This window comes from Piliocolobus tephrosceles, chromosome 5 (assembly GCF_002776525.5).
Source record: "Piliocolobus tephrosceles isolate RC106 chromosome 5, ASM277652v3, whole genome shotgun sequence".
NCBI classification, from domain to species: Eukaryota; Metazoa; Chordata; class Mammalia; order Primates; family Cercopithecidae; genus Piliocolobus; species Piliocolobus tephrosceles.
In genome coordinates, this window is record NC_045438.1 from 121,106,523 (window position 1) to 121,234,668 (window position 128,146).

Below are 128,146 nucleotides of genomic sequence, written 5' to 3' on the forward strand. Positions count from 1 at the left end.
GGATGACCACACTGGAGACCAGTCAGTTTTCCTCTGACTCCTTCTGCATGCTAGCCTCTCTCCTGTCTCTGTCGATCTTAAGATTTGATCTCCCCATTTGAGCACCACAGTGGTTTCAAGCATCTCCCCTTTCCTTTCCCATCAAACTGTTCTCTAAAAAAATGGAATTGATAAATCTCGTTGACCTGGTACGATATTCATAATACACTTTGCGGAAAAGCACTAATTATCAAAGAGTTATGAAGCATTTTTAAGCGAGAAAAACTATAGAGAAAGATACCTAGAAATATATATGCCAAAGGGTTAAAATATATTTTTATTATGTATAGTGTTAGCATGGTTATGATGTATAATGATGTTAGGAGTAATTCTTTCTTTACTTTTTATTTGGAGAGTGAGGATACTTGGTAATAAAGGCACTTTTTAAATTGTTTAAAAATGGCATATTACTTTTGCAATATTGTCTTTATTTTTAATAAAAATTTGTTACAAATTATAACATTAGTGAAATTGCTACACCCATCCATTTATTCGTTCATATATTTATTTACCATAGATTATGTGCAGGCCCCTACTCAGTCTATAAATTACTTCCCTTGGAAGTTTGCCATTAATGAATGAGATGGCTTACAGAAGCTGAAATTGAAGGTTTTTCTGCGGAAGACCTATTCACAGCCCTGAAATCTCCCCACATAGGTAAGCAGCTCACATCTGTGCTCTAAGCATGTGCTAGCACTGCCTTGGATGTTTGTCAGCCAGAGGTCACAGCTTAAGGATTTTCTTCCTAGTAATTGTGTCTCTTCTTGCTCACAAAGTGTTCTATAAATTCAATATATTTAAGCCATGCTAGTCATAATTGTTCTTTTCTGTGTCAGCATCTACACATGCTTAACATGCAATAAGCCATAATGATACCAATACTGATATGTCATAGATCAATTTTGTATTCCAGTGAAACGATTTGGATTATTTTTGCATCTACTATATAAGGATATAGTGTTTTTCTTTTATACATGAAAAGAAAAACCTGAAAGCACCTTGGCATGCAAAATAGCAATCAAGAAATAAAATCAATAGTTTGGGGTCTCAAATATCCCAATCCAGGTCTCCAGAGGGGTAACCTTTACCTATTAGCTAGTGCTAATGAGATTCTTGCCTTCTCTACAGGGGAAATGTTCACAGCCACAAAGAAAACTAGTAATTAGCTGTCAAACAGAAATGCGCATACACTTTTCGGGCTTTTTCTGCCATGGTTCAATATGATATTAGAGAAGAAAATAAAAGAGTAGTATTTTTTTCAACATACTTAACTAAAAATATGGCAGAAAACATGGAAAAGAAGGATGGGAGAAAGGAAGGGAAGTAGGAAGGCAAGAATCTTTTTCTCTACAGAACCAAGCCAGCAAAAGAGCAATCAATTCAATTCAATATTTTCTAAGCCATGTAAAAAGCGGGCAGAGTTGTCTGTTGAGAATAACAACCGCCATGCCAATTTATTCCTAACCAGTTCAGCTTGAAACAAATTGACAAATCTAAGGTAATAGGAGAATTATGAGAAATAGACAGACCTGCTCTAATATTTTCTTAGATTGATAATATTTTAAGTGTCAACTGTCATGTAATGACTACCATTTTATCCAGCTTCTGAATAGTAAGTTTCAAATTAGTTTATGCCCACACTCTCTCCAACCCACTTTTCTAAAGCAAAAGGGATGAGGTGTAAATTTCATATAACAATTACTATTGTAATTTCCAGGCCTCAATATTTCTCCTTCTCATAACAAGAGGTGCTTCCTACTCTAGTACTAGACAAGGTTGCCCACCTCCTGGCATGGTGTCCATTCTTCTATTTATCTCCCAGGGGGCCTTGCCTACATCCAAAAGTCCTTCTTAGCAAAGCAATCAAGTAACCCAATCATCTGCTGATAATGAAAGGGGCCACCTGATCTAAACACTGGCCTAAGAACATGCGGGAAACCATAAACCCCAGAGATGAAACCAGAACCACAGAATTCCCCACCGCGTCACCAAGGAATACCAGACCTGCAAATCCTTCTCAATCTGGAAGCATCTTTGGACACTGCACTTATTGTAGACATTTTATCTCCTCCTCAGCCCTCAAGAATATAAAAAGAAACTTGGACAATAATGATAATAACTTTGAAAAAAAAGGGCTATAAATCCCTTAATTTACATCTCAAATTCAAATACTCCAGCTCCGAGCTCCTATATCCATACAGATCATGTTAGCTATGATTTATAATTATCAAGTTGCCCTTAGTAATAATAGTCAACATGAAACACATGCAGAATTTTCGGCAATAGGATCTGTTTATTCCTCATCAAAAGGAAATATACAGGTTTACAAAAAAAACTGTGAGGAACAAATTGGCTAAACACCTGGGCAGAGAAACTCAGATTGCTTCAGAAAAGATCAGAAATTGCAATTTTACAGATTCTCACTATTTTACTGCTGGGTGCATTCTTTATTTTATTCCTGACGTGAAATTCTGCTTCTGAGATGTTTTTTATATGCGTTAGTTGACAGATTGGGCCTAAAGCCAACAGGAGGAAAAAAATCCAATTAACTTCATTAATTACAGTGGTTTTCAGAATAAAGGCTCAGACAGAATAGCTTTAACTTGCTCTTAGTTCTCACAACTGCAAAGAAAAACAGAGAAATAAATTCCCTGAAAATGAATTAAGAATCATTGTTTATTTGCCTCATGAATCATGCATAGGCTATCCTCATAATTCCTTGTAAATGACCATTCAATTCCAAGTCCTATTTTCCAGACAAGCAATCTCAGAAATTTTTGTTTCTTAGTTGGTTTAGCCCCTTGTTAAAACTCACCGATTTAAGAACCTGCCAGGGGAAGTTTCTTTCCCTGGGCTTCTGGCTGGGTTTGCTCAGGTCTTGCAATCTCTTCCTATTGGTTCCTTCCAGAGCAATACTCTAGTTACTTTGTGCTTCAGCTGATTTTGAACATATAATGTTCACAGAATATAGTGAAAGGTATTCATTTTCTAGACTTCCCTGCTCTCTCCACCCCTTTGGCAAAAGGACCAATCGCATGTTTGGAAAAAGCAATCTCATCTTATTGAATTATGAGGAGAGATGCAATTTTTGGAAGCTTCACTTATCGGTGATTAAAAAACCAGCAGCAGCTATTTGGCCCTCATATTGATCAGAAACAAGAATAATGCTGTCTGCTGACTGTACTGTAAGACACCATATGCTTGATTTTTTTCTTTTCAGACTTAAAAGTCTCGAATTAATCATTAAATAATTTAGAATTAAATTCTAAAACCTTTATTATATATTTCTGGTGTTAGGCTATTTTTTAATCAAGACATACTATCTTTACTTACCTAATATGACTGCTTAAGAAATACAACTAAAATAGAAAAAGGAAAACTCACACAGAATTTTTTACACATAAAAGTTAACACTTATCCTAGCCTGGTTTACAGCCCTAAAGGTTTGTTAGGATTGAAAATGCGGTTTTTGTTCTTTAGTATTAAGCCAAAGCCACACGCTGTCATGTCTAGCAGTGAATGACACTGAACCTTTGTCACTGGCACCGTGCTTAGGGTTTCACATGCATTGTTTCATTTTAGCTTTACAACAATAATGCTGTGAAGAAAGTTACTGTTATTATTGCCAGTTTTTTAACTGACACCTAATAATTGTACATTTCGAGGGGCACTTAGTGATGTTTCAATACATGTAATGTAGAGTGATCAGATCAGGGAAATTAGCATATCCATCGTCTCAAACACCTATTATTTATTTGTGTTATAAATGTTTGCAGCCATAAAGAAAACTAGTGATCAGGTGAGGTTGAGTGTCAAACAGAAATGCATATACACTTTTATTAGATTTAGAGAGGTTAAGTTAGCTTGCACAAGGTCATGCTATTTAGCTTCTAGTGCTATTTCATTATATATTTGTTGACTATATCAATGAATAAGACTTTAACCAATACATAGCATTGCTTCAAATAATGTTTTTCATGGAGAAAAGAGGAGACATTATATGTATGTTAGAGAAAAAATGTAAAGGGCCAATAAACACAATCACTTTAGGAAAGTCTCCTAAAAGATAGGATTATTTCAGAACAGCCCTCACAAGAAACGTTCCTAGCTTTTCCAATATAATCTCAGTTTTAAATGTCCTATCCCACCAACAGTAGAATTGTGCTTTTCAGATCACATGATCCCACAGTTTTTTAAAGTCTCACTATAAGTCATACCTCAGCTCATCTGCCATTCATTCACTTACCCTCCAACTATAATAGAAATAAGATAATCTGCTTTCAAAAGCCTCAATCTGGAGAACAGATTTATGTTTCTTGAAAGTTATATGATTTCTTTTCCAAAAAAAAGATCAAAAATTATTGTTCTCCAAAAAAAGATGCTTAAAAGAGAAAAGTAAAAGATGCTTAAATAATCGGGGTAGCGAATGGAGTCAGGAGGAAATAGAGCAAAGAGCATTGCCTTCTTTGATTTGCATGTGGATTCTCTACTAATGTCTAGCCAGGCCTGTGTATGAATGTGTGCCTGCCAGAAAATTTTGTCTCTGACTGTGGATTTAGCAGACCCAAGTGCCAGGATTAATTATACTACTTACTAAGTAAATAATTTTACCCCAAGGTCGTTGACCTTTTCAACTCCAGAGAACTTTATTTCAACAATTCACTTCTATGGTCATACCCTAGTCTTATACATAACCTTGCACTGTTCCACCTATGAAACAATAAATTCTAATTATCACACCCACTGGCCACAATGTCCTATTCTTCCATGACACCCAAGTGCTCTCATGCCTGAATCTCTATTGTATCTTAATTGATCACCTTGTTTTATCTTCAATTTGCTTGCCCTCTTTATATATTAATATCTTAGAACCTCAAGGTCTATTGCATTTGTCACTCAACAAGCTTCACAAATTTCTGATATCCTTAATTTCTTGCTAGACCTGCCCTGCAAAACCCAGCTTGAGAATTGTATTGGTCTGTTCTCACATTGCTATAAAGAACTACCTGAGACTGGATAATTTATAAAGAAAAGAAGTTTAATTGACTCACAGTTCTGAAAGTTGTACAGGAAGCATGGCTAGAAAGGCCTCAGGAAATTTACACACATGGCAGAAGGGAAAGGGGAAGCAGGCATATCTTCATATGGCACAGCAGGAGAGAGAGAACAAAGCGGGAAATGCTACACACTTTTAAACAACCAGATCACTCACTGTCACGAGAACAGCAAGGGGGACGTCTGCCCCCCATGATTCAATCGCTTCCCACCAGGTCCCTCTGAAAACACTGGGGATTACAATTCAACATAAGATTTGGGTGGGGACACAAATCCAAGCCATATCAAGAATTCAGCCCTTCAACTTTCTCCTACAACATTTCAGAGTATACTCTATGGAGCAGAGTCTCTACAAAACAGGTTTCTGTCATAAATTTAGACAACAATACTCTCTGACTATCCCAACTTGTTTTTCTGAAATATCTAGTTCTGAAACCAGATCTGTGAGGTAGCTTTGATGTGGGAAGGGAAAAGAGAGTTTATAGACATTACCAATTGTCAATTCAAAATAATATGGCCCTTTCTCAACAAACCTTTTTGAGCCCTCAGCTTGAACTGGACATTATCTTAAGTGCTGGAAATTTTTGCTTTCATGGCACTTGCAATCTGTATGAAAAGAAAACTAATGGCCATAGAAAGTCAGGGTTACATCCAAGCAGGGGCCCAAGCACTGGGATTCTGAGAAGGGAGACTCTAACAGTTTGGAAGATATGGCATCTTCAATGCAATTTAGTGGTGTCCATGTGACTGAGAAGGTTATATTATCTACCTAAGAGAAACCAGTAGGCCGGGCATGGTGGCTTATGCCTGGAATCCCAACACTTTGGAAGGCCAAGACCAGTGGATGGCTTGAGCTCAGGAATTCAAGAACAGCCTGGGCAACATGGCAAAACCTCATCTCTACCAAATTTATATATATATATTAGCTTGGAGTGGTGGCACACACCTATAATCTTGGCTACTTGGGAGGCTGAGGTGGGAGGATTGCTTGAGCCTGGGAGGTCAAGTCTGCAGTGAGCCCTGTTCACCTGCCACTGTACTCAAGCCTGGGTGACAGAGCAAGATCCTGTCTCAAAAAAAAAAAGAAAAAGAAAAAGAAAAAATGGAAAGAAATCAGTGTATCCACTATGAGCCAGAAAATCTGCTGGGTGCTGAGGATACAACAGTAAAAAGACAAACATAAAATTCATTTAGCTACAATTAAGGAAAGTATGTACCAATAAGCCACTCACAGAAAATAAAACTGTCTCCAAATATAGTGGCAGCAAATCCCTATTTTAAAGATGGAAAATAGGCCAAGGCCCTCAGTTATCTCTTCTGCAAGGGGAAAGGATTTGTCATTCTCCTAATTTATTTTGCACATCAGCTTTCCTTGCAGAGACTGAGCTAGGTGCTCCATTTCCCATCCTTAGTAAAAGAGAAATACATCTCACCCAACTGTGCAAAACTGCCTGCACTGAGTCACACCAGCCCCAGACTCTAGTCCTGGGTGCTTACCCTGACTGTCCAAACACAGGGAATGAGGAAACCTCCTTGTTAAGGATCTAAGTATCTTTAGAAAGGCTTCAAAGCCAGTTATTGCTTCACTAAATTCAGCCTCCTCTCCTCCATTAGCCTCTCTCCCATGATGTTTTGTTCATCTACTTAGAAGTAATACTAATTGTTGTACCTTTTTTGCAACTACTTATCATATATGTTTAAATACCATGCAACACGTTAATGATTGTTGAGTCATGTTATTAAATTTATATCAAGTGAACCATTTATTAATGCATGCATTCATTCAACAAAATTTATTAAGCACTTCTCGTAGTCCTTTTCTGCTGCTATGACAGAATACTACAGACTGAGTGATTTTTGAACAGTAGAAGTGTATTTGGCTCACAGTTCTCAAATCGAGTAACTAGAAGGTCAAGGAGTCACATCTGGAAAGGGCCTTCTTGTTTTGTCATTACATGGCAGAAGGTATCACATAACAAGGAAGGGCAAGAGAGGGCAAGAGCGTGCAAGACAGAGAAAAAGAGATAATCGAACTTTCATGATAACTAATCCATTTCCACAATGATATTTCTCACAGCCTAATCAGCCCTTTAAGGCCCTACCTCTTAATACTGTCACAGTGGTAATTCTATTTCAACATGAGTCTGGAGTTCAACATTCAAACCATAATAGCACCTGCAGTGTACCTGGCACTCAGAGAATGAATAAATGGACAAATAAATATATAAAAAATAAAATGGTCATAGTATAATGGGGAAAAATAGAGTACAAGGAAGAGAACAGAAAATGCCAGGGGCTGGGCTGATGGTAGAGAGTCATTGTTTTATTAAAAGTGGCCAGGGAGGACTCACTATAAAAGTGATATTGGAGGCCGGGCGCGGTGGCTCAAGCCTGTAATCCCAGCACTTTGGGAGGCCGAGACGGGTGGATCACGAGGTCAGGAGATCGAGACCATCCTGGCTAACACGGTGAAACCCCGTCTCTACTAACAATACAAAAAACTAGCCGGGCGAGGTGGCGGGCGACTGTAGTCCCAGCTACTCAGGAGGCTGAGGCAGGAGAATGGCGGGAACCCGGGAGGCGGAGCTTGCAGTGAGCTGAGATCTGGCCACTGCACTCCAGCCTGGGCGACAGAGCAAGACTCCGTCTCAAAAAAAAAAAAAAAAAAGTGATATTGGAGCAGAATATGAGGAAAGTGAAAGGGCAAGCCTGAAAGATATTTGGGATATGAAACTTCCAGGCAGAGAAAGGAGCAAAAATAGTAAAAATTTCAAAATAGTAAAAATTTCAAAATAGTTAGCTACGATAAAACTTAAAGTTCACACTAATTTATGTATCAAATAATTCGTTATGGGGCAGTAAGGTTCAGAGTAATTCTTACCTAGAGCTTAAAATGATTTAGATAAGTTCAAGTTTGTGCCTAGCTAACACAGAGCAGTCCTTTGAAACTGTGGACTGAGGGAGTATAGATACAGGCTAACATCCCAGGGGTTAACAAAAAGCTAGATATATTATTCGTTCCAGCTCAAGTGACATGTCCAATATTTCAGTTTAGTTGATGCGCAGTATTTTTGCTTCCTGTATGGAAAGAAATTCATTGAAATGGATTTTTACAATGATCGTTCCCTTATCTAAAAGAAGGAGCAATTCTTTATCTTTTCTGATACTCACATTTATATGCGAAGGCCCGAGGAAGCAGCACTGACTTACAATTATCTGCCCAGGTGTCGCTGGTGGTAAATCAAAATAAAAGACAGCAAAGATTAAGAAAAAATGAATGGACAAAAAAGTCTTTCTTTATCAAATCGGGAACCCAAGGATTAAGAAAGATCTTATATCAAAAAGTTCTATTGAAAGATCAGACAAAAAGCACCATGACTAACGATCTGAAAAATTTAGAAGCACGAGGAAAAAGATAAAAGTAACTAATTCCTACTCTTTTTTTTTTTTTTTTTTTTTTTTTTCCATGAGGGAATGACACACTATCAAGTCTCACCGTACAGGACCTCAGCAATGTCAGCCTTCATCAAGACTTTGCCTACTGGTTACAATGCTAGCATGGAACTCTTCTCCCTTCCTTCATTCAACAAATATTTATTGAGTACCTTCTGAGTATGCTTCCAATACTGTGCTTGGCCGTGAGAAAGCGATTGTTGAGCAAAAGATATGGCCTACATCCTAATTAATTTTTCTGTCAGGCAGCTGCAAGTTTTACAAAGGAGAAGTTCAAGATTACATGGGAACAGAGAGAGGGGAACATATATCAGTGAATAAATGGAAAAAGAAAATGTAGTCCATATACACAAGGGAATACTCTTCAACCTTAAAAAAGAAGAAAATTCTGCCATTTGAGACAACATGGATAAACCTAGAGGACATTATATTAAGTGAAATAAGACAGACATAGAAAGAAAAATACAGAATGATCTCACTTATATGTGGAATGTAAAAAAGTTGATCTCATAGAAGTAGAGGGTAGAATGTTGGTTATCAGAGGTTAGGAGCAGGGGAGTTGGGGAGATGTTAGTCAAAAAATTTAAACTTTCAATTAGACAGGAGGAATAAGTTCAAGATATCTATTGAATATCTTGGCGACTATATTTAATAACAATGCTTTTTGTTCTTGAAAATTGCTAATGAATAGGTTTTAAGTGTTCTCACGACAAAAAAAAAAAAAAAAAAAAATATGAGAGTAGTACATATGTTGATTAGCTAGACTTAGCCAGTCCATAATGTGCACATATTTCAAAATGACATCATGTACACAATAAATACACAAAAGTTTTGTCAATTAAAAAACTTTCAATACATTTACTTTTAAGAAAAATAAAGAAAAAAGGAAAGAAACCTGGAAACATAAATCACAAAGAAATAAAGAGCAACAGAAATGTAATTATATAAGTAACTATTACTTAAATCTCCTAGAAGTGTAATTATTCAGGAAAAATAATAAAAATATAGCATGAGATTAATAGTGGGGGTGTGTGTGTGTGTATACGTTCACTAAAGTGAACATAAAGAACACAAAGGAGTGAAATGAGAAATGCAAGTATAATATTGTGAGGTTCTTATGCCGTATGTGTAGTGTCTATGTAGACTGTGATCACTTAAACACATATATATTAATCCCTAAAGCAACAACCAAATTAACAAAACAAAGAGTTGTAGCTAATAAGCCAACAAAGGAAATAAGATGACATCATAAAAGAAGAAATAAAGAACAAAGAATAAATGCTGTATCGGTCAGGGTTCTCCGGAGAACCTTGATATATGTACATAAATGATAGATATTATATATATATATATATATATATAATGTGTTATAGTGTGTGTGTGCTACTTACACAGTGAGCAAGAAAGAGAGACAGAGAGATCAGTTTATTACAAGGAAATGACTCATGCGTTTATGAAGACTGAGTAGCTCCAAAATCTCAGCAAGCTGGATGCCCAGAGAAGCCAATGGTTTAAATTCCAGGCCAAGAGCAAATCTAAAGGCAGGAGAAGACTGATGTCCAAGCTCAAAGACACTCAGACGGAGTCTTCCTCTACTCACGGGACGGCCTTTTTGTTCTATTCAGACTTTCACTTAATTGGATGGAATCCACTCCAATTAGGGAGAGCAATTTGCTTTACTCAGTCTACTGGTACAAATGTTAATTTCATCCAGAAACACCTTCACAGACCCAGAACAATGTTTGGCCAAATATCTGGATATACTATAGCCCAGTGAATTTGACACATAAAATTAACCGCAATGGATGGGATAAGTAGAAAACAAATAGCAAGATGAGATATTCAAATTTAACCATACAAATAATTACATTAAATGTAAATGGCCCAAACACCAAAACTAAAAGGCAGATATTGTGAGATTAGATTAAGAAACAAGAGCTAATTACATGCTGCCTACAAGAATTGCATTTTAAATATAAAGACATAAAAAGTATTAAAAATAAAGGCTAAAAAAAGAGATACATCATGCTAACACTGATCAAAAGAAAGCTAGAGTGACTATATTAAAATCAGAAAAAGTAGATTTCAGAGCAAAGAAATTTACAAGGGATAAGGAAGGTCATTCTGTAATAATAAAGGGATTGACTCATCAAAAAGACATAAATGCATAACATAATATAGAAAGAAAAAAGCTTACATATCAATGACCTAAGGTGCCATCTTAAGAAACTAGAATTTTTTTAAAGGCAAATATAAACAGAAGAAAAAAATGAAGCTAAAAATAAGAATCAATGAAATAGAAAACAGAAGAACAATAGAGAAAAATAAATGACACTGTTAATGGTCATTAAAATATTTCTTGAAAAAAAAAGTCTATGGAACCAGGAATTCAATGGAATTCTCCTCAGTAAATGATTGAGCCATGGGAATATGCCTGGGCCCCACTGAGGATTTTTTAATTCAAGTCGGGTTATGCATATTTAAAACACCTCTGCTAACTCTGATGAAAACCCATCCATAAGTAAGAACTATTGACTTATGTCAAATAAGACTATATTTGTCCTTGATTTATTTTCATATCAATGTGAAGATATAATGAGACAGAGTTCTAATAAAATCAATAATTCTTCAGAAATGGACATGTGTGAGGAGTGACAAAACATAAGAGTAGTGAGGAATCATTAGCACACACAACTCTTCCACATTACAACGTGCCCCCAACTACAATGTACGAGGCCATCCATGACAACCCAGCACGACAATCCAGTGTCTTTCTGGTAATTGCTACAAGCATGATGGAATATGAAACACAGCAAAACACGGTTAGTGATATGTTATAAAACATCAGAAAGAGTCTCTAGGTTTTTAAATAGTCAGAAGAGACAAGTTTCTCATCAAAAGAAACAAAGATTAGATAGCACCTCATGGAGAGATTTATCATTACTGCCTCAAGGAAATGTTTTTCACCCAATGACTAAGATGATAAATTTTAAAACAATGATGATGATGGTAAAATAACTCTTACTGTTTCTTAAGTGGCTACTATATGCCAAACCTATACTTATGTGTGTATAGACACATATATAAATATATATCTAATATAAATATAGATATAAATGTATATACATTTTATATATTATATAATATAAATTTAGATTACATATATAGAGAGAGACAGACAGAGAGGTGGAGGGAGACTGTATTTGCCTAATAGTGATGTTTACTTTGTAAGTATGAGTAAGGAAACAGCTTGGGTCTCAAAAGCTAAATTCACAAGGCTTTTTAATGCTAGATCAACATGCCAATCACAACCATATCTTACTTTTTTAAAAGTAATTATTTCTTGCTTAGACCCCATAAAACTCCATGAAATACCCTGGCTTATCAGTTGAAGACTTAATGGTGGGGAGAGGGTGGGCAGGAAGAAGGCTGTCCATGTGTTCCCGCCAACAATCCTAAATAAGAGCTTCTAAACCACTTGCAGAAGGGAAAATAAGTGTTTTTGACGTGTCATCCACCCACCTTCACTCTGCAAAGATTCCTGCCAGAATGAAGCAGTGAGGAAGACAGTGAATCAAAACTAGCTGATGTGCGATAGGCCCATTCCTGAGTTCTAGTGCAATTCCCTGGAAAATGTGTAAATGCTGAATGTGGTGATTAAATGACATACAAAGCAGTCAGTTAAAAAACTTGACAAAGAACTGTGTGGGTGTGTATTTTGAAGGACATTTCTAAAAGTTATTATCAAATTGGCTCTCTGAAGATTTACAGGGAGCAAAGTCAGAAATACTTCCCTTCACCAAAGAGTTGCAATCAGGGAGAAAGTGAGCAAGGTGAAGTAAATGATATTTTAAGACATGGTTATTTTAGTACCAACTGAAATTTCCATTCAGATATAATTTGTGAACGCCTCAGGTGACACTTCCATGCAATGAAATAATACTATAACGACACAATGACAGAATTTTCTAAATCTATCAACCCTTAAAACTTATTTAACAGTGAGCAGAATTTTCCCAGCCTCTCTCTTGCCAATTGAGGGCATAAATACGACAGTTAGTCAGCTAGTAGCTGTGGGCATCAGGAACTACTGCATAATGATGTCTGAGCAATATATTTCATTTAAAACTTTATATAAACTTTGTTACAAATTGTTGAATTCCATGCAGTTTATGCAAACAGTTCTTGTTTCTTTCTGTTTTCTAGTTACATTATTTATATTGACTGTAATAATGTACATTACAGAAAACTGAAAACAGGAATAATCAAGAAAGGTCTCTAAGCACACACATAGATACAAATATGTGTATCACTGAACCTGTTAGATCAGATCCATGCACCTATTTACTCTTACTTTAGACACAGTTCTAACAAGTTTAGGTTTCTGTCTCCCTGCATGAAGATTGTTGGAAAAAAGAGATTAAAAGTACAACCATTATGGAAGACAGTGTGGCAATTCCTCAAGGATCTAGAACCAGAAATACCATTTGACCCTGCAATCTCATTACTGGGTATATACCCAAAGGATTATAAATCATTCTACTATAAAGACACATGCACACATATGTGTATTTCGGCACTGTTCACAATAGCAAAGACTTGGAACCAACCGAAATGCCCATCAATGACAGATCGGATAAAGAAAATGTGGCACCAATACACCATGGAATACTATGCAGCCATAAAAAATGATGAGTTCATGTCCTTTTCAGGAACATGGATAAAGCTGGAAACCATCATTCTCAGCAACTAGCACAAGAATAGAAAACCAAACAATGTATTTTCTCACTCATAAGTGGGAGTTGAACAATGAGAACACATGGACACAGGGAGGGGAATATCACACACTGGGGCCTGTCAGGCAGTTGGGGGCTAGGGGAGGGATAGCGTTAGAAGAAATACCTAATGTAGATGACGAGTTGATGGATGCAGCAAACCACCATGGCACGTGTATACCTATGTAACAAACCTGTACGTTCTGCACATGTACCCCAGAACTTAAAGTATAATTAAAAAAAAAAAAAAAGTAGGTAGCACAATATTTGTGTTAAACAAATTTAAATTAAAATTAACATTGAAAAGAAAAAATAAAGAGAAACTGAGGCTTAGAGAGTTTAAGTAATTTACCCAGAGGAGAAAAGGGTATAAGTGGGACTGGAACCAATTATTTCAAACCTGGGTCAGTGACATTCTTTGGGGAAAAAGAAAAACAAAAAACTAGATCTTTGTCGTTGTTGCTGTTTTCAAAAAAAAAAAAAAAAAAAAAAAAAAAAAACAAAGGTAGCATAATATCCTCAAGGTTAACCATATTGTACCATTTGATAGGATTTTCTTCTTCTTTAAGGCTAAATAATATTCCATTTTATGTCTATACAACATTTCACTGATACATTCATCCTTCGATGGGCAATTAGGTTCTTTCCACCTCTTGGCTATTGTGAATAATGCTGTAATTAATAAATATCGTAATGCAAATATCTTTTTGAAATCCTGTTTTTAATTCTTTTGGAGAAATACCCAGAAGTGGAATTACTGGACCAAATGGCACTTACATACAAATACTGCATGATTCCACTTTTGTGATGTATCTAAAGTAGTCAAACTCAAAAGAATGAGAAAACAAAATAATGGTTGCCAGGGACTGAGGAAAGGAAGAAGTGGGGAGTTGCTGTACAATGGGTATAAACTTTTAGTCATGCAAGATGCGTAAGTTCTAGAGATCTGCTGTACCATTATGTGCATGTCGTTGGCAATACTGACTGTACACTTAAAAATTGGTTAATCCCATATTATGTGTTTTTTCTCACAATAATAATTTGTTTTGTACAGAAGTAAACTAGAGGTATCAAAGGCAGATGCAAGACCTGATTGCAACAGCCACTTTGGAAGACACTTTGCCAGTTTCTTACAAAACTAAATATACTTTTACCATACAATCCAGCCATTGTGCTCCTTGGTATTTGCCCAGATGAATTAAAAACATGCTCACACTAAAACCTGCACAGAAATGTTTATAGCAGTTTTATTCATCATCACCAAGACTTGAAAGCAAACAAGGTATCCCTTAGTAGGTGAATAAATAAATTGTTGTACATCCAGCCAATTGAGTATTATTTGGCATTGAAAAAAAGAGTTATTACGCCATGAAAAAATGTAGAGAAAACCAAATGCATATTGCTAAGTGTAAAAAGCCAATCTAAAAAGGCTGTTCATTATATATCATATTACATTATATTATATCATATTAGATTATGTATATTATATTATACATACTGTATAATGCCAACTAAATGACGCTCTGAAAAAGATAAAACCATGGAGACAGTAAAAATGTTAGTTATTGCTAGGGTTTAAGGGAGGGGAGAGACACACAGGAGGAGCACAGAGGATTTTTAGGATAGTGAAACTACTCTGTATGATACTATAATAGTAAATACATGTCATTCCACATTTACCAAAACTCATAGAATGTGCAATACCAAGAGTGAGCTATAAACTTTGGATGATTATAACGTGGCAATGTAGGTTCATCAATTATAAATGTACCACCCTGGTGTGGGATGTTGATAGTGGAGGAAGTTGTGCATATGAGAACTTTCTGTACTTTCCACTCAATTTTGCTGTCAATCTAAAACTACTCTAAAGAAATAAAATTTGGCCAGGCTTGATGGCTCATGACTGAAATCTCAGCACTTTGGGAGGCCAAGGTGGGCGGATCATGAGGTCAGGAGATCAAGACCATCCTGAGTCACATGGTGAAACCCCATCTCTACTAAAAATACAAAAAATTAGCCGGGTGTGGGTGGCATACACCTGTAGTCCCAGCTACTTGGGGAGGCTGAGGCAGGAGAATCGCTTGAACCCAGGAGGCAGAGGTTGCAGTGAGACGAGATTGCGCCACTGCACTCCAACCTGAGCAACAGAGTGAGACTCCATCTCAATAAAAAATAAATAAATACATAAAATAAAATTTATCAATCAAAATGTATTAAATAAAATGTATATAATTACTTATACAGTCTACTATATATAACAAAATAAATAATAATTTTTTTTTTTTTTTTGAGACGGCATCTCGCTCTGTCACCCAGGCTGGAGTGCAGTGGCCGGATCTCAGCTCACTGAAAGCTGCGCCTCCCGGGTTTACGCCATCCTCCTGCCTCAGCCTCTCGAGTAGCTGGGACTACAGGTGCCTGCCACCTCACCTGGCTAGTTTTTTGTACTTTTTAGTAGAGACGGGGTTTCACCGTGTTAGCCAGGATGGTCTCGATCTCCTGACCTCGTGATCTGCCCATCTCGGCCTCCCAAAGTGCTGGGATTACAGGCTTGAGCCACTGCACCCTGCCAAGAATTCTTAAAAATAAAAATTCAGAGAGACTTAGGGTCAAGATCAATAGCTCTGCATATTGAGATGGACCCTAGGTGAATCAATATATTACAGGACAATGCAATTATAATAACTGATAAATAATAATAATAAATAACAGTAATAAATAATAATAAATAACAGTCGCAGTTTTAACTAACCATTACACAAATATGTATTGAGCATTTTCCAGGTGACAAACACTGAGAAGAGAGAAGATGTGGCTTGTGGTGATGTCAGTCATATATAGGTGTTCACCTTTAGCAGCTGTATGGGCTTTTAGTCCAACAACAGCAGAAAAATTAATATGTACAGCACATTACACAATAAGGTTAGAAAATTCCAGTGAGTTCCATATGTATGATTCTTGGGAGCTCAACCTGAAACCGCCAAAGACTGCTTAAGGTGAGATGATTTCAAGTGTGAGAACTTAAAGGATAGCTAAGATCTAAATAGGAGTACACTGTAGTGATTATTAGTATAGCTCCTGGAATCTGATATCCTGGGTTCAAATCCCAGGTCCACTACTTGCTAGTTGAATGCCTTTAAGGAAGTTACTTAAGATTAAATGAGTTAATGTAGACCAAATGCTTAAAATCATGCATAGAAGAGTTGTCAAAATTTAAAAAGGAGGGTGATGACCGCGAATGAACCCAAAAGATATGTACAAAATGAACTATGTGATCCATGTCATCAGGCTATAGTAAACAAATCATTGTATATGTGCATCCACTCACACATGTCTGCATGCTAACAATAAATCTGATGTGTTGGAGAAACCTGACAAAACTAAATGGTTAAAAAGCAAATAGTGCAGAGACTATGTACTTATGACAAGTACATGGGTTCCAATACCAAGTCTTACTGAGTGAACTTAAGATGATACTGAAACTCTCTTTTCTCCATGAGCCAAATGGATAACAATATAATACCTGTGTTATGGGGTAGCTGTGAAGAATAAGTGACATTTGACCTGTAAAGCACAGTGCTTAACAAAATTATTACTAATTTTCTGGTTCACTAAAGGAAGATAATCTCTTTGATTGCAATGATTTTATTTAAAAAGTCCTTTGAAATATATTTATCTACGTCTTAATACAATTGTAAGACTCAGCTGGTTGTCCAACTAGAATATGCCTTTTGTCAGCGATAAGCTTTCTTTGTCTTTTCATACGAGGCTACTGATTTATTATCCTCTCTTTGTCCTCGAAAATCAGGTAAATGTCACCTATAGGTAGCATTCCATTCTTTCCATTCTACTCCAACAAACAGAATCATTAGTTTCTCACTCTTTCTGATCCTCATAATTCTTTAAACCAAGCTATTATAAAATATATGTCACTGTATCTTAGTTAATCCCTTATGCCCTCATTCAATTGCATACTTTTTAAATGGTGAGATGCTAATCTTTGTACATGTCACCCTTCACCTTTCCTTCTAATAGGCATTCTTTAAAAAGCACCTTGAGTAAAGAATAATCATAATTAAATTTTTCATACTATGCAACACACCAGAGTCTTTGTTTCCACTCAACTTAATTTCTGAGGCTTTATCATTGACATCTACATATCGTATGCAAATTAGAAATTCATGGCCATAATAAGAACTTTGAGGACCTGACTAGTTAGATTTCAATAAAAGTTTTACCTTAACTTCATTTATTTAATTCATTAATAAAAGTTTTAAATAAAAGTTTTACTCCAGCTGCGTTTTTCTGATTCATTAGATGTGAAAAATGGAAGGTAACATTTGTTATCCAGCAGCTTCTTTAATTTAATAATGCTTAGAACCCTGAGCCAGCTATTAGCATGATGTCATGGAGGAGGCATTCCTGGAAAGTAATATTACTCATCCTCATCACCAATGTACATTTAAAGGTCGAAATCTGAAGCTCATCATCTTATATGTGGGCAATTACCTTGGGAAGTATTGACTTTTCCCTCTTCCTTCTTCATTCTCAAACAATTGTTCTTTCCTAAGGTAACTTATCAAAGTTTAGCAGGACTCTTGCTTTTATTGTGGCACTATCTTTTACATTAAAAACCTAAGATTGCATTAGCTGTTTGATTACAGCTATCATTTCAATGAGAATCCATTTAATTAAGCACCTGGGTTCTTTTCATGTCAGATCTGCTTGTCTCTTACTGGTACATTTTATTCTTTCAAAACTAAACTATAAATAAATTTATTAAATGTGCTCTCTCTCTATATATATATATATATCCCTATTAAATTTCCTTTTAATCTATCATTCTAAACCATAAAGATCATTCTTCGTCTGTTTTGCAGACTCACTACGTGCCTATAAAGAGAGGGTAACCCATAAATTCAACAGGAGGTAAATGATTAAACTACGGTACATCAATATCATGGAATACTGGAGGCCATTAATTGATATTTATGAAAACTGTAAAATAGCATAGAGAAATGCTTATGATGTAATATGATGCATACAAATTAAATCTTTAAAGTTTTATAAATGCTTTCACACATAATGTGAATAAATATTTGTGGAAGAAAATACAGCAAAAGGTTGATTTCAGGTGGTCAAATTATAATTGCCTTTTTTTCTTTTCTTGTTCCCTTTTCCCAAAATGTTCTAGTCTTCTACATTGATTTTTAAATTTTAAGAGAAATTAAGAAAAAAATAGATGGAGATTTTAGATTATTATTCAGAGAAATAAGAAAAAGAGCAATTTTTCTAAAATTACTTGGCTAACTCCTCAGTTCCTGCTGCACTGCCGTGTTTCCAGCCTCATATGGAGAGTTTTTTTGCTATATATGGCCTCAAATTTGTTTTCCAGCTTCTAAGCTTTAGCACATGTACTTTAATCTGGACAAAAACATGTCTATGAATAGGAAACAATAAGATACCCAGTTCATTGACCCATAGGTTTTCCATACGAAGTGAGAATCATCTGGAATGTTTTTCTACCATTACTCTTGTTATAATCTTATATAACATTCAAGTTTCATTTAAGAACCACCTCCTCCATGAAATCCTTTCAGCCTCCCCAGCTGGAGGTGTTTTTCCCAGCCTTTGTAACTTTCCTCTGGATTATAGCCTGTGTTGCCTTACTTGTACATTTATCCCCTATGCTTACTCCTTCATCTCAACACACACACACACATGCACATGCACACTTACACATTTAATGCACTGAGTGTGGGCAAGTATTTTGCTCTGGGAGAAAAGCTACTAGAAGAGTTATTTAGCAGTGCAATTTCTTTGTTAATTTGTAAGATGATTCTAGTTTGTAGAGGGTTAATATGTTTATTTTGTATGGAAGAAAATAAGCTGAAGTTACCTGGAATAACATGAGTAACAACAAAAATAAAATTATTATTTTAGGCTACGCTGTTTGTCAGAAAAAAATGAAAAACCTAAGCTATAAACCAGGCAGTAGGGGACTTGAGCCATGTTTCTCCCCGACCCCACTACGAAGTACTCAGCTGTGAGTTTCATGAACACAGCCACCCTGACACGCCACTCCCACTTCACCAACCAATGCTGCTTTTTACCTCGGGTCCTTTCGTGTCTTTTTCCAGCGTCTGCATCCACACTCATCTGCTTCAATACTGTTGACCATTTACAACTCCTCTTCCTGCTCTCTTTCAGTCTGTGACATTGACGAGTGACACATTTGTTCCCCCATCCCCCCACCCCACGAGTCTCACTGTCTTTCACTCTCCATGCAACAAATGTTCCCTCAGGTGACGTAGCTCTTTCAGCTGGTTTGAGATCACTCGGGTCTAAGTAATTCTGGCCTCAAAGAGCAACCCTTCACTCTGAAGTTTCTCTCTCTTTCATTTCAGGACAGTTCCCAAGTCCTACAGAATCTGAGTCTGAAAATCTTCAAAGTGATATTTGCCAGTAGCCTTCCATGAACCCTAAGCCAATCTTCAAAAAGAAATATCCTTTGACTAATCCCCGTTCAAGAATGAGACCCTACTCTTCCAGGAGCACAATTCTTCCCTTGCCCTGTATGTATGGGGCCTTACTCTTTCGAATTTCCAAGAACTTGACCTTGAACCCAAGTCCCATTTCTGTATTTCCCCTTATCCCAAACTTTCTGGGGACCCCAAAGAAAAACAACATAACTGAGGTCCTGCTATGATGTTCTAGAGTTCCTGATGCAGCAATGTAAACTTAGCCTCTCAACTGTTCAAGGCTCTCTGTAATGCAGATATAAACTGGACTCCTAGAAGTTTGTGGCTATTGTGCATTGATGATTGTAGGAAATTGAAAAGGTAAATACTTGGAGTGGAAAAAAGCCCTAATATCTAGTGAGTTCCCTAACAGATGGGAATGAATTGTTTATTTATTATTGAAATTAGAGGTCCAATCACATTTTTAAAATCTTGCTGAAATGGCTGGGCACAGTGGCTTGCACCTGTAATCTCAGCTACTTGGGAGATTGAGGTGGGAGGATTGCTTCAGGCCAGAAGTTCAAGACTAGCCTGGGCAGCACAGTGAAACTCCCATCCCAGAATTTGCTGAAATGGTGACAATGGGTTCTAGGTACTCGGAGGTTATTTATACTATCATCTTTACTTTTACATATGTTCAAAAATTTCTAGAATAAAAAACGTTCAAGTGCAAATACAGATCTAAATTGTTTACCTACCTTAGTAAACTCCCTGTCTAAGAACCTATCATGAGGGAACAATATAAAATTGTATTAGTTCATTTTCAGGCGGCTGATAAAGACATACCCGAGACTGGGCAATTTACAAAAGAAAGAGGTTTTTGAAATCACAGTTCCATGTGGCTGGGGAGGCCTCACAATCATGGTGGAAGGTGAAAGGCATGTCTCACATGGCAGCAGACTAGAGAAGAGGGCTTGTTTAGGGAAATTCCCCTTTTTAAAACCATCAGATCACATGAGACTCATTCACTATCACAAGAATAGCACAGGAAAGACCTGCCCCCACGATTCAATTACTTCTGACTGTGTCCCTCCCATAACAGATGGGAATTCAGGATGAGATTTGGGTGGGGACACAGCCAAACCATATCAAAAATATACAAAATATTATGCTATGTATGTTCATCATAGCATTACTTTAAATCATAAAATGTTAGAAAGAAATCTAACTGGGTTCATGCATAGCATTAAAATATGTAGTAGAATAATATTTACTGACATAAGGAAAGGTTTGATTTTTTATTTTATTGCTAAATTTAAATGAATCAGATAATAAAAATTATATATAGGGTTTCACTTAGTGAAAAACAAACTATGTATACAATATATTATATTATATAATTCATGTAATATATTATAATGTATATTATTTATTATATTATATGTTTATATATAATACATAATTTTATGTAATTTATATAATGAATTTTAAATATATATATAGTTTTAGACAACAACATACATATTTAGTCAACCTCATATATATCCAGTTTTAGTCAGCTGGAAGTCAGAAATCAGGGTGCCACCATGGTCAGGTTCCATGAGGGCCCTCTTCCTGGCTGGCAGATGGCTGCCTTTTTACCATGTCCTAACATGTTGGGGAGACAGAGACAGCAAGTTCTCTGGTGTCTCTTCTTATAAGGGCACTAATCCCATCATGAAGGGCCCACCCTTCATAACCTAGTTACCTCCCAAAGGCTCATCTCTAAGTACATCACATTGTGGACTGGTGCTTCCACATATGAATTTTGCAGACACAAACATTCAGTCCATAGCATGTATCAATATTAAAATAATTATCTCTGGAAGATATATTCTTTTAATATTTCTGGGTCTTCTATGTTTAATACAACAAATATACATTTTTTTTATGTAATCAAGGGGAATAAATCCACAATAAATGCCCATTTCTATGGCTTGGAAAGGCTTCTGTTTCTGGTTATAATAAGAACCAGTTCTCCCACTGAGAATAACTTTAAAAGTTTGTAAGATACAGAAAAACAATTTAAATGAAGCTATCAAAATGGTACCAAGGCAGACAGGTTTGAGAGGCTAAGATCATGGAAAGAAAACTCAGAAGTGATTCTGACATTTTTCAATGCTTTCCCCTTCAACACATTTGCTAATTCATAAGTAACGTGGACAGAAATGCTAGAAGCTGAGCAAAAACTGGAGAGGTGGAGAAAATTTTCTGCAGTCTTTTCTGCAGAATTTTCTGCAGTCTTAGCAACTATAAAGACACACTTGGAGTTTAGGGCTGCCAACAAAGTTAGGACTTGAAAGTTCAAGATCTTGTCCAGAAAGGAAGTTTGGAAAAGTTAACTTGGTACCTAGGGTCAACAATAAGTACCTGCTAAGGGCTAAAAATCTAAGCAAGGCAATTAGAAATTTCACTGTGCTGAGCAGAGAAGACATAGAGTTAAATGTCTGCTTATTTGGAAGAATACTGATAAGGTACCTAAGAATTCTTGAAGAACTGCACCCTAGAAATTAAGGTGAAGTGGAACTAGATCAGGGCTTTAAACAGACAGAAGTCAAGCTTAGAAACCAATTAAGCCCTGGTTGAAGCAAGGTGATCTGCTGTTCTCTGGCAGAATAGAATCATGCAGAGCCTATACATTATTTCATATATGATGTCTGATAGTCAATCAAAACCTACCAGGCATATGTATCAAGAGAAAAGAACAAGATAAAGAACACTTGTTAAGAACAGACTCATAGGGATGCAGGTGTTGAAGTTAATAAACAGGGCATTTAAAATAAACTATGATTTACATGTTCAAAATTTTACAACAGGATAAAGAATTTCACCAACTAGAGTTAATAAGAAGAAGTATAAAATGGGAATGGGAACTCTAAAACTGAAAAATACAATAACTAAAAAAAAATGCAGTAAGTACATTAAATAGCAAATTAGACACAGTCGAAGAGAAAATTAGTGACCTATAATTTCAGTACATAAAATGTATCCAGTTCTAAGATTAACACACATATTTGTGGTCCCAGAAAAGGACAAGAGAGAAAACAGGCAAAAGCAATTTTTGAAGGGTTTCAAAAATAATGAAATACATCAAACCACAAACTCAAGACTAATTATGAACTCCAATAATACCAAAGAAATCAATTTCTAGGTATATCATAGGAAAACCAAAGACAAGGAGAAAATCTTTAAAGGAGACAGAGGGGGAAAAAAAAGACACCTTATTTTCAAAGCAGCAAGAAAGTGATAATGATACTTGCTATCTCAACAGAAACAATGAAAGTTAGAAAGTAAAGTTTTGTCTTCAAAGTGATGAAATAAAATACTTTCTAACCTAAAATTCTATTCAAAATAAAAATATACTTATAAATGAAAACAAAGGTTTTATAAAATAATAACAATAATAGTTTCTTGCCAGTAGAATTGCATAAATATAGATACTGAAAGGCATTCTTTAAGAAGGAATATAATTATACAGAAGGAATATAATTATACAGACATTGAACAGTAAAGAGCAATGGAAAAGGTAAATACGGGGTTAAAGCTAAATAAATTTTGTCTTATAAAACAATAATAAAAATGCCTAGTTGACTTTAAAATACATAGAGTGTCTCTATGTTGTCTCAGTTGCTGACACGCCATCCAGAGTGAGAAAGACCCAGAAACTTTGGGGCCATGTGAGCCACGGCCACAGCCTCATCAGCAAACACCAGAAGCACTTGGAAGGTAGTAGAATGCTGGTGGCATGCATCACCACAGGATCAACCTTGACAAATATCACTGGGGCTACTTTGGGAAAGTTAGTATGAGGATTACCACTTAGAGAGGAACCAGAGTTCCTGCTCAACTGCCAATCACGATGAATTGTGGACTTCGGTGAGTGAGCAGACACAGGTGAATGCTGCTAAAAACAAGACTGGGGCTCTCCTACCATTGATGCTGTATGATCAGACTACTACAAAGTTCTGGGAAAGGGAACGCTCCCAAAGCAGCCTGTCATTGTGAAGGCCAGAGTCTTCAGAAGAAGAGCTGAGGAGAGGATTAAAGTGTGTTGGAGTGGGCTGGTGGTGTGAAGCCACATGGAGGGAGGTTTGTTAAATGCTAACAACTGCTACAAAAAAAATAAAAATAACAAAACAAAAATATATAGAACATTAAGATATGACAAAAAGGGCAACCAACAAAAGATGAAAGGGAGGTGATGAAGTTAAAGCATCCCAAGGTACTAACATTGTTCAGGAAGTGGCAGAAATAGTGACTTATGGTGAACTATAATAAGTCAAGGATGGATATTTTAATTTCATGGTGAACTGTAATAAGTCAAAGATGAATATTTTAATCTCTAAGAAAATGATAAAAGAAGGTATATAACTAAGATCATTGAAGGGCTAAATGATATAATAAAATTAATTTTTTATTATAAAGTAGATGAGACAGATATAAAACAAATAGAAAAAGAAATGTGGCCGGGCGCGGTGGCTCAAGCCTATAATCCCAGCACTTTGGGAGGCCGAGACGGGCGGATCACGAGGTCAGGAGATCGAGACCATCCTGGCTAACACGGTGAAACCCCGTCTCTACTAAAAAATACAAAAAAACTAGCCGGGCGAGGTGGCGGGCGCCTGTAGTTCCAGCTACTCAGGAGGCTGAGGCAGGAGAATGCCTTGAACCCGGGAGGCGGAGCTTGCAGTGAGCTGAGATCTGGCCACTGCACTCCAGCCTGGGCGACAGAGCAAGACTCCGTCTCAAAAAAAAAAAGAAAGAAATGTAAACCCAAATATTTCAATGATGACACTAAATGTAAAAGGTATCATATCATAATTAAATGAGAAACACTGTAAGACTGGGGGAAAAAAATATGCTCCTTTCAAAAGCACCCCCCACCCCACACCTTAAATATAAGGACACATAGAGGTTGATGGAAAAAAGTATACAATCAGTGAGGTGTTGAAGCAGACTCACACTAGCTCATGAGCATCAGTGATCAAATTTTTGGAAATATTGTGAGCCAATTAATGTCATGCTAGAAGCTTGAAATCAGTGCTGGTAAGAGTAGCTACATCATGGAAGGTGACAATTGCCACAAATCAGTGCTTCCCAAGCTTGGAAAGCTAATTGTTAAAAATGTACAACATACTTTGTTATACAATGGAAACAAAACCAAAAGAAAACAGATATAGTTATTTTAATATGAGTCAAAGTAGACATAAGACTAGTACTAGATATTAAGAGGGACATTTTAGAATGCTAAGAAGGCAATACACTGGCCAGGCATGGTGGCTCATGCCTGTAATCCCAGCAGTTTAAGAGGCCAAGGTTGGGGGATCCCTTGAGGCCAAGGGTTCAAGACCAGTCTGGCCAACATGGCTAAACCCTGTCTCTACTAAAAATACAAAATTTAGCCGGGCAATCACTTGAACCTGGGAGGTGGAGGTTGCAGTGAGCCAAGATCGTGCCACTGAACTCCAGCTTGGGTGACAGAGCTAGAATTTGTCTCAAAAAACAAAACAAAACAAAAACAGGCAATACACCAGGAAGATATAACAATTCTCAAAATGTCCATGCCCACTAACATAGCTTCAAATATATAAAGTTGATAGGATTAAAGAGAGGAATCGTTTCCCAATCATAGTAGGAGATCTTAACACACCTTTCTATTTTTAATAAAACAAAGGGAAAAATTAATGAGGATATACAACTGTGCCATTCAATATGAAAGCCACTAGGTAAAGGGGACTATTAAGCACTTAAAATGTGGCTAATGCAAACCGAGAATGGAATTTTTTATTTTATATATAATTTTAATTAATTTAGTTTAAATTTTTAAAACTGAAGCACTGTAAATTTTTTTATTGTTAAGCACAATCTTATTTTTTTGGTAGGGCTTCATTTCACTTTCATTATTGAGGACTAAACTCTAATTTTTTTTTTTTTTTAATCTTGCCCAAATTCTTATCTAAGGAGTCTGGGGAGTCTCATGCCCTACAAACCATAAATTATCATCAGATGAGATTATTTAACCCTGTATATCATGACTCACTTTCTAATCTGACTCCAGCATAACAGGGAAGATGCAGAAATGAGTAGAGATACAAAAATTACAAAAATAACCAATACAATAACTTTTTTTTTTTTTTTTTTTTGATAGAGTCTCACTTCATCACGGAGGCTGGAGTGCAGTGGTACGATCTCAGCTCACTGCAACCTCTGCCTCCTGCTTTCAAGCAATTCTCTGCCTCAGCCTCCCGAGTAGCTGGGATTACAGGTGTCTGCCACCACACCCAGCTACTTTTTGTATTTTTAGGATAGACAGGGTTTCACCATCTTGGCCAGGCTGGACTTGAGGTCCTGACCTCATGATCTACCCACCTTAGACTACCAAAGCTGATACAATAACTTTTTAAGAAGACTGAACATAAGGATCCTGCAAATTCTACAATGAATGGCAATTTTACCTTTCTGTGACAAAACAAAGCAAAAAAAGCTATTTGTTGTATAAAAATATTTTTAAGGGTTAAAGTGAAGAATATTGTTACATTTTTATCATTATGTACGGAGTTTACTCTCAGTAGTCAAAGAAAAATTGGCAATACTGTCTGCCTGAAATCAGAATGTAATGTCCAATTTTAAAAAGTTAAACAATATATAACAAGATCCAGCCTTATAACTTTGTCCATCTATGAAACAGCTTGAATTTTGCAGAAAATAGAAAAACATTTTGAGAAAGTAAATTCTAATTTTAGAAATGGAAATTTTGTTAGAAAGTTCTGAGGAAAGTAAAACAAGAAGATATTTTACATTCAATAATCTTGTAAATATCTTTGGTTGAGCCACTAAACCATTGATCATAGATAACAAAACTTTTCTAAAAATATCAAAGATTAATTGACTGAAAATTTGAAAAATTGCAAGTGCTTTTCTTTAGCTTTACTTGAGTCATACAGGGTCAAACAGACCCTGCTGAATTAATATTCGGAGTATACAGTGTCTTGGATGTTCCACTTGCCAAAAAACAACAAAAAAAGGTGTACATTTGCAACCTAAAATTTTAATTTTTGGCATGGATATTCTTTAATCTTTTACATCTGTCAAAGAAGAATTTCCACTAGATACAAAAAAGAAGTTTCTATCACAACAGATGGTGCTTCAGTTATTTTAAATCAAAACTCTAGATTTACTAGAATTTTAAAGCACAGACTCAAGTTTTCCTCCTACTTCACTCCAACATGTGATACATATTGAAAATATTTGTGCTCATCTTTCTGAAACAGTCTCTATGAAGAGTGTCAAGCATACTGTAAAATTATTCAGTATGTAAACATAAATGTTATGAATCATCCATTTGTGGAACAATTAAAAGAAATAAAAGACAATGAAGGTAATTGTCTTATGTTCTTTGCCAATTGTTGTTGGTTGAGTTGTGGAAAAGTTTTACAAATATTTATTGCAATGTTAAGTCCAATTCTAGAAAAGTTTTTGAAACTAAAGGCATGTCTGTCAAATATTAAATAATCAAAGAAAAAAAAAAAAACAGTAGTTTGATTTGTGTTTCCTGACTGGCATCACACTGCACATGAAGGAGCTAAATTTTCAAGTTCCAAGGAAAGAAAAAGCTATTGTAACCTACCTAGACAAGTATGTGAATTTATATTAACAGGGGATATTTTATATTACAAACAATAATGATTTTTTTACATTTTCATAACAAGAATCAATATATAGAAGATTTTAGTTGTAATTGAAAATATGTAAATTGGTAACAAACACTATAGGAAATTTGAGTAAGGCTTTCTCGATACTGATAAATTTTAAATTGCTTTCAATTTTCATAATACCCCTTTGAAATTGATATTAATTTGTACATGGTAGTTTGTGTAGCTACTATTATGAGTTATTTTTGTACTTATCTTTTTTTAATTTTACGAATATCCTTTAGAACAAGAATATTCTGTCTTGTCCTTCAGTTTTGTTTTTAATTATTTAAAGCATAAGTTCTTTGACCAGGCTTTATTTCTACCTTGTGAAATGGTAACTCATATATTTTACAGGATTCTATTACAATAAATTCTATTTTATGATACAATGTAAAAAAATTTAGTAAATGTACTTAACTCGTATAGATGACTTTTTTTTTTTTTTTTTTTGAGACAGAGAGGAGGTGGAGGTTGCGGTGAGCTGAGATCTCGCCATTGCCCTCCAGCCTGGACAACAAGGGCAAAACTCCGTCTCTAAATAAATAAATAGATATTATGTGAAAGGACCTTAGGTTATTTTAGATATTATTATCAATAAAATGGTCTTTAAGACTATTTTTAAACATGCTTTTTATTAGTTTAGAAAAATGAGGTCTCACTCTAGTAGTATTTCTGAATAACAAAAAAATAGACACTGTAGCTTAATGAGTAACAATGTAATTTGAACTTTCCAATGAGACCTTTTTTAAGACTCAACTTAATTTTTTATTCACAATGGTGGGAATTCTGTGTCGTGGTATTTACCCACAAAACCCGGAACTTCCTACCACAGGAATATAATAATGGGATTTACTTTGTAAGAACACCATTATCAAATTAACAATTATGATTCATAAATATATAAAATATACTTTTTCTCAATTTCCAGGACAATTAGTGGATGGTCAAAAGGGATATCTTTCCTTTTCCTTTTTCTTTTTTTAAAATAAAATAAAATAGAAGCTACTTTCAGGAGAAAAAAAAATGAACCATTCAGGTTATTTGGGTTCAATACATGTAGAAACAAGATAGAAAACAAGCCATTATAGAAACTGGCACTCTGCTTTATATTTGCACGTTCAGTACTTGTTTCGCAAAGACTAAGAATGTGTGAATATTGTCCACCAGTTGGCTGATTTAGAAGAACTGTGCTCTAAAAGTCCCTAGTAGCCTAAACTTTTAATTGGACACTAAAAAAAAAATCACTTGCAGTAATCAGAAAGTTCAATATTAGAAGTAAAAAGGATAATAAGCAAGAAGACCTCAAAAAGCTATATTTATTTAAGGAGTAAAGACTAAATTGGCTTGCTAGGGAGGGTAAAGTGAATTACCTGTAAACTCTTCCACACAGCACTACACCCCCATTAAACATGTTGGAAGAGAGTCTTTGTAGGAAGAACCACAGAACACTTTTCTTCTCCCCAAAGTAGGTTTGCTCCCCAAAACTACAGGATGGTGAAGAACATGGATTCCTCAGTTTTCTAAATTTTTTACCAATATTTGTTCTAGTCTTAATTTTTTTTATTGTCTTCTTGCTTTAAGCAGTCTCAAATCCTTTGTGGAACAGCACAGCCATTCATGAAGAAAAACAATTTTAAAAAGGTTAAAAAATATTACATTTTCTACCTTCTTCATTGTCAAGATCCTATAATATCACCTGTTAGCTATGTTTCTCAATCGATCATTCTTAATTTCCTTTCTTCTTACCTAGGTTGCTGGGATGGCTTGTGTCATCATATGTAGTGACCAAAATGTCCTACAAGTTAATGAACATGGTTATCCTCAACCTAATGGCTGGTACCTCCTCTCAGATTCATTGATTTTTTTTTTTTTTAGTTCACGAAAGTAGGAGGCCTACTTAAAAGCTATGGAGAACATTGTCTAGCTACTGGCCTCCTGTACTGGCAGAGTATAAGCACAGTAGCCTGTGGGCCAGCATATCTGTTGCTTGCCACGGCCACTGAGATCTGGAGTTGGGGGCAGAGGTGAGCATTAGGCCAGAGCTCAATGAATAAGTGGTCATCACAGGTAGACTGATGGAACTGGGAATCATATACAGAAGAGTTAACAGAGCATGGAATAATGAGGCTAATATAAATAGTATGAATTAGTTTTAGAAAGAATTGCCCAATTCACAGATCTACAGAGTCAAATGTAAAACTTAATCATTTCACCTCGTTCAAAGCACTAGTGATCTTTATTCATGTATTTGCTCTGAAACATACTTACTTAAAGTCATGGCCAAGTATTAATTTTTGTCTTTGATGCTCTGAGGTGATAGGAGGAGGTGGATTATCTTACTAAAATCTCTGCAAGGTTTTCTAAAGGATGCTCCATAGAGTGCATACAGACGTGGACTCACACTTTCCCAGAGGTAGCTAATGGCATGAAAAGTACTTGCTGTTCCTAACACATCGAGTCCATTAAAATCTGATTTCAAAATCTAATACAGATTTCTTCTAGAAGTTTAAATGTAAACAAATCTTGAAAGTTATATGATTTATAAAGATAAACGTGCTGAAATATATATATTGAGTCTAGCAGCCACTTATGGTGTCACTGAAGCCTTGCAAGGAAGCAGCATGCCTGGACTCCCTCCCACAATGTTACTGACATGAATACAGGCTATTTCTATAACAATAATGACGTTATACAATTAGCAGCTGACTTTTTAAAGTCAGAGACTTGTTATACCTTATGGGTATTGATAGCATTAGTTTTTAAATAGAAGATAATTTAACCAAAAACAAATAAACAACAAAAAATATAATGAACTTGGAAGTCAGACAGACCTGTCACCTTTCAGCCACTTGACTTTGGAGAAGTTTCATGACCTCACTGGGCCTCGGTTTCCTCAGCACCTGATCAATAAACACATTTCCATCTGCTTTATTTCTTCAACTATAAAAAAAATACTGATGAAACCTTTCTGAACTAGCAAGTCATGAAGATACGATACAAAGTCAAATTATGTTTTTTCTATTGTAGCCAGCTGAAAAACGGCTTCCCAAATATGTCCGTTTCCTAATTCCCAGATCCTGTAAATGCATTACCTTACATGGCAAAAGAAACTTTGTAGATGTCATTAAATTAAGGATATTGAGATGGGAAGAGTATCCTGAATTATCCAGGTAAAACCAATGTAATCACAAGGCTCTTTAAAAGAAAGAGACAGGCAGGTCAGAAAGAGAAGAAGATGTGCTGATGGAAGGAGAGATTAAAGAGCAAGAGAGAGATTTGAAGATGCTATACTGCTGACTTTGCAGATGAAGGAAGGGACCACCAGCCAAGGAATGCAAGTAGTTTCCAGATACTGGGAAAAACAAGGAAGCAATTCTCCCCTAAAGCATCTGGAAAGAATGCAGCCCTGCTAACATCTTGATTTTAGGACTTCTGACATCCAAAGTGTAAGATAATACATTTGCGTTGATTCAAGCTACTAAGTTTGTGGTAATTTTTTACAGCAGCAATACATCTTTCAACACTGATTCCACTCTAACAATTCCATAGTGGATGATGTGGCATTCTGCCCAGCTAGTGGTAAGTTCCTTGGGAAAAATTGCAACATTTGTCAACAGACTGAAAATGTGTTCATCATTTGACCCAGTCATACCACTTCTAGGACTCAATTACAAATAAACAATGATAAACTTGCCCAATGCTCATCCTGTTACTATTTATAACAACAAAACATGTAAATAGCATGACTATCCACTGATAAGGGTGTAGCTACATAAATTATGCAGCATGTAAATTATGTATGAAACATTATCAATTTATACATGCAATACATCCTCAATTGCATTTTTTAGTGCCTGGATAAGAATAAAATGACAATTAATAGAAAATATAACAAAACGTATAAAGAGGTTATCCTCTAGATGGTGAGTAATTTTTATTTTTCAAACCAATATCTTTGTGTATTTCCCAAATTTCTATAAAGATATATATGATTCTACATATGATTCAATTATTTAAAAGAAGTGTTACGCTATGTTGGTAACTCATGCCACAATTCAGTATGAAAATGGATTATTAATAGGAGACTCCTGACATAACAGAAAACCATCACCAATCTAAAAAAGAAAAAGAAAAAGAATCTTCACATTTAAAAATTTCAACATATTTTTTAAGTACAGCAATATCTAATTAATCAAGCAAAAATATGTTGCACATATGTAACTTTTCTGGATAACTGAAGCCATTCATTCCCTTTAATTCTCACCATTTCAGAGATCTTAATACCATTATGGTGAAAAATTTTGAATCATGTGTTATATATGTCTTTCTTTCTTTTTTTTTTTTTTTTTTTTTTTTTTTTGAGACATAGTTTCTTGTCACCCAGGCTGGAGTACAATGGTGCCATCTCAGTTCACTGCAAACTCCACCTCCCAGGTTCAAATGATTCTCCTGCCTCAGCCTCCTGAGTAGCTGGCATTACAGGTGCCCGCTACCACGTCTGGCTAATTTTCTGTATTTTTAGGAGAAACAGGGTTTCGCCATGTTGGGTAGACAGGTCTCGAACTCCTGACCACAGGTGATCCACCTGCCTCAGCCTCCCAAGGTGCTTCCACCCGCCTGAGCCTCCCAAAGTGCTGGGATTACAGGCATGAGCCATGGCGTCCGGCCTCATGTGTTATATATTTCTATCCATCATTAGAGCAGGAGTCAACATACATGATTTGTAGGATCATTCGATACCGGGTGCACCACTTAAGATGTGTGTATTTCCAATTCCTTACCTATAAACTGGAAATAAAAGTTCATACTCTGGCTACCACACAAAGTGTTTGGGGGGTCAAATGAGATAATATGTGTTTTAAAACCTTCAAAACTGGAAAGCACTATACAAAAATAAGAAATGTGAATTATTTTTGTATTCTAGGAAATTTAGAGGTATTGTTGTAAACATCAATATTTGTTGGATGCTGCATTAAATGATGCCGTGTGAGTTGTCTAAATATTCAGTGCTAATTGTTCCTCATTTCATAGGCCAGTGTCCCATGTTTTTGTGAATTAAATCTTCTTTTTAGAATCTATGCCATGATTATTTCTTAAAACACATAAAATGAATGGGGGAGAGAATCTGAATATACAGGACTAAAATGTATATGTATACGTGTGTGTCTATGCATGCTTATATATATACAGGCAAACACATATATGCACCCTCTTTTTTGTTTATCCATGTTTTAATTGTATTTAAAAAGCAGCAGTTCTCTCTCCTTAAAAAAATCACCACTCTAGTTTTCATATAGTTAGGACTTTGGCTATAAATCTTAAAATAACCTACCCTATATCCTCATGTCAGGAAAAATGCTCTAACTTCTAGTACTGTGAGACTTCTTCTTTCCCTGCCACCCAGATTCAATCCTCTAGCCCTTCTGTTTCTTCTATACACATGGAAGATAAAGACCTCAATTCTGAGAAGAGAAGCTATGAGAAAAATGAAACAACCACTGACTCCTCAGGGTTATTTTATTTGCACTTTCTGAGTCATTTTGATTCACACAGGTAAGAGTCAGGGTTTAAATTAGACAATTTCTGGCTGGGAAAGTTATACTGTTCCTAAAATGGAACGTGGAGAAAGGAGGTGTGACAATAGTGTAAAATGACTCATCGTCAGCCACAATTAGACTCTCTCCATTGCCTGCCAAGTGCCCAACCGCCCTGGGCTCAGAGCTGCACAGTCTCTGTTAAAGGCCGCCTTGGCTTCTGGTAATCTTCCTCAGTTACTGAAAATTATCGATCCTGTTTCCACACATCTCAATGTAAATCGGCTTCTCCTGAAGTGTCCCCATGGACACCAGAGACCAGCTTGACCTGTTAAATAAGCAGAGTTGATTCCTATTAATATTTTCTCTCTTTTAAGTTGAAGAGTTAGACACCACCAACTGAGGCAACTTTTAATTTGTTCTTAAAATAGGACAATCATTTCTGGATGACCCACCCACATGAGTCCCTATCACTGATAGTGATTCAGCAGTATAACTGGTACCAAGAGAGATGGCGAGACAGGGCGAGCCTAGATGGAAAGAAAAAAATCGCACAAGAGGTAAAATCATATATGGACATAAGGGCTTTAGAATCAAATAATTCAAATCCTTGAGCTATCACTTCTCAGCTATTTGCAATTATCAATAAATTGAAATATAAAATATAGATACTCAGTTCTCAAAATAGTCCTCTTAAGAATGCAAAGAAAACTTCCATCATGGGATGCTGGCATTTCTGGTTGCAGCATATATGTAATCTGCATTTAAAAACTAATACATTTAAAAATCCAAGGTACCTACAAGAAAACAATACAAGGGAACAAATCAATCTCTATGTTTGCGGTTTTGGTTTTGGCTTTTGATTTGCTAATGCCTTATGAAAATCAAATTCTAACTCAACAGAAGATAGATTTCAACAACTTTCACCATAGCCTGTGTTCCTTGGGACAGCACTGGCTTTATATCTAATACTTTCCACTGTTTTTCAACTGAGTCTGCTTGAAGGACACACACTGTGCTTCACTGCCTTGTTGCATGTCCTGTGGCACCCTGAACAGTGTTAGGCACATAGTAGATACGCAATGAATATCAATTTTGTGAAAGAACTCACGATTCTATCATCCTCAGTGCCTCTGAATGCTTCCTATGACAGTAATGCAAATGTTTGTCTCTTTCTGCAGATACCATCAGTTAGGTTTGCCCTTTCTAAGGGAACTCAACTGTTTCCTGGAGTGCTGCTATTTGAATTTCATACTTTTCTGTTATGGAAACAAGATGATGCCCTCAACCCCCATTATTTTGAATAAAGACAGGTGCAACCAACCTGCTTCTCCAGAGATCTCCCAAGATATCAATAATGGGGTCGAAGGAAACAGACACCCTTGAGGTAAGCCCCACTGCCCCACAGAGGAAGCGAGAACTGGTATACTTGCTCTAGGAACACACCTCCCATTGACCTACAACTCTACCTACCCCCAGCATCAATGTAAAGAGGGGGCTCTAGAAACTCACCCTCTCTGGCCCCCTCTAGTCAGAGCCTCACCCCACCCTCTCCTTTGGATCCACCTTATTCACTTTATTCCTGTTTATGAAAACCACCTCAAAAGCTCCAAACTGCAAAGCCACCCCTCATCTCCCACATTGTAAGGGTCTGCTCACCCCCATTCTGCCCATCTCTTCCACGTTTCCCCCAATCCTGAGATCCTTCCATTGTGCTATTTGGATTCCTAGCAAATCACAGAGGACAAATCCCCCTTATTGTCGTCTCTTCTCTGAATGTTCTCTCATTTTCTTGTTGTTCAAACAGAAATCAGGCCTGCAGGAGTCTTTCCACCCCACTAACACCCACGATTCATTGATTCTTAAATCTCGTTGCTGTCCACTGCTCCTGCCCTTCTTGATGGTTTCACTCCCCTCCTTACGCAGCTGAAACTCCATAGTTAATCCTTTGCATGGACCCTTTTGCCCTTAACTCTTTCTCATTTGCTCCCACTTCTTTGGCAAACCACAAACTTGGCTAAATCCAACATTTCATTCCCTGAAGCCCACTCCAGCAGTGGTTGATTTTCCCCCAGACCTGGAAGGGAGTAAGTGTCCTCCTTACCTACCCACAACCTCCATTGCTGCTTTTGGGCTGTTCTCTTTCCTTCAGTTCTGAATTTCACTGTAACTGTCATCTGCTGCCCCCAAGTCCTGCCTCCTTATTTTCCATGGGAACTCTTGGTTCACTGTCACTTCGTACTGTTTTGGTGCTAATCCTTAGTCATTTCAATATACATGTAACAGAGACTTCTAATGCCTGGACTACCCCATGGTCAGACTCTAAGACGTCATCATTACCATCCTTTACAGAGCTGTGCACCCTTCACAGTCTCAGGTGTGCACATCCCACTCTCTGCCAGCTGCCTCCTAACTGCAACTCACTCCCTCTAATGCCTTATGCCAATTGTCTTTCCACCACACTGACACCCGGTATTCATCGATTCTTAAATCCCTTTACTGTTCACTGTTCCTTAGCTCCTTGATGGTTTCACTCCCCTCTTTACACAGCTGAAACTCCATAGTCAACCTTCGCATGCACCCTTTATGCCCTTATCCTCTCTCATTTGCTCCCACTTCCTTGGCAAACCACAAACTTGGTTCAATCCAAATCAGCACCTTTTCTGCACACAATCTCTTCAAATTTGTGACCACTAAATCAAGTGGCCCCTTTTATGCTGCCCAGCAGTCATAAGATATCCCACTTTCCAAAATGACTATTCCGTACATTTTCTTCCCCTCTCAAATTCCACACTTCCTCCCCCATTCTTATTCTCAGCCAATGATCTTTCTTTCTATTTCTCTGAGAAAATAGAAGCAATCGGAAGAGAACTTCCACAGGCTCCCACCATCCCTGCTTCCCACCACCAGCATCTGTATTCAATCACTCTGGGTTTCTACATGTTAACCAGAGCTGATCCTCTGCAAAGCCAGCCTTGACCCCTGGGTACTAGATCATAGCTACGGGAAGTTTTACATTGCAACTCATTAATTTTTCTTAGCTGCAAGGAGCTTCTAAAATAATTTGAAAAGGACATTTCATAACAGTTTGTCAGTACAGGAGATTTTGCTATTATTAATATACACAACAGATCACAGTGAAGGAAAGACTTGACTTGGGTGGCCATTACAGCTGACTCTGGGCAGCTGTGAAGTAATGGAAAGAACACCAGTTAGGTGTTTCAATGCTAGTGCTTTTAAAGTGACCTTGGGAAATAATTCCAGAGTTAAAACAAACTGAGTTTGAATCATAATTCTGCTACCAACTGTCTTTGCTATTTGGACAAGTTATGAAATAGCAAAGGCCTTTAGCTTCCTGTACGTAACAGCACTGCCTCATATGTTGTATTGAAGTCTAAGCACATAGAATCATATAAAATGTTCATTTTTAAATTTATTTTCGAGATGGAGTCTCACTCTGCTGCCCAGGCTGGAGTGCAGTGGTGCTATCTCAGCTCATTGCAAGCTCCGCCTCCCGGGTTCACGCCATTCTCCTGCCTCAACCTCCTGAGTAGCTGGGACTACAGGCGCCCGCCACCATGCCTGGCTAATTTTTGTCTTTTTTTGTACTTTTAGTAGAGACAAGGTTTCACCATGTTAGCCAGGATGGTCTCGATCTGACCTCGTGATCTGCCCACCTCAGCCTCCCAAAGTACTGGGATTACAGGCGTGAGCCACCGCACCTGGCCTAAAATGTTCTTGAAATATATAATTTTCATGATTAGTTTCTTCTTGATGTGTTCATGTTACACTGTTAAAAAGTAAAAACATTGTAATATCATTTCCATACTGTGGAAGGAAGAAAAGTGACCAAATCCTGCCCCAGCCCCCAAGAAGTCCATGTCTGACTCCCCAGATTCTGTGAATACGTTACCTTACCTGGAAAAGAGAGTTTGTAGATGTGATTAAGGATTTTGACATGGAGAAGTTATCCTTTATTATCTGGGTGGGCCCAGTGTCATTACAAGAATCCTTAAAAGTAGAGGCTGGTGCTGTGGCTCACTCCTGTAATCCCAATGGGATTTGGGAGGCCTAGGTGAGCGGATCATGAGGTCAGGGGTTCAAGACCAGCCTCGTCAATATGGTGAAACCTCGTCTCTACTAAAAATATAAAAATTAGACAGGCATGGTGGTGCGTGTCTATAGTCCCAGCTACCCCAAGGCTGAGGCAGGAGAGCTGCTTGAACCCGGGAGTTAGAGGTTGCGGCGAGCCGAGATCATGCCACTGCACTCCAGCCTGGGCGACAGAGCAAGACTCTGTCTCAACAACAACAACAACAAAGTAGAAAAGGTACTCAGAAGAGTGAGGTAGAGGAAGATTGACTACAGAAAAGGAGGTCAAAATGACTCAGCGTGAGAAGGACTCAGTGCATCCTTGCTGGCTTTGAAGATGGCAGAGCAGTGCCAAGACACGTAGGCTGCCTCTGGAAGCCAGACAAGGCAAGCAAGTGTATGCTGCCCTAGAAGCTCCAGAAAGGAACACAGCCCCAGTGACATAGCCCTGCTGACACTTGGATTTTAGCCCAGGGAGATCCATTTTAAACTTTTGACCTCCAGAACTATAATATAATAAATATGTGTTGCTTTAAGCCACTAAATTTGTGACAATTTTTTATAGTGCTATAGGAAACTAATACGCTCGTGTGTTCAGTACAACCTATGCCTCACCCCACCTTGCCCTGTTCCTAATGGTAACCACACTTACCACTTTCTGCTTTATTCTTCCTGTGGATATATTTTTAATAAACAAATACATATGTGTTTACTCTAGCTTTTTTCTTTCTTATGCAAAATATTCTATACTACATACAACAACTCTGCTCCTTGGTTTTTTTTTTTTTACTTAACAATGCACATTCTTGTTTTTCTTTACCCTGCACAGTAGCCCCACCCATGACCCAAGTTTTTGCAATCAAAATGTCTCCAGACCCTGCTAAACATCCCTCCCGTTGAAAGCCACATTTGTAGATGGAATAAATACCTCAATCTAGGGAAACATCTTTATGGTCTGTGAGTACAGAAGAATTTCTTTAAACACAACTTCAAAAACACAAACATAAGGCAAAATGTGGATCAATTTTGTGACATCACTCAGGTGATTGTATTGAGAATTAAACAGTAAGGGGATAAGAGCTGAATCCAAAGGACCAACCAGGCAGTTCTTAAACTAATTTGGGGAATCCAAATCCATACAGCAGGCAAATGGTAGAACCAGAATTCAAACCCGTAGTGTCTTATTTCATGCACACACTCTACCTCTGCTTAATACCTTTCTAGAGTGTCAACATAAGGAATATTGCAGGCTGGTAAAAGGCCTAAAAGAGTTAAATTGGCTCAAGTACGATCAAATTTCCTTGAAAATAGGTTATGTGATGAAGTTCAGGTTCTATATTTAGTGGCTTTATAAAGTTATACATGTTCTGAAAAATTCTGATGGAAAGATCTGGGGATAATGTGAACACATCTTTATACCAGGAGGAAGTGACTCATGGCTGGCGGGAGAATTGAACGTTTTCAATGAATAGCAGAAAATCAGAAGATGGAAGGGTAAAGCTGTGCTTTAGTAGTTGTGTCATATAAAAATTGTAAAAAAGAGGCAACTCTTGGGACCGTCTAAAGAAGGCTCACAGATGTTGACCCTGTTCAAATGCCACAGCCTTCAACCGGCCTGTTCAGTGGACAGGGACTTTGGTGGTGCCTCAGCCAGAGGCCTATATGGCCATTAGAAGAGGGGATTCACCATCCTTCATTCTGTCCTGTGCATGCTCCACTACCCTGCATTGTATTTTATTATGGTAATAAGCACATATTATAAAATTTCTTATCTTAACCATGTTTAAGTGTATAGCCCAGTAGTGTAGAGATCTCCACAAGTTTTTCATCTTTTAGTGCTGGAACTATATATCCATTAAACAATTCCCTTTTCCCCCGTTCTCTGGTAACCACCATTCTATGAATCTAACTACTTTCTAGACCTCATATAAGTGATATTTTGCAGTGTTTGTGTTTTGCGATTGGCTCAATTTACTTAGGATAATTTTCTCAAGTTTCATCTATGTTGCAGCATGTGACAGGTTTTCCTTGCTTTTAGGATTGAATAATATTCCATGTTTATATATATAATATTCCACACGTGTGTGTTGCTTCTACCTCTTGCCAGTTGTAAACAGAATTGTTATGAGACCCCACTTTCAATGTTTTCAGATATACACCCAGAAGTTGGATGGCTGGATCATATAGTAGTTCTATGTCCATTTTTTAATTTACTGAGGAATTCTCATACTGTTTTCCACAGCAATTACACCATTTTACAATCCCACCAACAATGCACAAGGGTTCCAACCTCTCTGTATTCTCGCCAACACTTGTTATTTTATGTTTTGTTTTATAGCGGTGTAAAATCAAAGAAAAATGACTGAGGCAAGTCTAGATCAATTTCAAGGTTTATTTTGCCAAGGTTGAGGATGCACAAGGGAAAAAGAGACTCTAGCCACATTTGGATCTGCGGCTCATACTTTTACCGAAGAAGGTTTGGGGACTTCAATATTTAAAGGGGAAAGAGGAGGCAGTAGAGGAAAGAGGGAAAAAAAGGAGGACAGTAGATAAAAGTGGTAATTGGTTGCATTCTTTTGAGGCTTTCGATCACTGTTCACTGAATTCACATTTTTGCATATGAAAAGAGGGGCTAGAGAAACAGTCAACTACACATTTGTGTGGCCTTTTGCTCAGTGAATCTGCATTTCAACATAAGATAAAGTAAACATAGAGTAGAAGAAGCAGTCAAATATGTATTTGTCTCAGGCAAGCAGAAGGATGACTTCCAATCCTGTCCTTGTCCCAAAACTATGAATATAAGTTGTTGATGTACATTGTCAGGGTGAAATTTAACAGAATTTCTGTTTTAGAGTAAAAATCTTGGAGCCCACAAGGAATTTCATTGTAAGCAAATTGTGAGGGAGGCCTCCTGGGGAGGTAAGTGGCCTTGCATCTTTGTAGCTCTCTATTTGGGAACAAAACAAGAGGCAGTTTTGCACTATTCAGTTTCCAAACTTAATTCTTCCCTTTGGCATGGTGAGTTCGGAGTCCCAAGAGTTTATTTTCCTTCCACAGCAGTCATTGTAATGCGTGCAAGACACCTTGCACTTTTGAATGGCCGTGGGTGTACAAACAGGTTCAGATTCTGTATAGGAGAGGATTAGAGGTGGTTTCTGGTTGAAATAATGTTACATTTGCATCATACTTTATATATCAGTTGAGAAAATGTAATTGTCCATAACTAATATGGAGAGAATGGAGATTTCATAGACTTTGTGAGGTAAGGTTTGGGTGGAGTGAAAGTTCTCCCAAGTCACCTATCACTGACAAATGATGATTCCTAAGCAGGTCTCATTGGCTTCGTGTTTTCTGTCATGCGTCCTTGCCATAAAACGCTTTATTCCTGAATGTTTACAAGCTGAGCTTCTTTCTTCATTGTATCATCTGGTGACCCAAATAAATCCTTCCATCTTTTATTTTTAATCATTTAACCAAAAACAATAAGCTTAGTGTCATGCTGGGAGCATTTTACTTCTACTGCTTTGGGTAGATGTCATTTCAGCTGTCACTCACTCTAAGATTTCAACCACCAGGTGGCGCCTAAATGTTTATTAAAATCAATTGTCTGCACTGTTAGCCAAGTTTTAATGTGCCTAATAAGTTATTTATGACTATAAAGTCACAGTTACTGTATTAGTTTTGTATCATTGCTGTGACAAATCACCAAAAACTTACTGGCTAAAAATATCACAATGTATTATCTTACAATTTTGCAGGTTAGAAGTCGAAAGTGGGCCTCACTGGATTAAAACCGAGGTGTCAACAGGGCTGCATTCCCTCTGGGTGTTCCAGGGAAGAATGCTTTTCCATTCCTTTTCCAGCTACTAAAGGATATATGCATTCCTGGGCTCACGGCCCCTTCCTCCAATCTCAAAGCCAGCAGCACAACATCTTTATATCTATCTCGTCTCCCTCTTGCACTTATAAGAACATTTGTAATTATATTGGGGATACCTGGATAACCCAGGATAATCTTACCCACGTTAAAGTCAGCTAATTAGCAAATTCAATTTCATCTGCAACCTTGATTCCCCTTTGCCATGTAACCTAACACAATCTCAGGTTTCAGGACATGTCTATCTTTGGGGGTCATTACTTTGTCTACTACTGCTACCATAAGTTCTGGAACTTTTAACTTGTCTTGTCGAATTTTTTTTCCAGATTCAAAATGAGTTTTGGCATTCACAAAATAGGTTAGGATTTGCCTGGCTGGGGGAGAGAAGACATGCAGAAGCAGGAAAACCATTTGCTACTGGTGAAGGTGTCTAAGACAGGTCCTGAGCTCTGGGGTTAGATCCCAGGTTGGCAGAGAGTGTAGGGAGAAAGCAGATGATAAGTTTGGGGGACCAAGAAAAGAGGAAACTTGTCCACACCCCTACCTGGGATTTTGGAATATGACAGACAGACTCACAAACATTCAACACACTAGAGTGGCAGGGGGTGTAGAGTGGAAAAGACTGTGGGAGCTATTAGGGGCAGAGGGGGATAAGCAACCTCACCGTGTTTCTCATAACTTCAGAGAGACATGAGATACCATCTGTATCCTCTCCACACACCTGAGGAAAGGACAAGGAAGTTAGGAGAAAGAGAGGAGGAGAAAGAAGTAAAACAAGCCATTTGTCTAGATATATTCATAGAAATCTCAGCAGATGCTGGGACAGAGTGATGACTATCCCTAAAGACCAGATGGTACAGATCCAGGGCAGATGCCCTCATAGATAGAGCAGCCCAAGATTTGAGACCTCTTTTCTGCTGATACACAAAACTATGGAAGCCTAGAACTTAAATGGAATCTTAGGAAGAAAAGAGAGGGAGGGAATAAGGAGGACAAATCCTGAACTAATAGAAATTGGCCTAGAGAAAATGAGTTTATTTTGAATGGGCTCAATTTATACATACATACATACATACATATATAATTTTGCTAAAGGTGAAGCAAGGTTTAAAATTAAGTTGAGTTTTTTAAAATTCTATTTCTTATACACACGAGTATATGACTTGAAACTACGTGTCTACTAAATACAGATAAAGTCTGCTAAATAGACTGATAATTAGAACTATTAAGCCATATACCTCAATTTTTTGCTCAAAACTATGCAATCATATTAGTGTACTAGGTGAAAAATGATATACTTGAGAAAGTTTCGTGCTTGTTAGAAAACCTAAATTTTGATTCTCAGTCACTAGCCCCAGTTTTCTATCTATAACCTTTACCCTCTTATAGAAATAAGTGTTGATGTTTATGTGCATTTTTCCATATTTTAATGGGCAATAAATACCAGTCATGAAGTCAAGAAGTTACTTGGGTGAGTATATGTCTAATACCATAAATCTAAAAATCTGAATTATACAATGTATAAACTGTGTAAGAATCTCAATCTTAGGCCTTTCCACAATTGCTCCACTAATAAAATACAAGAAAAACTTAAAGGGTGAATACCAGGGTTATCATTTGGGGTGGGGTATCAGTATTTGGTACCCAGCCAAAGACGAGCTCAAGTAAAGTATTTACTGAGATTACTAATAGTATAGCTCTCTGAATTGGGAGCTGGGTTCTATTTTGAACCTCTCCCACATAGGAATAACTGCTGGCCTCTTCAACATAGGAATAAAGCAAGGATTTCATTTCTCCAAAGTTAATTATGACTTAATTTCTAGTTCCTACAGTGACACTATAAGCCTCACAGTAGTGTAGGGACACTAGAGAGGTTCTCAAGGCATTATGGCAGTGCTGGCTGCAAAATAGGACAATAAGGCTTGGAAAAGCTTTTTAACAAACTCAGTCTCTCTCTCTCTCTCTCTCTCTCTCTCTCTCTCTCTCTCTCTCATTTTTAAGGTGTTGTTTGTGCACAAAGAAATAAATACAAGGCAATACTAATAAGACATGACTGTTGTGAGCTACAGAGAAAAGAATGAAACCCTTACTCATAAGTTAATCATAGAGGGAAGCTCTCCAAAAACTACACAGTTCTGACTCTTAGCAACACTTGTGGCATCCACTCCTAACTCTGGCTGACAGCAGAGTGTAGAGTAATTAAGGGTCATTGCTGAACAAGTCCCAGCTTTAATCTAGTAAAGAAAACAGAAACTTGAGAAATTAGTCAGAGAAAAATACATCCTATGATATCCTAGTTATTCATTATTTATTCAGATAATTAAATGATGTAAGAATAGTATAACAAAAAAAATAAAGATATGAGTATTCAAAAAGAGAGAGCTGTCTTTATTCATTTAACACTAGATTGTATACATACAAAAATCTACAGATAAGAGATTAGAAAATATAAGTAAATTTAGCAAGGCTGCTAGATGTAGGAGCAATACACAAAGAAGGGAATTTTTTTTTCTACATGACAGAAAAACAATTAAAAATGAATACTTTTAAAATAATAAAAATATCAAAAAACACCAAATACCTAAACGTGAAAAATATACAAGACATACAGAAAACTACAAAACATGTGGAGAAATTAAAGAAAACTCATTGACTAAAAGACTAAGATGGAAGGGTAAACTATGTTAATGAATTAAAGACAAAAATTTTACAAAGGTATTAACTTCCTACAAATTTAAATTAATTCCTATCGAAATTCAGCAGATTGTTTTTGTGTGTATTGACAAACTGTACTTAGACTCATCATTGCATAAGGTTAGGCTTAGGATAGCAAAGTTTTAAACTTTGCTTTAAAATTTAAAGTTTAAAACTTTGCTATCCTATGTGACCCAGACCAACCGACTTCACCTATCTGAGCCTCACTTTCCACTTCTATTAAAGTGGAGATAATAACGTCTCCCTCACAGGATTCCTGTGCAGATAAAATTGGCAATTTAAATAATGTTTCTCAGTGATCTGCTCCTCATATTTCCTATTTGTCTCTCTCCTTGTGTAGACTATAAGCTCTTTGAAGACAGGAACTGGGTTTTGTTCACAATTAAAAGTCTAGTGAAGATGCTCAATAAATGTTGCATCAATAAATGTATTTTGAAATATACAATAGGAAATAGATGGCATTTCAAGCAAATATCATGCAAGAAGGAGCTCCTGTAGGAGATAAGAAGGGTTTCCCAGTAAGTGGGCAAATATGTGATTAAGGTATCTGGGAGCAGACTCCTCCTACTCAAGTCGGGGAGGGATCTGGGAATCAGTCCCTGGGGAAAAGGAAAGACTAGAGCAAGGTAGCAAGGTGAAGGCCCAGATTTATATGGACTTAAAATCAGAAAGGACGATCAATACATGGCACAGAGTCATTATTAGAGCTGGTACAATTTGGAAAGTTGGTTCCAGGAGCATGGTGGAAGCCCCGTTACGACCAAGGCATATGATCAAAGTAAGCAAGGAGTTTCATCAGATATTGAATCACCCAGCTCATAATGAAAAAGACTTCTTATACTTCCTTCTGATTAAGGTCAAAATCAGTCCTAAAGCCTAAGGCAAGGTTGATCCTGAAGTTTAAGATGAAGTGACCTTCACTGGGGAAAAACATTTCTTCAGAGATTGGGGTCTGAGCAGAATCATTACATATTGGAGACCCTGATTTACACATTGATTAAAACATAAAATAAGATTTGAAATAATTGGTTTGTTTAACCCTACTGAGGGGACTTTTTATGTGCAGATCTTCTCTACTTAGCTCCCTTTGGTGACACGGCTGGATAGCAGCAGCAGGGGATGGCAAGGCAGGGGATGGAAGAAAGAAGCAGCTCTTCCTTGAAGTTTTCTGAGACCTCAACAGAGGAAGCTTATGGGAATGGACAAGAAGCTGGACTGAGTTCACTTACCTAGAGGACTGGTCCTATGTGGAGTGAGCAGCTACCCAACTCTCAGAGCCCAGAGAGGCTGAGTAGCCAGGGCTTGACTTGGCCATGAGCACTGCCTAAGGGGTCTAGGATACTTCACAGGGTATAGCAGCCAGACCAGGAGTAGGTGGTGACAAGTGATCTCAGGGGGCTGACCAATGGAGCAAGGTTCAGCCAGAGCATGGGACAGCACCCAAGAATGAAGCTGCCCAGAGGAGGTGTGAGAGCTCTGGTCTTATAAGGTACAACTCAGATTAGGACACTAACCACAGCATGACAGCTGTTTAGTAAACCAGACCCTGCCAATACAGGAGATAAAGGAAACAACAACAGGCTGAAGACACCCAGAACCCTGGACTCATCTTCAGCTCGCCTAAACCAGGTTGATGGTAGCAAATCCCAGGTCCTCATCACTGCTGTGCATGAAACTCTGAGCATGCTTTCCAAATTATTGGCATTGGCTCAAAAGTGGGCAAAGTTGATAAAAGGCCTCAGTATAACAGTGCAGAGGCTAGGAGGTAAGGGCTAAGGTGAAGATTCTAGGCAGAGAGCATGATTCAGAGGTGACTCAAGTAGATCGCAGTAGGAAACCTTAAGCAGAAAACCTTGAGTCTGCAACTTAAGCCACGGCTTCAGTGTCTACAGAGAAAGATTCACTTATACTTGAAACACTTTTCTTTGAAAACAGAGAGCGAAGATTAGAGAGGAAATAAACCAAGAAAGACATGTGACCTTACCCCAGAAAGACAAAGGTGTCCTTGTAGATCCCAAGTGCATGGTCCAGCCCCGTTCACCAAGACTGACTTCCTCATAGGAATATTATTGCACTAAGAAGTCCTTGTGAAAAAGAGACATGATTGAAACATCCCCTCTGCAGTTCTTGTTTGTGGCAACAGCAGATCAGGGACTTGGAGATTCACGATTGATTGTAGCCCATTTTTCCACTCTGTCCATGGTGACAGGTGAAGAAACAGATGGACAGAAGAGTTATGACTTTCCCTAGGTCACATGACTGGTGGCACTCAGGTGTTCTCAGAGCTCAGAACATACTCCAGAGCCTGATTTATTTCCTGATTTCTTTATGATAAATCACTCTGAAAACCAAGAACACTAGATCATAGACTGCTTGTGCACTAATATCAGAGCTCCTTCAGAAATGGGTGGCCCATTCCTGGGGTGAACAATCATACCTCAAGGTGCATTTATCCTGGGTAGCCACAATCAGCCCTTTGTTTTCTCTTTACATAGTTCCAGCAGCCTGCAAGGTCACTAATGGGCAGTCCTCTAATAATGGCTTAGTAACTCAAAATATTTGGATCCCAGATTTATTTGGCTGCTATGTGGCTTATTTTTTTTAAGTGAGTCCTACTTCCATTGAGCACATGTTCTCTAATGTCAGAAAATTTTCATCAACATACAGTCTATCATGCAAAACGTTCAGACTATCAATTACTTCCACTTACTCTGAGCAAAGAATATCATTAGTATACCAATAAAAATAGTTTTCTATGAATGGCGTCCTTGTTCACATTCCCTGGAGAGCAGAATCTGAGATGGAAGTTTAGTTGCATAAAGTTTATTGGGGAGTGTTTCTGTGGGTGAATGAAAGCAGCCAAATGGGGAAGAAGGAAGAATTGAACTATGAAGCAATGAACAGTGGCCGCTGCTGATCCCACAGGAAGCTCTGGAGATGGGTGGTCCTTCAGAAATATTCCAAATTGAGCAAGGCCTTTATGGTTAATGTCATTTAATCATTACATGCAAGCTGACCTTGGCATGATATAGGGAGAGGCAGTTTACTTCAGTTCTTATAGGACAATGCTTAGGGTGTGATGTGGTTTGTCCCCACCCAAATCTCATCTTGAATAGTAGCTCTCATAATTCCCACGTGTTGTGGGAGGGACCCAGTCGGAGGTAATTTAATCATTAGGTGGGTCTTTCAGTGCTGTTCTCATGATAGTGAATAAGTCTCATGAGAGCTGCTGCTTTTACAAAGGGATGTTCCCCTACACAAGCTCTCCTGCCTGCCACCATGTAAGACATGCCTTTGCTCCTCATTTGCCTTCAGCCATGATTGTGAGGCCTCCCCAGCCATGCTGAACTGTGGGTCAATTAAATCTCTTTCCTTTATAAATTACCCAGTCTTGGGTATGTCTTTATTAGCAGTCTGAGAACAGCTGTAAGCCATTAGCCAGCAACACTCCTGGAAGCTGGGGGAATGAGTGACTTGATCCTGAAAGGAAGGTCATGGTAGTGCCTCACCATATCCACTATAATTGGTTTCTTCAAGATAGTTGCTTTGAGAATATAAATGGATGGCCATTTTCACAACAAACTCCTTGCAGTACAGCACTGCATCATGTTTGTCTTTATAACTACTATACTATACTAGCTGCTCTCATGCTCCTTGCAAATAGCTAACTTCAACAAATATTTAGATTAGAATTGCCTGAAATAAAATCCACCCTATTATTGGCATATTATTTTGAAAATGAAAATAAAAAATCTACAATGGAGCTAAGAATAAACAGTTTGTTTGTGCAGACGTGTAATGATAATAATGCATTGTATCCACCTTTTGTTCCAAGAAATAAATACATATTCTCATGAAGCATTTCATTCATCTAAAAATATCTCTAGGCATGTATTTTAGCTTGCTAGGTTTGCCATAACAAAGTACCACAGACTGGGTAGCTTAAAACATAAATTTATTGGCTGAATGTGGTGACTTACACCTGTAATCCCAGCACTTTGGCAGGCCGAGGCAGGCAGATCATCTGAGGTCAGGAGTTCGAGGCCAGCTTGGCCAGCATGGTGAAACCCTGTCTCTACTAAAAATATAAAAATTAACCAGGCATGGTGGCAGGTGCCTGTAATCTTAGCTACTTGGGAGGCTGAGGAAGAAGAATCACCTGAACCCAGGAGGCAGAGGTTGCAGTGAGACAAGATTGCACCATTGCACTCCAGCCTGGGCAACCAGAGCGAAATTCTGTCTCTAAAAAAAACAAACAAACAAAAACCTCACACATAAATTTGTTATCTCATAATTCTAGAGGCTGGAAGTCCAAGATCCAGGTGTTGGCAGGGTTGACATCTTCTAAGGTCTCACTCCATGGCTTGTAGATGGCAGTTTTCTCCCCGTGTCTCCACATAGTCTTTCCCCTGTGCTTATCTGTCTCCTAATCTCCTCTTCTTACAAGGACATCAATTACATTGGACAAGAGCACACCCTAACAGCTTCATTTTAATTTAATTCCCTCTTTAAAAGCCCCATCTCCAAATGTAGGCACATTCTAAAGTAGTGGGAATAAGAACTTCAACATACAGATTTTGGAAGAGACATAATTCATCCCATAACAACATATAGGAAGGGCTCATGCTTCAAATATCATTTTATAGATAGATAAACCAAGACAGAGATGCTGAATGTCTTGAAGCACAGGTCATGTTACCTATCCCAAAGGCTTATCTTCTTAATTTCAATACACCTGTAGGGACATCACTCCAGCTAGAATTTTAGCATTCAGAGAGCAAGCTTTTACCACTAATCTCCTCCAGAACTTGCTTTGCGTTGAACAATTAAGTTACTAAAGTCATTCAAGAATGGAATTTGTCTTCTCCACACAATTGGTTCCTCTGAAAATTAATATTATCCCATATAAGTTTCACTCTCTTGAACCAGGTTCAAGACACAGATTATATATATATATGTGTGTGTGTGTGTGTGTGTGTATGTATGTGTGTGTGTGTGTGTGTGTGTGTATATATATATATATATATATATATATATTTTTTTTTTTTTTTCTTCCTGAAGCAGTTCCTTGCTCTGAAACTCTCTCCCTTTTCCTATTCTGAACCAGGCCTAATCACTAGAAGGACATTTGGAGGTTTCTTCTAACTCTTGCTCTTGAGCCTAATAAAAGTCTTAATACATAAATCCCAGATTCCACTTCTCTAGTACTACCACTATCCCCTCATCCCCAGAAAAATAGAGATATGGGGAAGGGGGACTAACATTTCTCAGATATCTACCATGTGTTAGACATGAGGGCAGATGCTTTCGTAGATAGCTTCTTTACTCTAAACCATACCGTAAGGTGTGTTTTATGTTATCATTTTATAGATAAATATTTAGACTAAATATTAGGCTCCAAGAGCCTAAATACCTTGCCCAACTCACCCGTTGGAAAGTGAAAAGGATAGAATTGAAACGACAGACATGCCTGACTCTCCAAAACCTAGCTTCTTTCCATTGGCCTATAGTGCTTATGTATAATGGGCATCACAGAGACAAGCCCCAATCCAGCCCACTCTCTCCAAAAGTCCCCAGGTCTAAAGGTGTAGATGTTCATAGTCTTTACTCCCTGACTTTCATACCCCATTTATGTGTCTGAAAAAAGGTTCTATCCACTGTCTTAAAATACCCATATCATATAGAAGGGTGGCCCTCTTCTGCACATGCTTGTTTACTGTTTCATGAGCTTCAACATTCTTCATTTGTTTTATCAGCTAAAGTCTTTTCTTTGCCAGCTCATCACATCCTGCACTGAGGGCTGTTAAATCTGCCCAGGCCCCCTCCCAGAGGAAGTTGTGGGAACTGGGCAGAATGCAAGCTCCCTTCTCCGATTGCCTCTTTCAGGGGTGCCACTCAGTGACTGACCGTTTCCCCAAGGTCCTGTGACTCTGAAAACCAGTTCTCCACTCCCCAGGCAGATTGCTATCTCTCAAAGAGCTGAATTGCAAAAACAAACCTACATAAAAGCTGCCCCTTCCATTTACAATGCAAACTTTCAGCCAGATCTGCCAATGGAATGAATGAAATGGGTAAAGAGGTAGAACAAGATGACAAAATACCACCTGGCCACAGTATGCAGGTAAAAATGGATTTCTTTTTGAAGAATGATATAGTTTAGAGGTTTGTCCCCTCCAAGTCACAGGTTGCAATGTGATCCCCAATGTTGGAGGTGGGCTCTAAGAGGAGGTATCTGGGTCATACGGATGGGTCCCTCACAAATAGCTTGGTGCCTTCCCCATAGTAATGAGTGAATTCTCACTCTATTAGTTCACATGAAAACTGATTGTTAAAACACACCTGGCGCCTCCTTCTCTCCCTCATTTCCTCTCTCACCATGAGACACACCTGCTCCTCTTCCCTTATGCCAAGCTTTCTGAGGCCTCACCAGAAGCCCAGCAGATGCTGGCATCATGCTTGTACAGCTTGCAGAAGCATGAGCCAAATAAACCTTTCTTCTTTACAAATTACCCAGTCTCGGGTATTCCTTTATAGCAATGCAAAATGGACAAATACGAAAGGCTATAATGGAACAACAACCATTGAGTCATTGACTTGTGACATTTACCAGGAGGGAGAAATCCATAGCTGTAAAATTTACCTTCAAATGAGTGGCTCAGGGCTGAGATCTTTCTGCCTAGGGTTCCTGCCTGGATACTGGAATCACAGCAAGATAGTCATCCAAGAGCCTGGGCAGTGCCTTCTTAACAGATAGCCCCTTCACTCCACCCTGTCATCCTCTCCACATTTCTCTGAGTCTTTGGTTTCCTTAATAAGACTAACCATTGTTCTCCAAAACAGAAAGCTGTGCAGTAAGCAGTATTTATTATCTTTACTGTCACGTGCCAGATCCAGCCCCATCACCCCCACCAGGTATGCTAGGCCTTCCAGAATCTGACCTACTCTCCTTCTGTGGCCAGCATGGCCTCCGCTTTGGTTAGGCTGCTGTCTGCACGGTCTCCCATGAGTGCCTTCTTTACTCTTTACTTCCCTCTCTGAAGTGCTCATGCTCTCCTCCAGGCCTAGAATAAGCATCTGTTCAAATCCTTTCCAGCCATTAGGCCCAGCTTAGGTTCCACTTGCTCTGAGATCACCATCCAATTCCACAATTCTCTGATATATTCATTACATCAAGTCTTTGTGTATTTTTCTGTGGATAGATATTTGGTCACAAGCAGAAGACTAAGAGAGACTTCATTTTCTCCACTTGAACCCCTCAATGTAGGCACATACAGTAAGAAACCAATAACTGTTTATCTGAATTAAACTTATTGAGTGAGAAGCTTCTCTTTCTTCGTTCTTCCACCTAGAAAGGTTTACTTTCCCCCCTTTTCAAAGACTAATTGAATCAGAATCTCTAAGGCTCAGGGTTTCATGGTTTTAGAAGCTTTCTAGGTGATTTTTAATGCGTTTCAGTGCTGGAACTCACTGTTCTTTATGGCGGTTCACCACGAGATACAGCCAGTTCTGCTGTAATGCTTGTTTTGAAAACAAGAATTTGTTCTAACTGGATGGATATATTAGGGAATAATTTGAACATTACATGAATTTCATGTTTGCTAATATGTGATACCATCTTCAAGAAACATTAGGTGAACCCAGAAAACTGTATGTACATGAATTAAGCAATGTAGGAGTATACAAAACATGCACACACGCACGCACACACACACACACAAACTTCAAACATCTGCCAGCTCTCTCAATTCACTGCATGTGTTATAAGCTATATCAATTTACTTCTGGTGTTACAACTTTCTATCAATGTCAGATAACCTTCCTTCACAATAACTAACAAGCTGCAACCTTTTTGACAACCACTCCCAAAAGCAAATTTCAGATCTTTTTCAACGAAAAGTATGTGTGTGTGTGCATGTGTATATATGTATGTGTATATATATATATATATATATAGTCGTATTTATATATTTCTTGACCACTTAGCATGAGTAAAACTGTGCTATAATTTCTATTCAGTTATCTTTTCTAATGTGTCTCTGACAAAGTTTTGCCATGTTTTATCTCCAATCCATTTTCCCCATAAGCTCTGTGGTTTTTATTGCCTATTTTGCATAGCGAGGTGATTTTTGAAATGCATATGTGGCCTTATTGTAGAATTGACTGCACCCAGTACTACATTTCTCTTACTATGTGCTACAAAGATGGAAAGCTTTGGAAAATATGGAAAAGAAAGAAGACTAAATGGTATTAGCATATGGAAATTATAGATTTGGCCTTGTTACAGTATCAAATAAATCTACTAAACCAAAGGCAATTATTTGGCTTGGAATTGCATAATGCTCAGGAATTTCTGGATTGAGAGAAATAAAAGTTGTTTTTATAGTGGCAAGAGTCAGAAAGGAAATGTGAATCAATAAATTAACGCTAAAGAACTTTTATACATCTAAAAGTTAAATTCATGTCTCTCCAATGAACATTTTATTTTCATTTCATGAGAGGAGAAAAATTTGCAATTGACTGAGAATTTTCATCCTTTAAATAATTACTATTTAGTTTGAAACCACATCTTATCTCGTTTCTAAACCAATACTAAAGGTTTTGACAGGAGCCCTGCAAAGAGATATTCATTCAGTTGTTTTGTTGTTTGTTTTATGAAAAAACATGACCACTAATCAGCTTTTACGACTTCCACAATTTGAACAGAGTGCTCCACCCATGCACATGCCCATCTTCAGTCCTGAATGCCTCACTATAAAGCCAAATCGGTGATAGAAATTTCATTGAGAATCCCTGAAAGACGCTAGTGTTCTTTGCTAAATATTTCCAGGTTCCCGCCCTGTGAACGCATGGCAGGACTGCATTCTCAGGCCTCCTATAGGTATGGTCAATGCACTGAGGTGGACTGATAGCAGCACTGGTGCCCAAGAATGTGTGGTACCAATGGACAAGCTCATCTCAAATGAACTCACACATGAGCAAGTTGTGAAAGGTACATATATTCATTTTTATGTCTAAAATAACAACCAGAATCTTCTTTATATATAGTATTTTTAAAAGACACACACACACACACAAACACAAACACATGCAGGTAGACACAAACACACAAATAGTAATACCTACAAGAATATTTTTTTTCCTGTTTCACAAATAAGGAAACTCAGATCCCAGAAGCTAAATTAGTTTACTCAAGGTCTAAAATAGACTAAAAAAATCAGCATATTAAACCCAAATGTCCATCAGTGATAGCTGGATTAAGAAAATGTGGCACATATACACCATGGAATACTATGCAGCCATAAAAAAGGATGAGTTTGCGTCCTTTGTAGGGACATGGATGCAGCTGGAAACCATCATTCTTAGCAAACTATCACAAGAAGAGAAAACCAAACACCGCATGTTCTCACTCATAGGTGGGAACTGAACAATGAGCTCACTTGGACTCGGGAAGGGGAACATCACACAATGGGGCCTGTCATGGGGAGGGGGGAGGGGGGAGGGATTGCATTGGGGAGTTATACCTGATATAAATGATGAATTGATGGGTGCTGACGAGTTGATGGGTGCAGCACACCAACATGGCACAGGTATACATATGTAACAAACCTGCACGTTATGCACATGTACCCTAGAACTTAAAGTATAAAAAAAAAAAAAAAAAAAAAAAAACAGTTCTCTTACTTTTATTCTGTTCCCTATCTTTAGGAAACGTACCATGACTTAACTGTCTCCAAAGCAGATTCATTGTTCCTCCTGCCACCCCACGCTCCCACTCACACCCCCAACCCTACTCCTAAAATTGGATCTAACCCTCACTGTCTACAGTACCCAAGATCCACGCAGAGTGACGGAGGACTGAGCTATGGAGCCACACAGCAGGCCTCAAGAGTGAAAGACGACCAAGCCCAGCAGGGCCCCACAGCCCCCAGGCTGGCCAAGGAGACCATAAAATGGCTTGCAGGTTGACTCTTAATCTAGCCAAGATTGACCAAGAAGCCAGCCTCTTGCAGGGCGCGGGTAGGTCAAAGGGTCCATAAATCTCCCTCCTTAAAGCTCAGTCAGCAAATGATATCCTCAGTTTTTCTTCAGCAGACCAAGAGCTTTGGAGTCACTCCTGACAAGAAGAGAAAGTATTCCAAGGAAGCATGACCATTCCTCCTCACTCCAGCCTGCTTTCCATGTCCTCTTTCTCCCAATCTCCTCACTTGGTCTCAGGACGTCCATCAAAAACGGGGCAGCCTGGGAAATATGGTTGAAAAACAAGTAATAGCAAGAATAACAGCTTGCATTGGGTTTTTAATGTGTTAGCTCATTTAATCCTGAAACTGTCTTGGGAGGCCTGTACTATTATTAACTCTGCTTTACAGAAGATGAAATGAAGCACAGAGCCATTGAGTAATTTCCTCAAGGTCACACAGTAAAAAGGCGATGCTCTCAGCTGCAATTTTTGGTGCCTTTGCCTTCCCTGGGCTGCTCCTTCCACCCTAAACTTGGTGCTCAGTGCCCTCCCTCCTCCTCTGCTGTTCGAACTTGGATTCTAGAATGCCTCTGCTGCTGTGAATTTACATTGTAAACCGTGTTGCTTCCCTCAGGGTATTTGCTCAACCAGTCTCATTTGTTATTGTGGAGTGAAAAACTCTGTATCCTTTTAGTGATAAACCAACACTAAACAGGCATAAACAAATATGTGGAAGACACTGGAGGAAAACACAGCCTTCCTGGTGCCCCTGGATTCTAACAGCCTGCTTGTCCTGCCTTTGATATGAACAACAGAGGGTGCTGTGGAGCTGTGGCCTCCAACAGAATGCTGTGGCCCTCTCTCCCCTGCCTCCCAGGATGGGGTCCTCCAATGAGAATCTATACCCAAAGCTAAGTTCCCTGTTTCTCCACCTCTGCAGTCCTCCTTTCCTGACCCTGGGACCACCTGACAGACCTATCTCAACCCTGTTTCTAAGAACAATTCTGACCTGCGTTCACTGGGATATGAGACCGGTCCCCCAACACTGGAAGCCTCAATTCTCCTTGCAAGTCCAATTCTGACCTCTCAACCCATTTCTCAGATTGAGAGACTGAGACCAGGTCAGCCTTCAATCCTGTATTCTTGGTGAAGGTCTGGAACACTGCCTTCCCCCATGGTTCAGCCCTGCCCTGGACCACCACCACTCCTGGTGCTTACCAAATAACCCGAGTGTGCCTGGGGTTTTGCCCTGAACCCTGTGCATGGGGCCCCTCTCTCTGCTGAGGGACCCCCCTGGTGTTGCTACTCTCCACTCTGGACTTTGAAGAATGATCTAGTGTGAATTTCTTAGCCCTGTACTGTAATCTTTGTTGGGTCCTCAACACGGTCTACCATGATGCCAGCTGTGATTATAGAGCCCTTCTGATACCATGTGAGTCCAGATGTGAAAAGCATAGGACCCAATATTGAGAAAATTCAATAGGCACAGAGCCACCTACAAGGGATATGCTCAAAGAATCCAGTCCTCAGTTCCTCGCCTACCTCTTATAGCTTCAAAAATAGTGCAAGTTGATAGTTAGAGAATTACGTGAAGTCTTCATCATGGAGTATTGTAAGGGCATTCCACCTCCTTCCTGGACTTCCTTCTAATACTGGCAGACTCCTTTGTACATCCCCAACCCTAGTTAGTGTAGCTCCTGATCTTGCCTTCTCCTGTGTTTCTCCAACATGGACTACAGCCAACCAAGGATCCCCAACCAGCTGGAGATAAGGCCTTCACTACGCACTTCTTCCCTTGAAAGGCTGGACACAGTATCCCCCAAAGGCAGGGCCTCCTCCACCTGAGACAGTCTGATAAACCTAAAACAAGCGGTTGTTTAATTAGGACCTTAATAGAAAGGCCAGCTGTGCTTTTAATAGGTCATTTGAATTAGTGACTCTCTATTAGTGGCAAATTAAGAAACGTTAGAGCGATGTTTCACCCTGGAGGAAGCTGACAGACTAGGAAATGGGCAGCGAGCAGGAGGATCAACCTTTGTAAAGTTCTCCTATAAAATTCCAAATATGAGGACAATTATTAAGGGTAACAGGCCTATGTTTTCCTCTCCCCATTTTCCCAGCACTCACACATGCCACTCCATGTATACGACAGAGCCCTCCTCCTTTCTCTCCCTCTCCCTGGGACTGTACCTCCCATACCAGCACAGCATACGGTTTGCAGGGTCTGTAACGTGGATGTCCCTTAAAGGTTTCTCCAACTCAGAGTGTCTTTGGTTCCATGAGATTCAACCCCTTGTTTTGGCTCGTTGCTCAATATATGGACCATGACTCAGAAAAGGAAAGAAATATAAAAAGGATGTGGCTGCTGCCAAATGGTATTTTGTTTGAAAGTCTGAGACTCTTCTATAACAATGCAGAAAGGCCATGAAACCTCTCCAAGCAAAACCATTCCCAAGGTTGATCATCCCTGCCCACATTCCCCCAGTACCTCTCAGGCTTCTGGCTGCCATTTTTGTGACTTATTCTCCTGCTTCCTGGCTGCCTAATGTGTGCTCTCCCCTGGTTTCACCTGTGTAGAAATATGTCTCAGGGGTTGGCTCTGAGTAGGTAGCTAATTTGCCACAACCCACCCACACCCACTTAGGAATGATTCTGGATTCCACTTCATTAGGAAAGACAGACCTGTTGCTTTGTGATTCCAATCAATCAAGTGTTCTTTTTCAACAATGGGGCTATTATGAGTGTTACTACTCACTGACAAGATGGAATTAAGGTATGTGAGTACTGTGGACAGCAGGTGTGATGGGTTTGGTCATGTAAGCTGAGATGACATAGGTTTTAAAGAAAATGTACATACTTTCATTTATGTGCTAGACAATCAAGATGTTTCCATTCTCTGAAAAATATGTCCCCCTGTTCCCCTCCTACCTCATTCTGGCATCACATAGCAGGCAATTGTGTGGTCACAAGGGGCACTGGTAGATTGATACAAATTGCAGGTGAAATTTCTCTTTGTATTTTTAATACTCACATTTCATCCTTGACGATTCATTAATTTAGATCCATTGGTTGGGCTTAATGATGCATTCTAAGTGGGGGAAAAATAACAGTGGTGGTATTGAGTAATGATATTGACTAAATGTATATCCCTCTCTAGAGATAAACATGTGAAAATGAATACATGAAAAGGAGTACCCACATTGATATAGCTACACAGAACTAAATTATCATTTTTCACTGAATTGAAGTGTAAGCTACATCATTATTTTTAAAAATAAAAAGAAACAAAACTTTCCACTTAAACTATGACATGCCATTGAATATAAGATACATTCCAATTTCAGAAACATTAACAGATGAAGAAAATGCCTACCTTAGAATAGATAAACTATGATACTAAAAGTCACACTCAATGCTATCTAACTATAAATGGTAGTTATCAATGTATCCAAAAAGTTTTTGTTTTTAAGGAAGGGGCTCCTAATGTGAATCTGTAAGTTAAACAAATAACTTCTAATTAATAAAGTAGTATCAGCAATTTTACTTGGTGCTTTAAGAGACTGATAGCGAAGCTCAAAGTCTTCAAGATCTGTAAATACAGATACTCCAATCCAAGAGAGTATGGTTTACTCAAAAGAGTCTCAAGGAGAATGGAAAGAGATTTTAATGCCAATTATTCCCTGCTGTGATTCTGCTACTGATTAGCTGGGTGGCCTTGTGCCCATCCCATAAGTATTCTGGGCTTTGACTTCCATACCTAAATAAAATGAATGAGTTGGACTAGAATCTCATTTCTAACTCATTTGTCATTTCACAGTTCTCACATTTTACAAATCTATGATCCTGAGTTCATGTTGTCCCATCTTGATGGGTTCAAATGTCAAGTTGAAATACATCCAATATGAAGTATTCTCTTGAAGGGTATATTCCGCTGACCTTCAGTTTTAGCAGAATACTCCAAATTTATCGAATGAAGAAATGAATGAAGTATGCTCTGTTGATCCTCTTTGCCCGCAGATCCTGAGTACTGAGCTACGGTATTTGTCTCTGCATAACTGGTGAGGACACAGACCCTCCAGGGCTGAGACTAAAAGGGGAAGGCTTACCTCAGCTGCCCTTGATTTCCCCTTCAATGAAGACATCCTCATCCTCAAAGCATCTCTTATCTAAAGAAGCAACGACAGTAAGAAGTACCTCACAGATGTTGGAAGAAACAACAGAATGACCAGGGCTCAGATGCCTGTCCTGAAACTTTAAGACCAGTAACCCTGGCAGAAGCAATATCAGAGGACTTAGCATAGTGACTGGCAAGTAACAAGATTTGGATAAAAGCTAGTATGTAGTTATAATTAGATTTCGGATTTGGTATTAACATTAAAATTGTGATTATGATTTCCATTCTTTTCACCAGCAATACTTCTCCTGTTGACTTGATAAAGAGCCTCCTGTTGACTTGATAAAGAGCAAGAAATGACAGAATATTGGTTTGATTTTGTTTTTTTTTTTTCCTTTTCACAGCTGATTCCTCAAACCATCCTCACAAACTCAACTCCCCTGGACTATGCTCTCCAATCAAAACTGCTTCATCCTCCTGCTTCCCCCAGCCACATGAAAATCATTGATAAGGAGGAAGCAAATTCAAATTACCTTGTGATCCATAATGGTTCCAAACAGCAGGATGAAAAAACCCTGTGGCAAAATTCAACAGACTCATGAGGGATGGTTTTTCGAAAAATATCTCAGCTGTTATTTTCATACCACTCTTCTAGATACCTCCTAGGGCAGTTATTGGACATTAGAAACTTCAGTTTCCACTAATGCAGATAATAATGCACTGATGGGTGTTCCTTTGAGTCTGCCCCCACCCTTGGAAGAGGATCATCGCCTGCACAGGAATGTGCAGGAGGGTTATTGATATTTATTGAATGACTATAGATGTAGGACAGTTATGTTACTTTCTTCCCAAATATAGAGGTAGCTGTTTCTACTCATGATGACCGTAACATGTGACAGAAACTCATAATTCAAAATCACAATCATGGAAGGTGTCTTAAGAAAACGAAACTTATATTCTAGTCTACTTTGAGTTGGAGTTAAAAGTCAGTAAATAGACAGCCAAGGCCTCTAAGCTGGTGGAAAAAAAAAAAAAAAAAAAAAAAAAAAAACATTTCTACATAAAAGTAAGAGAATGCTACAGAGATTTATAAGGCTAGGGTCTTTTCACAATCAATCTAAGGAGAGTTCTTGGTGAAGAAACACTCATCAGATTGAAATTTTAGATGTTAAGTTACAGGGAGAGCTTGTTGAGAAAAGAGAAATGTATATAACTAGAAACATTTGGGTATTTTTCTGTCAAGAAGAGAGAAACACAAATGAACTGAAAAAGAAATACACAGCAAAATTTCCTGGGATTTAATTAAGTTGCAAAGTAAGGAAGGATGAGATCATTACTCACCAGAGTAACTTTAAGAGTGGGGAAATTTATCAAAAGTCCCAGAGTCTTTGATTTAAAAAAAAAAAAAAAATCCCTCATGTCAAAGATTTCACTGTAAAGCAATGCAACAGAAAGAGTAGAATAAGTGTGCTCCTTAGTTATTATAGAATTATGAGTAAGATATATAATTGATCTGAGTTGGCATTTCTTTAAAGGCTGCTTTCTATTTTGTGTCATGCTTTTAAACAGAATAATACTGACATGTTAATAGGAATACTTTGCTGTTTAATTAGTTATATTATTTAAAACAGTAGTGGGGAAAAATTGTACTGCAAAGAACCAAATAGTAAACATTTTAGGCTTTCCAGGCCGTACGGTCTTTGCTGTGACTACTCAAGTTTGCTGTTGTAACTCAAAAGCAGTCAAAGGAAAACTGTAAACAAATGAGCATGACTGGCTACCAGTAAAACCCTACTTACAAAAATAGCCTGCAGGCCATAGTTGGCCAACTTCTGATTAAAAGCATAATGAAGAAAATGGACTCATCAAATTTTCTGTTACTTGTGGGTATGAAAAGCAGTCTGGTCAATGATAGCCTCCCAAAAGTGTAAGCTTAGTAGCCAAGAGACAGTAAAACAACTTTGAGAGGAACAATCTTGCCAAACCCAGTATGTTGGAGTAGGAAAAGACAATAGAGATCATTCTAGATGCCTCTCTTTATTTTACAGATGAGAAAGTTGAAGCCCAGATGAAAGTGTCATTCCCAAGATCACGTAACATATGGCAAGATCTGTTTCTATAAACAGATAGCTGTTAGCTGGGTGACCCTGTGCCCATCCCATAAGTATTCTGGGCTTTAATTCCATACCTATAAAATGAATGGGTTGGACCAGAATCTCATTTCTAACTCATTTCTCATTTCACAGCTCTCACATGTTACGAATGTGACTAGCAGGGAAGGGCTATGAGAACTCCTGACTGGCTAACACCCAAAGTGAGTGGCAAGGCCCATCTGTTCATAATATAGAAAGTGGTTGTTATTTCACTGAATTCCCAAACCACTGGAGAAAGGATAAAAAATGTACCTGTTTTCAGGCATAACATGTAGCTTCACATATCCTTGACCAAACAATAGTCCTCTATAAGTGAAGATTGGCTTCTTCTAAGATTGAAACTTTAGTAGGGATACAGGTGGATCAGTGAGGAAAGAAGGAAGGAGATTTCCACCCAACCACCCTGGTCAGCTAAATTCAATTTAACAATCAACAGTCAGAGATGCCGTAGCCAAATAATCCTAAGATATAAAAGGAAGTGGAGAGAACATTTTGTGTTCTATAATTTCAGATCATAGTCATTTTTTGTGGTGTAGCCAGAGTAACACAGAAGTCTCTCTCTTGGAACTTACCTGGAAAGCATTGAGCAAGGCAAAAATTATATGGAACATCAAGGAAGTGCCTTCTATTAGAGTGGCTATTCCAAAACCCCAGGTTAGTCCCAGCAGTGGGGTGAGGATGGCAACGTTTTTGCTGATCCTCATAATTATGGCCACATCCTGAGACTTGGAACTGCCAATAGAGGGCCTCTGAGTGTTGACAGCAACAACCAAAACCACAATGAGATTCACAGCCACAATGACCAACGCCGGGATGGCAAATGCTAAAAGGGCTTTGGTATTGTCCCAGTTAAGCCAACAGGCCTCGGGTCTCATGTAGCCGTTCCCTGGCTCTGTGATAGCAACTGTGGTGACAGCAATGATCAATGGGCACCCATAGCCAATGGCAAAGCCAATGACCATCATTCGAGACTTCATCATCCTACGGAAAATGACCAATATTCCATAAATGATAAGCAGTGCTTTGAAGAGCATCCAGAAAAACAGAGAGAGGTAGAAAAAGTGGCTGAAAAATGTCACTGCAACACACACGTTGTAGTCCTGGGCCTTAATGTTAAAGTTAGAGCCTATGATAAACCACACATTGGCAGTCAGAAGGGACACTGCTATATTCACGATGCACACGTGACGCATGTATGATATCTCCGTCACAACCACCCGGGACCACACCGTGGCTTCAATGATCAGGCAAAGAACCAAGCTTAGGATTGAGACGCTGAGCCCAATGCAGGTGATATAGTCCAGAACTTTGTCAGTCATTGATTTGGGGGACATTAGAATGGAAAAAGACATCACTGTACTGGTGTAGTTACAGCGGCATTTCACTTCGTTCTTGATATCCAGTATCATTTGGCATGCTTTCTCATCCCATCTCCTTTTCTTGGAGTGCCAGCCAACACACTGGGCTCTGGCGTTGCGGCTTTTATTGATCTTTTCAAAGGTAAGTACGATTTCTTGCAACCTTTCTGGTAAAATCACTGATAGGACCAGACCATTTACCGGTCTGGGAAGACTCACATTTTGCAAGTGGGCTTCTCTCAGGACAGCTCCCAAGGTTGGGAAAGCTATGCTAATGGCTCGGGATGCATTTGGCCACAGCTTCCTTAGCTCTTGCCTGGGAATCTGTACCATTCCTAAGATATCTTCTGTGGTATTGTTTGTGCTCATGGAGAAATTGAGGCTCTTCTCTGAGGTATTATGGTTGATGTGAAACCCTTTTGTCTGAATGAAGAGTTCATTCACAATGTTCTCAGATTTATTGTGGATGTGGAGGTGCCGGGCAAACAAATTCACTGACTGCAACAAATCCGAACTGGCATTTTTGTTGGGAATGAAAGCCCAATTTGAAATGGCTGCCGTGTCCAGGATGTGGTTGGCCACTTCACTATAGCTCTGCAATGGAGAAAGGTAGAAAGGTGAACATTATACTAAGGATTTACACACTGTTGTACAAAGTTGATTTCTAAAATCTGAAATTTCTAAAGATCAAGTTACCCAATCTTATTTGGCATATTTCTCTTCAAATTCCCTATGTATTAGAATCCCACATTAGTAAGGCCACACAGAGAGAAGAAAAGTAAAATAACGCAAAAAAAAAAAAGAAAAAAAAAATCACAACTAAGGTTTACCTGCTTTATTATTGCACCCAGGGCAGCATCTTCAGACTGCAGTGTGTGTAGAACTCAAGTTTCCCATTAGATTTTAATGATTGTTTAATGGAGGAGAGTGGAGGTATGTTCTCTGGTCATCCAAGCTTGATAAAGACTGCACACCCTGTCCCTATCTCCCCCTGCCTTACAAAGAATTCCAAAGTTCATTAGGACATTAAACGCTCTGACAAGTTGTGCCGTACAGAAATCTGCTTAATTTTGTTTAACTCAGAATTTCCAACAACTGATGTGCTACAGATCTCCCTTTTAAAAACGGAATCTCCATTAACATTTCTCAGAATGGTTATGTTCTACAGCAGTGGTCCTCAACCTTTTTGACACCAGGGACTAGCTTCATGAAAGACAATTTTTCCATGGACTCTGGGCGGCGGAGGTGGGGATGGTTTCAGGATGAAGCTGTTGCACCTTAGATCATCAGGCATTAGATTTACCTAAGGAGCACACAACCTACCTCCATCTCATAGGCAGCTCATAATAGGGTCCCTGCTTCTATGAGAATCTAATGCTGCAGCTGATCCAACAGGAGGCAGAGCTCAGGCGGTAATGTTCGCTCACCCTCCACTCACCTCCTGCTGTGCAGCCCAGATCCTAAGAGGCCACAGCCCGGTACCAATCCACTGCCCGGGGGGTTGGGGACCCCCGTTCTAAAGAACATAGTTTTAGAAAGGTACACTCCATCTTGCTCACTGCCATCACTAGACTATGTGACATTTTCTTGAAAATGTGAAGTGTATACAAAGATAGGTATTCACAATGTTTTAACTCCTTGAAAACTTTCATAAACTAGAATGAATCAATATCCCAAACTGAAGTGAAATGCCTGCTGTTGCTGTGATGGTTGCTGTCACTGTAGTGTTTGCCCTGGAAAGTACATTTGAAAGTATTCAAATGAAAATTTTAAGAGAAACATCATTTTTTAATTATTAACAAAGAATACCTTCATTTTCTCTCGAGTAACATCATCAGACAAGTCTGTAGAAATATTTTTTAATAACTCCACTATAAATGCAATGTTTCCAGATGTCATTTCTGATGATTTCACAACATCAATGATGCAGGCATAATCAAGGGGGCAGTTCTTACGGATTCCTTGAGCTACACTCTCAATGGTCTCAGGAGCTCGAAAGTCTAGAATGTGCAGAGGTATAGATGCTGCTGCTACAGAAAGGCGAGATGCACCAGTTGAGTCCTGTTTAAAACAAATGTAGTTTCATTAAAAAATGATTAAGTACCTACCATGTGTCAGACTAAAGGAGCTAAAACACAAACAATCTACATGGGGAAGGCAGATGAAGAAGCAGAGTCTTAAAAAGTGGATTTGATGCAGAGCGGGGTGGAGAGGATACAGTGGGGTCAGAAAGAGGCAGAGGATTTCGCTTGAATTAGCAGAGACCAGGATATTGACCTTTACTATTGGAATTTGCTTTCAGGACATTGATTTTTAACTCAAGCATTATAACAAGATAATTTTCGACAGAGAAGGGAAAGAAGAGCCACATGGAATTCCATGGGGGAGTGGATTTGGGAGGTTGGCAGGTCAAACACAGAACGCTAAGGAATTACAATTTTGGACTTTAGAATTTACTAGTGAGAAGAGGTGATTTGCTCATTTTCTGATTCTTTTACCTAGACTCACTCAGAATGTGACTTTGAATAAGGAAAAGCAGTGATTTATTTCCTTTCATTCACTTTTGAGTGTGACCAGAGTTGCAAGGACTTCTATGTGATTACCTAGGCTAAGTGACAGAGAAGCCAGCTGCAATCCCCTTGTAAAACCTCTGTTAAAATTTTAGAAAATGCAGAGATCCATGTTCTTCCATGGGATTGCAGGGGAGGTAGAAGATAACAGTTGCTACATGGAAGGATACAAAAGAGATTTTAACTTTAACTGGATGTGTATGCATTCAATTTCTGTTCCTCTAGATAGAGCACACATCTCTCCTCTCTTTTGGTCAAGAGATTGAAAGTATTAAAAAGAGATATCAAGGCCCGGCACAGTGGCTCACGCCTGTAATCTCAGCACTTTGGGAGTACCAGGCGGGCAGATCACAAGATCAAGAGATGGACATCATCCTGGCCAACATGGTGAAATCCCATCTCTACTAAAAATACAAAAATTAGCTGGACGTGGTGGCAGGTGCCTGTAGTCCCATCTCCTTGGGAGGCTGAGGCAGAAGAATCGCTTGAACTGAGGAGGCGGAGGCTGCAGTGAGCTGAGATTGCACCGCTGCACTCCAGCCTGGAGGCAGAGCAAGACTCCATTTCAAAAACAAAAAAGAGATATCAAAATAAATTTGATTTTAGACACATTTAGTTGATTAACTGATTGTCACAAGAGGCATACAAACCCACCATTAGAGCTAAAACGTAACCTCTAAGCAATCATATGCACCATAGCGTAAATGAGTTTCATATCTTTGTTTTTTTGTTGTTGTTGTTGTTTTTTGTTTTTTGTTTTTTTTTAAGAAAAGTTTCTTAGTGGTAGAAATAGAGAGCATGTGGAGAGGAGGGAGAGTACCTGAGAGTTTGGGTAAGGAAAGAAGGTCAAGAAACAAATTTAACCCACTCTGTAGATTTTTCTAAATTTAACCCACTCGGTAGGTTTTGCAGATCTGAGACTTTTTGTCATGCTGAACAGATCACACTAAAAATGCCTCATTTTCTCCTGGGGGATTGACTTCTGTCACCAATAACTTTTGAATGCATCACCTTAAAGAGTTTTTCCACAGAAAGACTTGTACATGTTTCAGTTGATTTTTGCCACTTTTTTTGATTACATGTAAATCCTATTTCTCCACGAAAGTCCTTAGCACAGGGCTGGCTGCAGTTGGAAGAAGAGATGCAAGGTCCATAGCATTTCTCTAAAAAAAAAAAAAAAGAGAGAGAGACAGGAGCCCGGTTAGGATTTCCATACTCTGACACGTGCATCAAATTCATTCTGGAGATTTTTGGATTGCTTCCTGGAGGAAGTGACGTTGAACTGGGTCCACGGCAATGAGTAAGAGCTGCCAGGTAGATTGTGAAGCTGGTGTCCAGGCAGAGTGAACAGCACGTGGAAAGGGGAATTTCACATCACTCAGAAAGACTAGTCCAGAGCACCTGAAGGGGGAGTGGCAAGAGATGAGGGTAGGAAGGAAAGCAGGGGTTAACTCACGCAGGGCCTTGAATGCTGCGCTAATGTGGGAGTTACCAGAAGACATAATTGGACCTGTTTTTGAAAGATAATTGATGATAAGATAGACCAGGAGTCCATAAACTTTTATGTCAAGGAACACGTGAATGGAGTTGCCAGATAAAATATGGGAATCCCAGTTAAATATCAATTTTATTTTCACACACAGTTGATTCTCATTATCCACAGGAGTTACATTCTATAAAGTCACCATGAACACTAAGTGTTCTGAACAATCACTCCCAGGGTAATATAAGATTAGGGTCCTACAAGCTTCTGCTTACAGCATTTTCATCAACTAATCAATATATGACCTCTTTAATGTGTGTTTCTATGTAAAGATACCTTATTTAATATATATTGTTGATTCATTAGCATTGACCTCAAGGCCAATAGCACTGTAGCTCATACCCGAACAAAGCTTATCTAACATGTGCATTTTCTCCATAAGACACATTCCAGCCTTTTCTGGCTTAGGAATGCTAGGCAGCGCTTCAGCAGTATGTTTGGGAGCTATTTTAAACAGCAAAATCACCAAGAAAAAGCACAAAAATGCAAAAAAAAAAAAAAAAAAAAAAACTGTGATGTTGCGTAGACTAGGAAAGAACAGTTGTGTAGTAGGAGAGCTAGAACAAGAAGGTAAAACATCACCTTGTCCAGCTCCTGCTGAAAACATATGCACTGGACAACTCAATTTTTTGCTGCTCTCTGCATGTCTGTGAATGACCACAAAAGCACTGTGAGTATTGATTTAGGGATTACAGATAAATTTCAGCATTAGGCAAATTTGCAAATATAGAATCTGCAAATAATAAATGACTGTAAATGCTCAGATAAACAACAAATAAGTTTTCAGTGTCTGTATGATCCATGCGCTATTATTCATTGTTTATCTGAAATTCAAATTTAATCAGGCATTCTATATTTTTATTTGCTAAATATGGTAACTCTAGCGAGAGAGCAAATATTTTCAGCTTTGCAGGCCATATGGGTCTTAGTCACAACTACTCAACCCTGCCTTTGTAGTGTGACAGCAGCCAAAGACAATATGTAAATGAATGGGTATGGCTATGTTCCGATAAAACTTTATTTACCAAAACTAGTGGCAGGCCAAATTTTTCCCATGGGTCACAGTGAAGTCGCTTTGGATAGGAAGAATGAGCCTGTTGAAATATTCTCAGGAGAATTGCCTTAAGATAGCAGCTGGGGAATGGAAAGTAAATGATGCTGAGAGCTATTAGGGTGTTCAAATCAATAAAATGAGGTGACCAGTTACATGCGAGTCACCTTTTTGTGGCTTGGACAGCTCTGTGATGACTGCATTCACTGGGAAAGGAAACAAACTTTGCCAAACCTTGTTGCAAAATTTGCATCAAACTTGCTTGCAAAATTTGCATCAGTTTTTGCAAGTTCATTAACCAGAGTAGTTCTCAGTTTCTTCGTCCATATAGATTGAATATGATGCCATAATGTTGTTATAAATATGGATTGAGACAGCATCTTGTACAACACTTAGATCCAAGTTGTCTTAAATGCCCTGTAAATGTTAGCTACCTTTCTCTCTGCTTTCCTTTCTCACCCACAAATAAGGATATATTTGCCACCTGGCCATGATCGTGTAGAATCCAGTTACTCCCCACTATGTGAGTGGGAACCACATGATTTCACTGAAGTACTATTAGTGATTACCCCCTTAGTTTACTTCTCACTTCTTGAGAGTAACCAGTCTCATCACCCATGATGTCCATCTAACAGTGCTTTAATAGACTTCTCAGCACCAGAGTGTTGCATACATTTAAGCACCCTGAAAATCTCTTTGAAGGAAGGAAGGAATAATCTTGTCCCCTTTCCTTTTCTGCTTCCTGTTGACTCATTACTTTGAACAGATTTCTCTTTGGGATTTGGAGATGTGCACTTCTCTACTATTCTACAGCATATGTGAATATTTGATAACTCCCTTCATTGACTGTGCCACTGGTAATGGTATAAATGTAAGAAAATCTATGCATACTGGTAAGCATAGAGAACTTACTGGAGATTGCTATTCAGTTGGAAAGCCTGTGGTATGGGGACAAGTTTGCAACACCAGTGCCCTTCCTTTATTCTTCCCTGTCTTCAAATGGATGAAGACTGTTCTATAGCCACATACCTTGGATCCTTCCAGTCTTGGGTTTCCCTTCAGGGCTTTGAAGTTTATCTCCAGCCTGAAAAATATAAATTCCCAAAGGTCCTCTTTACGGTGGGGCTCTGCTCCCTCATCTCAGCTGAGAGGCTCCATGTGAATATGAAAAGAAAATGCGTTCAGGACTAGAAAGAAAACTGCAGCAGATCCACATGCTGGTATTGTGGGAACTTGCTGAAGGAAACGTGGGTGAGAGCACAGGGAGAATGCACTGCCCTCCGATGAGGGATAAAACCTTGATGGTGGTCACTTGGCCTTTCTAGGTGAAGTTAGTAAAGATGATACATCTTTCAAGAAGTTTAAGCATCCAGGGAGAACAGAACACACATGAGAATTAAACCACTAATCTGTTCTCTGCCTGTATTAACTGTAAGGATGAAATGAAGTTAATGTGGTCCACCAGACACTGTAGATCCTTAGAAGACAGAAATGAACAGATACTAGGAATAATCACTAGATCACAATAATAGAATCACAAATCTCTTATATCCATAAAGATCTATAAATAATATCTTTAAAAACTTCATCTTATAGATAAGGAAATTGGGACTCAGAAAAGTGAAACAACTTATGCAACTACTGGGGAACAAAATTAAGATCTGACTCTCCATTGCTCAACTGCCAGGCGAGTACTTTCCTCTCTCAGCAGCAGTCTATCTACATTCTATCTACATTTCCCATTGCAAAGTGATTATTCTACTGTACTTTTGCTCTCCAGGCAAGTCCCTGCCACCTCTCAGCTTTTCTTTGTTCCCTTCTTTAGAAAGTTACTATCAGCAAGAGTAAAGTTGTAACCATTTGAAAATGTATTTAAAATGGCATCTTATTTATCAGAAGTCTTGCCATCGAGGGCAACTGAGAGATTTCTCTTCGGATCACATAGGAATAGTTCAAACTTACTTTTAGGTGAATCTTGGATCTATAGTGGGAACATTCTGTGGACAGAAAGAACATTAAGCAGCAAATCATGCTTGCCTGGGACTTCATTTTCATACATGAGGATCTTTACCTGCAATAGAGAAAGAAGGCATATCCATCTGAAGGTGATACCTTCACGCAACTAATAATACTTATCAGGCTAACCAACTCCTTAGTGAACCCACTGGATATTCTGAGATAGTCACACCAAAGCAGCCGGCCCTGGAAAAGCACACCAATATCTATTTTCAAGCCAGCTAAAATGTATGAAAAAAATTAATTTCTCTCAACTGTTAACTTTTCTACAGAAGAAGATAGAATGATGGAAGAACCAGGAAGGATGTAGTTTCACCAAAGCATCATTCCTTATTATTTAATTAACAAGTTTACGTAATAGTCATATTTATCAAAAATATCTATTTGCCAATAACTGTTCTAAGCACTGTCTTTTATAAACTCATTTAATCCTATGATGTAAGATGCTATTACTATCTTCGTTTTATCACTGGGGAAAGTAAGGGACAAAGAATTGAGCAACTATGAGCCCAACATCACTCTGATAAAAAGTGGTAGAGCCACGAGTTCAACCCAGATGGTCCAGCTGGATAGCCATTCTTCATCTCTATAACAGGGTTTCTCTGTGATGGTGCTATTGACATTCTGGGTTGGATAGTTCTCTGCTGTTGGGGGCTATCCTGTGAATTGTAGGATGGTTAGCAGCATCCCTGGCCTCTATCCAATAGATGCCAGTAGCACTCACTATGCCCCCTCAATTGTTGTCAAATGTGCCCTTGGAGGAAAAATCTCCCACAGTTGAGAACCACTGCCCTATAGTGTACTGTTCGTATAGGAATATGGAGACAAGTAACTTAAAGTGAAATTAATATACCCAATTGTCTGCTACCAGAGCAAGCTCTGAGACTCCCTCTTAGCAATGGATAAACTATTTATACAGATAAACTAGATGCACAGGAAGATAACTCTCTATTCTTTTGCTATATCTCTGTTTCTTGCCTTTTTCCTGAGAGTTCTACCTTTCAAGGCCAAATCTCCAAAAAAAAATCCTTACAACAGTTGAGATTTATCAACATCATCATGATCATTACTATGACACCTTCATATAGGATAGTGGCAATTCAGACCACTTATTGGTAATAAAGTTCCTTAAAATGATATTCCTGGAAATCCAGATGCAGCAAAATAAAAAGATCATTGGTTTTAGAATCAGCAAGAGCTATACTATAATCTATGTCTGCTATGGATGAACTAGCCTGTTTTTTTCATCCATTTCATAAAATGTAGATGATCATTCATTCTATCAACCAACATTTATCAAGTGTCACTCATTTGCTAGAAATTGTACCAGATGCTGAGCATACAGAAATAAAAGATACTGTTTGTCCTGTAGAAGATGTCCAGTGGGTAACATCGACAAGTCAAACCAACAGTGAGAAAAGAGATCACGTACGCATTGCATTCCGTGAACACAGCCAGGCAAAGACTCTCCTCAGCAAACATAAATTCCCTTACGATCCAGTAGAGATGACCTAGGCCCTGATCCAGCTAGGTCCATAAGGCAATCGGTGACCAGGGAGCAGACAGAACTGACTGATCTGACATCAGACCCTTTCTGGGTAGCGTCAAGCATAAGATGGACTTTCATGAGTCCAGTGAGCCTTCAGCTGAGATGACAAGCCACAGGCACTTACAGGAATGCTTCCAAATTATCTTTGAGTTTAAAGTTTCTAACCAATGAACAGAGGGGAAAGTATGTTTATTTACAACATCATCTGGTAGAGCAAGTCTGAGCGAGGGAAAGAGAACATGGCAGCATGACAGGCAAGGTGTGGTAATGGATTTGATAGGGGTTGGGATTATGAATGCAGAATTGATGATCTTACAGTGTGGGTAGAAAGAAGTCACCATGTAGGCCGTAAATTGATGAATGGGCACACTAAGCAATTTGCAATATGAATATTGTCTAGGATAGATGCTTAACTGATCATCACTAAAGAAAGTACCAGAAGAACCAGTATAAATTGTTTTAAAAGTATCCATATGTTTCACATATACGACTTTGGCTTTCAAAATTTTTTGACAGGCCGGACACGGCAGCTCAAGCCTGTAATCCCAGCACTTTGGGAGGATGAGGCGGGCAGATCACAAGGTCAGGAGATTGAGACCACCCTGGCTAACATGGTGAAACTCCACCTCTACTAAAAATACAAAAAATTAGCCAAGTGTGATGGCGGGTGCCTGTAGTCCCAGCTACTCTGAAGGCTGAGGCAGAAGAATCACTGAAACCCTGGAGAAGGAGGTTGCAGTGAGCTGAGATTGCACCACTGCACTCCAGCCTGGGTGACAGAGGGAGACTCCGTCTCAAAAAAAAAAAAAAAAAAAAAAAAAAAAAAAAACTTGACAATAACACAATAAAAAACAGATCTCAAATCTCATATTATGACTTACTATGCACAGCCATACATAGGTATGTATCTATGCATGTATATCAGTGTCTATACATAAAACCAAAAAAAGTAATTTTTATATTTACAAATTTTATGTAAAATAGTTATCCTTGCTACCTACAAGTAAGAACTCTGATACGTCCAATAGTTTTATCTTATATTCTTCTCCATTCTATTTGACATTCTCTCAAATACTAGTTGTCACCCACTAAGTTTAATTCACAAGCCTCTAATGGATTGTAACCTGCAGTTTGAAAAACAGACTATAAGATTCATTTTGATTATCAAGCTGAAGACTGTTCACTTCTCTCATTAAAGTGATCACTTTAATCCTTTCTCTTCGCTAGTCTTCACGATTATACTGAAGTCTCCTTCACAGGGTACATGTGTCAAGGAGAAAAGAAACCTATTCTCAGGGCCAAATAATAGGACCAATGCTGAAGGCAAACCCAATTCCTCTCCACATTTCAGATCATGGTCAGAAATGTGCGCTAAAATGGGTGACGACGAGATGAAGGGAGGCATTTATAAAGAATAGCATGTGCTGCCGGGGGCTGTGGCTCACCCCTGTAATCCCAGCACTTTGGGAGGCTGACGCGGGTGGATTATCTGAGGTCAGGAGTTCGAGACCAGCCTGGTCAACATGGGGAAACCCCATCTCTACTAAGAATACAAAAATTAGCCGGGCATGGTGGTGGGCACCTGTAATCCCAGCTACTCGGGATGTAGGAGAATCGCTTGAACCCGGGAGGAGGAGGTTGCAGTGAGCCGAGGTCACATCATTGCACTCCGTCCTGGGTGACAAGAGCGAAACTCTGTCTCAAAAAAAAAAAAAAAAAAAAAAAAAAAAAAAAAGAGAGAGAGAGAATAGCACCTGCTGTCTGAGGATTCAGGAGAAGGGTCATGTTTACTGTCTATTACCTTTAATATAGGAGTTGTGCTTAAAGCTAACCTTGTTGAAAGAAAGTCAGACATTTGGCATAATGATGTGATGTCATTTGTGAAGTCTAAAAATGTCTCTCCAACTAGTGCTAGGCCTCCAGTTGCACACAGCTCCTGAATGTGTTCAGGAAGTAAAGGATCCAACAGCTATGATATTTTCTGTAAATCATTCTTTGTGGAACAATATTGAATAATGATGTATTTCATATATGTATATTAAAAAAAATTTACTAGCATAAAATATATATGTAATATGAAATCATAAACATGACCATAAAATACACGAATTTGAACTAAGCACAATTGGCTGGAGGGTTTTGATTAATTAATTTGCTACTTGATCATTCACGTTACTATAGTCTGGCATATGTAACTATATACCATTTGGGATGATAATTTATATAGTAAATTTTCTTCAGTTATTACAAATGTTGGGGGAGAATATTCAGTGACACTACCCAAGAGGAATCATAGCATTTTTATTTTAGCCCAGTTTGATTGGCAGGGATGGATTAGATAGACGTTTTCAGGTTGGCCCTAATTTGGTTGGTTCTCTTCTCACCAGAAAGAGTTGAATGGGATCCCTCCTGTCAGAATTCAAATGTAGCTGAGGCCAAAAGTCAGAGTCCTCTGCAGAGAAGAGCTTAAGGACTCTGAGAATGAAGAATTTAAAAATGTCTAAAAAGGTTTGGCAACATAATTTATCCTCCTAATTCATCCGTGGTTGATATTTTATAGAACGTAATGGAGGAAACACACGTCCTTACATCTACCACTGATAAAGACTTAATAATTAAAGTGAATCGGAGTTTTTCAACATTCCAAACTGAAAAGTTTCAGTAAATACAAATATAGTATCTCTCCAGCACCTAGCACATGTCTATATGTAGTGAGTAGTCTCCCGAAAGGATGAGGGAAATAAAAGAACAAGCATGCAAAACCTAAATATTAAATTAAATATAACAAGAACAGTGAGAATTATCCAGATGGATATAAGCAAACCATGGCCAATACCTAAGGAAGAAGCTTCGACACAGGAGCCTTATGGGGCTAACTCACCCAGGTGAGAGACATACCAGTTCCTGGTAAAGAGTGGGGAGCCAATGCTAGATCCTATCCTACGTGGAGAATCCAGACTTGTTCCAAGCATATTCTCCTTAAATTACTTTTATTCCATTTATTGACTTCTGGTTCTACATTGTGTTCAGGTTATCAACAAAATTGTGTATTCTCTTCTGTTTGTGTGTGTGTGTGTGTGTGTGTTTCATTATGCAATAAATATTGTGGGTTTTTTTATACTTTATGTTCTAGGGTACATGTGCACAACGTGCAGGTTCATTACATATGCATACATGTGCCATGTTGGTGTGCTGCACCCATTAACTCATCATTTACATTAGGTATATCTTCTAATGCTATCCCTCCCCACTCGCCCAACCCCACAACAGGCCCTGGTGTGTGATGTTCCCCTTCCTGTGTCCAAGTGATCTCATTATTCAATTCCCACCTATGAGTGAGAACATGCGGTGTATGGTTTTCTGTTCTTGTGATAGTTTGCTGAGAATGATGGTTTCCAGCTACATCCATGTCCCTACAAAGGACATGAACTCATCATTTTTTATGGCTGCATAGTATTCCATGGTATATATGTGCCACATTTTCTTAATCCGGTCTGTCATTGATGGACATTTGGGTTGGTTCCAAGTCTTTGCTATTGTGAATAGTACCGCAATAAACATACATGTGCATGTGTCTTTATAGCAGCATGATTTAGAATCCTTTGGGTATATACCCGGTAACGGGATGGCTGGGTCAAATGGTATTTCTAGTTCTAGATCCTTGAGGAATCGCCACACTGTCTTCCACAATGGTTGAACTAGTTTTCAGTCTGTGTATTCTCTTATATTCCCTACCTTTATAAACCCTCTGTGTATGGAGGCAGAAAAACACTTTGTTGGGAAGAGATGTCACCACTTAAATTAAGATTCTAGTACCCAGTGAGGGGAAACAAAAATGGCAAACAGTAATCGTGACAGAATAATGCTGGAACGAGGCATATTTATGTTTGAGGTTGATGCATATTATCCACCATTTGTTTGCCAACCATTTGTAGCAGGCACAAAAAGGTTAAAGAAAATGGAACAGAAGAAAAATTTAACCTTGAGGGCATTTGTATAGACTGGCCTAATTTTCTTTGAATTCGGGGAGTGGGACTGCTCTACTTTTAGTAAGCAAACAGTGGAAGCTTTGGTGTCTACTGTATTTGACCAAGGCCTTGTGTCCTCACGTGGGTTGCTGTGGAACGCTGGTCTCATAAAAGACAAAGGGGTTCCATGGCCAAATCAGTTTGGGAAACACTGTGTAACACGACTGCCACAACTCCCCCCAACACACACAGACACATACACACACACAGGCGTGAACACGTATCAAAGGTTCTGAGATTTCTTGTAGTAAGAAGACTGTTTCATCCAGGTTTTACAATTCACTTGATAATCAGAAATTCTAGGCCAGGCGCAGTGGCTCACGCCTGTAATCCCAACACCTTGGGAGGCCAAGGTGGGTGGATCACCTGAGGTCAGGAGTTCGAAATCAGCCTGAACATCATGGTGAAACCCCGTCTCTACTAAATACAAAAAAATTAGCCGGGCATGGTGGTGCATACCTATAACCCCAGCTACTTGGAAGGCTGAAGCAAGAGAATTGAATCGCTTGAATCTGGGAGGCAGAGGTTGCAGTGAGCTGAGATTGCGCCACTGCACTCCAGCCTGGGCAACAAGAGTGAAACTCTGCCTCAAAAAAAATAAAAATAAAAATAAAAATAAATAGATAATCAGAAATGCTCTGGGGAGTTCCAAGCTGCAATTCCATCACAATATGTTATCTTGGAGGGAAACACATTAATCTATCCAGACTTAGGCTTCGCATGTATTTGGTGGGCATCTACCTAATGCCCGTCCCTGTGGGGCGCTCTTTAAGTCATTCACAGCAAAGCTTGGGTGACCAAAAGAAAGAGATCAGTTTCAGAAACGAAGAATCAAAAAGTGAAAGAGAAAACAAGAAGCAAAAGAACTCTTGCCTGAGGTTATCTGTGGCAAGAAGGTAAATAAAGAGCTATCAGTTATTTATAAATTCCCTCCAATTTCTATACTAGTCACTCGATAAGGGCAGCTCCACATCTCTTTCCCAAGGTATTTGCAAGATGACTTATTTCAGAGATAAAAGCAACTAAGCCACCTAGAATGGCAGCTTCTCAGGACCTGCAAAAGTCATGTCCCAGGTTCCTTCTCCTCCACTTCCATAACCCGCCTCTTTCTGTGCATGATTATAAAAGTGTTAATTACCCACTACCATCCACCTTTGTTTATCACACAGTACTAAAAAGCAATTCAAGCCTGCTGAATGGAGGCCAGGCTCCCTGCTCTAACATGTTCATCACAAAGAAAAAGATAACATTTCCTGGTCATTACAACGAAAATAACATTTGCTGTCCTCAGAGACTTACAGGAAAACGCAGCTAGACCTGATTGTCCCAGGGGGGATGTGTCTAAGGATCTACCTCTCCATCAAGTTTACAGTAATCAGCGACTTTCACACTGCTGCCGAAATTCTAATCACAATGGGTCAACAGAGCACCACAATTTGTGCTCTTTGCCCCAGAGCCTCAGAGAAATTAGGCCACACCTAGTGAAATAGACAAAAAAAAAGGTCAGGTTGTCACTAGTCAGAATGTAAACACCTGATGTTTCTCTATCCTCAGCACCCAGCAGAAGACACAGAATAGACACTCGGTAAACGTTTGCTGGATCAGTGAATGAATTGGGAAATGGTCCCTGCAGAGTGACATCAGCACCTGAAGCATCTGAAGTTTTTGCTTTAAAATCATGAGGCAAATTTCTATCTCAGAGGGGCAGGTGAGCACATTTGCAACTCTAGATGATTTTGGAACCTGGTGTCTTCAGTAGAAACGCTCCTGGATGCCAGTCCGACTGTGGACCTCCTCTTTATTGTACTGCCTGGAGCCTTATGTGAACGCATTGAGCAGGAAATAATGCCACACCAGGTTAGGGATGTCCACCATGGGCACAAGAGGGTGTCATAACAATGCATGTGTCTCTTTCCACACTGTCTCCACAAGTCAGGACTAATAAAATCCTGTTTCTCTGGAGAGACCCAGATGACCCCAGCTGTTCTGAAACACCTTCTCCTATTTGTCTCATCTTCCTTGTACCTGGAGCAGATTTTCTGAATGAGTTGGAATTTAAAACTACAGTGAGTCTACCTGGACACTGGAGCTCCTTTCTGAAACATGCTAGATGGAATTGTAGGGGATGACAGAGTACTCACAGACTGAGTACTCCCTACCCGTCTGAACACGCTGAGTGCGGCCTGACATCAGGACTCCCAAAGAAAATTTTAAAAGGTCAGCCGGGAACTGTAAGTGTAGTCAGTCAGGAAGGAATGCCTTGGAAGGTGTGATCTCGCAAACCTATTCATGCAAAACACCATAAGGTGAGTGGCCAAGAATATTTGTGAATCAAGGACATACTTTCCCAAAGGGTTCCTCTCCCTGGAACTGTACCACAAGGTAAGAGGGAGCGCCTATTCTCACTTGTTTGCCAGTCTTCAAGGTGGCAACTCGCCTCATACTCCCAGGCCAGACCACTGTCTGATGAGAACAACCAATTCAAAGAGATTAACTAGAGGGCAAGGAACCTAAAAGTTAAGTGACCCACATTTTGGGGGGTGTGTGTGTGTGTGTGTGTGTGTTGTTCCCCTAATTCTAAAACTGTTTCCTCTGCTCCAGTAGTGTAATTAGAACTCTGATTATAACATCAGATGGATAAACGAGTTGTTTATGTGTTTAAGACCCAATATCTCTGCCCTCAATAGTAGAATCTATTTAGTTACCCTTAGCAGTTCTCCCTTGCCATGGACAAAATGCTTCACATAGAGCCTTGGGGGAAAGCAAGATAGAAAAGAACTGTTAGAATCAGAAACATCTCATCTCTGGCTATTTTAGATGGCTTCCAGCCAATCTGCTGGTAGCCCAGTATCTTTTCTAGAAATTGGAATCTGGATTTAGATTCTGATAGGTTTCAAGAATCACATAATTTCAGAGTTGGAAGACATCCAGATATCTCACCAACTATCTTGATACTTCTAAAATTTTAAAGAAATTGATAGGCCCAGCAATTGCCTCTGCTCCACGAAGAAAGCTCATGGAGTGCTGACACTGAAAAAAAAAGCAAAAACAAACAAACGGCACCTAATGATGCAACACTTTAGAGCTCTCACAACTGTCTTCAGAGTATAAGGAATATAGAGTTTCAAGTGGTATAGAATTGGCCACTTGAAACAAGGGAAGATGCAAAACGTGTTGGCAGGAACTGGAGAGATATTTTTTAAAATTGATACAATGACAGCTTTGTCAGGCTCACTAAAAGAAGAAACTAATAAAGAATGCTTTTAAAACAACATCCAGCTTTACATTCAGTCTAAAAGACAGGTATTGAAATGTATCAAGTAAGGGGACAATGCGGGGACAGTGAGTTCATTTACCTGACAGGATACTTTGCATTTTCACTCCTAGGAGTGAGCCATAAAAGCCTGACAAATGACTCTTAAAGAAAAACAAACATAAAGGCAGCTTAGGAAATACTCCAACCTTGAGCTAGCCAATTTCTAAATCATGTTACAGAAGTTTCTGGAAGAATCGAGCATTCCAGAAAATACCATCATAAATCACACATTTCCCCCTTCTGGAATATGTGCAAAAACAAGCCTTTCTTCAACAGGAAAGTCGTGTTGGTGTGGGACATCTACTCACGGCATCCAGGAAGCAGATCTAGCAGCCCTGAGGTGGAGAATCACCCGGCAGGAAGGCCAGCGCTCAGCTCCCCAGCATGCTGCCCCACCATCACGTGGCACCTCCCACAGTCCCTGGTCAGTGGCTGTGATCTGTCTTCTCCATTTTTGAAATGGAAGTCCAAGGGGCCCAGTGAGAACTCACTGCCTGTTGAGAGAAGCCGATCTGAGAACTGTAAAGTTGCCCACAGTTTCAAGGCTTGTGCAAGTCTGTGATTCACTCCACTATGGGTCCATGAAGCACGCCTAAGAGAAATTACAGGTTTCTCCTGTCTGAAGCAAATCCATTAAAGTGAGTCATCTGTTTGTCTTTCAGTTCTTCATCCTTATCTCAGATGATCGCATGAGACTCTGCTTGCATCTGCTGCACTGGGGTAATTGGAATGAGGGTGATAAAATGCAAGGTTATGTCACTACTCTTGATGATTTTTAAAGGCTGATAGTTTTTTTGTTTTTTTGCCTGTTCTGATGTTGAACTTGGAGGAAATTGGCTGACAAACTGATGCATAAATTGTGATCTAATTCCTAACCTAGAAACAGAGAGATTTCTGTTTTATTTTTGTAATGACCAGGACAAGGAGTTCTTACTGAACCACTACACGGCTGTGGTAACTCAGACACAGAAGGCACTGTGGGGAACGCACACGATTTGACTTTGGACAGGGGAGTCAGTTTGCATTGTTCTGCTCACCACCAAACAGTCCCACACACTCCAATTCTACTGTTGTCTACTCACAGTCTTCTTCCCCGCAGAGATCTAAAGCAAACCCTCATTTAGATATTTCCAGGGGAAATGTGAACAGTAAGGAGAGGTAAGTGAGGAGGCAGTTTTGTTATGGGTTTTATAGTAATGAAGGTCAAGGAGGTGCTGTTTATGGAAATGGGTCAGTTCCATTTAGGTCGGTAGTTAAGAACTGGCTCATTTGGGAAGTGGAAAATCCAATATCAAGCCATTGTGTAATCAAAGGACTTTTTATTGCACATATTTACCGAACATATTCTATGTACAAGACACCATGATCTGCACTATGGGCATACAAAAGTGAATAACACAGTGACTAACAAAAGTGAATAACCCCATTCCCCAAAACATATACATATGCACACAAAAAGACCAAAAGGAAATAAACAATACAACACAGTAAATACAAAAGTAAAGTGAAGGACACAGATTATTAAATTACAGGAAATCAGGTGGGGAGAATCAGCACTTCTGGTTGGACCAATCAGGGAAGACTTCTCGAAGAAGGCGGAAAGTGAGGGCGAGCTCAGGCACACATGCAGTGAGCAGAGCTCTGTGATGTGTACTCTTTCCTGGCCAGGGAACTGTGTATTATGATCACAGTAACGAATGAAAGGATTTTTCAATGGTAAGCTCAACAGGTTTTGCTGACTGATACCCCTAATGTCGAACAGACCAAATCAAATGCTTAACTCTTTAATTCAGAAGTCAATGAACTAGTTGCCATGAGGGTGTCTACAGCCAAACTTATGCATGGGGTCATGGCTGTGTGTTTGCTTGTGTTAGCGTGTAGGTGGGTGGGTTCATATATTCACAGGATTCTAATTTAAAAAAAAAACAAAAACATTTGAATTTGAATGAGCAATTATTATGTGCCAAGTACTATACTACTTTAGCTACATTTATCCACTCAAAGTCTAAGGAATTTAAATGGCTTTCCCAAGAATCATTATGTATTAAGTCTGATACTTACAAATCTGCCTTGGACACTATCAGTACCAATTTCTCCTAGGGTCACCTGACCAAATCACTTTGTTGGTGGGGTGTCAGCAGGAAACTGAATGTGTCTCTACTCAGGGTCATCCAGAGTCAAACTAATCCATACAGTTCCTTGACATTTTTCAAGATGGTGTAGAGTGGGCTTTGGGATGCAGGAGAGAGGGCATAGCTTCTTCCAGGAATTCCCAAATAATTCCAGAGTTTTTCTCTCAGCATCCTTGGGGCTTTTTGGTTAATGATGAGGCTAAGGTGGGGTGTCTTCCCCGCCATCCTGTCTCAGGGAGTGAGTATAGCTGAGTAGTGAGCACCTCCATACCAGATGTGACTGCTCAAGGCACAAAGCAAACGTGAGGCCAATTCCTCCCTCTCTCCCTAGTGCTCAGAGCTGTTACCTGTGAAATGAGGTCATTGGAGTTAGTCTTTTATAAAATTTGTCCAGATTTACCATTCTATATCTATATTTGCTTCATGAAATTCCATTTTCACTTCAATATATGGACTCTGGGTAAGTGACATTTCTTTCCTAAGCCTGAGGAAAACCAGGACTATGTCTTTCTCACCCCTTCTCTTGAAAAGAATATACAAATATATTGGTAAATAGTACATTAAAACCACTCTCTGACTTTATTTGTGAAGGATGCTTTTGTTGTCCTAAGATAAGCAATGCCATTTGAAAAATGACTCTTTCTCCAGGTTGATGCATTTTTTTAAACTTCAGATTGATGCTTTTTGTCTGCTCAAACTTTCCTACTTATAGGAAGATAATTTGTAATAAGAAAGAAAGAAAAGAAAGGAAAGAAAGAAGAAAGAAAGAGGCCGGGCGCGGTGGCTCAAGCCTGTAATCCCAGCACTTTGGGAGGCCGAGACGGGCGGATCACGAGGTCAGGAGATCGAGACCATCCTGGCTAACATGGTGAAACCCCGTCTCTACTAAAAATACAAAAACTAGCTGGGCGAGGTGGCGGGCGCCTGTAGTCTCAGCTACTCGGGAGGCTGAGGCAGGAGAATGGCGTAAACCCGGGAGGCGGAGCTTGCAGTGAGCTGAGATCAGGCCACTGCACTCCAGTCCGGGCGACAGAGCAAGACTCTGCCTCAAAAAAAAAAAATAAAATAAAGAAGAAGAAAGAAAGAAAAGAAAGAAAGAGGGAAAGGAAAGGAAAGGAAAGGAAAGGAAAGGAAAGGAAAGGAAAGGAAAGGAAAGGAAAGGAAAGGAAAGGAAAGGAAAGGAAAGGAAAGGAAAGGAAAGGAAAGGAAGGAAAAAGGGGAGAGGGAAAGAGGGGGGAAGGACGGAAGGAATGAAGGAAGGAAGGAAGGAAGGAAGGAAGGAAGGAAGGAAGGAAGGAAGGAAGGAAGGAGCTGCAGTCATACATAAAGTAAGCCTCACTTTCTCCTTTGTAATGAAACATCATCAATACTGACTTCTTGTTGGGACAAATAGAGGCTGCCCATTGCCCCTTTGCCTTTATCCGCTAGTTAGATGCTGCTACAGTCATCTGTGTCCTTTCTTTGTAAAGAGGCTTTTTTTTTTTTTTTTGCTCAAAGAGCTTCTACCTACAATACTGTTCTATCAGGTAACACCTGGTTTGAATGTTGAATTTGTTTACATACAAGTTAAGAAAATGAGCAGCTCTGAATCGGAAAGGTGATATTTCCTCTCTCCAATCCCAGGTATCAAAAAAGCATATTGTTGGTGAGGATTGACCTTACATTGTAAGTGTAGGCAGAAGATCTTTCAGTGGCTACACGGTCTTGAAGAGGAAGTGCAGGGCTAGGAGCCAGCAGACTTGGGTTTCTACCTCTGGCTCAGTCCTTGATTAGCATTGACTCACAACTCCAGGCTTCCATCTCCTTAACTGAAAATAGTCATCTTTCTGTCTCAAAAACTCTATGCTTTTCCCCTTGGTTCATGGCCAAGGAAGTTGTATCTAAGCCCAAACCAGGTTGACTATCCAATCTATTTAAATTTGAAAAAGTAGAATATACTGGCAGTGGATTCCTTTTGAAAAAAAAAAAAAAAATCAGCAATGACCTAGTTAGAATCAGCCCAACTCTTTGTGACTATTCACGAGGCTCCTCCCTCAGCAACACACAGAATCCAGCCAGGTGAAATCCCAGGCTGCCTTTCCCAAGATGAGGCAGAACTTGCTTTCTGAAGACAAATGTGACCCAACAGCATAGAGGTGGAAAAACTCCAACAAAAACCACGGTCGTGACCCCCTTTGTCTTTTTGTTTGCTGTGGCTGCTCAGCATGATATATATGTAGCTATGTACAGTTGATGGATGAGAAACGTTTAGTAGCACAGAACAGCTTAGACAGAGGAGGCTTTCATCCTTTCTGCACATCACGCCCTCCTCCATCAGCACCACATGTGTGAGCTTCCTACATATTCTCCAGAGGCAAGAAGACAGGAATGAGCACGTTTCTCCTTTGGGCTCTGCCATTCCTGGAATATACAACCTTGTCAAGAACAGAAGATCACAGCTTTAATGTACAAGTAGCAAGATTCATAGGCTTTATAACATCTGCATTATAAGCTCACTGTCTTGAACAATGAGCCCATTTGGGTACATCCCTTATGGCCAATGGAGAGTCTTCTTCCTTTAAGCCACTTTGGAATCCAGAGAACAGTCTCTTCTGTTGCCCACAGATGCTGAATTACACATCTTGTCTTTCTCTAAGCTGGACCACCTCCTTTTCATTGTAACACGTCTTGAAAAAGACCCATTTTTTATACAAGGCGCTGAACTGCTGCAGAATGCCACAAAGGCTGCTGGAGCCTGGATGTGTTGGGATGAGAGGTGGGAGGCCCTCTCTACATAGCTGAGTGCATCTGTCTCTGTTTCTATCTTTGTCGTGCTGTATGTGTCTCTGTGAGTCAAACTCTCTGTTTTTGTTTTTGTTGTTGTTTTTTTTCCTGCATTTCTCTGGGGCTCCCAATGCATCTCTTACCCCCTCCCTGCATCTCTCTGTCTCTGTCTTATTATGAATGTGGGTATCTCAGTGTGGGTTCCTCTGTCTTCCTCTCTTTTCTGTCTCTAGATCCAGGGGGACATCGAGACACAGGATTGGAAGACTTGTGTCTGCACATGTCCTTGTATCTATGTGGCTCTCTTCTAGTCATAAGTCACCATGTCCCTCTGTCTTTATATATCTGAATCTCTGTTTTCCCTTGTGGCTCCTTCCTCTACTTTTTTTTTTTTTATATATATATCTTTGTCTATCTCTAAGATATCAAATGTAAATAAACTTCTCCATCATCCCTGAGGCCTCTCACAGATATTGTTTATCATACCTTGATCTTTTCAGGCTAGGGAAAAGAAAGGGACCACAATGGGAAATTTGGGGATACTGCTGATATCATATAGGATGTCCTGGGATAGAGAACTAGATAGAAGATCAAAGAGAGGGAGCAGTTAAGTAGAGCAAGCAGCTCTCCTCACTCCCATCTAAAAGTCACCCAGGCTAATTTAAAAGCATTTTCAGACATGTCTGCTTCATTTTGGGGGCCAAAAAAATTTCAGTAGCCTAAGAATTTGAAGTGTGAATGTATTTCCAACCATAGCTAGGTGAGAATAGACTGTATAGGAGAATCCTTTTAATGAAGAAAAAATCATTTCCAATTATAATTAATCAAATTGCAATTTTAAAAGAAATGTCACATATATGACATATATGGGAACCCCTTGCTTTGCACTCACCTCCCAGGTTAGGGATGTAGCCTGGTTTCTTAACTTGGGCCTTTGATGGGATGACAAGATAATTCAGAAGAAGCCTTCTGTTGAAGACAAAGTATAATTGCATTTATTAAATATCATTATTAGTCTGTTTTCAATTATCACAATTATTCAAAGCACCTGGGAAATTGTGACCCACAGTAATTCCTTTTATTTCTTCACTTTATTCCTCTCCTCTCCTTTTCTTTTTTTTTTTTTTTTTTCAAGACAGAGTCTCACTCTGTCATCCAGGCTGGAGTGCAGTGGCACGATCTCAGCTAACTGCAACCTCTGTCTCCCCTCCCAGGTTCAAGCGTTTCTCCTGCCTCAGCCTCCTGGGTAACTGGGACTACAGGCGTGCGCCACCACACCCAGCTAATTTTTGTATTTTTGGTAGAGATGGGGATTCACAGGTTGACCAGGATGGTTTCCATCTCTTGACCTCGTGATCTGCCCACCTCGGCCTCCCAAAGTGCTGGGATTACAGGTGTGAGCCACTGCGCCCGGCTCCCTTCTCTCCTTTTTTATATTGGAACCACTGACACCATAGGAACCGATTGCTATGAGAGATCCTCCTCCTCCTTGGCCTGGCCTGGCTCCACCTACTGAAGGAGCCCCAAATTTGGGACGATGGTGGATAGTGGAGAAGACATTGAGTGGCATGGAGAGAGAGAGACAGACAGCAAAATGCTCCAAGCTCTCAAACAGCTCTCTCAGTTGGTCTGCTGAAATCCTCAGTGTTAAAGCCATCCCCTTGTATTGCACCTGTGTCCAAAGGATGTCCTTGTGTTTTAGGAATGCGTTGCCTAAGATAGGTAATACATTAACTCACTGGTAGAATTACTACCACATAAACATAGGCTAATTCTTCACATCAGATATAAAACGAACACGGACAAGCAAATTTATTATGCTGGCTTTGGGAAGCAGGACTGACACTACCCAGGCAGGCGCCATGAGGAGGGGAGTTGAATCTGGGCTATAGAAGATTGCTACCTAGGGATTAGAGGCCTACAAAGCAGAAGAGAAGAGCACAGATGAGACACCTACTTGTCCTCTGAGCAGAGTTGACAAAACTAATTGCAGGCAGTGGCCTAAAGTTAGTGAGCAATAAATGAAGGGGGGATTGCAAGAAATTAGGATAAATTTACATAGTACCTAGGCCAGTGATTGTGAACCCAGGTAGCACATTAGAATCACTGGGGAGCTTTAAAAAATGCTTAGGCCCTACCTCCAAGAGTTTCTGATTTAATTTTTCTTGATTAAGGCCTGAAAAGTGTTTGTTGTTGTTGTTGTTGTTGTTGTTTTGAGATGGTGTCTTGCTCTGGCACCCAGGCTGGAGTGCGGTGGCACAATCTCAGGCTCACTGCAACTTCTTCGCCTCCTGAGTTCAAGCATTTCTCCTGCCTCAGCCTCCCGAGTAGCTGGGACTACAGGCATGTGCCATCTGGCTAATTTTTGTATTTTTAGTAGAGATGGGGTTTCACCATGTTAGCCAGGATGGTCTCGAACTCCTGACCTCAGGCAATCCGCCTGCCTCAGCCTCCCAAAGTGCAAGGATTATAGGCGTGAGCCACTGTGCCCTGAAGTGGTATTTTTTTAAGCTTTCTAGGTGTTTCTAAGGTACAGCCAGCATCAAAAACCACTGAGTCAACCGACAACTAATCATAAAATGCTGGATATTATTTTGACTTACCAGTCAAATAAAACCGCAAAGAGAAGTGGGAGAAATGACTAGGATTTTATAACACTGAAAGGCAGAATTTCTCTATGATGACCTGAATGGATCAATTCTGAAACACATAAAGAAAGGAGCAAAGCTAAATTGGAAGGGATTGAGAGAGTCAGGACTCTCTCCTGAGAGCACCACAGCAGACCAAAGTGAAGGAGGAGACTACTTACATCAGGGATGCCTGTTGGAGACAAATATTCACAATGCCAGGACACTTCAGGGAGAGTTCAGATGAATGACCCTCAACCTTGACTGTACATTAGAATCACCTGGGGAGCTTTCAAAGTCCCCAAATCCAAGCCACACTCCAGACAAATCAAATGAGAATCTCCAGGGGTGTGACCCAGGCAACCCCATTTTTTGAAGCTTCCCAGTTGATTCTAATGTATAGCCCAAGTTGAGAACCATTGTTTTAGACATTTATTAATGTCGTTTGCATTAAACTTTTGCTATATATTTTTTTAAGCTGAAAGGGGTATGGAGAAACCAGCAGATTCCCAGGTACGGAGACCAAAGACTAAAAACAAGACCAAAGGTTAGGTAAGAGTAAGGCAAACGAGAACAGAAAAAGAGAGGGAAGAAAAAGAAGAGAAGAGCAGGGCTAAAGAAATCAACAGAGAGGGAATGGAAAGGCAAGGAATGAGGATGGGGCAACGCTGCTCTCAGGGCCACAGGGTACCCAGCCCCATCAGTTAGCCTCTCTCTATGCAGATCCCCTAAAGCCCCAGTCCGTGACAGGGGATGTGGACCCCAGCAGACATTGGCGTGGGAGGCTCTAGATCACCTCCTCGCTTGTTGTGGGTGTATTCCTTGGGCCAACCCTGAATCTCCTTTTGCTGCCATTTAAAAGTTTTTTTAAAAATTGAGCAGCAGTTTTTCCCTCACTCAAAACAGTTCACGGCCCTCATTCTTTGCATAACAATACATTGTTTCCAAGTCATAGGAATAGAAGATAAGTTAGAGGCCCTGTTATAGTCCAGCCTGCTGTCCAATGACTGAATCTTCTCTACAGCAACCCTGAACAGGCCCCAAGCCCACTTAAGCCACTTCAGCAACCATGGCAGCTGGCCCCTCTTGAGTAGTTCTTTGTGTAGGATCAGAATTTGTTTCCCTGCAGTTTTTACACTTTGGATGTGGGTCAACTGATTGGAGTCATAGAGAACAAGTGAGACATCACGGGAACCTAAGACTTATCTCATTTCTTTCATCACCTGCTCTCCTACTATGTGGTTTGAGGTTCACCCTCCAAAGCCAGCCACCTTGTCACTCTCCTCTAAATTCATGTAACTCCACTTGCATCTCTTTGCATCCCCATATTCCAGAAAGAATCTGAACTGTTTAAGAGGCACCCAGCACTTCTGGGAAATCCACACTGCAAAGTGTTAAAGTGAGAGAGTTAGCAACACTCCATATGCCAGAAACTCCAAGATTGTTATCTTGTTAAACTTTTAAATGCAAAAATGAATATGAAAGCTTTACCTCTGATATTGTGGAGCTCCTTTTTGCAGAGGTTACTCGACCCTTTAAAGCTTCTCTTATCTGGATATTTAACAAAAGAAGTTAAGAATTAGAAGATCATATGCTTGGGCCTGGCTGATATTGTGGCCAGGTACTGTGTTAGCAGCTAGGTTCTGTTGGAGGGATATGGAGGGATCAGTGACCTGGTGGAGTAGTCTTGGAAAAGGTGGAAAGATGGGGAGAGACAAGAGAGGTGGAGGTGGCACAGGATACTCACTTTCAGGGCCTTAAATATGGACCCAATGGTTGAGAAATACAGTTTGCCACAAGTTTGAGGATTCCTCGACATAGCTTCTTCTTCTTTTTTTTTTTTTTTTCTTGAGACGCAGTCTCTCTCTGTTATCCAGGCTGCAGTGCAGTGGGGCCATCTCGGCTCACTGCAACCTCCGCCTCCCAGGTTCAAGCAATTCTCCTGCCTTAGCTTCCCGAGTAGCTGGGATTACAGTCATGTGCCACCACGCTTGGCTACTTTTTTTTGTATTTTTAGTAGAGACGGAATTTCACCATGTTACCCAGGATGATCTCAATCTCCTGACCTCATGATCTGCCTGCCTCGGCCTCCTAAAAGTGCTGGGATTACAGGCATGAGCCACCTCACCTGGTCTAGCTTTGGCATTATTTTTATGGAGCACTTATGTAATCACTTCTCACAATTTGTCAATTATTCAAAAGACCTTTTCTAGAGGAAGAAAGTACTATACGACTGGACACGGTGGCTCATGCCTGTAATCCCAGAACTTTGGGAGGCCAAGGCAGGTGGATCGCTTGAGGTCAGGAGTTCGAGACCAGGCTTGTCAACACAGTGAAACCCCCTCTCTACTAAAAATACAAAAATTAGCCGGGCATGGCGATGGGCACCTGTAACCCCAGCTACTCAAAAGGCTGAGGCAGGAGAATCGCTTGAACCCAGGAGGTGGAGGTTGCAGGGAGCTGAGATCATGCCAGTGCACTCCAGCCTTGGCAACAGAGCGACATCCCATCTCAAAGAAAAAAGTACTATACAACATAGCAACAGCCCATGAAATTCATCATCCCTGACTAGGTCATCCTGTCCTTTTCTCTAAGTCTTGCCTGCTGAATACAGGCCCTCTTCTTATTTCTTCTATACAAAATATTATTCACCTTCCAAGGCCTTGTAGAAGTTCTGTGTTCACAATTCATATATGCCAAAGCCCTCCAGCTCAGGGTGGCTTCCCCTTTCCCTGCAGATGCCGTATTCTTTGTCACACACAGACCTCAAACCACCCGTCGGGGATGGAGGACAGTGTGCTCAAGGCCCCACTGGGATTTGTAAAGATATATTGGCACTTCTGCTTACATTTCTTTGTTCTCACCCTTTTTCACTTTTAGGTTTCACGATGTCCGTAACACTTTTTAAGTTAATAATGAACACATCTAGGGATATGTTCTCACTGTGTTTTACTAATCCTAAAAGTTTGAAGACTACTGGTATATACAACTTTTGGTCAATGAATCATGTATGGTCCTGTGACACTTTTGAGTATTTACCTTTCATATCATAATTGTAAAGGTAAGAGGTTTTGATCTTGATAGATGTTTCCACGACTTGGAGTTCTTTGCACATCTCACCTAACACTGGTAAACTAAGTAAAAATGCAACTACTGGTACTCTGGCTATAGATACTAGTTGTGGTTTTACAAATAATAGAAACATAATCCTGTGGCATATGACTGGGCAGTACCTTAAGTGCTTTGTGTTTTTACCTACAAAATTGCATTTGTTCTTGGCCATAATCTAATGGAGAAGGCAGAGAAAACATTATTATCTCTGCATCCCAACTGGCCCTGTCGCCAGGCTGGAGTGCAGTGGGGTGATCTTGACTCACTGCAACCTCTACCTCCCCAGTTCAAGAAATTTCCCTGCCTCAGTCTCCTGAGTAGCTCAGACTACAGGCACATGCCACCATGCCTGGCTACATTTTTGTATTTTTTAGTAGAGACGGGGTTTTGCCACTTTGGCCAGGATCTATCTGGCCAAAGGTCTATCTCCTGACCTTTTAACAAACCTTTGATATTAATCTAATAGAATATTACTGGCAGTAGGCTGGGTGCAGTAGCTCATTCCTATAATCCCTGCACTTTGGGAGGGCAACATGGGTGTATCCCTTGAGCTCAGGAGATTGAGACCATCCTGGGCAACATAGGGAGACCCCATCTCTACAAAAACATGTAAAAATTAGCTGAGTGTGGTGGCATGTGTCTGTAGTTCCAGCTACTCAGGAGGCTGTCATGGGAGGATCACCTGAGCCCAAGAGGTTGAGGCTGCTGTGAGTCATGATGGTGCCACTGCACTCCAGTCAGAGTAATAGAGTGAAAGTTTGTCTCAAAAACAAAACAAAACAAAAAAAACAAATTAACATGTCCTTTTCTCTAAGTCTTGCCAGCTGAATACAGGTGCTCTTCTTATTTAGTAAAAAATAAATAGTAAAACATAAATAAATAAGCAAACAAACAAGAAACTCTGCAGTGAAGGTGGGGTGCTTGGGGGAAGGAGTAGATTATGTTTTTGTTTGTTTGAGGTTTTTTGTTTGGTTTTGTGAATCCAACCTGGTACTGTTCCTTTTTATTTTTATTTATTATTTACTTTAATTGACAGAAGGGTTTTGCATTTATATCTGACAGGGTTGTTTGCATTACTTTTTCCAGAGGGTAGTATGGTACAATGGAAAGAGGGTGGTTTTAGAAGCCTGAATAAACATTTGAGGGGTTGTTCCTTTGCTTGGTTTTTATTTGTTTTCAATGCTCATCACTTATCAAGACTCATCTGTATTTGAAGAGTTTCTTTTCTTGACTCCAATGCTGTTCAAGATACAAGTAGGAACTCACACTTCCACCCAACCTTGCAGCTAAGACATGACCACGTGACCTGAACTCAGCCAATCAGACATGACAATGAATAAATGCGGGTGCTGGTGTACCAGACAGGCAGGGTGAGGCAATCTCCCAGGCAGCAGTAGCAGCAACTCTGGCTTAAGTGTTTACTGCCTGACATTGGCCTGGTGAGCTGTGCTATCTGTGCCCAGCAAAGCAGGGAAGAGCAATGGTATCTCTTATGGAGCATTTCTATGGTGTGCATTGAGAACTATTCCTAGAGCAGAGCCTCCAAAACTCCAAGCCAAAGAGATCCTCTCAAAGATAATACTGCAAGATTTAATAAGTTCCTTTTCTGCTTCAACTAATCAGAGTTGGTTTCTGTACTGATCTTGAGCAAGCTGTTCACTCTGAGTCTCAGTTTTCTCATCTATAAAACTGAAAATGGCAATACCTACAATTGTTTTAAGAAGCAGCACTAATGTACATAAAACATTCATTCCCATAAGAACTTGCAAGCTGGTCAATATCATTTGCCTTGTAAAGAGCAGTGATCCAGGCTTCATACATCTGTACAAATGACTGAAGTGAGAGTTTTTTAATAAATAGCCTTTACAAGCCTTTACATGGCCAAGTACTGATAATACAGAAAAAGCAACAAGAAGAATTTACATTCAGTACCTTTGGATCCAGGATGGTTCCAAACACTAGGATGAAGAAGCCCTGGGAAACACAGAAGAGGGAAAAAGAGTCATTTACAAAAGAATGTTGATAATAAAACATACTCTCAGTTATTACCAATTCCTATTTTGATAAAAAGAAAACAATTTTATGAAATCTCTTAATTTATCATCCTTAGATCACAACACCTAGATTCATTCAATGAATATTGATGAGTGTCTTCCATATGCCAGTCACTGTAGAGGTACCTCAGTAAACCAAAGAGACCAAGGTCCCTACATCATACAGGAATATTTTTAAACTTTCCTTTTAAGTTGAGCAAATTAAAAGTGTTTTCACTTAGCAGGAGCTGGGCCTCTGAACTGAATATAATGATCCAAGAAAGAGTCAGAGGAGGTGTTGGGCAACGAATACAGGCTTGCCGTCCTTGAACAGTGAGTAAGATAAGCTTCCACAGAAAAGAGCAGAAACAGCTGTTGCTCAGCTTCCCATAACACCTTCAGCCTCCTTTCTCATCCACTACAAAGAATATTATAAAACTTGCAAAGAAAAGTCAAGTGTATACATCCTCAAAAACTTAATGACTTTAAATAGATTGAGTTTCTAAGCACATGACAAGTATTTCCAATATGATGATGCAGAAGGAATTAATTAGCTTTTATATCTTTTATTTTCCATACCAAAAAAAAACCCATATAAAACCCAAAACAGTCTGTTCCTCTATAACTATAGTCCATTTGAAGTTTTTACTTCTGTTTCATATACACTGATACAAAACCCTCCCTGAGGAAGGAATGGCGAGTTGTAGTTCCATTTTCCAGTTAAGGGAAAGGAAGCTGAGATTCAGCATTCAAAATGTGATAGACAGGAACATTCATTAGACAACAATTTCTCCTGAATGTGCAGTTACTACGTCCATGGCTCACCTGAAAAGGGAGGTTAGATAATGACCTTTTATTTAGGAATACCCTTGCTAAGCTGATCTGACTTCATAAGTGAGTGTGAACTCTTACCTGAACTCTTACCTACCCAGAGGCCTGTTAAGGGGCATGGGTTTTATACAGCTGGCACCATAAAGATGTTACAACCTGGTATTCATCGCTGAGAACAATACCAAACCTACCACTATTTGGTAAAAGCCCAGATGAGAGGTGGAGAACTTTACAGGGACCAGTGTACATCCTTGCCACTAATCCAGTCCCCCAAACACACTAACATACACCTTTCTATTCAGCCAGTCCAACCCTCAAAAGCTTAATCTCCATGTAGCTTTTATGAGATTGTTCTTCTGTGTAACACTCTGAGCCTACAAAGTAATTATTGAAATCTCTTATTGTATCTGCTACAAAAAAATTACTGTTGTCATGGTCCATTAGGTTGCAAAGTTATCATTCTTATAAGGCCCCTTCTGACAAACATATTCCAGCCTGATTTTGGTACTAGGAATATATTTCAAGTCAGGATCTCCATTAATTTGGCCCAGGAATTATATTTTTTAAAGATCTGGGAACCACAGTGCTAGCATGCTTTTTTCTACAAATATGCTGATGGCTAATATTCTTTGGCTAAAGAACTAAGAGGAATTTCTCTCCTTGTAAGATTTTTAATTCCTTGGGGTTGGTCTATCTATATTTGTATCTGCAACATTAAGCATAATGCTTGGCACAAAATAAGTAATAAATGTGGTGTCTCTTCATTTGAGTGTATGTATGTGTTTAATTTCTTTATTATGCAACCTGCACTTTTATAGTCATGTAACATGACTATAAACATGACTTTAACATGACTTTATAAACATGTAACAGGGAAATACTCCACTAGGATCACTTTTCGTTGGCCCGTGCCACGTTAGATAAAGTTATGCAAAATATCTTTCAGAAGATTTGGATTAAAAGATTGGCCATAAAGTTTAGTATCTGGTTGAGAAGGGAAGAAAGAACATACCTAACAAACAATTCACCAGTAGCAGCTTTTTTGCATTTCTTTTAGTAGGTAAAGCACAGTTTGGACAGGTAAATCTCAAGATGTTCTCCCAGGTTCTGGTATATGTGCTTTATTTTTCCCCACCAAAACAGCTATGAGGGAGTCCCAAAAACTCACCCAGCCCACAATTACTCTCATTAAATACAAGAGTAGGATGCCAACCAGAAGTTATGAATGGACAAGGTGGGTAGTCGAGACAGTAACTGACACCATAATAAAACCTCTCGAGTAAAGGGGATGGGTGGGTTTTAAAACTACTGCAGATATTCCTCTGGGGCTAAGACCAGGAAATCTTTACAAGAATTTTCCTCCCATATCCTCTGGGCCTCTCAATATGTTTCAGAATCTCTCCCCTCTGTCTGTGTTCCATCAGCCTCTGCTGCTGCCCCTCATCTCATCCTAAGACTCCACTTCTCCTGCTTTTTACACCCAGTTGGTTGTGTCTCCCATCTCAGTAGATCCATGACTCCTCTCTCTCCTCCCTCAGAGGATGCCCTGATCCAGTGATATGCTAGTAAATGGCAATAAACTCTCCTAACTTGTAGTGTTTGCCAATCTCTATAGTTAATTACCCCCACCATGGCCTATTTGAATCTTGCCCTGTGACATCGCTGAGCATGGATTTAGGAAGAGATGGGCAGTAGCACATCATTGTACAGATTTTCCACCATGCAGACACAATAGAGGCAAGTAACCTCAAGAGAAAAGGTAGACAAATACTTAGGAAGTGATGAGTTCTGAGGATACATGACCTTTACTTTTAACCCAATTTGTTTAATTGCAAGTCTATATGATTTAATTGTTATTGATGACTGTGTTCACAGCCAGCTCAGAACAATCCTGAAAATATAATAGGTAGCTCCTTGTGAGTCAATAAAGGCCAGCACCAACATAGCACTGCCCAGTGCCCCCCACTGGCCTCACCAACACTTTGTTCTCAGCTCCTCACTGCCCCGTCTGCATTGGCATTTAGGTAGGCCCCTCCCTGCTCCTTACTGGGATTCAAGGCAGAAATGAAATTGAAAGCACAAGTGATCCTACAATGACAGGTAAAGGTGCTCAAGATATCAAAATGCAAGTGCTCACAGCCTTGTCCAAAACAAACCTCACAGGGAAGATGGCCCTAAGGGAGACAAGAGAAGGAAAATACTGTGGAGTGAGTTATGAGCTCATGAGGGGTTTATGAAAAATAGGGTTTTTACACAAGTCTTTTCAATGACTAGTTTTGTAAACATGCATAAAGCAACTTATAACTACCAAAAGCTATACAAATGTAGGATACAATTAATATTTTCTATAAAAGTGCAGAAAAAGTGGAGACTCAAAATATGAGATACCCTTATTATTATTAACTTTGTTCTTCAAGACATCGAAGTGTTTATTATAAAGTGAAATCATTTATACATAAATTCTGAAAAAGGAAAATGAGAAGATACTTGATTTAAGATATCTATTAGCAATTAGGTGAAGCATTTACTTGAAAATAGTCTTACTGGCTACTGCATACATTCAGAAAAAAAGATAATGTTTTAGATATCTTTAGAAAAATAAAAGCTTGCTTTTCAATTAGTTGCTATCTACATATTAGCATTCAATATAATAAACTTTGGATCATTCACACACTATAACATAAAAAATGGAAAAAAACAAAATTTCAATCAAGAAGGAAATTATTGAATATGGAATGCTATGCAGCCATTAGAGACATATTCACACATAATGAGCTGGTAAAATTCTAGTGCATATTTTTAAGTGCAAAAGCAAGTTACACAATAATGCACATTGTTTTAACCCCTGTGTTATGTGAAAATATATTTGTATAAACATAGAAAATTTGGCAAAGGATGCACATGAAACTGTGAACATTGCTTAATTCATCTAAGTGTAATAAGAGAAGAGAGGAGAAACTATCTTCGATACTTCTCTGTATAGCTTGCCATGTTAAAATAAGATGGTTGCCAATGGTAGCTAAAAATTCTAAGTGGAAGGAAATGTAATAAATGTGCAAACTTTAATACCTCCAATTTTATACCTAAATTTTGGGGAAGGTGTTATTGCTTAGTTTTTAAACCATAACAACTTAGCCTATTACTAGGCTGTCTATGGTCTTTAGATTATTTTAGTACTTGATCCTTTCCCATTCACCATTTAATTTCATTTTCCAAACACTCCTATAAAATGGACAGTATTGCACTCATTTTATATGTGAGGAAAATATGGCCCGAAAAAGTTGAGTAAATATCCCAAAATCATGTTATACATTATTAGTAAACGAAAGAGTCAGGATCCAAATCCAGATCTCTCTGGAACAAAAGTTTATTTCCCCACTCCATATGCTATTCCAAATCCACTGGCTTTTACATAGAAATCTAATGCCACAAGCTCCTAATCACAGAACGTCTTCACGAATTCTCTCACTTTGGACTTGGTCAGAAGCATCTGGACTTACCTGGAATGCATTGAGCAGGGAGAAGATAATGTGGAAGGCCAGGGATCTGTCATCGATGACGGTGGCTACTCCAAATCCCCAGGTCAGTCCCAGAAGTGGTGTGAGGATGGCAATGTTCTTGCTGATTCTCACAATGGTTCTCACTTCCTGGAACATGGAATTGCTGATGGCAGGTCGCTGGGTCTTGACAATCACCAGTGTGACTGTGATCAGGTTTACTACCACGATGGCCAAAGCTGGGACCACGAAAGCCAGAAGGGCTCTGGTCATATCCCAGTTGAGCCAGCAGGCCTCAGGTCGTAGATAGCCTTTGCCAGGTTCAGTGGCAGCAACCGTGATGGCAGCAATGACCAAAGGGCATCCATAGCCCACTGAAAACAGAGATGCCACCAGGACCGACTTGGGCAAGGTATGGAAAACAATCATGATTCCATAGAGGATAAGGAGTGCTTTGGCAAACATCCAGAAAAATACAGAAAGGTAAAAGAGATGAACGAAAAATGTGGCTGCCACACATCCCTTGTGGTGTGTTATTGGACCACTAAGAAAGGAAGCTACAATGAACCACACATCAGCCATCAGCAAAGTGGCTGCAATGTTAACAATGCACACATGGCGTAAATAGGTGATCTCTGTCTTTGTCACTTGGCTCCAGACTAGGACCTCAATGGACAAGCAAAGGATCAGGCTGCAAGTAGAAATGCCCAGGCCTACATATGTGATATAAGTCAGGATCAGACTCTTTAAGATGTGAGGTGACATAAGAATTGAGAAAGAGGTAAACAACTTGCTTGGCCTACATTTGCAAACAGCTTGCTGGGAGTTTTCTTGAATCATTTTGCAGGCCTTCTGGTCCCATCTGTTCTCCACAGAGTGCCAGCCAACACACTGTGTCCTCCTCTCCTCCGACTTGCTGATCTTTTCAAAAATTAGTGAGATTCTTTTAAGTTCCTTGGGCAAAATGACAGACAGGACAAGCCCATTTATAGTAATATTTTCCGAAAGACTGGCTTCCAAAATAGCCCCAATAGTTGGAAATGCAATGCTGATGACCTGAGAAGGGGAAGGCACCTTCCAAAGTTCATCTCTGCTGATCAACACTCTCCCAGTGACTTCATTGCTGGTATCATTAACTCTCATCAAAAAAGTGAAATTTTTTCCAATGTTATCTCCAGATATAGTGGTGCCCATAGTATGAATGAAGACATCTGGTATGTCAACGGGATATGTATCTATGAATAGCCTTCTTGCAAAGGAGTTGACTGAGTGCAGTAGGATATAGCTGCTGTTTCTGTCAGGAATGAAAGTCCAGTTGGAGATGCTTTTGCTATTAAGAATGTGGTTGGCTATGGTGCTGTAACTCTGACAATAAAGAACCAGTGTTAGTACTGAACCACTCTCTGAAACTGCCAGCGCATTCAACACTCACTTTTATAAAGCATGCTCCTCCAACCAGCAACCTAAGCATACTCTGGGAACTTCTTAGCAATATAGAATCTCAGATCCCACCCCAGACTTAATGAATCAGAATGTGCATCTTAATAAGATCCCCAAGTGACTTGCATGTACACTGAAGTTTGACTTAGATGATAGAGCTACAAAGGAATTGCCTCACCATGCCCTCCTCCATTTATGCAATGGCCTCCTGTGAGCCAGGCCACTGGACAGCTTTCCACATGCTCCTGTCCATCATTCCCTCCACATCACACCTAGGCAAAACTAGCAACTTGCTTACCCTGCTCAGAGAACCCATCACGTGTTTAACCTCTGTTGCATCCCAAATGTGTTGCAGGGCCCTATACAAGAACATAATAAATTGGAAATTCACTCTGGAGTCTGAATCTACTTTTTATTATCTTTGCTTTGAAGATCAAAACCAAGCAAAATGGACCCAGTTCTATTTCATGTTTCTGCAATGGATAGGTATGGCTGGATTTTTTTTGTTTTTTTTTTTTTTTGTTGTTGTTGTTGTTGTTTTATTCGATTATTTTCCATTTTAGCAACCTATCCTAACTCACAAATGAAAATAAGAAAAGTCTTTCTCTCTCCAAAACAGAATGTTTCTTAAATGTATTCAGTAGCCGAAAGATGCATTGGTAAATCATACTCCAAAGTTCACTACAGTACCAAGTAAGTGCTCTCTATAAATATTTGTTGATTAAATGTTTACTTTTTCCATTCATTTATTCATCCTTTCTTTAATGAACATTTACTGAACACTTGCTTTGCTAGACATTAGAAATACTGATGTGAAAGAACGGTTCCTAGTCCCTGAGAAGCTCACATAATACTCCAACTAACCTGCATTCCTTTCCCACTGAGATAATGTTCTTCCAAGTATACAGGAACACTCACCCGCATCTTTTCCTCATCAACACCTGTCCATATTGCTGTTGATATGTTGTGTAAGAGCTGCACAATTATGGCAATGTTTCCTGGTATCCGGGGTGACTGCTGAATGCCTCTAATTACACAAGACAAATCTGTGGGACACTTTTGTAGCAACAGATCTGATATGGTGTCAGACTTTCCAGTATATACACTTATTTTTATATTGTCTTCAAATGGCTGAACCAAATGTGAATCCTCCTACGATATGGCAAAAAGAAAGAAATTTTTATAATTTTTATTTTTGTGTTAAATGTAAAAGTACCTTTACTAAAACTTAGGACAGCCTAACATAATGTTTTTCTGTTTTACACTTTCAGAGTCACATCTGCTGTCAAATAACTTGACCAATACCGAGTTGCATGAACCAGCAAATAAAAGTCCCTACTTCCCATCTACCTATTCTTTAATCCCCCTCTCCCCAAATAACAACTGTTATCTTCAGCATACCACTTCAGATAACCTGTATATATAGAAATTTCTAGTACCATTTAAGCTTATTTGTAATATTTATGAAGGGCAAATCACGAGTGATGAGTCTATCTTAAAAATAGAAATTTAAAACTCGATTTGGATGAATCAACTGGAACACCAAGACTGAAAATAGCAATAGAAAGTATCTCCCATAGATTCAGACTCTGGTTCCCATACTTTAAGGCAGGGGTGGCAAACTATGGACCCAGACTGGCTGCCTGGTTTTTGCAAATAAGGTTTTACTGGAATGCAACCAGCCCATTAATTTAAACACTATCCACAGCTGATTTCATGCTACAATGGTAGAGTTGAGTAGGCACGACAGAGACCATGTAACCCACAAAGCCTGAAATATTTCTGTCTGTCACTTTACAGAAGTTTCCTAACCCTTGCTTTAGAGGACCCCCTTCTGGCCCTCCTGCAGCCTGCCCCTTTTCATGGCCAGGAGTCTATCAGCACAGACTTTCACATACTCCAAGCTTAGAAGGCTATTTTTGCATAGAAAATGAGACTAGTGGATGCTTATCTGTTCAGCCATCCCTACACGCTGCTCTGCCACATGCTCGCCCTCTCTCTTACTGAGGGCAATATCCACTGCCAAGGGGAGGCTCCACTGTGCTCATACAGTGCACATCAGAATCCATATTGCAAAGAAAAGATATTACCTCAAAGATGTTGACGGCATTAAGAGTCCGACAGGTGTCAGTGATCTTGTGCCATGTCTTTTTCCTGCATGAAAACCCCATATTTCCCTGAGTGTCTGGAGGGCAAGGTTGAGTACACTGGGAGTTGTCTGTACAGACACCATCGCATACACCTGGGAAAATGAAAGGAGACCATATCAGATGGGAAGGTCTGGGCTCTGGGCCCATTGGGCCAGTCACCAAGGTGTCACTGCCAGTGACAGCACATAAATACTGAAGACATCAGTGTCTTCTCTTCCTAAAGTGGAGGAAGACTGAAATGGATCAGTGGTCATCTATTTTAGCAACAAAATTTTATTGTTTCCAACAAAATCTTATCCTGAACTGCAGTGTATAAAATAGATAAAAGTGGAACATGGCCAGGTACAGTGGCTCACACCTGTAATACCAGCACTTTGGGAGGCCAAAGTGGGCAGATCACGAGGTCAGGAGTTCTAGACGAGCCTGGCCACATGGTGAAACTCCATCTCTACTAAAAATACAAAATATTAGCTGGGCATAGTGGTGTGTGCCTGTAATCCCAGCTACTCGGGAGGCTAAGGCAGGAGAACTGCTTGAATCCAGGACGCAGAGGTTGCAATGAGCTAAGATCGTGCCACTGCACTCCAGCCTGGGAGACAGAGTGAGACTCTGTCTAAAAAAACAACAACCAAAAAAAATCTGGAACTGTCCCAGGTGAAGTGAGAGGGACAAACCCACAATGCAGTCCACCAGGTCACTCTTACACCCTCACAGGAACCCCTGAATACTTCCTCAGACCCCTGAAGCTCCCCAGATCAGCTCTAGTTGGAATCTACTGCTTCCAATGTTTTCTAAGAAGTCTCTCAGCTCAGAAACTCTATAACATGTTATATCATCAATGACTTCTCACAGACCTGTTCTAGCCACTGGACCAGTTTGAATGGGCTCAATCCAAAGGATCTATGGCAAAGAATTCTCAGACAAGGATGGAGCAGTGGGTACCGGGAGGAGAGAGGAACAGGGTGGAGTGAAATGTACAATTTACTACCTGGTACCATGCTCACTACCTGGGCGGGATCATTCGTACACCACATCCCAGTGACACGCAATTTGCCAGTGTAACAAACCTGCACGTGTACCCCCTAACGTAAATGTCAAAAAGAGAAAAAAAGGCAAAGGTACAATTTAATATGAAGGAAAAAAGTCAGAGTCCAAATGCAAGTCATCAAGGATTCCATTTGCCGTGCCACAGGACAGAGGGCTGAGAATGGCCCTCTATTACAATAGATGGACAGCAAAACTTCCATGTGATAAGCAACTGCTGCCAACATACCGTATGGCCTGGCAGGCACCTTCTCCCTGCTTTTGCTGGCAGCCTAGAAAGGGAAAATCAAAATTTGCATCAAAATCAATTGATATGTTAGCCCAACAGCTCACTTTAGTCACAAACAACCACAGTTAAATTAACTATGATACCAGCATGGCCCACCCAAAGCTGAGTCCATGAATTACGGCTCCTCCGTGACCTCATTTTCCCTTCAGCCTGGACCACTTTCTCTCCCACTGCTACCCAGTAGGAGCACTCCTCTCTCTCCAGTAAGAAGAGTCTATGTTCTATCCAGGAAACACGTTATGAGCAGAAGTGGATTGAGAGGGAACCTGACGAAGGTTAAGCCTCAGAGAGCCTTGCTCAAATGGGACCTTTTGAAGCCCTGGGAAAGGATCTAGCAATGAGCAGATTGCTCTCCTCTCATGCTCAATGAGCAGATCATCTCATGTGTTCATGTGATCATATGTTTTATCAAATTCTCAAAAGCAAAATGTTTTAACCACCTACCATCTGTTAAGACCATCATTTTGTGTCATTTCAGTTCTGCCTCCTTCATACTCTCTCTCATTTTGGGTATCACTAGAGAAGCCATATCTATCCACGGATTCTGGACAAGTTAAGCTGGGATACATTTAGTTTGAATTTAGTAGGATATAGTTATGTAGTTTCCAGTCACTTCTACATTACAATGAGAACATCAACACTTAAGTGATATCAATTCCAAGAACATTTACAATTATTCACAGAACAAGAAAATTCTAAGTTCCCTGATACCTTGCAGCTCACATATGAAATAAATTGGATAGAATTTTCCCAAATTTGATAACAGTCCTACATGCTTACATGCCATTACTAATAATAAATTAGAAACTGAAAGATACTTTTCTAAACTAGGAATAATAAGAAAAAAATTTGATCAGTAATGCTGGAGGAAAGACTGAATAATATTTCTATTCTCTCTATAGAAAAAACAATAAGATCATGCAAGTATGCAGTCAAAAATGTAGGAACTAAAAGGTGGGCATTTCATTAATAAAAAAATATTGTTTTATTACTGAATAATGCTAAATAACACTATCCAGCATTTCTAAATTTGAAATTTGTTGTGATTCCTTTTCTCATTCTAAATAAATTTTCACTTTCCCCTTAGTTTTGTATGTGTAATATTGCATTCTTTTTCCTTAGGAGAATTCCCCCAAAACCTAGCTCCCCCATACCATGAGCATCTCCATCAGTCCTAATTAGAACCCCCTCTTTGTCCCATCCATTGAGACCATATCCAACCCTTCACTAAGAAAGTGCCACATAGTGGTCAAGGGATGTACTCTGGGAGTAGACAACCTGGGTTCAAATCTCAACACCAACATCTGAGACCTTGGGAAACTTTATCCCTCTGAGCCTCAGTTTCCTCTTCCATAAAGTAGAGTAGGAACTATAGTACTATAATTGTATGATACTTGCCCTAGAGCATGTTTATGAGGAATAAATGCGCTCATCTATGAAAAGCACTAGGAATGGGCTCTAAGAATACTTTAAGTCTATTTAAGAATTTACTACTGTTATTACTCTGCACATAAACTTACGAATGTCAAACGTCAATTACATACAAAGCTCAAGTTTCTCCCTTCCAAGAGATCTTTCCTGATCCGGTTCTGTACATGATACATCTTTTCCTCTGGCTCCTACAGGGATCATCTTCCATACAGCCATACACACATTCAATGCTTGGCATATTCTCACCTGACCTGCCATTTTGCTATCTAATCTTTTTTATAGAAGCATATTAACTCCTCAATTAAATCACAAGTTCCTTAAGAACATGTACTGTGCATTGTGCTTCAGTATATTCCTCCAAGTAGCTAGTTTAGTGTCTTGTGCATATGTGTGTATGCATATATACATTTTAGTATGCATATATATACACTGACATATATGTTCATGTGTGTATATGTGTGTGAGGAGAGAGAGAATGACTCAGTTTTCTTGCTTCTGCACCAGAATAGTGTTTCCTAGTGGCTGAGAAGAGCCTTGACCCAATTACTGCAACTTGAGCTCCAAGTTCTAATCCATTGAGGAAGAAATTGGATATTCACTGACACAGCTCTGTGACTAACTCTTGGGGTTCATGCCAACTCATGGGGTTCTTCTTCACAACCTTACTTCTCTTTATGTTATCAAGAAACAAAGCTGAATATTCCTTCTTTTCTCTACTGAATAAGAACTTGTGGGGTATCTGAATTGAGCCTTTGGGATCTCTCCGAAGTCAAGAAAGTATCACTGAGGATTCATATCTGTGAAATCACCAACAGAAGATGACTTTTCATTTTCTAGTGCAGAGAATCAAGCCTTATTTTATAAGTGGAAGAATTAAAATTCTTGCACCAAACAAGAATGCTAAAATAACATCTTCAGAATTTTGGAAGACTTTATAGATCATCCAATCCAGCCCTCTTATTTTACAGTTAAGGAAAATGAGGCTTGATATTGCGGTGATTTGTACAAGTCCATGCAGGAAATGCCCCTTACAGCTAGGATGAGAACTTAGATCTCCTGATCCTACAATATTGTTTTTTCTAAACAGCCAGTCTGTGTCCAAGGGCAACAGGCAGAGGGGATGAGTGGAAGGAAATATAGGCATCTCAAGATACTCAACACCATCTTGATAGGACCACGGTGTTCAATGCACTGTGATAAATGCACTTATAGGTCAACAACTCTGGATGATATTTGGTCCATTAAATAAACTCTAGTGAAGTCACATTATATTTATCATGTATATGGGCAGAAAACCATGATATTCTGTTTACTTGTAGTTCTGAAAACTCTGCCTTCTTAAGGGAAGGATCTGATTAATTTCTTCCCATCTAATTTGCAGAGCACATCACATACTCCTCTGGTTATTTCATTTCTAGTGTAGCATCCAGTATAGATCACTTTAGCTTGGGATACCAACCGTCCCCAACCTAATACTGTGAAAAAAAGAGGCTTGCAAACCAGCAACCTGCTGAACCTGCTGAGCTGCCTGGGTGCATAGGCAGGTCAGGAGCCAGCAGTAGCAGCAGCTCAGCAGCTCAGCACCCAGTAGCTTGTCTAATGAGAAGAGAAGGATAGAATGTTCCCAATAAGGTAAATCCCAATGATCAAGAGAAACAAAGCCATCCTCCCATGCTCTACCTACTGTCCACATTCTGTCTTGTAGAAAAGAGTGAATGCAGAAACGGAATGAAAGGAGGAATTAGTAAGAAGCTGTAGGGTTGACAGCCTTCAGGAAATGGTCTTTCCAAGAGTCTCTAACTTCTCCCAGAAACCAGGTACCTGTTTAGTATTAGTGGGGAAGGGGAGCCATGCAGAAGACAAACTAACTTGAGGGTAAAGTAAATTCATTTGAAAAACTCTTGGAAGGAACTTCCAAAGTCTTTTTTTCCTAAAAAGGATCTTGTTAAGAAGACATCCATTAAAATGGAAAGATCAAGAAGCAGACAATCTGAAAACAGGGGTTCTGGCCTTGACCCTGTAACTGAGTAAGTATGTACTTCAAGCAAATCACATCTCACACCATGGGTCTCCATCCCCCCAGCTGCAAAATAAGGGAGTGGAGTTTCACCAGTTGATCTCAAAACTCCCTTCCAGAACTTGCAGTCAAATAATAGTACTCTCTTCAGAAGATGCTCAAATGTTTTCATGTATCCTCTCTCAAGTGCTCCTCCACAGCTTATTTTAAATGAGTAACTAACAGGGAAATTAAAATTACTTCTGGTGTCAGGAAAAATATTTCAGAAAGAGCCATAGGGCCCCCTGTCCTACAAAATTTAAAATAGTCCATTGCCAGAAACTCTGTACCAGTGAGACCTCGCTTAACCACTGCCTGAGTTGCTCCTTCCAGCTCCTTCTAGCTCCTTCTAGCTCCTCATTGCTCCTTCTAACCCATTCATGGTTAAGGTTTCTTATGGGAGTTTCTTCAAGTTTCTTATGGGAGATGTTTCTTATGGGAGTTTCTTCAGGTTTCTATCAGGTTTCTTATGGGAGATGCTATTGCCATTTTGGATGGGACAGTGCTTCATTATGCCAGGCCATTCCTAGGCCCTACCTCTAAATGCCACTAATACCTCCTGGTCATTGTGGCAACCGTTACCACCCCCACATTTTCAAGTGCCCCCGGGAAATGGTACCACCCTGGTTATGAACAACTGAAACATTCACTATCAGAAGATATAGAACAAAGTATTTATTACTCTTAAATCACTTGAGCCTCATTGCATCTCAGGAACTCATGGGAAAAGGCTGAGAGAAAAACAATGTGTAGCTATTGGCTAAACTGGGTTTTGGTTAGCTGTAGTTGTAATCACTTCTGGCTGGGCCACTCTATCACCATCTTTTCCCTATACTTCAGCTCTCTGGTAACTGAGAGCTGGTAGCTGATGGATTTTTTTTTTTGTCCATTTGCTTTCCCCACCAGTTCATCCTCCACTCCTTCCCCTTTTCTTACCTGGGACAATGTCCTACATGACTCTGTGGGCAAAAGAAACACCAAGCAGTACAGCAAAAGTGTATGAGTCATTGTCTTCCACACAGCTGACTTTCTTGTTTCTACAAGAATAAATAAAAAGGCAAAATGTCTCCAATTTGAAGCTTTCATAGGTTCCATGCCACTGCAGACCCAATCAGTTCACCTATGAGACTGGGCAGTCTTCCTCTTCCATGCTGCCTACTCAGACCTTTCTGCTCCAGAGGTAGTGTCCTGTGGCCTCCCATTGACTTCGTTCTCTAGGAGGCTGCAGTGAGAGCACAGGCAGCATTGGGAGACACAGGCAATTGCTGAGATATCCCCCACCCTCTACTGTTAGCTTGCACGTCACTCCTAACATGAGAACCCCTCCAAAGGAAGCTACTGCCTGCCAGATTTCACCTTGCCCGCATGGATATAATAAATAACAGCCTGTATTCAGGGAGCAGGAATGATGCTTCAGTCTCTGGGTTAGGCAGGGCTGAGAAGTCTGTGAATGGCTATGGTAGAAGATGAGCTGGGGTTCCTATGGGCAAACTCAGCCTAGAAATATCTTTTGAAGAGGCTTGGCCTATTATTCCTCACTCCCACCTAACTCTGGAGCCGTATGTTCATAGGTAACTGGTGATTTCTTCAAAACTGATCTTGAGCATGGTCTGTTATTGTTATTTCTACCAGGACTGATATCAAAACTAAACTGATTCCTCGACACCTAGAACAGTGCTTGACACATGGTTGGCATACAGTATATTCAGTAAAGAAGGAGGAAGGTAGGGAGGAGGGATGGAGGGGAGGTGGGTGGGAAGAGCTCATAATTTGCATCAGGGTCTGTGCTCTACAGGGGACTCACCTAAGCTAAGAAAGTTAGTATTATACTTTAATAATGTTAATATATTTCATCTTGAGTTGAGATCATCCTTGAAAGTGATTTGCTGTTTCTTCACTTTTAGTTAAAAGGATTCAGAAGACTTGAATGTAATCAACAAAGGCCAGAGGCAATCACAATGGTTTATATTTGCTATTTGACCAATTTTAGCCAAGAAGATCGCTCAAGCCCAATCGCTCATAATTCCATAGGAAACAACATCATTATTTTAAAGACTAGGCACAATTCATCTTCCAATCATGTTTCCTCCATTGAAATACTTGTCTAGCTAAAATTCCACTGAAATTCAGTGATTATTTAAAATAGTTTGTATTGCCTATCTCAGCCTAGTATTAATACAGCTGTCCAAACATTTGTAGTTCTTACTTAAAGAGGCTACTTTGTTATTCATCATTTTAAATATATTTTGTAGCAGTACAGAGGGACACACAATTTCAAGTAAAATTGCCAGCCATATTTTCATCCTTTATTCCTACCTAAGTTATTCAAACAGATGAAAATTATGGTATAAAAATCATCAAACTGACCTATCAGAATCATCACCAATGCAATTACTGCTTTGGGCAAAATAATCAAAATTGGAAAAAATTAAAGCCATTGATGAATTTGATGACATAATGCTCATGAAACTTAAGGATGACTCCATGTTTTTCTGAATCAAGTTGATTTTATCTTTCAAAACTCTCCTCATACAGAATGTTCTTTTTCTTAATTAAAACTAATTCTAGAAAATGATTTAGGGGATGACACAAGACAACAAACTTTCATAATGTTAGCACTACACAGCACAGAAGCTCAAGTAGATATTTTTTTTAAAAAGGTGTATGATCAGCTGAGTTCTGCAAATCAGGATGAAACTCATTCTGTTTGCTTAAAATTTTAATGTACTATGTTGAAAATCTGTTTATTAAATTGCCATTTTGCTTTGCATTGTAAATATAGTTGTTATAATTTTTATCAAAAATGCTTTTCATTATTACTAAAATTACATTTCCATCATGTCCAAATGAGGGCTTTGTGATCTCCGTGGAAGTGACCTTCATTATACTTTGCAGTATGGCCTTTTTTGATAGTTATGCTGCTGCACAGAGCCCAGAAGTTTTTAACATTTTCTATACTTCCCAAGTCTACCTTGTAATAAAATAACTGAGGACCACAACTCTGACATGCTGTCTTTTTCCATGTTTCAGCAACAGTGTGATTTTAATTTTTAGCGTATTTTTCAGCTTTATCTAATTTCTTTTAACTGGAAGAAACATTTCTTAAAGCTGACCTTTTAAAAAAACTTAGCCGATAAAACTGATTGCCCTTTAAATTAAGTAGCGTGTTTTAATCTGGGCTTGAATGAAATTATTTTTCTTTCAGAGTTGTTGACATTAAACCATAGTCATTAGCTTTTTTTCTAGTTCTATGAAGCAGAAAGTTTAAAAGAAGCAAAAACGTGTAGTGGCAAAACAGTAGTGTGACTCTAATCTTTTGAGCACCCACCTCTTATCCGCCAGAGCCTCTGTCCTCATTTTCTTGTGAAAAGCCACAGGCATCTAGTAGTTCTGGCCTCCCTCCCCCGGGTCAGCAGGGGTAACTCTAGTATAACTCTTGCCTCTCAAATAAATGTTTGAAATGTGGGTTACCCATGTCCTAAGCCAAAAAATTCATTATAGACATTTATTTCAGAAAAAGTTTACCCGTCGAGAACATACAACCTAAAAATAAGTCACTTCATGTGATTCATATTTAAAAAAAAAAAAAAAAACAATTTCATTAGTATTGCAATTTCCTAAGGTGAAATGTGCCAAATACCAAAGTATTAGAATTCTTTTAAAATAAAAAGTAAGAAACTGTTTTCCCTCTCCCTTATTTAGAAAGAAGAAAAAAATGTGGGGCGGGGGGAGGGGAACAAAAAAGGAACAGCAAACTATACTAGTAGGACGGCTGCATCTACAAAGAAATAACATTTCCAACCCTCCAACCCATTCTCTGCTGTCTGCTTTCCAAACCTGAAGAAGCCACTTAAGATGTTAATCTATATGTTTGTTCAACAAACAAAAAATGAGCACCTTATGTCTGAGCAACGTCCTAGCAGTTAGAACAAGGATGGCTTCTTTCCCACAGTCCCTCACAACTCTGGGAATTCACAGTGTGGCAGATCTGATGCACACCCGGGGGTGCTGGGAACTTGGACCGGGGCTTTCTCCCTAGAGACTGTAAGACTCTGAGAATCAAAGGCGAACGAATCAACGTGACAGGAAGCATTCCAAAATTCCAGATTCCACAAATCGAGTCTCATCTTTGTGAGCAACTTAATTTCAGAATATCTCTTCCCGTTTCTATGTAGAATTTCTTCACCTAAAAGCCATACAGTTGACTGACTACAGGCCCAGCTTCCTAATGTAAGACAAAACAGGCAAAAGGAAAACATGTGAACTGCAGGCCGGGACATGTTCAGTGTTTGGCTCCTTTAGAAAAAAAAAATTTCTTGACTGAAACACACACACACACACACACAGCAATGGGGACAAGCAATTTTACAAGACAATTTCGAAAAGAAATTTTTAAAACCTCACCTCTGACTTAAGAAAAAAAAAGTATTGAACTAGAAGTCACAAATCACAGTAATCAAAAAGGTAAACAAAACTCCAGACAGAACTTAATCAGACAACCAGAAGGATTTCAATCACCAGGTTGGTCAGCTCACAGTCTGCGGCTGCTACTTGCATAATTAGACTTTGTAATGAATTACTGAGACTTCAAGTGAGATTTCACAAAGTGTTGTAGAAGTTCCCAGACTGTGGGTGTACACTTCAGATAATCTCAGGGGTGGAAGATTCCACAGCGTCTGTCATTAACCATCCCTCTGCTTTCCCTTTAGTTAATGACCAGTCCATCCCTCCTGCCTGAATACAGACATTATGGAAGGGAAAAACAGAAGACAGCAAACAGTTATTGTCTGTTTACTATTTAGAATTTGAACTCAGGTCTGTAACTTTTTTCTTAAGTATGTCATGTGGCTTTTCTAAAATAAGAAAGAGCTGATCTTTGGTTTGTTTGTTTTTCGTTTTTTGTTTTTTGTTTCTGAGACTGAGTTTTGCTCTGTCACCCAGGCTGGAGTGCAGTGGAGCAATCTTGGTGAAAGAGCTGATCTTTGAATGGGGTTTAATTTTTTCAGAGCATTTCCACACACTGGCATACCTAGGAGATATTGTGAGTTCAGTTCCAGACCACCGTAATAATGTAAGATTGCAATAAAGCAAGTCGAAATAATTTTTTGGTTCCCTAGTGCATGTAAAAGTTGCGAGAACACTATACTGTTTTCTATTAAATGTGCAATAATAGTATTATATCTAAAAAATGTACATACCTTTATTAAAAATATTTTATTGCTAAGAATTGTTACCAATTATCTGAGCCTTCAGCAAGTCCTAATCTTTCTCCTGTGGAAAGTCTTGCCTTAATGTTGATGGCTGCTAACTGATCAGAGTGGTGGTTGCTGAAGACTGGGGTGGCTAAAGTAATTTCTTAAAATACGACTGCAATGAAATTTACCACATTGATTGACTTCTTTCCATGAAAGATTTCTCTGTAGCATGTTATGTTGTTTGATAGCAGTAGAACTTCTTTTAAAATTGGAGTCAGTCCTCTCAAACCCACCTGCTGTCTTATCAACTAATAATGTAATATTCTAAATCCTTTGTTGTCATTTCAACAATGTTTAGGGGATCTTCACCAGGAGTAGAGTCCACCTCAAGAAACTGCTTCCTTGTCTAATCCATAACAAGCAACTTCTCATTCATTAAAGTGTTTTCATGAGATCGCAGCAATTCAGTCACATCATCAGGCTTCACTTCTAATTCTAGTTTTCTTGTTATTTTCACCACATTTACCATTACTCCCTCCACTGAAGTCTTAAACCCTCAAAGTCATTCATGAGGGTCAGAATCAACTTGTTTCAAACTCCAATTAATGTTGATATTTCGACCTCCTCCCATGTTCTTAATGGCATCTAAAATGACAAATCTGCCAGGTGCGGTGGCTCATGCTTGTAATCCCAGCACTTTGGGAGGCCGAGCGGGCAGATCACCAGAGGTCAGGAGTTCGAGACCAGCCTGGCCAACATGGTGAAACCCTGTCTTTATTGAAAAAAAAAAAAAAAAAAAAAAAAAAAAAAAATTAGCCAGGTGTGGTTGTGGGTATAATCCCAGTTACTTGGGAGGCTGAAGCAGGAAAATCACTTGAGCCTGGGAGGCGGATTGCACCATTGGACCCAGCCTGGGTGACAAGAGTGAACTCCAACTCAAAAATAAAACAAAATACAATACAATGACAAATCCTTTCCAGAAGCTTTTCAATTTACTTCGCCTAGATCTATCAGAGGAGTCTCTATCTATCTATGGCAGCTATAGCCTTACAAAATGTATTTCTTGAATAATAAGGCTTTAAAGTCAAAATGACTCCTTAATCCCTGGGCTTCATAATGCATATTATGTTAGCAGGCATGAAAGTAACATTAATCTCCTTATACATTTTCATCAGAGCTCTATAAGTGACCAGATGCATTGCTCATTGCTATGAGCTGTAATTTTTTGAAAGGAATCTTTTTGTCTGAGCAGAAGATCTCAAGAGTGGGCTTAAATATTCAGTAAACCATGCTATAAACAGATGTGCTATCATCCAGGTTTTGTTATTCTATATAATTATAGAGCACAGGCACTGTAGATTTAGCATAATTCTTAAGGGCCATAGGATTTTCAGAATGCTAAATGAGCATTGGCTTCTATGCAAAGTCATCAACTGCACTAGCCCCCAGCAAGAGAGTCAGCCTGTCCTTTGAAGTTTTGAAACCAGTCACTGAATTCTCTCTGGCTATGAAAGTCCAAGATGTCATCTTCTTCCAATAGAAGGCTCTTTTGTCTCCATTGAAAATTCATTGTTTAGTGCAGCCACCTTTATCATCCCAGAACTTTGGAAGGTGGGGGTGGGTGGATCACTTTGAGCTCAGGAGTTCGAGATCAGCCTGGACAACATCGAGATCAGCCTGGACAACATGGCAAAACCCTGTCTCTATGAAAAACACAAAAAATAGCCAGGCATGATGGTTCATGCCTGCAATCCCAGCTATTCAGAAGGCTGAGGTTGGAGGATCAATTGAGCTCAGGAAGTGGAAGTTTCAGTGAGCCTAGATTGTGCCACTACACTCCAGCCTGGGAGACAGAGTGAGACCCTGTATGAAAAAACATAATAAAAAAAATATTAAAAAAATTTAAAAACTTTAAATCATATTCATTGGTTCCTCTGAGGATTGGCCAGTTTCTCCAAAGCTTCTGTATTGGACACTTTCCCCTTTATGAATGCAGGTTTCAACTAAAGCCAGGTAATAGATGATGACTCACATCTGAAATGTAAACAGTAAATAGGGATGAGCATGTGCAGATGGCAGCTGTGTCAGGCACTTGGTGAAGGTATGCCTGAGGCTCATCCACCTTGTGACTCACCAAAAAGCCAAAGAGAGAATTTCATCTGACTGTCAGAGGCTGCCAGGATAAAGAAACTAGGAAAATAAACAAAACTGGGTAAGGAACTTTAAATAACCAGGTAAAGCCAAACTTTTACGGCACTTGCAGCACTTCTAGAACTGTGTCATATAGAAATAACTGGAAGCACAGAAAAAATCAAAAGGTACAAGGTTGCTCATGGCAGCTGTATACAGAGTAAAAAAACAAAAAAAAGAATATGGAAAGTATAAATGTCAAACAATAATAAAGTAGATAATAAACTATATAAAGGAATATTATGCAAATATTAGAAACCTTTATGAAGTGCTTTGATATTATCAGCATGAGATAGTAGTAGTATATATATTATTTTATAATATTAATAAGAAAAGCCATCTTTATCAGATGCTTATCCATAGAGAAACACTGGTGGGATTTCTCACCTACCCGGTAATGAATTAAAGAACATTTTCAGCATCTAACAAAATATTGAAATTACTTTAGTCGTAACAAAATGAGAAAAGGGACAATCCAAAACTATTAAAGAAAAGAAATCAAAAATTCTGAAATGGAGTAGAGTGCAGCAGCAGAGCACAGATCCTAAAGTTTATTCTCCTTTTCTGTTCCCTTTAACCAACTATAGAGTAGACAAAATCTTTAGAAATGTTACTAATACCTAGAAATCTAGAAAGGGGCAAAATACAGTAATTATTTTGTTTTTCCTCATCTAGCTAAGAACTTTAGAATTGAATGTTAGGGGTACATTGTGAAATCACGAGAGGGAACAGTGAAACTGCCTCTTTCTGGTACAAATGAAGACTTTTGGGCTATACCTAGAGTCAAAGAAACAAGTCAGAACCTTAAGACATCTGCCACTGGCATATACAACCCATGAAAATGGAGTAAGTCCTGATACCACACATTTAACAAAACCGCAGTATCAGAGAGCTAAGTCTAGGTGGGTGGGTTGCCCTCCATTTGTCCCCTATCACCCATTGGAGTTATTCTCTATTCTTCCACATCCTACTCTCTGCCCCAGGAAGCTGGCCTCTGCAGACTGTCTTGACTCTGGCTTCCAAGTGGCTTATTCCAATGGGAGTCATTGGCAGGAGATGAGAGGGTGGGAGGATAGAGAGATGAGGAGATGTATTCATTTTCTGTCACTGCACGGTCACATTCCTGGCAGCGGCTGCTTTTCTCTGACTGCAGTTCCTGTTAGGCATTCTCTCTTATGCCTCAGTTGGCACCTGGCTCTAGGAATTTCCTCCTCTGGCCTCCCGCCTCCTCAGGCCTACAAATCATAATGGCTTTCCACTCCTGAGGTTCCCTGTTGCTTGGCTTGTTGAGTCTTTTAGCCCTTCCTGTAACTCTGTAAAAAAAAAAAAAAAAAAAAAAAAAAAAAAAAAAAAATCTCTTCATTAAATTCTCTTCTTTTCAGCTAAATCTTCTTCAGGAAAATCCTATGGAGAATGCTGACTATTTGTTCCTGGGAGCTTTCCCGATATACCAGGTGTCAGTGCTGCTGTAGAGCACTTCTTCTGCCTGCTCTCCCCCTTACACTACAGAAAAGGAGATACAGCACAAAATGCCCCTACCTCAAACCTTATCCTGGTAAAGAATGAAGTAGTGTCAGATACGGAGAGAAAGGAGTCAAGAAGTCACCTTCTGTGTATCAGAGTAATTTAAGCACAAGGAAGATGAAAGGAGATGCATCCCAACAATGCAAACATATTATAGAGATATGTTTTGAAGAAAAACAAAGCAGAGCTTATGTCAAAGAACCCAACATAAAAGTTAATATCACACACATATGCACATACACATACACGTTTGCAAGGAAATTCTTCACAGTGAAAGATACAGAACAAGATAATATGAGCGTGTCTTTTATTACACAAGTTCAAAGAAGAAAAGATAAAATAACAGATCAAGATAACTCTTGAAAAATCAAAATACCATCATGAAATTCATAAATTAATTAGGAGCTTGAAGCAAAGAAAATCAATAGAAGCAAAATATCAATATAAAGTGAAGATTTGAGGTAATCCAGCAGAAATATTTTAATGACGGAATCAGATTTCATTTTAGAAAGATTATTTTGCCAACAGTGCAGTGGGTAAGTCAGAAGGCAGAGGCCAGAACCGGGACGTCAGCGAAGAAGCCATTCCTTAGTCCAGGTGAAGAGTAACAAGGACCTAAACCAAGGCAATGACAGGGAGATGGATCCAAAGAAGAAAAATGATGGGACCCAATGCCCAAAAGAGCAAGAGGGAGGAGTGAAGAGCAGTGGCTGTTATTAACTTTGGAGAAAAAGACAATAGTTTAGTGGGGGAAACGCATATATGAAAAGGGTAGCAAAAAGAGATGACATTGATGTTTTTAGAGTAAACTGTTCTGAGGCTCTTAATTAGGAGATGAAATAGAGAAAGAGGAGCAAGTCTGGAAACAAAGAGAAATAAGGGAATTCAGCTGAAATTTGGGTAGTATTTAGCCTGAAATATTTGTTTTGAGATTTATGTATTTTCATTATGCAAATTTTTTCCTGAAGGACTTCTACTATTGTTCAGATTTCAATAGGCTTCATCTTATTTTTTCTATAAAAGCCATGTTGCTATCACAACTATAGGACATGTTAAGCCATGATGCCTCCTACTTCTGCAAAAGTACCCCAGCACTACATCACTCACATGAGTGAGGACTCGAAAATGAAAAAGTCCAACATAAATAAATAATAGTTCTAAAAATGCGTGCAAATATGTATTTGTAAATATTTGTACGTATAACGGTTGCATGTATAACAGTTGTTCCGGAGAGCTTATAACAGTTCATCTCAAAAGAATGATTCCTGACCTACAGATGTCTCTAAAAACTTTACATTTGAATGTTTACATAGTATAAACTATCATAACTGTGTACATTGATGAGTAATAACTATTTCCTTTTTGACAAAATGAGGATATTGAGTGAGAAATTTTAGGTAGCATCTCTACTCTGATTGCGTGGCTGTAGAGGGATTAAAAACGTGGACCTCTTGCCTCAATGGCTTAAATAATTACACTAAAATATGCATACTCACCCAACCAGTGATCTTTTAAAGTTATTTTACAAGTTGGAGTTTCAGATTATTTGTGAACTTTAGCTCCAGTCCATGTTTGGGTTTCTCTCTCTCTCTCTCTGTCTGTCTGTCTCTCTCTCTCAGTAGATATAGATATAGGAGCACTATGAATCATTATTTGTGATTAATTACTTCATAAATGAAGAGATAAAAATGTCCCCAAATGGATATTCAAAAGTAAAAAGCAATATGAAAATAAGGGGCTCTCTAACCCCTAAAACCAAAAGATATTTCCATCCTCTCCAGTTCTCCATGTTGGAGCCATATTTCCTCCTTTGGTTCCTTACTTTTTACATTCTTTCTAGTATTACATCTCTTTTCTCTGTATTTGCTTTACTTCTTGTTAGACTGCATCCTTTCAAACGTTTTAAATGAACATCTGTGGTTGAGAACTCTCTTAATCTTGGTATGTCTGAAAATACCGTATTTTACTGTCATTCTGGATAGCTAAACAAATGAGTATATGGTCAAGGTATCAGTGTTTCTGTTCAAAAGGTGACTTGTTTACAATTTGGTTCTTGAGCAGGAAGAGAGTTTTGCACCAAAGAATTTTTGAAATGGTTTTTCCAGCATGAGATCCCTGAAGGACAGCAGTGAAGGAGAACTGAGACACAGAGGCTCAGGGAAAAGAGAGCATTTCAGAGGCACAGGCAGCATTTTGGAGGAAGACATGGCTATCTGAATAACCCAACTAAGAATCCTTACTTAAAGTCTAAACTTATGACAAGTACACACAGATTATGATTGTGTCTAGCAGCCATGAAACTAGTGAGGCATGAATGCAAATGTTTTTGTTTTTGTTTTACTTATTTATTCTTTTTTTTTTTTTTTTTTTTTTTTGCATTATAACCCATGCAAGGTAACACACTGACTTTCAGTTTAAACTAGGTCTCTTCTGATCAATTCAGAATTTCCTCCTTCTTTTCCTCTTCCTTTCTCTCCTGGGATAATATTCTGGTGTCAGGAGAAAGACATCCATGGATGAAGCCTCCACAGTGGTAGCTTCTGCCAAGATGTACAATCATTGCTGACCTTTGGGCATCAGTACTCAGCCTTGCTTTGCCCACACTGAAATAGCCATGTCCCACTCTCCTCTCTGGTAACCAGGTCCACATAGATCACACGGATTCTTTGTTTTCTCAGTGGCCAAAGACTATCTGCCTGGGTCAGGTCTGGTCTCTACCACTTCTCAGGGATATGGGAAACTGCCTATCCTTCATTCTGTGCTCTTCCTTCTCTCTCTTTTTGCTCTGATTGCTTCAGAACTCATAGAACCTTTTGTCTCCCAAAGCCCAGTTCTTGCTACAGGAAGCCTAGTTCTGTTTTCAGAAACAGCTGAAAACATGTCACGACTTAGGCATTTGGCATCAGCATTATGCTTCTCTTGTCTTCCCTTAGCAGTTCCACCCCATCAAAGCATGTGATTAACAGCCCTCAGGAAATGAATCTGGGCACAGATACCACTATCTGGATAATCTCTTAAAATTGTGTGTGTGTGTGTGTGTGTGTCTCATTGTTATACAAGAATGGGCCAATGAAGAGGCATCTTTTCGGAACATTTTTTAAAGTTCTGAGCTCTCTACCTCAAAGGGTTATTAAAGGCTGTTGTGATACACAATCAAAGAAGAAATTGCTAAGTACCCAGAACTCAATTCCCATGCAGGCTTTCGTTCTTGTACAAACACCTGGCTTAAGAGGTGTTCCAAATACTGGAAAAAGATAGGTATTTGGGGCAAGGAAGAAGAGTTTTCCTCCTGGTATGGGAAAGGGAAGAGGTTATATAAACTCCCTAGGCATCAGTTCCTGTACCACCAAATGCCTGTAGAAGTGAGAAGATATTCATGGATGACTCAGCATGTGAAGAGAACTGAACTTTGAGATCAAAGGCATTAAAGACCATCATAAAATGTCTCCATGCCCAAGCCCGCACAGAAGGGATAGTGTCACTCTCTTCCAACTGCAATGATGACTTGAGATTGCTTTAGACTCTCCAAATTCTTACCAGATCCTTAGTAGGAAATAGCCTCTCCAAACACAAAGCCAAGATAGAATTTCCTGCAAAAAAATATTTGTAGGAAATCAAAGGGCGGTAGGGAGGACTCGTCCTATTAACTGATATATAACTGATTTAGAATCTTTGAGGAAATGTGATATTTTAAAAGCCAGATGTATTATGAGATAAAATTTATCTGCTACAACTAGAACATTATGCCAAGCACCGTATTTGCTAATACACATCACCTAATGCAGAGCAACTTTTACAAGTTCCTACTCTAATATGGATAGGATTTTTGTTTTTGTTATCAAACATGTTTAATTTGTATTTTGCAGTACAAAACTTTCAAATTAACAAAGACCAATTCTCTATTACTCCATTATTTTGAAATAGACATAGTTTGAGAAAACGGCAGTCATAATAAGCAATGGCTTTGTCTTATCAACAGCTGGATGTTCTCAAATTCAGCAGTTCAGGACTCACTTTGCATTTCTGTTAGAGGAATACACTGGACTCCTATTATCATTACACTTATTTTCCAAACTAGCCCCTCAGCCCACCCATGCCTGTCTGGAAACTGCTTACCCTGTCCGTGTTTCCTGTGTGTGCAGCCAGCTGAATGGTGTACCTGGCCAGAGCTGACTGCATTAGGGGATGGCAGCTGATCCAACTGAACCCATCCATCCTCACCCCAGGAATTTTGAAATTTGGACAAGAAGAAAGAGATGGGACTCACTCTCTTTGTCGAGAGAAGCTGAAAAACCCAGCAATCCATAGCAGTAATTTCCACCTTCAATCGCCCATCGGGATTCCCAGAGGAGCTTTTAAAATATACTCGTGCCTGGGCCCCACTTCAGAACCACTGAAATCAGAATTTCTGGGGCTGAGACTCAGACACTAATATGTTGCCCCAAACTTTTCATCTCGAATAATTTAATTACAACTGAAAAATGGAAAGAATAGAACAGTGAACACTTGCATTTCCCTTCACCTGGATTGTGCTGTTAACATTAGGATAAATGGTCTTTTAAATTCCACAGATGATATTAATATACAGAACTGAGAAAAAAACCCTAGGTGATATTAATATGTGATTGAGAACATCCCAACTGTAGAAAGAAGGACAGAGCAAAAGGAAGCAGATGCATCAAGAGGGGCAAAGATCATAAAGAGAGTCCCGAGGCCACTCAGACCCCTGTGTCTCACACCCTGGGTTCTATGAGATCTCTGAGTATTACTAAAATGGAATCACCTTTGGGGCTTTAGCTAAGGAGTTGTTCATTGCAGTCAAACGACTTCGGAGTTGTTCATTGCAGTCAAAATATTCAGGAATAATAGGCAGAAACAGTAGGTTCTATAGCGTCATCCCTATATAAAAATAAAATCAGGGGTTTTACTGGCCTGAGAGATGGCTCTTATGTTAAAAGAAATATATAAAAATAACAAACTCAGAAGCCATCAATTCCCAAGATAATGGGACTGATAGACCATGTGCTAAACTATGGTTTTTTGGAAGTAGCCACTGTCTCCTGAGATAGACTGTTGCCCACTATTGAATTAAGTCAAATCTCACACACACACACCAGCAGTACCAAGTGGGGAAGGTGGCTGTGGGCCTGGTCTGCCCGTATCACTGACCCATATCACTGACATGGGTTAGAATTACCAGAACATGCTGATGATAAAGAAGACTGATTTTCAGTTTGTTCTATTATCTTTTAGACATACATAGAAATATCATCCTCTATAGGAACTGCACCCTGCTAATGCTTGAACCCAGGGCACATGACTTCCACTGACAAACCCTGTGCTCTCCTCCCATGTCCAATTTTAGAAAGAGCAATCAGTTACCAGGATTCAGCAGTTAGTTACTGAATCCCCTGATCTCATTATCTGTGAAGAAGAGGTCTGATTTCTGTTTACACATTTCTATTCATTTTTCAAAAAAGACAATGATGTTGTAACTCTATATTATGCAAATATTGTTAGAGCAGGATTGTGGCTACATCATTTTAGGATACCATCGCTAAGGACACAAAGTACAAGTCTTGCAGTCTTTTAAGGCTAACCACTTGCCCGGAAATATATTTGAAATTATGTATTTGAACTACGAATAAGTGGATTTTTCGAAACTATAGGTCTATGAATGAATTTTGAAAGAGGAAATGTAATAAACCAAAATGTGAGAAAAATTCAAGCCTCACTTTCGTCTGTCAGTTCACTTTAAGAGGCAAAAACACATTTTGTCAAATTTCAAAGGATAAACATTTTTAAGCAAAACTAAACTTTTAAAATTCACATTCAACAAATACTGACAAAGAATCAGAAAAAACAAATGAATGAAACATCAATTATACTATTTTAAAGAATAGTATGAAAAACAACAGAACTGTAGTTACATCCCACAATACAAAGAATGACACAACGAAGACAAGCTTAAGAACCGAGAGAAATCTCCCGAAAGTCTACCTTCCTCTTGAGAAAGTCTCATCTGAGAAGAATGTGTAAGGCCAAGAGTTTTCATTGCCATAGGTTAGTCGTTGGCGCAAGATTTTTTGAGAAGGTATAAAAATATTCCTCAGTTTCAAGAAGGATTTGAGGCTAGTGATATCTTCATAATAAGCCAAAATTGTAGATAAAACATTGCAAGGTCTGATGAGGGAAAATAATCATAAAAATGTTCATTAACTTCTGTATTTACACCTAGTAACTTGGAGGTGATCAGAAAAAAATGTTATTTAGAGGTTCCCATTTCCTATATTCTGATCTTTGGATAAAATTAGTGGAGCACAGAATAATAGAGAAGAATAAATGAAAACAAAAATATTTTTATACAGACTTGTGCTCTTATTATATAAAGTGCCTAGAATTTAACAAATTCCTTCTTATTCACTGTACATGTTCCCTTACTCACTATATAAATTCACTTATGTACTACATATGTTATTAATTAAACCCCAAATTACCAAAGCCTCATACATACAGAATCATGAGTGGCTGGTCATCTCTGAAATTCCTCTCCAAAGGAAGTCATTGGAAGAAGGAGGACCTGGGACTACTCACTGTGGCTGGCCAAAGACAAAGTCACTGGCAAATTTGCCCCACTCCCTGGCAGCTGGAGATATGGACATTACTGGCTCTCCTCTGTCATACCTTGCTACAAATCAGCAGGCTGGGCTCTTGTACGAATGAGAGTCAAGTTAGCCCCGAATGGCAGCTCCCCAGGCTGGGCCCTGCGTTCCCACAGGCAGTCAGCCCCATATGCAGGAGTGCTGCAGCCTGACAGACAAGTCCTACATGGGAGTAGCTCCTGCAGTGGGAGGGGCACTGCACTGGAGAATGGATGAGTCACACTGGGTGACAGACATGGACTCTCACAAAAAGCAAAGGCTCCTGTCTTGGGCAAGGGATTCAAGACTGTGGTGGTAGCACAGGATATATGATACATGGCTATAGCTCCTTTGTTCTTACAAATCAGGCTGAGCCTAAAGATGAAATTTGGAAACCACGAGTGCCTCTGCTTTGGGCTCTGGTACTGGCTGGCTGGCTTTCTGGTCACTAGGATTATGGTGGTATGGTTCCCTAATCATTCCTATCAGTCCCCAGTTGCAAGCACAAGGTAGTATTGCGATTTCTCACCTCCTTGTGGTCAGTGGGGCATGCAAGTAATTCTGCATGGTGCCGGCAATTCAGAATAATAGTTACTCCATCAGACTGGGTCCCTGAGTGACCGTGATAAGAAGAGGTCCCTGCTAACACATGATGATCATAAGAAAGGATTATTTCTAGCTGGGCACAGTGGCTCACACCTGTAATCCCAGCATTTTGGGAGGCCAAGGCGGGTGGGTCACGAGGTCAGGAGATTGAGACCATCCTAGCTAACATGGTGAAATCCTGTCTGTACTAAAAATATATATATATATATATATAAATAGCCAAGTGTGGAGGCAGGTGCCTGTAGTCCCAGCTACTCGGGAGGCTGAAGCAGGAGAATGGTGTGAACCTGGGAGGTGGGGCTTGCGGTGAGCCAGGATCCCACCACTGCACTCTAGCCTGGGTGACAGAGCAAGACTCCATTGCAAAAAAAAAAAAAAAAAAAAAAAAAAAAAAAAAAAAAAAAAAAAAAAATGAAAGAATTACTTCTTACTATTCTTAGTCCCTGAGATTTGGGAGCTATTTGTCACCTCAGCATAACCTACCCTACACTGACTGATACAAGGACAAAGACTCTCAAAAAGCAACATGGTCAGTGACGTATCTTTTTTAAATTTGAAACACTCAAAAATTCTTTTTTTCTTATATTTATGAACTTCTTAGCTTCCCCAATCCCATGTTTGAAAAGCTATATCTATATTTATCTAGAGCATGGCATTTTTCAATATCCTCATGAAGGTCTCCTAGTATACTGAAAGGCACTCCTTAATTTTAATCTCAGCATTCCCCCTTCCTCATTTTGTTTCCTTGGTTAGTCTTGATCTTCTAGGAAGTGACCAGGGAAGGATGGGAAAGTTCCCAGCTGCTGTGAGTACTGTGTTGCTATTTTTCTCTAGTTCTAGGTTTGTGAACCCCCTTGAGGACTGAATACTCCCCTTAAAATTCACTCAAGTCTGCTCCTCAGATGGGAAAATTCCATCTTTTAAAAAATATAGGTTGGCCACAGAGCCTCACACCTGTAATCCCAGTACTTTGGGAGGCTGAGGCAGGAATGCTTGAGGCCAGGAGTTCAAGACTAGCCTGAGCAACATAATGACACCTTGTCTCTACTAAAAAAAAAAAAATTAGCTGGGCATGGTGGTGCACACCTGTAGCCCTGGCCACTCAGGAGGTTGACATGGTGACATGGGATGATCACTTGAGCCCAGGAGATTGAGGGTACAGTGAGTGGAGACTATGCCACTGGACTCCAGCCAGGGTGACAGGGTAAAAAAAAAAAAAAAAAAAAAAAAAAAAAAAAAAAAATTATATATATATATATATACACTTTATTTTTTAGAGTAGTTTTAGGTTTACAGCAAATTTGAGGCAAAAGTCCAGAGATTTCCCAAATATCCCTACCCACCCCCAAACACACAACCTCCCCTACTATCAACATCTCACAGTAGGTGATGCATTTGTTACAACTGGTGAGTCTACACTAACACATCCTCACCAGCTGCATTGTCATTATGTATATACAAAATGCCCAGTGTGCCATGCATCTGTGGATATATCAATTCATATCAAATATGACCCCTAACCTCCCAGAGTTAACACTTCTAGCTGGAAGAAGAAAATACATACATATGAAAAACATACAAGATCTTCTCTACTAATAGCTGAGTCAGTCACTCCCAACAAGGGAGGAGTTGACGGAGGCTGGGCTGGTCAGGAGCCACTTCATGGAGAATACAGGAACAGACCAGGCCTTGAAGGATATGTCTTATCTACACTGATGAGCACAGTTTTGGCAGCAGGAGAGACTGTTTAATGGTTAATGGTTCACTTGTTCAGTAAACGTTTATTGAGCATCTACCAGAGATCAGGAATGTAAAAAATGGAAGTGTTCTTGAAGATCATCCAAGCCCAGTCCTGCACAGCACAAATGAGGAAGCCAACCCAGCTATTATTTCCAGAGCTGGGACTCCCAACTTTTGAAAAGGCAGGTGCTTGTACTGGCCTAAACCAAATGAAGCAGGACTCCCAGCCATGGCTCCAGTCTCATCCCCAGTCACTCTCTGACTGACACATCATCCTCTGGTGATGCTGTACTGATGGTTTCATCACATTTTTTCAAGCCTGCAAGCCTTCATGCCTGCTGTGTGTGCCCTGTGCCTAAGGGACATCCTTCCCATCTCCATTCCCTGGCTGACTCCTTGTACTCAGTCAGGTTCAACCTAACTCTCTTCTTGAGTAGGTCTCCTCCAAAGCCCTAGGTGAAACTGAGTACCCATTCTTTTGCATACATCTGGCTTATCGCTGATTTTGTAATGCTGGAATCCAAATCCTCCCCTCTGCAATCATCTCCATGAAGGCTGTGGCCTGCCTTGTCCTGCTGATCTTCCTCCAGCCATAAAAACTGGCTCACATTGCTTTTCCTCTCCACTGGGCTTTGCTGTAACCTGAAAGTCCTCTGCCCCTCTCCACACATAGCTTCACCTGGCTGACTCATTCTCGTCCTCAAGTGCCTCTTCCCTTGTTAGCCCTTCCTGGCCATCTACTCTGGCCTAGCTTCTCCCTTTGTGCCACCATGGAACGTGGTGCACAAGACTGGCACCACCTCATCATCTAGGTTCTAGTTCAAATGTCATCTCCTCAGGGAAGCATTCTCTGAGGTGGCAATCATTATTTACCTACCCCAGTCCACAATGCCTTCTTCCTTGTCCAAAACTCAGATTTGATGGCCCATGATTATTTTGAATGAACTGTGGTAATATAGCTCTTCTTCATTGGTCACGAAACTACATGTAGGCAGGTCACCATTTCTGTTTGATGAATTTTAGAGGGAAGTCTGCTAGGGGGTGTGAAAGCTTCTAGAAAGAACCTTTCCCTGATAATTAAGACAGCTACATTAGGGAGAAAAAATGTTTTATTGTCCCCATTCTCCCACCCCTTTTTTCCCTTTTGGCTTTGGAAATTGAGAGGATGTAGTATCTGCAGCTATGGCAGTCATTCTGCAGCCATAAGGAAAATGTCAATGTGTTGTGAATGAGGTAACAGAGAGATGGAAAAACTCTTGATCTTTGATGACATGACTGAATTACGAAATCCATACTGGGATTGATAACCACTGGGCTTTTAAAATAAATAATTAGTGTCTCTAGGGCTTAGGCCACTGTTAGACTTTCTGACACTGCAGCCAAAATAGCTTAATTTGGCGAGGCACAGAGGCTCACGCCTGTAATCACAGCACTTTGGGAGGTTGAGGCGGGTGGATCACCTGAGGTCAGGAGATCTGACATGGCAAAACCTTGTCTCTACAAAAAATACAAAAATTAGCTGGGCTTGGTGGTACACTCCTGTAATCCCAGCTACTCAGGAGGCTGAGGCATGAGAGTTGCTTGAGACTGTGCCACTACACTGCAGACTGGGCAAGAAGAGCAAAACTCTGTGTCAAAGAAAAAAATATATAGCTTAATTTATACTCTTAACATTAAATCTAAAGTAATACCCAGTCATTTTCTATAATGTTTCACTGTTTTCCTTGGTCTATCACTAGTCAAAAGTATCATGCTTAGTGGTGTGGTCAATTGACCTATCTCACTAAAAGGTAAGGACCACGGAGGTAGGGACTTTGTAATTTTATCACTGCAAATAGCACTAGGTGCTATTTCTGGCACCTAGAACAATGCCTGGCACTCAGTAGGAGTCCAATAAATACGTGTTACGTAAGTTATTGGATGAAAGAATACTTCTGGTGTCAATTCTTTCTTGTCTGTTTTTTAAATCAGACTGTGGGCTCTTCAACATCAGATAATTCATTTTGTATTTTTATTTCCTCAAAACCCAGTAGACTGCTTGGCATATAGCAGGTAATTATTAAATGTTCTGTGAATGAATACACATGTTCCCTATCCTTTCTTCAATAGTCACCCAGGACATGACTCACGATCATTCAGTATTGGACATCTATTGGAAAGGGTGATTGATAAAGGAATTCTGAACTGTTGTTTCATGAGTATTAAGCTTACAAGAGAAATTTACGATACGATCTTAATTTGGCAAAACATCTTAGACTAGCCATGTGGACCAAATTCCTGATTAAACTCTTCTGATAATGAAGAGCTGATCTCCACAGGAAGCAGTTTTTCTAGTCCCATTGCAATTGTATTTTTTCCTAAGTGGGTCAAAATATGCCTGTTATTGACAGCTATTGTCAACTTTACAGCTCTCTCTCAACTTTATTCATCTTCTTTAAAACCCAAACCTGAAACAAATGCCCTCTCCATATCTGTACACAAGCAGCTGAACTTGGCAGGTATAAAATTACAGAACAAAGCCATCTACCATACCTCATTCACCGTAAGGTGCCATTGATTATGATATGCTCTTTGTTTTATGAACCGTAAAGAAAACAATGGTGGCAATTAAACTATGAAACAATGCAAGGAAACCAACAATACTAGGAAACTATGGAACAGTGCTAGAATGCATCCCAAATTCTGAGGTTAAAACATGTGCATCTTGTGCATCTTAGAATAAAATATAACATGGTAGTTTCACTTTAAAATAATAAATACAAAATTCCACACAGCTGGTCAACCCTGATATGATTCACTGGCAGGCTCGTTTATCCATGATCATGGATGACTAATTACATTCATTGACTTTCCTCAAACGGCTGCTGCAACTCTTCCCCAGCCTCACCTAATATTTTACAGAGAAAATCGAAGCCACCAGATGAGGAGTCTATCTTCTTCTCACCCCTAAACCCACGTTCCATCTGCATGCACTCCAGCCTTCTTGTCCTTCTTTCCTGTCATGTGAGAGGGAGTCTCTGTCGTCCTGTCAAAATTAGTCCCTTCAGAGGAGCTCTGTCCCTATCTCCTCAAGCATTCTTAAAGATTGCATTTCTTTAGATTTTCTTCCTGTTTCCTGCACCATCAATCTCTCCCTCTACTATGGATAATGCTATTGATGTTCAAATATGCTAAGTATCTTCCTTCCTCAGTAAAAGAAAGCAAAACAAAATTCTCCCTCATTTTTTTGTCCTCTCACTGACTATGCCTCAAGTCTCTCTTCCTGGCTAAACTTCCTGAAAACTGTCCGCACAGACTGTCTCCACTTCTAACCTTGCTGTTCTCATGCTCTTCATGCCATTGAAACCAACTGTATAAAGGTCACCACTGTTCTCCATCTTAACAATTCTATAATTAACTTTGCTGTCATCTTGCCTGACATCTCAGCAACAATCAATTCAGTTAACCATTTATCTTTTTTGAAATACTTCCTTTTTTAATTTTTATTTTTTAAATTGTGGTTTAAAAAATAATGCAAAATGTACCCTCCTAATTATTTTTAAGTATACAGTTCAGTAGCATTAAGTATATTCACGTTGTTGTGTAACAGGTCTCTAGAACTTTTTTGGGCAATACCGAACAACTCCCCACTACCTCCTCCTTCCAGCCTCTGGCAACTACCTTTCTACTTTCTGTTTCTGTGAATTTGACTACTTTAAATAACTCATATTTGTGGAATCACACAGTATTTATCCTTTTGTGACTGGCTCATTTCACTTAGCACAAAGTCCTCAATACTAATTCATATTGTGACATATGACAGGATTCCCTTCTTTTTGTGGCTGAATAACGTTCCACTTTATGTATCTATCACCCTTTCCTTATCTACGTATCCATCAATAGACATTTTGGTTGCTGAAACACCACTCTTCTTAAATTTGTATGTACCTCACTTTACTATTTCCTGTCTGATCTCTTCTCTACCAGACTTCTAAGTGTTGGAGCTTCCCAGACCTTCTCTTCATCCCTCCTCCCTTCCACACCCCATTCCTCTCTCCTTTCCTCTCCCTCTTTCCTTAGAGGAGCTCACCCACTTCCATAGCCTAGATCTCCAGGCCACACTTCTCTTCTAAGCTCCACATCCACATGTCAGCAAGTCCTATGATTTCTACCTCAAAATATACCTCACATCTGTCCATTTCTTTGTACAGTCATGAGCCACAAAACAATGTTTTGGTCAACGGACCACATATATACTGGTGGTACCATAAGATTATAACACCTTATATTTACTGTACCTTTTCTATGTTTGGATTTGTTTAGATATACAAATAGTTATCATTGTGCTACAGTTGTCTACAGCATTCAGTACAGTAACATGTCGTACAGGTTTGTAGCCTAGGATCATAGGCTATATCACACAACCTGAGCGTGTAGTAGGCTATACCATCCAGGTTTGTGTAAGTATACTCTGTGATGTTTGCATGATGACAAAATTGCCTAATGACACATTTCTCAGAAAGTATCCTCACTGTTAAGTGACACATAACTACATCTCCATCCAGTCCCGACCATCTTCCTCTCTGGCCTGTACTAACACAAACACTTCCTAATTTTTCTGTCTGCTTTCACCCTTGCCCCCTTTCAATCTGTTTTTCAGAAATCTTGTAAATATGTATTCAATCACATGGCATCCCAGATTAAAAACTATTCTAATTACACTTAGGATAAGATCTGTATACCTCATGTGGCCTGCAAGGCCCACCTGATGCAGGATCTGTTTGCCTCTTCACCTTCCTCTTGGGCCTTTTCTATCTCTGTCCATGCTCATCCAAATATAAGGGCTTCCGTTTAGCTCCTGAAACTTATCAAATGCCTTTCTACCTCAGGGCCTATGTATAGCCTCTTTATTCTGCCTGGGATCACTGTGCATATCTCCTTCTCCCCAGCCCCTCACCTTACTGCTTTTACACACACACACACACACACACACACACACACACCACATCCTTTGTGGGACTGGCTATTTCTCCTCTCTAGGGTGCAATAAAAATTAATACGAGGAAAGAGAGGCTTGGGAAAGTGCTGATCTTGCCTCGTGTAATGCTGAGACTGAGGGCTTCCTTCAGTGTTGTGTCATATGCGCCACTTGCCTCACCCTAGTCCAGCCTTGCTTCTCTCTTGGGTCTTAGCTTCAGTACCTCCCATGGAGGCCTTCACTGCCCATTCTCTCTAAGAGGTCTCCCCATCCTTCCAACCCACTGACTCCATAATCCTAAATTACTGTGCCCTCTTTGATTCCTTTAATTCATGTATCTCTATAATTATTTACACAGTTGACTCTTGAGCAACATGGGGGTTAGGGATGCCAGTCCCCTCATGCAGTCAAAAATTTGTATATAACTTTTGACTCTCTCCAAAACTTAACTACTTATAGCCTACTGTAAACCAGAAGCCTTACCAATAACATAAGTCAATTAACACATATTTTGTACATTGTATATATTATATACCGTATTCTTAGAATAAAGTAAGCTAGAAAAAAGAAAATGTTATTAAGAAAATTAAAAGAAAGAGAAAATATATTTCCATTCACTAAGTGGAAGTGGATCATCATAAAGGTCTTCATCTTTGTTGTCTCCACACTGAGTAGGCTGAGGAGGAGGAAGAGAAGGGGTTGGCTTTGCTATCTCAGGGCTGGCAGAGGCAGAAGAAAACCCAAGTATAAATGGGCCTGCACAGTTCAAACTTGTATTTTTCATGGCTCAGTATTTTGGGATTGTCTCTTTAGCCCCCCTCTCGTAGGAAAATATGAGCTGTACACACACAATAAGTGTTCGGTTTTGAATGAATTTAATAGTTATAATTACTTTAACCATCCATCCAACCGTGAGTGAACATGGCTTCAAACTCTCATCAATCTTCTGTTCATCTTCTTCTGTCTTCTGAATGGAGGAGGGGAGAAGGGAGGAAGGAAAAGGGTCACCACAGGACTCATATGGAAAATAAGACTTCTGTGGGTTTCTTTAATTTCCAAGGGTAAAGAATAATGCAAGGTCTGAGGGGCGGAGCAAGATGGCCGAATAGGAACAGCTCCAGTCTCCAACTCACAGCGCAAGCGACACAGAAAACTGGTGATTTCTGCATTTTCAACTGAGGTACTGGGGTCATCTCACTAAGGAGTGCCGGACAATCGGTGCTGGTCAGCTGCTGCAGCCCAACCAGCGAGAGCTGAAGCAGGGCGAGGCATCACCTCACCTGGGAAGCGCAAGGGGAAAGGGAATCCCTTTTCCTAGCCAGGGGAACTGAGACACACAACACCTGGAAAATCGGGCAACTCCCACCCCAATACTGTGCTTTAAACAAACGGGCACACCAGGAGATTATATCCCACACCTGGCCGGGAGGGTCCCAGGCCCACAGAGCCTCCCTCATTGCTAGCACAGCAGTCTGCGATCTAACCGCAAGGCAGCAGTGAGGCTGGGGGAGGGGCGCCCGCCATTGCTGAGGCTTAAGTAGGTAAACAAAGCCGCTGGGAAGCTCCAACTGGGTGGAGTCCCCCAGCAGCTCAAGGAAACCTGCCTGTCTCTGTAGACTCAACCTCTGGGGACAGGGCACAGCTAAACAACAACAACAAAAAAAGCTATAGAAACCTCTGCAGACGCAAACGACTCTGTCTGACAGCTTTGAAGAGAGCAGTGGATCTCCTAACATGGAGATTGAGATCTGAGAAGGGACAGACTGCCTGCTCAAGTGGGTCCCTGACCCCTGAGTAGCCTAACTGGGAGACATCCCCCACTAGGGGCAGTCTGACACCCCACACCTCACAGGGTGGAGTACACCCTTGAGAGGAAGCTTGAAAAGTAAGAATCAGACAGGTACACTCGCTGTTCAGCAATATTCTATCTTCTGCAACCTCTGCTGCTGATACCCAGGCAAACAGGGTCTGGAGTGGACCTCAAGCAATCTCCAACAGACCTACAGCTGAGGGTCCTGACTGTTAGAAGGAAAACTATCAAACAGGAAGGACACCTATATCAAAACCCCATCAGTACATCACCATCATCAAAGACCAGAGGCAGATAAAACCACAAAGATGGGGAAAAAGCAGGGCAGAAAAGCTGGAAATTCAAAAAATAAGAGTGCATCTCCCCCTGCAAAGGAGCACAGCTCATTGCCAGCAATGGATGAAAGCTGGTCAGAGAATGACTTTGACGAGATGAGAGAAGAAGGCTTCAGTCCATCAAACTTCTGAGAGCTAAAGGAGGAATTACGTACCCAGCACAAAGAAACTAAAGATCTTGAAAAAAGAGTGGAAGAATTGATAGCTAGAATAATTAATGCAGAGAAGGTCATAAACGAAATGACAGAGATGAAAACCACGACACAAGAAATACGTGACAAATGCACAAGCTTCAGTAACTGACTCAATCAACTGGAAGAAAGAGTATCAGCGATTGAGGATCAAATGAATGAA

At 39.4% G+C, this 128,146-nt stretch overlaps 2 protein-coding genes across 2 annotated transcripts; both read right to left on the minus strand.

The window, feature by feature from the left end:
* Positions 1 to 53,404: 53,404 nt before the first annotated feature.
* ADGRF4 (adhesion G protein-coupled receptor F4) lies at positions 53,405 to 77,948 on the minus strand. Its single transcript, XM_023213076.3, has 10 exons — positions 77,699 to 77,948; positions 68,444 to 68,552; positions 67,511 to 67,565; positions 64,899 to 65,050; positions 63,127 to 63,378; positions 60,532 to 61,911; positions 58,340 to 58,381; positions 57,799 to 57,858; positions 56,724 to 56,780; positions 53,405 to 53,973 (listed from the first exon to the last, which is right to left on the minus strand). Exons 2-9 carry the CDS (start codon positions 68,534 to 68,536, stop codon positions 56,727 to 56,729), a joined length of 2,088 nt encoding a protein of 695 aa, XP_023068844.1. The 5' UTR covers positions 68,537 to 68,552; positions 77,699 to 77,948; the 3' UTR covers positions 53,405 to 53,973; positions 56,724 to 56,726.
* A 7,692-nt stretch (positions 77,949 to 85,640) lies between these two features.
* On the minus strand, positions 85,641 to 103,802 carry ADGRF2 (adhesion G protein-coupled receptor F2). The gene is made up of 8 exons (XM_023213029.1): positions 103,731 to 103,802; positions 99,248 to 99,290; positions 97,915 to 98,066; positions 96,743 to 96,976; positions 94,388 to 95,749; positions 89,956 to 89,997; positions 86,404 to 86,463; positions 85,641 to 85,760 (listed from the first exon to the last, which is right to left on the minus strand). The coding sequence occupies exons 1-8, from the start codon at positions 103,800 to 103,802 to the stop codon at positions 85,641 to 85,643; spliced, it is 2,085 nt and encodes a 694-aa protein (XP_023068797.1).
* Between the last annotated feature and the right edge of the window lie 24,344 nt (positions 103,803 to 128,146).

Excerpts from the sequence above, each read along its gene's own strand:
- ADGRF4 (XM_023213076.3), bottom strand. The coding sequence starts at position 68,536 with ATGAAAATGAAGTCCCAGGCAAGCATGATTTGCTGCTTAATGTTCTTT. Across the intron at positions 67,566-68,443 it reads GATCCAAGATTCACCTAAAA|GCTGGAGATAAACTTCAAAG; the intron begins GTAAGTTTGAAC and ends TATATTTTTCAG. Across the intron at positions 57,859-58,339 it reads GAACCATTATGGATCACAAG|ATAAGAGATGCTTTGAGGAT; the intron begins GTAATTTGAATT and ends TTGCTTCTTTAG.
- ADGRF2 (XM_023213029.1), bottom strand. The coding sequence starts at position 103,802 with ATGACTCATACACTTTTGCTGTACTGCTTGGTGTTTCTTTTGCCCACA. Across the intron at positions 89,998-94,387 it reads CCCTGCTCAATGCATTCCAG|GGCTTCTTCATCCTAGTGTT; the intron begins GTAAGTCCAGAT and ends TGTGTTTCCCAG. Across the intron at positions 85,761-86,403 it reads GGAGCTCCACAATATCAGAG|CAAAAGGAGATTCAGGGTTG; the intron begins GTAAAGCTTTCA and ends TTTAAATGGCAG.